A 144,179-nucleotide genomic window follows, 5' to 3' on the forward strand; every position below is an offset into this window, starting at 1 on the left:
CGACCCTGTCCCTGACGGATCGAATCTACCTTTACGCATCTCTGCTTCTGTGAGCGAGCATCGCTGGCGGAAAGGCCCATTATGCGGGCACGGTTATGGTGCCTGTGGATCTTTAGACGGGAGAGTGGGCAGCACGTATCGAGAAGCCATTTTTAATAGCTCGGGAAAATTTCGTAATTTGCAGAATTTCATTACTCAGAAAATAACATTTAATTCAACGGTTATCACAAAGTACCGAACAGCAACGGCTAATTCAAACAAAGTGGTATTTAGTGAACGACTGAGAATAGATTACGTAGGGACATAAAACTTGTGACGAAAGTACATAAAATCCATGTTACTGCTAGTGTTTTGGTGGGAATTACGAACAGAGCTATAGCAGAAAGCTCACGGTCACGAACTTTCAGATCTGACTAGTGTGCCTTGAATGTAAGTTCGCTCTCAATTGTTGACAGAGCCGAAAAGTTCGATGCTTATTAATTTCAGACAGCCAAAGTACTGCGAGTATTTTTAATGGGAAAGGAGGAGCGGGTTACACTATTACGTCATGGTATTGATGTAGGGGTTTGATAATAGAAGCGCTACTACTGCTAATTGTGCAGAATACGGTTGACGACTTCCCATCTGCAGAATACCAGATTGAAGTGTGTTTTTATTTAACTGTGTGAGACTTGTTGAGTACCCAACAGTCGTACCTTATTTGAACACGTAGGTTAGCAATATGAATCATGTAAAAGACATTATTCCGTTAGTAGAACGTACTGTAGTTGTTCACCAATCACACGCTGAGTTTCAGTTCGTATCTGTGTTCCACGTACAAGAATATGGCGGACATTAGATACGCGTGGCCTCTATCCTTATCTGAAGCGCGTTCAAGGAGATGATGGTAGACAGCTGGAATTTTGTCTGGCTAGTTACAGATCGCTGATGTAGGCACTTTCATTCGTGGCGCTCTCAATAAGACTTGTAACTCAAATCGGCGGTCCCACAAAAACACACATGCGCTTGTAGAGACACATTTTCAAGAACGCTTCAGTGTAAATGTGTGGTGTGATAGAGCAGTTGACTTCTATATTACCGCATCGTCTTAAGAGCACCGCTTAATCTAGACCTTCTAGAAGAAGAGCTTCCAGCATTCTTGAACAGGTTACTTTCGCTTCAAGGATGGGTATATAGTTCCAGCATGATGGAACCCCGGCACATTCTAATCGTTACGTGTGCTTCTGTCACTGTCTTTCTCTTTCTGTCCTAACACTACTGTCTCCTTTCACGGTCAGTGCCTCCCTCTTTCTGTCTGTAACTATACTGCCTCATTCATTCTTTCCCATGGCTGCTTCTCTTCTCACTGTCGCGATCTCTCTCTTCCTCGTCATTGTCATAGACTGTCTCTCATCACTGGCTCTCACCCACTTATGCTTTCTCTCGGCGTCGACAAAATCCACAGCCACTCTTTCACTTGCCCTGTCATTGTCTCTTTCGCTCTTTCTTTACCACAACTACTGCCTACTATCTTCCAGTATTTACTTTTCCATCTCTTTGCCACTGCCACTGTGTCCTCAGCGTAAACAATCGTGAAAATGTTCGTAGGCCAAATTTTTTTGGAAAATTTTTAAAGGTTGCCGAGGAAAGTAGAATGAGGCAGCTGGTAAGCCACTTTTCAGTCTTTTTTTAAACAGGAGGGTACTCGCCTTTTTTGTGTTTCTATAGGAGCACTTTTCCGCTAGTTCCTTCTCTTCCTTGTTGCAGCAGGGCCATGTCATTCGTATGAAAAAAAAAAAAAAAAACTTTACAGGACAGTAAAATTTTGGTAGTTCCCTTATGTGAAACTGAAACAGCGCAAAACAATTTTTTTCGCTCAGAACGAATTTTACGTGCACACAAAATTTGCATGTGCTTCAGAAGTAAAACATGGAACCCTTCTGCTGATAACATATATACTTGACAGAATATGTATCCGCGCTACGTTACTTCTTAAACTACGTTTTCGTCGCACACCGGATTTTACGTGTACAAGCAAGGTAAATTTGAACCTCTGTATCTCGACAACGGTTAAATATATGAAGAAAAGTTTCAAGGATTTTCGAGATAGGTGAAATTTTTACGATGTATTCTTAACATCTCTATTTGTTATGCATTGCGATCTTGTAATCCTCGACTCGGTTTTGGTACTCAAAAACCATGATTTTGGGGTGTTTCTCGATAATGGTTAGAGGTTTCTTAAAAAGAGATTTGACTTCTAGATAAATTCCTAAGCAATACACCGTTAAAAGTTGACCAATTTTCTGCGGTTAGTTGTTCGTATATCAACTGCTGACGGGGAAAAACTGGTGAAAAACGCTTTCCGATTTTCTCAGGAATCGCCCATGAAATAAGTGATGACTCCTTACACCCTTTAAGGCGCATCGTAGACATCTAGTGCAAAAAGACCCACACGATTTTCTCCATTTGCCTAAGCTGGAGGAAGTGTGTAATGTTCAAACTTTGACCCTGTACCACGGTTTAGTTAGACGATCCTTATGTTGGTCATACAAATGGTTCCTAGCCCAAGGGCTATCCAAAACGATTAACCCTACCTTTTTATTCCCAAGAAAACCCGAGGTAAGAGTCATGGAAAAATCCCGCTTTTATGCGCGGAAGTTTGGATCATGTTGGTAGCGCCTTCTGTCACGTGCGTAACTATTAGTGCTGTATCCATAAAGAACGCAAAGATGACCGCAGAAGAGCTACACGGAGCGTTGTCGATATATTTCGAAAATACGTTGAAGTTGGAAATGGAATTAATGGAAATCAACTTTAATCATTTTCCTTTGCGTGATACCTTCTCTGAGTATTTGTTACATTTTAATAAATAAAAATTAGTTACGCCTTATATGGAATATTTTATTTGAATTAATTAATACTATCAGCTCCAAAAACATTTCCTATTTCTTCCAGAACACTTTCTAAGTAGACAGCGCTACGATATTGGTCTCGTTATAAAGGATGACGATCAAAGTTTCTCATCAACCCTCCATCATCCGTGGCGGCCATACTTCGTGAACTGCGCATAGAGTACCATCGCACGATTTTCGGAGTTACAGATTTAACTTAAGTCTGTACATTTGGTCATATCGCAGAGGCTGATTAGATAATCGTACTAACCAAGTGTGGTTTTCATAGGGAATGTATGTGTTAATCCTCATTCCAGGTGAGTATCTCAGAAACACACAAGAACGAGACCGTACATTAAAAGCGCTTGAACTTTTCTCTGTTTCGTAAGAGGACCTGGATTTAAACATGTAGCATTTTCATCCCAGTACCTGTAAAGTAAGTTTTTATTGATCTACAAAACGTTGCGGTTTTATGTTAACACTGCTTAACATTAGGTAAAGCAGTATTAGCAAAATGGTTCAAATGCCTCTGAGCACTATGGGACTTAACATCTGAGGTCATCAGTCCCCTAGAACTTAGAACTACTTAAACCTAACTAACCTAAAGACATCACACACATCCATGCCCGAGGCAGGATTCGAACCTGCGACCGTAGCGGTCGCGCGGTTGCAGACTGAAGCGCCTAGAACCGCTCGGCCACACCGGCAGGCCAGGATTAGCAGTTACATTTATATATGATTGTTTAATTATTAAAACACTTTCTCTACAAGATTAATTTTGAATTCTCGTTTAGTTTTCGCTACGGCTATCTAGGGCATCGAGCGTGTAATATCACTGAAATTCTGTCAGCTTACTCTCAACATCGATAGAAATATTCTACAACTTGTGGTTTGGAGTATAACTATCGAAACAAATTAATAACGAAGCTTCCTGGCGGATTAAAACGGTGTGCCGGATCGGGTTTTGAACCTGGGACCTTTCCAAGACAAGTTTCATGAAACCTGGAAGATGGGAGCTGAGGTACTGTCGGATGTGAAGCAGTGAGGGCGAATCGTGAGTCGTACTTGGATACCTCTGTAGGTATTGCGCTTCCCTGAGAGAGGCAAATGTCCCACGATCGAGCCCCGTTCAGGCACACTATTTAAATCTACCAGGAAGTTTCAAGCAAGTGCACACTCCGCTGTAGAGTGAAAATTCATTCTGGAAACAATAATTTGTTTCACATAATACAATGGGTAGGTGAAAACGCTATCTGTTAAAGTCCGCGTCCCATAAGGACGTCGCTTTGGATGAGGTCGAAATGCAACCAGAATACCAAAATCTGGCCCCGAGCGAAAAAGCTTTAGTCGTACGACAACGTCCTGAACAACTGCGAATGTAAACACGTAAGCACGCTCGGTCGACTTGGGCATGTAACAGAGATGACACCAGAAACAACAGAAGAGAGACCATACGAGATATCACAGGTGTAAAATAGGCAAAGCTCTAGGATTAATACTACGCAGATGTGACCAGAGCTGTAAAGTTTGAATAGTTTCCTATGTGGTTTCGTGTGGTTCTTGACCTTCCCGTTTTCGCTCCTGGCGGCTTTGCTACTCCGTAGTGCATAAGATTAGTCCTCTGAATGCCCTACATGCAAGACATCGCATTGTTTTTAGTAGTCGTTGAGCTGACATTGCCGGCCCCTGTGCCCGAGCGGTTCTAGGCGTTTCAGTCCGGAACCGCGCTGCTGCTGCTACGGTCGCAGGTTCGAATCCTGCCTCGCGAATGCATGTGTGTGATGTCCCTAGGTTAGTTAGGTCTGAGTAGTTCTAAGTTCTAGGGGACTGATGACCTCAGATGTTAAGTTCCATAGTGCTTAGTCATTTGAGCAATTTGAATTTACATGTGACTTACATTACGCAATATATTTTGGATACATGGCAGCATCGATCGTAAATACTGAAATCCTTTATTTTGCACATCGATTACGGTCACTGTGTGACAAGATCAAATTATTATACACGTACAGGTATTACGCAGGTGTCGGCGTAATAGCTACGACGACGCACTGCTTACAATTTGACTCTTCCTCATAGGCTCGTATAACATTATCATGATAGAAGTCTAGCGATAAATTCACAGTTACAGCTGTTTTAACGTAAAATTTTTACTGCGTAATAAAAAGCAAAAGCAAACGGGTTAAAGGATAATAACCCATCTATGCCTCCCCCCTCCCCCCCCCCCCTCCCAGGGCTCGCCGCTCTTTGGCTGGTTCGTGCTTCGCTACCAGGGAGCCCCAGCCTTCGCAGCATCTTTGCCCTCCCGTGCTGCATTTCTATCCTCTTGCTGTTCCTTTTCCCCTTCCCTTGGGAACATGTCTGGGGTGTTTTTGGGTATGTTCTGTATTGTCCGTAGCTGACATCAGAACAGTCTCCCCACTGTTTTTCTTTCCTTTATCCATTCTTAGTTCACATTCTCCTATTCTTCCTCCGCTTCGGCATTTGAGGTTCCTCTTTTTCTTCTTCCTTCCTGTCCGCTCCTGAAGACCGGACCACGCGTCTGACGCTTAACAGGTGACTGAGTAAGGCGTAATTCTCAGTCCTGGGTCGACAGATGGGGTTCGCACGTAACTCCTGGTAAAGGCCAGGCCCAAGGAGGCATGATTGCCTGAGCTGCTACCTACCCAAATTGCCAATTGGTCCCTCTGTCAGGTGTTCGGGAGGTGTGACCTGAGGTGTGCACAATCACCTAAGAAGGTTGCACCCCTTTCTGAAGGGAGCCCTATAACGATATGTTTACGTAATGTGTATACATAAACATACAGTTATAAATGTCCCCGTTCGTAGTCTCTAATTATAACAATATGTTACTTTTGTGCTGTAACATATAGCTATAATTAGCGGTGGAAACATTTGCGAATGCCGACCGTGTGCGGCTGTTTCTTGTTGGATCGTCTGATCAGTCGGAAGTTGCATTGCAGAGGAGAGTAAATGCCTATTCAAAATATAATTATTTTTGATAGCTCAACATGAATTTCCTAAGGGACCGTAGTTTATCATGCATTTACCAGTACAATATGGCGCGGAGAAAATATTTCGCCGCATGCAACTTCCGTCCGAACTCGACGAAAGAATTCGTGACTGTGAACTCTCTATTTGGCAGAAACATATAGAAAATTAAATAATTTCATGAAGTGAGACATAGATTCTATAGTAAATGAATAGTCCATACACCAGTTCCATTTAACTCTGAATTTATGGCAATTAATAGACGAACTTACACTGTAATGAAGGATTTAACATGGATGCCGTTTTGACTGGCACTTCTCTTAATGAAAACAATTTCTTTGACGTTTTCACATACACGTCGCACAATAAATCTACTGCTAGGCACTTTTAGTATTACACATTTACTTTACACTAGAACAATATTAATTTTAACAATAATAATACGGCGGCAAGACATGCGCGTCCGACACAAGTTACAGGAGACAAGAGAAGAATGAGTAACTGTTCATCGAGAATATCTCGTACCTCCAAAAAAAAAAAATGTGTAAAAGTGTTCTTCTTCTGTCCGTTTTTCGCGCCGCGGTTTTGAAAATTAAATACTCACTGCATCTCTGACGGCGCTTCGACAATAAACAAGTTACGTCACAGGTCGTTCACCTTTTACATTCTCGCAACATTATTTGCTAACTGTAGCTGTTGCCGAGCGACTGCTCGATTAGTGAATGATTTAAAATGATAAGACAATCACATAATGTTACAGCCCCCAGTTGGAAGGAGGCGCGCCATCGGAGATGCTGCCAATCAAGAGGGATTCTCTCACACAGTGAGCCAGTCATCACCTTTGCATCCCACGTCTACAAAACGCAAACCTAAAGAAGATCCCAATTCAAGGACCCTCCAAGCTGCACCACCGTTCCTCATGGTTTTACGTACTGAAGACCTTCATTCCTTTGCAACAGTAAATCCGCCTCCAATTCAGAAAGGTGTTGATGCAGTTTCCAGCCCTGTCAAATACTGCTTTCGTTTATGCAGTGGCACTTTGCGCCTGGAGACGACTTCTGATTGCAGCTTCGCTTCTCCACGGTATGAGTTTCGTGTCGGTGACCATAGAACTCAGAATTCTTCTCGTGGGGTTATTTACACCAGGCTGCTCGATTGTTTGACTGAGGCTGAAATCCAAACGTACGTCTATGATCAGGGTGCTATTGTCTTCCATCAGGTGATGAAAAAGGTAGATGCCTCCTCAGTGAAAACACGCACTCTTCTTGCCACCTTTGATAATGGTGCTTCCATCAGAGATCAAAGCAACCTATGAAGTTACCACAGTCCGACCGTCTATTTCGAACCCAATGCGCTGCTACCAGTGTCATCGTTGCAACCACACTAGAACGTCTTTTCGAATGTGTAACCTGTGGTAGGGATGCTCACGAGGGCGATTGTACATCTCTTTCTTCCCTCTGTATCAACTGCAATGGCGACCATGCCACCGACTCTCGAGATTGCCCCATGTTCCTTGGTGAGTGACTGTCCAGGAGATCTGGGTATAGGGAAAAGTATCTTACGCGGTCGCTCGCAAGTTATTGGCTGGTCGCAAACCCTGCATTCTACCATCTGGCACATACAGTACTGTTCTTGCTACATCTCGCCCCATGGAGGAAATGGGCACTCAGACATGCCACCTCGAATTCAGTACTGTCGTTGTGTAATCCCCCAGTGTCATGGTAGTCTCTGTCTCCTCGTCCAGCTGTGCTACATGCCATCAAACTCTTGCCCCAAGGGGCGAAGTCAGCAGCTACACAACCGGCAGACCGGAAAGGATAAAAGGAATACTCCAATGACGACTTCCTACGTCCCTCCAGCCAACCAGCATCTGAGACTTCCTCTGCTAACTGGAAAGGCTCGAAGTAGTCCAACAAAGACAAACGGTCTTCTCCCTCGTCGATTCGAAGAACTACTTCGACGGTGTCGCCACGTGATATCCTCGCCCGGCCGACCTCCGTGTCCCCAGTGAAAACCACCAACCGTTTTTCAGCGTTGGACTCCGCAGACCGACAGCAGGAGGAGGCCGACGCTTCCGTAGATCTCTTGGAGCAGGATTATCCTGCCTCTGTGTCCTGTAGCAGCGGGTTTTCTCAGGCTGGCTGAGGAGACACCCACTCAGTTTTTCCTCGTCATGATTCTCTTCAAATGGAACGTTTGCGGTCTTCGATCGAACAGAGGATTTATAGCTGCTCTTAGAATCGCAGCGTCCACTTGTTCTCTGCCTTCACGAAACGAAGTTGCGTCCTCGCGACCGCTTTGGGCTATCGCATTTCTTCCCGGTCCGTTTTGACGTTACCCCCGAGGTCGGCATTCCATCTCATGGCGGAGTCATGCTGCTCATATGGGATGATAATCATAGTCAACCCACCTTCCTGACCACCCTTTTTCAAGCTGTTGCAGTTAATCACTTGACCTTTTCCCTTTGTAACGTTTACATATCTCCATCAGTGGATGTCGCCAGGGCAGGCTTCCTCCAGCTTATTGGGCAGCTATCTCACTCCTGCCTCGGAGACTTCAATGTGCGCCATCCCCTTTGGGGTTCTCCCAGAACGTATCAGAGAGGCGCCCTCTTGGCCGATCTCCTTAATCAACTTAACCTCTTCTGCCTTAACACAGGAGCACCCACGTTCCTTTCAGACCCCTCGCACACCTGTTCCCATTTGGACCTATCCTTATGCACTGCCCAGCTTGCTCATCGTCTCGAGTGGTCCGTTCTCTCTAACACACACTCGAGCGATCATTTCTCGTGTGTTATCCGTTTGCTGGCTCCCACCCCACCTGTGTACACACCCCAAGTGGCAGCTTATTAAGACCGGCTGGAGCCTTCACTTCTCCCTGGCGACCTTCGACGATTTCCCCAGTTGTGATGACAAAGTGGAATATCTTACAAACGTTATTCTTACACCCGCAGAACGTTCCATTCCTTACAGTTCCTCTGTATCATGCTGTGTCCTGGTCCCTTGGTGGACAGAGGTGAACCGCGACGCAATTCGCACGCGGAGTCGTAATCCCCGGATTTTTAAGTCATCCTACGATAGCAAACGGCATTCATTACAAACAGATGCGTGCACAGTGTCGTCGCATTCTTTGGGATAGCAAAAATGTTGGCTGGATTTCATTCACTACTTCTTTTTACAGTGCCACTCCCTCTTCCGTGGTGTGGGCCAACCTCCGACGGCTCCCTGGGACCAAGATACATTCCCCAATTTCCGGCCGGACAGTTGAAGACGATGTCATTGTGAACGTTATTGCTATCTTAAACACCTTAAGCCTCCATTTTGCTGAGATTTCGAGCACCTCCCACTATCACCCTGCCTTCCTCCATCAGAAGCTAGCGGAGAAGTCTTGGGCGATACCTATCTCTTCTCCGAATCATGAGTGCTACAATGGCGCCTTTACTATGAGATAGCTGCTGAACTAACGCTGTCCTTCGACGTGACTTTCTCCTCAGCAGATACGCATGACGTTTGTCTGCCATGTACGGGCACGCATTCTATGCATTCTTCTCTATTACATCGTGGAGTTCGCTTTAGGCTCTTGCTCCAGCTGCTTAACTTCACGCTACCTGCGACTTTCCCAGTCTATGTGACGCCTTCACCACCTTGGCTCCGTGCGGCGGCCCGTGTTCACCTTGGCCTTCATTTTCTTCCTAAGGACACTTCTCCAGCTTCGCTCTATCGCCTTCAGTTTCACGATCTTCGCGTACACTGATGGCTCTCGGACTGAGTGTGGTGTCGGGTGGGCCTTCGTCACTGGCGCCGACGTTTTTCGGTATCGGCTTCTGGAACACTGCTCAGTATTTACAGCAGAGCTCTTTGCCATGTATGAGGCCACGGAGTACATCTGGCGACACAGGCTTTTCAGTTGCGTCATCTGCTCACTCTTTCTCAGCGCCATTCAAAGTCTCCTACTACTGTCCATTGCAGTTGTACACCACCAGATCTGGAGTTCCTCCACAACAAAACACAGTGCAAAGAAGTACTGAAGCATAGGGGACAGCCCGCATCTCGTGGTCGTGCGGTAGCGTTCTCGCTTCCCACGCCCGGGTTCCCGGGTTCGATTCCCGGCGGGGTCAGGGATTTTCTCTGCCTCGTGATGGCTGGGTGTTGTGTGCTGTCCTTAGGTTAGTTAGGTTTAAGTAGTTCTAAGTTATAGGGGACTGATGACCATAGATGTTAAGTCCCATAGTGCTCAGAGCCATTTGAACCATTTGAACCATAGGGGACAGTTCAGAATTTAAGAAGTAATTACGAAGCAACCAAGCTGCTACTGGGATCGAGTACCTGCTGGCTCGAGTACCAATGCACTAGTATACTTTGGCTAATACTGTGTCGATCGTCTTTCTCAGTTTTATGGTAGACCTAGTGCACGGTCAATTTTCCCGTGTTCCAGAGCGAGGGGTAATGTGATTGTTGAGACGGCGGTCACGCTGGTGAGCGCAGCCATGGGCCGCGTGCTGGCGACCCTCAAGGCGGTGGCGACGCGCGCCGTGTTCGGCGGCCACGGGCTGCTCGCCATCTGGCAGGTGACCGTCTTCAAGCGCGACCCCCGCTTCTGGTACCTCTGCGCGCCCATCATCATGCTTGCCTTCGAGGGCGTCTTCACACTCACTATCAAAGAGTCGCAGGAGTGGAAGTGGTAAGACCTGCGTGTTGCGCTTCTAGTCCATCAGATTCTGAAGGAGAATTTAGCTTTCCTTCATAGCTGCCAACTACACGAGCTGAAACATAACGACCACCTACGTAACAGAATGGTGGTCCACTTTTGGAACGCAGTACATCAGCGTTTCTGTTACATGGACTCCACTATTCCTTGCGGGTATATGACAGCGAATTACAGGGTGATGGTTTGTAGGCGCGGAGCTTCGGCCCAGTAGCACCAAGACGTGTTCCATACGTTTCAGATCACGTAAAATTGGTGGCCAAGACATTCTGAGTTAACTGTCATTGTTCTGAAATCACAGTAACAAAGACCTGGAAGTGTGACAGGCAGTTATTCTGCTGGAAGGCGTCGTCGCTATCGGGGAAGATATCAAGCTTGAAGGGGTGCAGTTGATCCACAATTACGGTCATGTAGTCCACAGCTAATATCACCCCCCCCAGGGGGTCCACAACTCTTTTGTGGATACGTACATAGCGAGCACGGGACCCCGAGCTAATGTGGCCTTCCTTCCTTTCTGGGCTGCATACCTTCCCTTTCCGCATCCTTCCCCATCCCCTATCTTCGCCCCTCCTCCCCTCACCTCTGGCTCTTTCCTTCCGTTTCTCCCCATCTGGGAGTATGGTTTGTGCCTACGTCCGGAGACGGACGCTCTAAACTGTTACGAATTCCTTGCTTTCTATACTTGCAAGTCTTCGTCCTTCCTCTGTCCTTCTCTTTTCCTTCCCGCTTCTCTCTGCACTTTTCTCCGCTGCGGCGTTTGAGACCCCTCTTCTTTCCTTTCCCTTTCTCTTTTTTCCTCCCTGTGCGTGTCTGAAGGCCGACCCACGCACTTCCATGCGTAGCCTGTGACAGGGTAACGCGTAATTCCCCGCCCCGGGTAGACAGGTAGGACACGTACGTACCCCCTGGTAACGGCCAGGCCCAGGGAGGGGTGATTACCCGAGCTGATACCTTCCGAAAGTGCCGATTGGTCCCTCCGTCCGTTTGTCGGGAGGTGTGACCTGAGGTGTGAACAATCACCTAAGGCGGGAGTGCCCTCAGAGAGGGCCCCCACAAGGGAGGAGCGCGCCATCGGAGACGCCGGTAATCATGGGAGATTCTTCCGCAATGGTTTCCTCACCTTCCACTATGTCTGCTCACAAACGTAAGTATACTGAGTCTCAGCCACAGACGGTTCTTCCATCGTTGCCACAGTTCCTTGTTGTTTCTCGGTCTGACGAAGGTCACGACTTCTCCATGGTCAACCCTTTCATTATTCAGAAAGGTGTCGACGTAATTGCAGGTCCTGTAAAGTCTTGTTCCAGATTACGGAATGGCACCCTGTTGTTAGAAACAGTCAGTGCCCTCCAGGCACAAAAAATGCTGCGTACTTCTCTACTCCACACCTTCCCTGTCCGGGTGGAACCGCACCGTACCTTAAATTCCTCCCGTGGAGTCGTTTATACACGCTCCCTCGATGGATTGTCTGACGAAGAAATTCAGCACTACCTGTCTGACCAGGGCGTAACGGCTGTTCATAGAGTTATGAAAAGGGTTGACACGAACATCATTCCAACCCGCACTGTCTTCTTGACATTTGACAAAGTTCAACTCCCATCGAAAATCAAAGCAGGCTATGAGATAATTTCCTTTCGCCCTTATGTCCCAAACCCTACACGTTGCTATCGGTGTCAGCGGTTCAGTCACACCAGCCAGTCCTGTTCCAATCCGGCAAAATGTGTTACGTGTGGCAAGGATGCCCATGAGGGTGCTTGTCCACCTCCATCCCCTCGCTGCATCAACTGTATGGGTGACCACGCTGCTTCCTCTCGAGATTGCCCCGTTTTTAAGGACGAAAAGCTCATCCAGGAAATAAGGGTGAAGGAAAAGGTGTCGACCTTTGCTGCTCGAAAATTATTCGCCAGTCGCAAGCCCACCGTGCCTCAGACAGGAAAATACAGCACTGTCCTTGCTTCTCCTCGGCCAACAAAGGAGGCGGCCACGCAGACTTGCGACCTCACCTTTAGTGCCATGGTCGTCAGATCGGCCAGCGCAAAGATCGCCCGTTCAACCTCACCACTTTCGCCTGCCCACTCTATGGCTCACCCTTCATCGGGTTCTGCTAAATCTCGAGCCCAAAAGTCAGACACCAAGCCTTCCAAAAAAGAGCATACTCGTGAAGAGTTTTTACGTACCGCAACTTCCCAACCATCGGTTCCTCCTTCATCTAAACATCATACTTCTAAGAAGGCTACAAAGAAACACAGTTCCTCTCCTTCTCCGCCAAGGCGTGTCCCATCTACAGCACTACCTGGCAGAAATCGCCCTCGGCCGTCTTCTGTGTCGCCGAGGCGCACTGCTGGTGGCCGGCCAACCGGCCGATCGCTGGTGGCAGGAGCTGCTCCTGACCAACCTATGGATCAGGATCTTCTGCCTTCGGCTGAATGCCATTCCATGCTGTCGGTCGCTAGCTCCGAGCAGTCTTTGAGTTGACAGCAACTTTGATCACATTCCTCCATTTTCTGTTCACCCCATGTCCATTATCCACCGGAATATCAGCGGCATTCGAGCCAATAGGGATGAATTGTCGATCCTCTTACGATCCTACTCGCTGGTCATCTTCTGTCTTCAGGAAACAAAGCTGCATCCCCATGACCGCTTTGTTCTCCCTCATTTTCAGTCCATCCGATATGACCTCCCCTCTGTTGAAGGCACTCCAGCCCATGGAGGACTCATGATTCTTCTCCATGATACTCTCCATTATCACCCAATCTCCTTAAACACTTCCTTCCAAGCTGTCGCCGTCCGTCTTTCCATTTCCGGATACACGTTCTCTCTTTGTACTGTATACATTCCATCATCCACACCAATGGCACGAGCTGATCTCCTACATCTTCTTGGTCAGCTTCCACCCCCCTATTTGCTGGTTGGGGACTTCAATGCCCACCACTCGCTTTGGGGATCTCCACATCCTTGTCCACGTGGCTCACTATTGCTAGACGTCTTCCACCAAGCGGATCTCGTTTGCCTCAACACTGGGGTCCCTACATTTTTGTCTGCCTCCACGACAAATTTATCTCATTTGGACCTTGCGGTCGGTACTGTTCCGCTGGCTCGGCGCTTCGAATGGTTCGCCCTTGATGATACACACTCGAGTGACCACTTTCCATGTGTCCTTAGACTGCAGCCTCAACTGCCATATATGCGTCCGAGACGCTGGAAGTTTGTCCAGGCCGACTGGACACTTTTTTCGTCTCTAGCGACATTCGATGACCGTCACTTTCCCAGCGTTGACGATGAGGTCACACACGTTACCGACGTTATTCTTACAGCTGCGGAACGTTCAATACCACGCACCTCCGAATTGCCCCGGCGCCCCCCAGTTCCTTGGTGGAACGAGGCATGCCGTGACGCAATACGCGAGCGGCGACGTGCTCTCCGCGTTTTCCGCCACCATCCTACTTTGGCCAACTGTATCCGCTATAAGCAGTTTCGAGCGCGATGCCGTCGTGTCATCCGCGATAGCAAGAAGGCAAGCTGGAAATTTTTTATTAGCTCATTTAACACCTTCACTCCCTCCTCGGAAGTTTGGAGTCGGCTTCGACGGTTCTCAGGCGCACCTAGTTTCTCCCCGGTCTCAGGGCTCACTGTCGCGCATGATACATTAGTGGACCCCGTCGCAATTTCTAACTCATTGGGTCAGCACTTTGCTGAGATTTCGAGCTCTTCAAATTACCCGCCAGTGTTTCTCCCGAAGAAACATGCAGCGGAAGTGCGACCTCTTGCCTTCTCCTCTCAAAATCACGAAAGCTACAATACTGTTTTCTCCATGCGGGAACTCCAACATGCACTCTCTTCTTCTCGCTCCTCCGCCCCAGGACGGGATGGTATCCACGTCCAAATGTTGCTGCATTTATCAACCCATAGTCTGCGTTACCTCCTTCGCCTTTATAATCGAATTTGGACCGACAGTACTTTTCCCAGACGATGGCGGGAAGCTATCGTCGTTCCTGTTCCGAAACCTGGAAAGGACAAACATCTCCCCTCCAGCTATCGCCCCATTTCTCTCACGAGTAGTGTCTGTAAGGTTTTGGAGCGTAGGGTGAATTACCGTTTAGCTTGGTGGCTGGAATCCCGCAGACTTTTAACACCTGCCCAATGCGGATTCCGAAAGCATCGTTCTGCAGTTGACCATCTTGTTGCTCTCTCCACTTATATCACGAATAATTTTCTCCTGAAACGCCAAACAGTAGCAATATTTTTTGATCTGGAGAGAGCATACGATACCTGTTGGAGGACAGGTATCCTCCGCACACTGTTCTCTTGGGGCTTTCGAGGTCGGCTGCCCCTTTTTCTTCGCGAATTTATGGCAGAGCCCACATTTAGGGTGCGGGTGAACACTGCTCTCTCCCGTACTTTTTCCCAAGAAAACGGGGTACCCCAGGGCTCCGTGCTGAGTGTTGTACTGTTTGCCATTGCCATCAATCCCATTATGGATTGTCTCCTTCCTGATGTCTCGGGCTCCCTCTTTGTGGACGATTTTGCGATCTACTACAGCTCTCAACTGACCAGCCTTCTAGAACGACGTCTTCAAGGATGTCTCGATCGCCTCCATTCTTGGAGCATCGACACCGGCTTCCGTTTTTCTCCCAGTAAGACCGTTTGTGTCAATTTTTGGCGACGTAAGGAGTTTCTTCCGCCCTCCTTACATCTAGGTCCTGTCAACCTTCCGTTTTCTGACGTCGCTAGATTCTTGGGTCTTATGTTTGACAGAAAACTGTGCTGGTCCTCCCACGTTTCCTATCTTTCGGCTCGCTGTCTGCGATCCCTCAACACCCTCCGTGTCCTGAATGGTACCTCCTGGGGAGCGGACCGAGTGGTCCTCCTCCGCCTCTATCGCGCCTTAGTGCGCTCGAAATTGGACTATGGAAGCATTGTCTACTCCTCTGCTCGGCCGTCTATTCTTCGGCGTCTCGACTCTATCCACCACCGTGGATTACGTTTAGTGTCTGGAGCTTTTTACACCAGCCCTGTGGAAAGCCTTTATGCTGAGACTGCTGAATCTCTGCTGTCCAATCGGCGAGCAGTCCTTCTGAGTCGTTATGCTAGCCATCTGTCTTCCATGCCAGCTAATCCAGCCCATGACATTTTTTTCGACGCCTCCTTTGATGTAGGGTATGCAGGCCGCCCTTCCTCCCTACTACCACCGGGAGTCCGCTTCCGTCAATTGCTCCATTCTCTTTCCTTCCGCTTTCCTAAAACCTTCTTGACAACTTGGGGTACAGCACCGCCTTGGCTCCGTCCCCGGATCTGCCTGCTCAGAGACCTGTGTCGATTTCCGAAGGATGGTACCCCTTCACTTGTTTATTGTCGGGTATTTGCTGCTCTATGTGCACAAATGACGGACGCCACATTTATTTACACCGACGGCTCGAAAACATCGTTAGGTGTAGGGAGTGCCTATGTTGTTGGCGACACCCCAAATCACTTTCGGCTTCCCGACCAGTGTTCGGTTTATACTGCGGAGCTTTACGCTGTTCTCCAGGCTGTCCACTACATCCGCCGCCATCGGCAGATACAGTACGTTATCTGCTCCGATTCTCTCAGTTCTCTCCTCAGTCTCCAAGCTCTTTACCTTGTGCACCCTCTGGTCCACCGGATTCAGGACTGTCTGAGCTTGCTCCACCTGGGGGGCGTCTCGGTGGCGTTCCTCTGGCTCCCGGGACACGTTGGTATCTGCGGCAATGAGGCGGCCGATATTGCAGCCAAGGCTGCAGTCTCTCTTCTTCGGCCAGCTATTCAATATATTCCCTTCGCCGATCTACGGAGCGTTTTATGTCGTCGTGTTGTTCATTTATGGCACGCGCATTGGTCGACACTTCTCCAAAATAAGTTGCGGGACGTGAAAACTCTTCCTTGTGCTTGGACCTCTTCCTCCCGAGCGCGTCGTCGGGAGGAGGTAATTTTAACTAGACTCCGGATAGGGCACTGTCTTTTTAGCCACCGACATCTTTTAAGCGGCGATCCTCCCCCACTCTGTCCCCACTGCTCTCAGCTGTGGACGGTAAGACACCTTTCAATTGAGTGCCCCTATTTTAATCCGTTACGCGCCTGTCTACAGCTGTCGCCTGATATATCGTCAATTTTAGCAGATGACACGCGATCGGCCGATCGCGTTCTAGAGTTCATTCGTGCCAGTGAAATGACGTCAGTCATTTGAAGTTTTTTTTGGGATACCCAACCCCTTTCTGTAGTGGATTTTTAAGCCTTCCTTCTGCTTTTAGTTTCTCCAGTTTTATGACTTTCGTTCCAACTGCTGCTGGTTTCTATTTTAGGTTTTTTACTGTTTCTTAAGTCCCGGACCGGGCGCTAATGACCATAGCAGTTTTGCGCCCTAAAACCACAAAAAAAGCTAATATCACGTCGTTCACTGTCACATGTCTCACGGAAACCCAAGTGTCCCCCATAGCATAATACTGTGCCCACTGGCCTGCACTCCCGGTGGAGTGCATGTTTGGAGCAACCGTGCGCCTGGATGGAGGGACTGTGTGTGGACACGACTATCGACCTAGCACAACAAGAAAATCGATTCATCGGACCAGGAGACAGATTCCCATAGAGCCACGGACTAACCTGAATATTCCTGTGTCCACTGCAATCATAGTTATTAACGATTTGGTTGGGTCAATATGCGAACACGTAGGGGAAGTCTGTTGCGGAGCTCCATGGTCAAAAGTGAGAGCTGAGTGACGTGCTCAGAGACGCTTGAGGCTGTACGAGCATTATACTGTGTTATATCTGCCACATATCGCCTCCTATCCTACTTCACAGACGATGCAAGCCTCAGACTTCCATTTTCTGTCATGAGGCGTGAACCTGCATCGTCTTGTCGCCTACTCGTGGGTTCGCCGTCTTCCAAGCACTTCACATAGATGCACATGACAGTTGCACACGAACAGCCCACCTGCTTCACCGTTTCTGAGAAGCTCGTTTCCAGAGTCAGGCCGTAACACTCTGTCCTTTGCCAGATTCGCTAATGTCACTGGATTTTATGCCGTGTGAGGAAGTGGTAAGACTGAGTTAAGCTGAGAGTGATTCTTGCTGCTTGCTAAAATAACTTTTTCATTTAAACAAGTTCTGAGTATTTATTATTTCATAGAAAATAGCACAATTTAGAAATTTAAAAAAAGATTAATTTTTCCAGACCCAAACCATTACAAAATGGACAAACAATTTAGCTTGGTAACTACTCAACAAGAAAAATTTACTCAACACCGATATCCTTACGTAATAGTATGAAATTCCATTACAGTGAAAGCGCATGAAGTATCAGTGCTGCTTCGAAATAAAAAAAAATGATTAAAAAGACATATTCAAAGTTACACACAAAACAATTACGCAAGCAGCAATTCTACTTAAAGTCTTTAAGAGAACTTTTATAATAAAAAATACGGTCCAAATGAGCATCACATACAACCTGATAGTTAATAAGGAGCGGGTGGACTGCATACAAGATACCAAAAAATCAAATAGTCAGATTCAGCGGCCAAAAGAAAAATCATCTGAGAAACTTAGGGAGTCGAGAATTGACAGATATGGAGGATAGTTAGAAGGCAAGTACTGGTTTTATGCGTGCGTATGAGGCTGAATTCACTCGGTATACACAGCAGCGCGTACCACTTAACATCTACATACCTCCAGCACAAGAGAACAGCTCTGTCTAGTAACACAGTCGTACAGGCAATTCCGCTCTCTCCAGGTTCTGCTTCGGTAACAGCCAACCAAATGGCACTGCGTCCTGTCTCGTCGTATCGCAACTCTCCGGCCAACACCGTCTTCCTTGCAGCCGAGACGTGCAGTTACATCCAACGGCTGTTTCCACCACTGAGCTCTGGCCCTGGCAGATACTCACTCGCCGTCCTAAACTAGATTCCTCGTACTGTTAGCTGTTGCGCGAAGCTTCGCTCAGTGGTGCCTGTGTCGCGATGCACGCGGCGCAGCGCCACCACTGAGTTGCTCAACCACGTATGCTGCGCAAGGCGCGGGTTTTAACGCGTGGCGGCTGCGTGACGTCATGAGAGGGCACAGATTTCCCCATTCATGTCTGCTCCGCGTACATACTTGACCAGAAGCGAACACAACCTCTTCATCAGCTGCTCCGTGGACATACAGATTACATTTGCTGCTAATTCTATCAACCATATCATATAAAATGATAGATTACCTCCTACACGGGTTCACAGGTAGATGCCGTGTTTCTTGACTTCCGCAAGGCGTTTGATACAGTTCCCCACAGTCGTTTAATGAACAAAGTAAGAGCATATGGACTATCAGACCAATTGTGTGATTGGATTGAGGAGTTCCTAGATAACAGGACTCAGCATGTCATTCTCAATGGAGAGGAGTCTTCCGAAGTAAGAGTGATTTCAGGTGTGCCGCAGGGGAGTGTCATAGGACCGTTGCTATTCAGAATATACATAAATGACCTGGTGGATGACATCGGAAGTTCACTGAGGCTTTTTGCAGCAGATGATGCTGTGGTGTATCGAGAGGTTGTAACAATGGAAAATTGTACTGAAATGCAGGAGGATCTGCAGCGAATTGACGCATGGTGCAGGGAATGGCAATTGAATCTCAATGTAAACAAGTGTAATGTGCTGAGAATACACAGAAAGATAGATCCTTTATCATTTAGCTACAAAATAGCAGGTCAGCAACTGGAAGCAGTTAATACCATAAATTATCTGGGAGTACGCATTAGGAGTGATTTAAAATGGAATGATCATATAATGTTGATCGTCGGTAAAGCAGATGCCAGACTCAGATTCATTGGAAGAATCCTAAGGAAATGCAATCCGAAAACAAAGGAAGTAGGTTACAGTACGCTTGTTCGCCCACTGCTTGAATACTGCTCAGCAGTGTGAGATCCGTACCAGATAGGGTTGATAGAAGATCCAACGGAGAGCAGCGCGCTTCGTTACAGGATCATTTAGTAATCGCGAAAGCGTTACGGAGATGATAGATAAACTCCAGTGGAAGACTCTGCAGGAGAGACGCTCAGTAGCTCGGTACGGGCTTTTGTCAAAGTTTCGAGAACATACCTTCACCGAAGAGTCAAGCAGTATATTGCTCCCTCCTACGTATATCTCGCGAAGAGACCACGAGGATAAAATCAGAGAGATTAGAGCCCACACAGAGGCATACCGACAATCCTTCTTTCCACGAACAATACGAGACTGGAATAGAAGGGAGAACCGATAGAGGTACTGAAGGTACCCTCCGCCACACACCGTCAGGTGGCTGGCGGGGTATGGATGTAGATGTAGATGTAAATATGAAGTTACAAGGCTACTGGAAAAATCAACTGTCACTCACATTGGAAACGTCATGTAATAAGTTTCTGAACTCGTCAGGGCCCTGCCTATTTCTAATGGTTAGAGGACCCTGGCATTCAGATGAATAAGTTACTTCACTGGTTGTGGAATCATGGTGTTTCATCTGGTAAATATGAGATTTACTGAGGCAATGTGCAAATTGACCAAAAACATATTAATTGCGAGATTATAACAACTTTACAATGTTTTTGCATGAATAGAGTAAAACAGTGATGAGGAAAAGAATGATTATTAGGATCGCCACCCACACGATGCTGGACAATTACGGTTGAATTGACGCCTGGGCACACAAAGGGCACAAGTGGTGTATTCAACCGTGATATAAAACTTAGTAATTAGATAAATAAAATTACCAAAAAGGCTATATGAAAATCAACACGACATACGTACAGTATCAAGAAATAAACAATCAGAAAGATCAGCACCAGACACATGAACTTCAACAACGAAACGAAACATGAGTGGTCATCTGAGAACGGGAAAAGATTCATTTTGGAACAAATACTAAACAGACGAATACACGCATACAGGTGTGTGAAGTATGTAGATCAAATTATGAATAAGTTGAAAGCAGAAGACTGAAATGGAGTGCCCCTTTTACTTTGTAGCGATTTCCAAAGTTGGAGTCCGCAGCTCGTGGTCGTGCGGTAGCGTTCTCGCTTCCCACGCCCGGGTTCCCGGGCTCGATTCCCGGCGAGGTCAGGGATTTTCTCTGCCTCGTTATGACTGGGTGTTGTGTGATGTCCTTAGGTTAGTTACGTGTAAGTAGTTCTAAGTTCTAGGGGACTGATGACCATAGATGTTAAGTCCCATAGTGCTCAGAGCCATCCAAAGTTGGAGGGTGTCATTGCAAACACGGTCTTGCCGTGGCTGCCACTGAGGTAGCTGCTGACGAGTCGACGTGCGCCGTGCTGCCGCCATGTGGGCCAGTGTGGTGTGGTTGCTGGCTTTGGCAGATACGGGTCTGCGGACCTCATCTTCCTGACGACCGGTAGCGGCACGGAAAAAAATCTCTAAGGCCCGAGTACATTCTAAGTAAAATTTCGAAGAGTTTGGCAGAGAACCGAAGTCAAGAAAACTACGGACAGTGGTTATCCATCAGTTGCGTCCAAATCCAGGATTCCATGCTAGAATGCCTCTGTAATTTCTGACAGAGTTCCTTCGGATCTCGAGAAGGCTGCCCGCACAATCTTTCTAGCCAATCCCAGATGGGCCTACGTGCTTCTCCAAGGAGGGACCTGGAAATCGGCTCGCTAGGTTCCACCAACAAGGTAAAGATGTCAGCACCAATGAGACTCCTGCTTACGGAAACGAGAACAGTGTATAACATTGTCAGTCGGATTAGCACCTATATTTTAGGTGTTCCGAGTACTACGTTTTGTCTGTGTGGTTTATGACTTTTTTACGCGAGGGAATTGTGGGCAGAATGTTCTCATTACTGCATGTGTAGCCTGTAGAGAACTTGTAGCCGAGTGGCCGTAGAGGAGATGGTGGAGAACACGCTCAAAGAGCACACTGACAAAATTTCAGGCAAAGGCATCTTCAAAAAAAGAAAAGCAAATGAAAGCAACATTTGTGATAAGGTCAATAGAAAATCAGAACTACACTACAAACTGTGTTGTATCGCTTGCGCTCATTTGCATGCCCCTACGATGCTTAAGTCCGGTCTCTGCTGGCCTAGAGAGAAGAGAAGTATTGTTTTGGCCTGATCAGCAAACTGATGCCCTTCGCACTGAAATCTGCCGGGATTATCAGGGCTTTGATAGTGAAGTTTCCCACGTTCTGATAATCAGAATGCCAGACCATGTAGTTAGCATATATTCGTGGATGCGTCAGAACATTACAGCTACTGCAGAGCGCCCCTCCTCGCCCACAGTGCGCCGTTTTCTGCTGCTGCCTTAATCCAGGTGAAAGAGTAAAATGCTGCTGCATCGGCATAGCGTTGTTAAATAATAATCACAGCGTCCTTTTCTCAGGTGAACCATCGTTTGTGGTATATTTTGTGATAGTTGATTCCAATTGAGTAGTGTTGGGCCTAACAGTATATTCATGTAAACAAAGTGAGGCTGCGTTGTAAAAGGGATTAATTCAGGGGAGAATTTGTATAGCTTTCACCCCAATGTATGCTTTGCCAAGAAAACGTCATTTATTTTCTGATTTGTTTTTGGCTTTTTTGTGTAAGATTTATCAGTTCGTTGTAGTTATAAAAGGACTAATAAAACTTATCATTACTTTGTAAACTTAAATACGCCACTCTTCTCATTCATATCCCCTCAACTATTCAATGTTTCTATTTTATTTTGGTGGTACATGGGTACACCAGCAATTTAATATTCAATCTTATTGAATTAATTTCATTATTAATTTTAGTTCTGAAAGTGTCTGCAGTCACGTACAACAAAAGAACCACAAGTAAATTAATTAATTTCATGTACAACAGTTAAGAGTGTGGCTCACGATTTGAAGGATAGTGTGGCTCACGATTTGAAGGTTAGTGTGGCTCACGATTTGAAGGTTAGTAAGAAGATAATACTTTCCTTTACATAAAGATAATAACATTTAGCATCACTCAGACATATAATTATGCTTAGAGATAGTGAAGGCTTGCAGAACTACCATCTCTGGCGGCAACAGTGTCTAGAAATCCTGTTTAACTTTGTGTGGATGAGAGATACAGATACGCCGTGGAATTTGTACGAGAGTTCATCAGTCTTAGTGGTAGTGGCCGGCAACCCGTTGTTTTCAGTGGGTGAAAGATGTAGAGAACATGCTCCCAGGGCAGTAGTCAAAATAGGCTCTGTATGGAGGTAGATCAAGACTGTATGAGTATCGTGCGGTATCCTTGAGTTGCCTAGTTGAAAGAAATCCCGGAGACCTCGAAGAAAGGGCACAGCCGCCAGCCTTAACACATCAAATGTGCTGAGATCGTTTGACGATGACGAATGCACTGTGGCGACATTCCTTCTCCTCGGAGGCGCTGAACGCGGATACATCTGTTGTGAAGCTGCTAGCAAGCCAGAGCCGGTGTGTAGAGAGGACTTGTGTCCAGCCCTGTCGATGAGTGCATTGCTTTCGGCGCTACTGTCTCTCTGCTTACGCATTGAGGGAAGCTGCGACAATGGTCACTGAGCTGACAGTTTGTGGTGCTCCAAACTCACTCCACTGTATGGGTGGGTAGTTGTCTTGTTACGAAAGACGCTATTTCCTGGATCGGGGTACGTGACATGGGTCTGCGACTCTGCACGGTTGAGTGAAAAATGTCTGTCCTCTAAATTACTAGTCGCTTGGTGCTGTTGATAGCCTGAATGACGATGAGTATCCATGTGTTCCACATTCACTTGACAGTCGTGAGCTCAGGGCCAACGTCAACAGCCACATCGCGGCACGATAAATCAGTCTCGATAGGCCACGATCCTGTGGCTGTCGAATTCTGACAGTTACTGTAGAATGGCTTCTTCTTACACGAGACATTACACAGTCTTATTAAACACTTAAGATTCAAATGCGGTCCCTGAATGGGAAGTCTGCCGCGTGAGAAACTCTTTTCGCGAGGCGCTATTGCAAAAAATTCGATCCGTAGATGGATTGATGGGGTTAAAGGAACAAAACTGTAAGGTCATCGGACTCTGTCCATTGTGTGTGCCAACTGCGCGCAGCGTACGCACTTACTGCTCCCGATGAACCCAATGTGTACGAGACTCGAGAAAACCTAAAGATGGAAGCGCGCAGACGTGCAAGAGAGGTAAAAGGGTGAAGGTGGGAGAGTTACTCCGCCCAGAAAGCAGCTGGCGGTCCCTAGCACACCTCACGCGAAGGGAGACACACCCTCTTCATTCGACAGGTACTTCCACACTCTCCATTGTCACAATAAAACTAGCAATATGAACAACATGATAGTGTCTCAGGAAAGAGAATAACGTCAGCAGAATTTAAAAGATGGGAATGGCAGGAGCCAGGCTAGACCACTGAGCAGGGGCAGCAAAGTGCCCCTCAGGTTGGAGCAGGCGACTGGACTTCCCTTCAGTCCCTTAACCAGCCAACGAGGCCAATGTACCCTACGTCGCTGAGACGAGTAGAAGTGAGAGGGGGTAAAACGCAAAACCAGTTCAGCCACATTAGCGTCATCCGCTAGCACTAGAAGCAGCATGTCAACAAGTTTGTTTCGCCTGACATGGTTCGGAAGGACATGGGCTACAATTAGACGGGCATCACACTGACAGTGGGTTGGATCCTCAGGTCGGAGAATGTGGCCATTGCTCAGACAAGTGTAGTCAATGCGAAGTTTACAGAATCACGAAGGGAAGTCTGATATACGGCCGTGGTGCTCCTCATGGTTCGCAGTTTATTCGTAGGACCCAGGGCACACTAATCCATGTTACAAGCCTCCATCAACTGACGGGATACAGTCGATCAAGGAAATGGAAATTTAGAGAAGTTGCCAAGATGGCCACTTCACCTACATTGACGCGTTTAACACCTTGACAGAACTTTCGCCGGCCGGTGTGGCCGTGCGGGTCTAGGCGCTTCAGTCTGGAACCGCGTGACCGCTACGGTCGCAGGTTCGAATCCTGCCTGGGGCATGGGTGTGTGTGATGTCCTTAGGTTAGTTAGGTTTAAGTAGTTCTAAGTTCTAGGGGACTGATGACCTCAGATGTTAAGTCCCATAGTGCTCAGAGCCATTTGAACCATTTGACAGAACTTTCCTACTAAAGTAGGATTATGAAGTCAAGCTATGACACTTCAAACTCAGTTTTATTAGGAAGGCATAAGTGACATCCCCTTTCAATTATGAATACACGAAGTGACCACTTCCCTTACATCAGAATAACTACAATCCACAAAAATATTCCAGTTTGGACGAGCAGCACAGCACAGCAGAGGGCTTCACGAGGTGAATGTGCTCTCCAGGGAGAATAAATTGATAGCAGTCAGTTGTTCAGTGACTTCAGCTGTATTTGAACATTGAAGTGCATCAGTGGTAACAGATGAAAATTTGTGTCGGACTGTGATTCGTACCCGGATCTCCCGCTTAACGTGAGCAGTCGCCTTAACCACCTCGGCCAGCAAAGCTCGCTTCTCATCCGATCCAAATTTCCAGTCTGTTACACGCTACTAACGTAGCGTCCTCTTGTACACACACTCGCCATTTCGGGTTCCTGCAGTAATAATGTGTATAGGCATTTCCCACGTGACAGTGGCACCTCATAGCTCTCGGCACCCCGATAGCCACTTTACCAGTCATGGCCACATTGCCAGCTCTTCCCAACTCACATCTGCTGTGAAAGACTTTAAAAGAAACACTTCTAGGGCAGCCACAAGTTAAACTGCTAGCACTTCCACTCTGGCCGTTCCTCAGCTTTGGGCAGGTGTTCGAAACCGCCGGCAGGATGTGTAGTGGTGGCGATTTGTTGGCAGGTTCTGCCCGTCGGTGTTCCTGTACCTGGCGGGCACTGTGCCCTCCATCTGGCTGCTCGAGCTGCACAGGATGGCCCGAAGGCAACAGGCACCGGCACTCAACATCAGCGCCATCGCCGTCGGGGACCTGGACAAACTGTTTGGGGTAAGGCAACTTCTGCACTTCAAGGTAACTTTTGTAGCAACAATAGGCGTTGAAGTGTCTGTGGGTTGTGGGGGCGCAAGTATGGTTTAGTAATCACCACAACTTATTGTCAAACAAGACTGAAATCTGGCACGAATTCCTTTATACGCCAGAAATGTCTCTAATATTGAGAAACATTAAGTTGGGTGATGCAGAGGGAATTAGATTAGGAAATGAGACACTTAAGGTAGTAAAGGAGGTTTGCTATTTGGGGAGCAAAATAATTGATGATGGTCGAAATAGAGAGGATATAAAATGTAGACTGGCAATGGCAAGGAAAGCGATTCTGAAAAAGAGAAATTTATCATCGAGTATAGACTTCAGTGTCAGGAAGTCGTTTCAGAAAGTATTTGTATGGAGTGTAGCCATGTATGGAAGTGAAACATGGACGATAAATAGTTTGGACATGAAGAGAATAGAAGCTTTCGAAATGTGGTGCTACAGAAGAATGCTGAAGATTAGATGTGTAGATCACATAACTAATGAGGAGGTATTGAATAGAATTGGGGAGAAGAGGAGTTTGTGGCACAACTTCACTAGAAGGGATCAGTTGGTAGGACATGTTCTGACGCATCAAGGTATCACCAATTTAGTTTTGGAGGGCAGCGTGGAGGGTAAAAATCTTAGAGGGAGACCAAGAGATGAATACACTAAGCAGATTCAGAAGGATGTAATGTGCAGTAGGTACTGTGAGATGAAGCAGCTTACACAGGATAGAGTAGCATGGAGAGCTGCATCAAAGCAGTCTCTGGACTGAAGACCATAACAACAACATTAAGAAACAAAAAATTAAAAATAAAATACGTTCAAAGAGTACACTGACAAAATTTCAGGCAAAGACATCTTCAAAAAAAGAAAAGCAAATGAAAGCAACATTTGTGATTACGTCAATAGAAAATCAGAACTACACTACAAATTGTGCTGTATCGGTTGCGCTCATTTGCATGCCCCTACGATGCTTACGGCCGGTCTCTGCTGGCCTAGAGAGAAGAGAAGCACCCACATGGAAATTAATGATAGGAACAGTAATGTTAGACAACAGAAACGTCTTGCAGGATGAACATTGAGGTGGCCCAATCAAACATGACAATATGGGTACCACACCACGCACATACACATATGACTGGGAGGAGGGATCATCTAGTCTATAACGGAAACAGTTGGTCACTATACGGATCACGTTTATTCTTGTAAAGTAGAACACACAAATTACCCAACTGAACTTCAAATACTTGGACGAGGGGATCTAATGGTGAACTGTAACAATGGTGCAGGTGGGTGGGCGCTATAAATGTGAAGTTACACGGATAACGCACGAATACGACCAGTCACTGAAAGCATGGTAACTAAATTACAGGAACACCGAAAAAGAGGGGTCGAATACCAGTGAGATCGACAGAGCGCATATTAAAAGCAAACTAGCTTGCTCCGAAGTATTAAAACCGCGTAAATGGCTAGCGAATGGCGTGAAGTAATACCGTATCCACAGGGAATTGCCGATTGCAAACGACGGCGCATCTTACCACACTCGTAGTGCAATACGGAAGGCGGTGGCAGTAGCTGCTGGAGGCCCTGAGCTCAGCTCCATCCCTGTCCAAAGTACTTAAATGGAAAGACCTTTCTGTGCGACCACGAGTCCCGTCTCATCAGTCGTCCAGCGACGAGTCTTTCCTCTGCATCTTACAGCGGCATGAGTTTAATCTCACCGCCTAGCGTGAAGTTTTTACACTACAAAAGCCTAACATAAAGTGCTCTGAAACTTGGCTGCTTGTTAGTCAGAGCAGTAACTCACCGACCAATAAAGGGAGGAAGTGAGAGTTCCGTCCAATAAATAAGAGTAGTAAAACAATATTTTACTCCTTCAGATTTTTACTGTTTTTAACTAAACGTGCTCTGAAGTGGGAAGGAGGGCAGAAAGTCTCTCCCACTAGATGGCACAATTTTAAAAAGGACCTACAACAAGCCTGACATTTACGTAAGGCAGAGGAATTAAGAGTTCCTCGAAATCATTACGGTAAGAACCAACCAGAACGCTTGATTGAGTATTTAAACCGAACGTTATTTTGAGGCGGTGTGGCGAAAATTCACACGGTCGTCTAGGAATTGAAACCTGGCTAGAGATCTACCTTGCTGAAAGGCTTCTGTGAAGAATTACATGTATTTTTCAACAGAAGGCAAGAGTCGCAAATCCTGCATGGAGTGACGGAACCGAATGCTTTTTCGTCTACTTGTCACTGCCACCTCGCCTCGGCTTCGAAACATTTTTATGGTAGCGAACTCTTAAAATGATCCTTATCTATCGCTTGTCAGCCCATAGGCTTCCCGTGAGCAGTCCCACCGTACTAAAAGAGAAGTCAGTGGTAAACAACAAAAGTAACAGCTCCTGGAGGCACTAAATCCAGATTGCAATTCCGATACACACCGTCAGTAATATAGTTGTATGATCAAGGAAAATGAACATAAAATATTCTAAAATATTTTTTGAAAGATATAACCGCTATTTGACTGTACAACATGTTTTATTCTACAGTCTAGATTTCGGCCTTAGCCATATTAAAGTGTCCATAAATTCCTGTTTAGGGAAAGTTTGCTCCTGAACGACAAGTACGTAATTTTATTTGCTATTGTTAATTTGTTGTTCATCTCCCACCGCTGCATGTTGGATAACACGTGGTCTGCGTTTTCCTCATCTTCCGTCTGGAAGCTCTAGATAGTCAAGATACCAACAGTGTAAGTTGCATTCCATTCCCTTCATAACTCTCAGGTAGTACGAGGTGCATTCAAATTCTAAGGCCTCCGATTTTTTTTCTAATTAACTACTCACCCGAAATTGATGAAACTGGCGTTACTTCTCGACGTAATCGCCCGGCAGACGTACACATTTTTCACAACGCTGACGCCATGATTCCATGGCAGCGGCGAAGGCTTCTTTAGGAGTCTGTTTCGACCACTGGAAAATAGCTGAGGCAATAGCAGCACGGCTGGTGAATGTGCGGCCACAGTGAGTGTCTTTCATTGTTGGAAAAAGCAAAAAGTCACTAGGAGCCAGGTCAGGTGAGTAGGGAGCATGAGAAATCACTTTAAAGTTGTTGTCACGAAGAAACTGTTGTGTAACGTTAGCTCGATGTGCGGGTGCGTTGTCTTGGTGAAACAGCACACGCGCAGCCCTTCCCGGACATTTTTGTTGCAGTGCAGGAAGGAATTTGTTCTTCAAAACATTTTCGTAGGATGCACCTGTTACGGTACTGCCCTTGGGAACGCAATGGGTAAGGATTACGCCCTCGCTGTCCCAGAACATGGACACCATGATTTTCTCAGCACTGGCGGTTACCCGAAATTTTTTTGGTGGCGGTGAATCTGTGTGCTTCCATTGAGCTGACTGGCGCTTTGTTTCTGGATTGAAAAATGGCATCCACGTCTCATCCATTGTCACAACCGACGAAAAGAAAGTCCCATTCATGCTGTCGTTGCGCGTCAACATTGCTTGGCAACATGCCACACGGACAGCCATGTGGTCGTCCGTCAGCATTCGTGGCACCTACCTGGATGACACTTTTCACATTTTCAGGTCGTCATGCAGGATTGTGTGCACAGAATCCAGAGAAATGCCAACTCTGGAGGCGATCTGTTCAACAGCCATTCGGCGATCCCCCAAAACGATTCTCTCCACTTTCTCGATCATGTCGTCAGACCGGCTCATGCGAGCCCGAGGTTGTTTCGGTTTGTTGTCACACGATGTTCTGCCTTCATTAAACTGTCGCACCCACAAACGCACTTTCGACACATCCGTAACTCCATCACCACATGTCTCCTTCAACTGTCGATGAATTTCAATTGGTTTCACATCATGCAAATTCAGAAAACGAATGATTGCACGCTGTTCAAGTAAGGAAACCGTCGCCATTTTAAGTATTTAAAACAGTTCTCATTCTCGCCGCTGGCGGTAAAATTCCATCTGCCGTACGGTGCTGCCATCTCTGGGACACATTGACAATGAACGCGGCCTCATTTTAAAACAATGCGCATGTTTCTATCTCTTTCCAGTCTGGAGAAAAAAAATCGGAGGCCTTAGAAGTTTAATGCACCTCGTAGTTCTAACAGCGAATCCGCTATCAGGTCCCAAAACATTGATACACGTATCGAGGTTTGTGTGTAGCCCTTAGTGATCTCTTCTATTGTCCTGTGGCGCCCAGCAAGCTTTTACAGTTTGGAACCCTTACACCAATCCGTGAAACTTAAGCCATTTTCGGATTCTGAGACTTGGGCGATTTAAAATCGGGATCACCGTAGATGATATGCGCCTGCCATGTCCATCTTAATTGCAGCACAACGTTAATTGTTTGCCCTGTGTACAAGTAGGAGAGCCTGAGTAATGGAGTCATCTATCTACTTACCTTTGCAGAAGCCAGACAAACATGTGCCGAGAACCTAGAGCTCATTGAGCTCCTGAACTTTCGCTAATGTATTTGTTAAACATGGTCTATTGCTGTTCGGCTCTACGGAAACTAGGCCTTGGTTTGTAATAAATGCATGTGTAGATTTCCATGTTTCTGGCACACTGCCCTGCCTTAATACGTCATCCAGTAGATGTGTTATGAATGGCGCTGAGATTAGAGCTACTTTTTCTATCACTTCTTAATAGACACTGAGCCCGGTGCTTCGTCGCGTTTTAGCGTGGCTATCGCTACCGCTACTACATCTTGAGCAAACTGGAGTGCACATTCTTGATAATACAGTTCGACTTGCCGCGCGGGATTAGCCGAGCGGTCTAGGGCGCTGCAGTCATGGACTGTCCGGCCGGTCCCGGCGGAGGTTCGAGTCCTCATTTAGGCATGGGTGTGTTTGTGTTTCTCCTTAGGATAATTTAGGTTAAGTAGTGTATAAGCTTAGGGACTTGATGACCATAGTAGTTAAGCCCCATAAGATTTCACACACACATTTTTACAGTTCGAATTCAATAGCAAACGGAGCATTAAATGATGGTCATTGGCGAAACACTGTTCAGGAATTATTCGGCGGAGTTCCTTGCTGTTATTTCGTTCCATCGGTCTTGGGAAGAACGGACAGGTCGACGAGGGTATTAAATTTGTCAAAAAGAACCTTTTGCAGCTGATCCGAGAAGTGTTCCAGTTCTTATTCAGAAAGCGCTCCCAATATGCTTTTTATAGTGTCGCAGATCTTGTTTCACAACATTCGTTTACTGTTTAGATTTATCTCTCTTTTGTTCCTTCTTAGTGAGCGCAGGTAGTTCCTGCTTGCGTTACGGACTTCCGTGAGCAACTGTCAGCTCCCAATTTCAAGGTGTCTTAGGGATGGCTACATATGACGTCTTTCGATGTGATTTTCCTGCGCCAGCTGAGAGAGCTCTGTAAGAGCTTGCGCTCCGGGGTCTATGTTCTCAGGTAAACAGTCTAGGTTGAAAGAAGCTATTTCGGCATTAAGCGCCTTCCATTTTGCTCTTTTTAAATCCCAAGCTTCCAGTTACATATCGACTTCACTATTTCTAGAGATTTCAGCTACAATTCTGATGGACGGTAGTAGTCATAGATTACTTAACCTCACAAGATATAAAATTATTAGTAGCTGCTCAATTTTCCAGGGAGATGTCTATATTTGTCTCTGCATTGGCACTGTACGATCTCTGCACCGCTACTCTTCGAAAACCTGCTAGGCTACATACATCAACTCTTACAGCATTACATCCGGTTCGGCTGTCGTCCTGCTAGTATGACAAAGCGCGCGCTTTGCGTTCGCGTTGACGCCCATTCCAACTGTGATAGGCAGCATGACTGTACACTGCTGTAGCTCTTACTCTCACAACGTACAAATCAATCATGTGCGAATACTGCATAGGTAGGAAATAATCCAGGTGCATTGAGGAGTGCACATTTCTACTGTCACAGCATGCTAATCGCTTAATTGCGTGAATTCAATGACTACGATGACACTGATGATTGCTGTCTTGACATTCTGGTGCCCAACAATTGTGGTAAGGTGTTTAGGGAAGGGCAGAAGTTTCGAATTCGTCGTGTACGGTTCCTGGAATAGTACAGCATCGACACTCCGTTCCTCTACGACCTTTCGCGGCTCACTCATTACCGATACTCAGTGCGTAACGTTGATCTGCAGAAATACAAGCTAATTCTGCTAGGCGTATCTTGTATGGACACAGAAGCTAGGGGAATGTAGGGTGGGGTCGAAATAGTCTTCTCAAAATCTGTACACCTCTTCGCGATATAAGACTGTATTCTTGTGTGTGAAGACGTGCCTGAGTAAATTGCACAGGTCTTTAGTATCTGTAGGTAGACTAGCTTAGCGCTGGATGCTTCGCTCTCGTTTGCGAAGTAATTGCATCAAAAATAATTTTATGGACATATATCAGGCCTAATAAAAGATTTATTTACTATTATTGAGTCGTTTCTTCGTCTATGCAATTCTAACAAAGTCAATTTGATATGGTGACTGTTAACAGCAATTTTTGATTTAGTTCACAAATTGCAACACCCTTCCCTACTTTTCATGTTAATTAAGGCTTCTAAAAGAAAAGCTTTTTCGAAATGTACTTCAGACCAAAATGCGATTCTGGTAGCTGGAATCCAAGGTTTTCGTTATCATGGCTAATGCGTTCTTGTGGTGATACTTCCATAGAAGCTTCCATCCCGTAATACATATTTCTTTATATCTGACAAACAAATGAAATATTAATTTTCATGGATTTAGCCTTTTTTTAGTATAACGAAATACCTTCTTAAAAGTTTTCAACCCTATTTCATCCACTTGTTGTAGTTTTTCCAAAAACAGTAAACCACGTATCTTTTTATTTCTAACAGAGATGCCAGTTACAAATTTTCATAGATTTAACTTTGAAAAGGCTTTCATAATGAGTAATTTCAAAAATTAATTTCATGAGTAATTTCATTTTCCCTATTTCACGCCCTTATGGGTTGAATTTCCAAAGACAGCGAAATGTGTATTTTTTTTACTTCTAACTGAGAAGCTAAATACAAATTTTCATAGTTTTAGCTTGAAAAATGCCTGCATAATATTTCCATAGAAAGTTTCATCCTCCATTTCACCCACATAGGGGTTTAATTTCCATAAACAGTGAACTCGTATTCTTTTTATATCTAACAGAGGTGCGAAGTGCAAATTTTCATAGAATTAATTTTGAAAAGACTTTCATAACGAATAATTTCATAAAAGGTCTTATTCCCTATTTCGAACTTTGGGGGTTGAATGTCGACAAACAGTGGAACACGTCTTTTTTTATCTATAATCGATAATCCAAAATTAAATTTTAATAGACTTAGCTTTAGGAATGTTTTCATAATGAAACCTTTTCATAAAAAAATTCACCCCTTAGTCGACACCCTTAGGAAATGAATTTCCAGGAAACACTAAAACAGATTTTTTTATTTGCAACCAGGAAGTCAAATACCAGTTTTCGTAGATGTAGCTTTAAAATGTATTTTTTATCGAGGATTTATTTTTTAAAAACCTTTATTCACTGTTTTACCCTCATAGGAGTTACATTTCCAAAAATGGTGAAACACATGTTTATTTCTGATCTAGAAACCAAGTACCAAATTTGGAAGATCTAACTTCAAAATGTTCTTAATACCAACATTTGCAAAAAACCTTTCGTCCCCCATTTCACCTCTTTGGGAGTGATATTTCAAAACATTCGTTCTTAAGCGACGCCTACAGTAAAAATTCAACATCGTCTGAAGTTTCTATCCTTAGTGGTTTGGGCTAGTCAGTGAATGAGTCGGTCAGTCAGTCAGGACATTGCCTTTTATATGTAGAGATTGTTGCATCAACTGCCTCTGGCGCTGTAAAAGTAATTCTCCTTTTAGGTGTGCAAGACTTGTTAAAACTTATGGCTGCTTGGAGAATTAAAGAATCCTCTAACCTACTCAGCTGATACTGTGTTCCGTATTTCCGTACACGTGGTTTGGGTTCTTTGATGGCGGACAAACAGTTCTGTTAAAATTTTGCATTCGCAAGATGGGGAGTGCTTTATATCTCTACTGCGCTAAGGGTTCACCAGTCGCGGACGTGATCACCATTTGTTTGTAGGCTCTGTTGGTACAGGAGCTGGAGGCATCTGGTACTTATAATCCGATAACCAGATTACTAGTTGCTGAGTCTGCAACCGAACAGCTGGAAATGTGACATCAGTCCATTTGTTGACGCACGCTGTCGTCAGAAAAAATGGTCCATGCAGCCGGTGTTGTTTCTGATGCTTCAGTTGAATCAGATGGTACTGTGTCGCTGATTTCTACGTAAAGGACACAATTTATCAGGATGGGCGTGTAGTAATCATTGAGGTGCCACCATGTGTGAAGTTAACTTTGCCACGTTACAGTAACGAATTTGATATTTTGGGCCTTGGGATGGAAGGTTTTGCGTCATGTTTATTAAAAACTCACTCTGAAATATGACAACTGTCGTAGTACTTTAACTCTTATAAGTTACTCAAGCTTTTTCGTTTAACGCAAACAGAAGCTCATCCTGAAAAAAATTGCCCATTTGAAAGCTTTCTTCTTCAGCTACTGAACTGTCTATTGTTTGTAGAATTCATTGTTTCTGCAGCCCGTTAGAGCAGTCATTGTTTAGAGCAGATGTCATCAGTGACAGACATTATTTTGAGTATGCAGAGGATGCAGGGTACCAATTGCTCGTGCCACGCAAGGTGACTTACGTGTCTTGCGTGTGTGCATGGTTTCAAATCTACAGCACGTGAAAATTATTTGTGCCAAATTAAAAAATTTGCGGATTATTGAATACTTCCACAATCATTCCCAACTGTTTCTTTTTCTAGGAGGAATTCGTAAGGGGCACATACTTGTTTCCGTCATGTGAACATAGTTTTCCCTATGTAAGGCATGGAATGCACTACGGTTTCTCACCACGCTACATTTGGTGACAAGAGCGATTTTACTACCATCGGTCATGACCCAGTTTAATAGGCATTTTGTATTTGGTCACATTGGCCAGTAACTAAAATTTTTTATCTTACCAATCGCAAAAAGTATTTACAGCTTCGTTGTCCATACCCTAGACAAATATTGAAACATAAATATACATATGTATTAAATTATAAACCTTAAACGCTTCACATAGCCACATAAAAATGCATCAAATTATCTCTTAGATCTTAAGCGCTCCATATAGCCCAAGTGCAAGAAGCGCAGTGGAGCGGTTATAAAGAAACATCTGGTGACCATAAAATTAAACCTTGAATCATGATAGAGCTCTCATATACTTGGGCACCATCTGTATATACTCTCGGCGCTATCAGCGCATAAAACATTTAAAAGGAACGGCTGGGGGCTCCTTCCGTAAAGAAACGTTTCATTTGATTTCACCACTTTAAAATATAAATAATGAACAAGAAAGAAACAAAGCTAATTTTAATTAAAATAGAGCAGCAGTAGGAAAAATTTTGCCATCGTAAACGAAACCCTCACTTGTACTAGATAGTGTTACACTTACATAGTTCAACAAGAAACTCTCACAGTAGAAGAGAACACTAACGTGATGCAATACTCGACACGAACATGACCAAAAAGATACCACCTACAAGGACAGCGCCATAATGGACAGGACAGCTTAAAACGACGTCGCTCGTACACCGACGAACCACACTGCCTCCTAAGTAATGTCAATCAAAACTGAACAATTACTGCCCGGGACGTCGCTTGAACACTGTTAGCCACACTCTAGGTACGGGTCAGCCTGCTGTACCAGTACGGAGCAGTACATGGCGGCAAGCAAATGACAGATGGCCCGTACTCGTTGCCAGAGGCTCGACACTGCTGATGCGGCTCAGTTATCGCACCTCGGTGAGGTCGTATTTATGCTGGCTAATCTCCAACGCACTCCAATCTTTCTCGTTCACAGGCAAATTGTGACTGAGGCCCCGCACTAATTGACACTGCTCCACTTTCACTTTCACTTTCACCTTGGCCACAGGCAACACTCGCCAAGGTGCGCCAAGCCCCTCTAATATCGATAGCTGCGAGTTTCCTAGAACGGCTGACTTTTACTGATCGTTTTCTCCACAGTGGAATCAAACCTGTTTTTTCTACTGTACAAGATTTGGAGAGTTGCGGCCGGGATTTTTTTCCGTTACATCGTTGTCACTATGCAGGCTCCAAATAAAAATTCATAACGGCGTCTGCTCGACTTCCCTTCACTCGGCAATGTAGATACAAGATGACGCAAAAGCAGCGTTGATAAAAAAATATCTAATATCTACAATTACTGAGTCCGCGTAACTATACAGGGCTATTACAAATGATTGAAGCGATTTCATAAATTAACTGTAGCTCCATTCATTGACATATGGTCACGACACACTACAGATACGTAGAAAAACTCATAAAGTTTTGTTCGGCTGAAGCTGCACTTCAGGTTTCTGCCGCCAGAGCACTCGAGAGCGCAGTGAGACAAAATGGCGACAGGAGCCGAGAAAGCATATGTCGTGCTTGAAATGCACTCACATCAGTCAGTCATAACAGTGCAACGACACTTCAGGACGAAGTTCAACAAAGATCCACCAACTGCTAACTCCATTCGGCGATAGTATGCGCAGTTTAAAGCTTCTGGATGCCCCTGTAAGGGGAAATCAACGGGTCGGCCTGCAGTGAGCGAGGAAACGGTTGAAAGCGTGCGGGCAAGTTTCACGCTTGTATCTGGACATGCTGGAAAATTGGCTCATGCCACAACTGGAGACCGACAGCGCCGACTTCATCTTTCAACAGGATGGTGCTCCACCGCACTTCCATCATGATGTTCGGCATTTCTTAAAACAGGAGATTGGAAAACCGATGGATCTGTCGTGGTGGAGACCATGTTCAGCAATTCATGTCATGGCCTCCACGCTCTCCAGACTTAACCCCATGCGATTTCTTTCTGCGGGGTTTTGTGAAAGACTCAGTGTTTAAACCTCCTCTACCAAGAAACGTGCCAGAACTGCGAGCTCGCATCAACGATGCTTTCGAACTCATTGATGGGGACATGCTGCGCCGAGTGTGGGAGGAACTTGATTATCGGCTTGATGTCTGCCGAATCACTAAAGTGGCACATTTCGAACATTTGTGAATGCCTAAAAAAATTTTTGAGTTTTTGCATGTGTGTGCAAAGCATTGTGAAAATATCTCAAATAATAAAGTTATTGTAGAGCTGTGAAATCGCTTCAATCATTTGTAATAACCCTGTAGTTATGAAAGAAAGTTCTGTAGAAAAACTGTCATTCAATTTTATCGGCAGTAAGAAAATGGATTCGCTTCTGGAAAATAATGTCCGAAATTTACACGCAAAAATGTTAATTTTGTCCTTGATAGCCAAAAAAGGTACTATTCAGTCCACATTTAACTATTGGCTATTTTCTTCCAGTTCACAACTCATACATACATTTCACACGCACAGCATCCAGAAAACTGTCCAAACCCGATCCGAATTAAACAACGTTTTCACAGTCATTAATTTCACCAATAATTTGAGTTATTACATTAGGTCCTTGTTGTGGATTTCTAAAAAAGTAACTGCTCGCCAAAAATGCTCAGCGGTTGAATACTGAAACATGCCATGTGGATACTATGAAGGCCAATATTTCACTCGCGAATATCTGTCCAACTCATTTAATCAAAATTTCGCCAAGCAGTCCTCAACAGTAACTGCTATCGACGTAGCTCACCAATACCTCAAACACTAAGGAATTCTTCATCTTACACATTATTTTGACTGGCACTAGTAGCATGACCGTCAGCATTCAAAGCTAGTGAGTGACCGACGTCCTCCTTCCAGCCTCACTCCCAGTATAATTATCAGGTAACGAGCGGGAACCGTCTCAATTCTGATTGGCTGACAATACTTGCTGCCAATCAGAATGCTCGCTTATGATAATACTCGCGCCAAAACTGGCCTGCACCAATCCTTATACACAGACGCATTTGTGTCAATCTGAGATGCAAATATCAAAGTAATGTTTAATAAACGAAAACGAAACGACAATAATTCTGGAAATATTCTTTAGATACAGATTTTACTCCAGCAGACTTTCTGGTTGCTCTGTTAAAATAGCAATCATACCTAGACATACTTCATCATCAAAGTGAGCAAATCCCCTAGCATCATTTTCCCACGACAGGCTTGTGTAATTCTTGCAGTTTACTTAAGACAGTGTATAATGCAACATTGAAATTAAACGAATGTCCCACATACACACTCTCATTTACTCACATAACCATATTAGACACAAATAATAACTTTGTCTGATTTTTATATTATGAAAACGAAAAATAGTTTTAATATGAAAATATCAGTTAATTAATTGTGCACACTGAGAGTTAGGTTTATATTTTCCATTTATACCAAAAGATAAACTATCATATTTCCTAACTAAATTTAGTTCCCTAAGTGTCTTTTACTTTTTTAGTAATTTTTTTTCTGACACTATGATAGTTACAATGTTGAAATTTTTACGCAATCTTCTCCTGACTAACAAAAGATAGTGTATCGATTTTGAAAGTGATTGAATAATATTTAATATAATTTATTTAGGTTCTTACAGGTGGTGAATGTACGCGTCCAGTGAGAGACCTTGAATAGCTTTTCCACGGCAGGCAGTGACAGACGCTCGTGTCTCTCCCGGTTAGGCCGACAGATGTCAGCCCCCGAGTTACATGCAGCAAGCTATCATAAAACAAACGTTCGCTCGGAACAACTTGTGACGCTACAGTGTATCGTAGGTCACCTAGACCACCGCATTTAAGGCGGGTAGGACGTCAAACGGGCCGACTTGGAGCCGGAAAGGCACCACAGGACATTTTAATTTCCACTGCCTATACTTTTACAAATAAATTCATAAATCTTTGTCAGCATGACCAGGAAGGATTCAGAATTTACAGTCACAGCAGTGGAAGTTCGAAAACATGACAAAATAATTTTTTTTTTGCGTGTGAAATCTCATAATTTTTTTCACTTACTAATGGCAGCATTTGTTGCTATAGGTACACTTTTCTTCATTAAGTAAGATAGATTCTTCGATGAATTTTGCACAGCATACAAACCATACTCAAAGATGTATGAAACTCTAGAATTTTACAACTCTATTAAAATCTGTGGTAAAAATTGAGGTAATTAACTAGAAAATTTGTGTTTTTTCTAAACATTTAATTTAAAATATAACAGCTCATTCGTTTTTTCATGAATTAAATAAATTCTAGAGTTTCATACACCTGTAAGTATGGTTTGTATGCTGTACAAAATTCTTCGAAGAATCTCTTTAACTTATGAAGATAAGTGTACCTGTAGCAACAAATGCAGCCAGAATGATGAAATTTCGCACGTAAAAAAAAAAAAAATTATGTTTTGGATCTTCCACTGCAATGAGTGTGAATCCTGAATCCTTCATGGCGATGCTGACAGTTTTATGAATTTGTTTGTAAAAGTATAGACAGTGTAAATTAAAGTGTCCTGTGATGCCTTTCCTGATCCAAGTGGGCCCGTTCGACGTCCTACCTCCCTTAAAACATTTTTAACTAAAATGTAGCCACACAAAAAGCTTTTGTAGTGACTTTTGGTCGGAAAGTTTCGCCCCACGTCGAAGGTTTGTGTTTGTCTATGCGGTGTGGCGCGACAGGTGAAGCTGACACTGCCCGAGGTGGACGCGGACCTGTGGGTGACGCTGATCGAGCAGTGCCTGATGCTGGCGCTCATCCTGGGACGCTGGATGCTGCCCAAGGGTGACCTGACGCGGGACCAGCTCTCCCAGCTGCTGCTCGTCTACATCGGCACCGCCGCCGACATCATAGAGTTCTTCGACTCCTTCAAGGTACCCAAAACCCTGTCTACCACTTCACAAACCAACATTAGATGCGCAGTGGACGGCAATGTATTAATCCAGCTACCTTCAGCGACCCAAGTCGAATAATTAATGGACGATACAGAACCCACCCATGCCAAAACCACTCCTGATTTAGCGGGCAATTGTGTAATTTCCGGTTTCATTGACACTAAGCACAACGGATAATAAATTAGTCACCCTCTGGAGACGTCACCTTAACACCGCCTAACATTGTATTCAGCCTTGATAATGACGTCAATTCGACGAGGAAGAGATTCCATAAGTTTCTTCAGGTATGCAACAGCCAGTTGAGATCCTGTAGACGATGTACGATAGTGTGAGTGTTGTTTAAACTCAGAACTTAGGCATGCAGCCTTGTGAACAAGGCTATCGTCATTTTGAAAGACAGTGTCTACAGCATAGTCATCATGCGCCAGATCACCGAGAATGTCTAAATAATCAATCTGTTTCATGTTCACGATAAGTGGATCCAAGTTATGGTATGAAAAACACATCCAAAAACATCACAGAATCACCTCCGGCCTGAACTACGCCGGCCACACTCTGCGTGTTAAAAGCCTAACTGGGCCATCGTCCACACATAGTCATTTGGAAAGAAGCACAGTCGCCACCTGTCAGACAACGCAACAAGCCTTGGGTCGGGTAGTGTACCGTTTCCGTAGCTTTTGTGCCAGTTAATTCGCGTAACTTCAGGTGCTGTTGTGAGCAAGGGCCTTTTGCGAGGTTCCCCACTCCCAGTGTCCATCGCACGCAGTTTCATTCGCAATGTTTCTTGTGGAAATTTATACGACGGATATTTTGTACATATGTGGGTCGACAGCCTCCAAGAATTGTGTAAAAATACACACACACACACACACACACACACACACACACACACGCACACACACACACACACACACACACACACATATATATATATATATATATATATATATATATATATATATATATATATAATGTAATACGAGTCCGTGTTGTATATTCTTTTGTAAGTCCTCGAAAATGAGTTAACGTCAAAACTGGCCAACTGTATAATGAATGAAGGATAATTGTACAGCCTATTTTTTTCACACAATTCTTGGAGGCTGTCGACCCACATTCACCTCCGGCATTTTCTTTTTTCAGTATATTGTACATGACAGCTATTAATGCATGGGTGCCGGCCGAAGTGGCCGTGCGGTTAAAGGCGCTGCAGCCTGGAACCGCGAGACCGCTACGGTCGCAGGTTCGAATCCTGCCTCGAGCATGGATGTTTGTGATGTCCTTAGGTTAGTTCGGTTTAACTAGTTCTAAGTTCTAGGGGACTAATGACCTTAGCAGTTGAGTCCCATAGTGCTCAGAGTCATTTGAACCATTTTTTAATGGATGGGTAATCTATAAGGAAGTAATAGGTTGTAAATTAAGCAGAGGTCGGTTTGTATACAAGCTGCTAGAAGATTTGGCTTCAGCATGTAAGGAAAGAAGAGTACAAAATGTAAAGTGTACTGCAACACAGCAGCATTTGCAAGACTTGTCAAATGGGCGGATGTAGAGAGAAGAATAGGAGCATTTATATTCAAAGACAGCAAATATGTCTATGGACCATATTTCCATATTTAGTCAACGCTAAATACACTTTTGTTAGATGTCACAGTTTAGAGGGTAGCTTCAAATGAGTGAAATCAGGGTTACAAATGTTTCCACTACTATATATTGTACTACTCAAAACTAAATTTTGTAAATCCATTTATTAACTGTAATTTAGCTACAGCAAGTATCAAGTACCATGGTATAATAACTGGGAATATGTTTCTTTCGTAAATGAGACCTGTTATTTCAGTAATCGTTTGACATATCATTCGGTTTCTAACATGTACGTCTCAGTTACTTGGTGCACTGTTACAGTTTACTCCGATGTTATGCACAATATTTGCAAGTGAGTTGACCACTTGTGACTATATACCAAGGTATTGTATTAAAAGCCTTTTTGTGATTATTATTTAATGTACAATTTCTGTATGCCTTACACTGCCATATTTTGTAAAGCCATGTAAGGTATGTTCACGTGTCATTCACACGTAACTTTTCAACCCAAATACGTAGCTTACACTCTTCATCAACAATCAGACTGACATTAGTTTGTCATAGGCTCCTTTCACGATTATACTGCGCTCAAAAGAGTGTATTTGTAAAACATACATTGTACAGATTTATTGTATTTGATTACGGTGACGTATTATTATACCAAGGGTATATGTACTGCACTTTAGACAGGTAATATGGCAATTTCCAACCTTCTCTGATCCCTATGTTATCGTTGACAAAACTAACACCTTGCACATCGTTTATTCCCATGCTATATCGTTCTTATTAGCTTTCCGTACTGATTGTCACTTAAAATACATACTAGGATTTGTACCTACAATATGTTTAAATATTGTTTTCTAATGTGTAATTTCACGTCCGCTTTGTTGTCGTAACATGTTTCATTAATCTATTTTGATGCTGTAAACACTAGTTTCACGAAATCTGTTTTCTTACATAAAATCATCTTTCACTTACTGGCATGTAAGCAAAACATGGTTGGGTGGTTGATTCGGCGGATGGGACCAAAAATCATCATAATTGTATACTTCACAGTATAAAGTCGAACCATTTGGTCGATGATGTCAGCGACGTACTAGTCGTTATTCTAGTAGGCCACTGATTCTGGTAGTTTTTGAAAACATTGTTCATCGCGAGTAGCCGTACCTTGCATTGAACTCAAAAGAAGCACATATTCGTTCCTGTTCCCCTGACATGTCAGTCATATCAGCAGATGTATAGAGTATAGTTGTGTGCAAAGGTGCTACATGACTGAGAAATTCCCTTTCTAGATTTATTCTGCCTACAATGCTTGTACTCTTATGTTTCAAACATCTTGAAAACCATTTGGGTGTGAAAAATTATTACACTATTACACTCCTGGAAATGGAAAAAAGAACACATTGACACCGGTGTGTCAGACCCACCATACTTGCTCCGGACACTGCGAGAGGGCTGTACAAGCAATGATCACACGCACGGCACAGCGGACACACCAGGAACCGCGGTGTTGGCCGACGAACGGCGCTAGCTGCGCAGCATTTGTGCACCGCCGCCGTCAGTGTCAGCCAGTTTGCCGTGGCATACGGAGCTCCATCGCAGTCTTTAACACTGGTAGCATGCCGCGACAGCGTGGACGTGAACCGTATGTGCTGCTGACGGACTTTGAGCGAGGGCGTATAGTGGGCATGCGGGAGGCCGGGTGGACGTACCGCCGAATTGCTCAACACGTGGGGCGTGAGGTCTCCACAGTACATCGATGTTGTCGCCAGTGGTCGGCGGAAGGTGCACGTGCCCGTCGACCTGGGACCGGACCGCAGCGACGCACGGATGCACGCCAAGACCGTTCGATCCTACGCAATGCCGTAGGGGACCGCACCGCCACTTCCCAGCAAATTAGGGACACTGTTGCTCCTGGGGAATCGGCGAGGACCATTCGCAACCGTCTCCATGAAGCTGGGCTACGGCCCCGCACACCGTTAGGCCGTCTTCCGCTCACGCCCCAACATCGTGCAGCCCGCCTCCAGTGGTGTCGCGACAGGCGTGAATGGAGGGACGAATGGAGACGTGTCGTCTTCAGCGATGAGAGTCGCTTCTGCCTTGGTGCCAATGATGGTCGTATGCGTGTCTGGCGCCGTGCAGGTGAGCGCCACAATCAGGACTGCATACGACCGAGGCACACAGGGCCAACACCCGGCATCATGGTGTGGGGAGCGATCTCCTACACTGGCCGTATACCACTGGTGATCGTCGAGGGGACACTGAATAGTGCACGGTACATCCAAACCGTCATCGAACCCATCGTTCTACCATTCCTAGACCGGCAAGGGAACTTGCTGTTCCAACAGGACAATGCACGTCCGCATGTATCCCGTGCCACCCAACGTGCTCTAGAAGGTGTAAGTCAACTACTCTGGCCAGCAAGATCTCCGGATCTGTCCCCCATTGAGCATGTTTGGGACTGGATGAAGCGTCGTCTCACGCGGTCTGCACGTCCAGCACGAACGCTGGTCCAACTGAGGCGCCAGGTGGAAATGGCATGGCAGGCCGTTCCACAGGACTACATCCAGCATCTCTACGATCGTCTCCATGGGAGAATAGCAGCCTGCATTGCTGCGAAAGGTGGATATACACTGTACTAGTGCCGACATTGTGCATGCTCTGTTGCCTGTGTCTATGTGCCTGTGGTTCTGTCAGTGTGATCATGTGATGTATCTGACCCCAGGAATGTGTCAATAAAGTTTCCCCTTCCTGGGACAATGAATTCACGGTGTTCTTATTTCAATTTCCAGGAGTGTACATTCCTGCGGAAGTAAAGGGCTTGTAGGAGACGGGCTACAACATGCTCTTCAACAGAAACCCTTGGGAGGCGCTGGTAATTTTTGTCTGGGTAAGAACAACAGTTCACCAGGTGTGTGGAATTCTACATCTACATTTATACTCCGCAAGCCACCCAACGGTGTGTGGCGGAGGGCACTTTACGTGCCACTGTCATTACCTCCCTTTTCTGTTCCAGTCGCGTATGGTTCGCGGGAAGAACGACTGCCGGAAAGCCTCCGTGCGCGCGCGAATCTCTCTAATTTTATGTTCGTGGTCTCCTCGGGAGATATAAGTAGGGGGAAGCAATATATTCGATACCTCATCCAGAATCGCACCCTCTCGAAACCTGGCGAGCAAGCTACACCGCGATGCAGAGCGCCTCTCTTGCAGAGTCCGCCACTTGAGTTTGATAAACATCTCCGTAACGCTATCACGGTTACCAAATAACCCTGTGACGAAACGCGCCGCTCTTCTTTGGATCTTCTCTATCTCCTCCGTCAACCCGATCTGGTACGGATCCCACACTGAGGAGCAATACTCAAGTATAGGTCGAACGAGTGTTTGTAAGCCACCTCCTTTGTTGATGGACTACATTTTCTAAGGACTCTCCCAATGAATCTCAACCTGGTACCTGCCTTACCTACAATTAATTTTATATGATCATTCCACATCAAATCGTTCCGCACGCATACTCCCAGGTATTTTACAGAAGTAACTGCTACCAGTGTATGTTCCGCTATCATATAATCATACAATAAAGGATCTTTCTTTCTATGTATTCGCAATACATTATATTTGTCTATGTCAAGGGTCAGTTGCCACTCCCTGCACCAAGAGCCTATCCGCTGCAGATCTTCCTGCATTTCGCTACAATTTTCTAATGCTGCAACTTCTCTGTGTACTACAGCATTATCCGCGAAAAGCCGCATGGAACTTGCGACACTATCTACTAGGTCATTTATGTAATTGTGGAACGCAGTGGTCCCATAACACTCCCCTGTGGCACGCCAGAGGTTACTTTGTCTGTAGACGTCTTTCCATTGAGAACAACATGCTGTGTTCTGTTTGATAAAGACTCTTCAATCCAGCCACACAGCTGGTCTGATATTCCGTAGGCTCTTACTTTATCAGACGACAGTGCGGAACTGTATCGAACGCCTTCCGGAAGTCAAGGAAAATACCGTCTACCTGGGAGCCTGTATCTAATATTTTCTGGGTCTCATGAACAAATAAAGCGAGTTGGGTCTCTCACGATCGTTGTTTCCGGAATCCATGTTGATTCCTACAGAGTAGATTCTGGGTTTCCAGAAACGACATGATACGCGAGCAAAAAACATGTTCTAAAATTCGACAACAGATCGACGTCAGAGATATAGGTCTATAGTTTTGCGCATCTGCTCGACGACCCTTCTTGAAGACTGGGACTACCTGTGCTCTTTTCCAATCATTTAGAACCTTCCGTTCCTCTAGAGACTTGCGGTACACGGCTGTAAGAAGGGGGGTAAGTTCTTTCGCGTACTCTGTGTAGAATCGAATTGGTATCCCGTCAGGTCCAGTGGACTTTCCTCTGTTGAGTGATTTCAGTTGCTTTTCTATTCCTTGGACCTTTCGATGTCAGCCATTTTTTCCGTTTGTGCGAGGATTTAGAGAAGGAACTGCAGTGCGGTCTTCCTCTGTGAAACAGCTTTGGAAAAAGGTGTTCAGTATTTCAGCTTTACGCGAGTCATCCTCTGTTTCAGTGCCATCATCATCCCGGTGTATCTGGATATGCTGATTCGAGCCACTTACTGATTTAACGTAAGTCCAGAATTTCCTAGGATTTTCTGTCAAGTCGGTACATAGAATTTTGCTTTCGAATTCACTGAACGCTTCACGCATAGCCCTCCTTACGCTAACGTCGACATCGTTCGGCTTCTGTTTGTCTGAGAGGTTTTGGCTGCGTCTAAACTTGTAGTTAAGCTCTTTGCTTTCGTAGTAGTTCCCTAACTTTGTTGTTGAACCACGATGGGTTTTTCCCGTCCCTCACAGCTTTACTCGGCACATACCTGTCTAAAACGCATTTTACGATTGCCTTGAACTTTTTCCATAAAACTCAACATTGTCAGTGTCGGAACAGAAATTTTCATTTTGATGTGTTAGGTAGTCTGAAATCTGCCTTCTATTACTCTTGCTAAATAGATAAACCTTCATCCCTTTTTTTATATTCCTATTTACTTCCATATTAAGGGATACTGATTCCCTGTTCTGCGCTTACAGAGTCGAAAAGTTCGGGTCTGTTTGTTACCAGTAGGTCCAAGATGTTATCTCCACGAGTCGGTTCTCTGTTTAATTGCTCGAGGTAATTTTCGGATAGTGTACTCAGTATGTCACTCGATGCTCTGTCCCTACCACCCGTCCTAAACATCTCAGTGTCCCAGTCTATATCTGGTAAATTGAAATCTCCACCTAAGACTATAACATGCTGAGAAAATTTATGTGAAATGTATTCCAGATTTTTCTCTCAGTTGTTCTGCCACTAATGCTACTGAGTCGGGAGGTCGGTAAAAGGAGCCAATTATTAACCTAGCTCGGTTGTTGAGTGTAACCTCCACCCATAATAATTCAAAGGAACTATCCACTTCTACTTCACTACAGGATAAACTACTAATAACAGCGACAAACACGCCACCACCAGTTGCATGCAATCTATCCTTTCTAAACACCGTCTGTGCCTTTGTAAAAATTTCGGCAGAATTTATCTCTGGCTTCAGCCAGCTTTCCGTACCTATAACGATTTCAGCTTCGGTGGTTTCTATCAGCGCTTGAAGTTCCGGTACTTCACCAACGCAGCTTCGACAGTTTACAATTACAATACCGATTGCTGCTTGGTCCCCGCATGTCCTGACTTTGCTCCGCACCCTTTGAGGCTGTTGCCGTTTCTGTACTTGCCCGAGGCCATCTAACCTAATAAACCGCCCAGTCCACGCCACACAACTCCTGCTATCCGTGTAGCCGCTTGCTGCGTGTAGTGGACTCCTGACCTATCCAGCGGAACGCGAAACCCCACCACCCTACGGCGCCAAGTCGAGGAATCTGCAGCCCACACGGTCGCAGAACCGTCTCAGCCTCTGATTCAGACCCTCCACTCGGCTCTGTACCAAAGGTCCGCAGTCAGTCCTGTCGACGATGCTGCAGATGGTGAGCTCTGCTTTCATACCGCTAGCGAGACTGGCAGTCTTCACCAAATCAGATAGCCGCCGGAAGCCAGAGAGGATTTCCTCCGATCCATAGCGACACACATCATTGCTGCTGACATGAGCGACCACCTGCAGATGGGTGCCCCCTGTACCCTTCATGGCATCTGGAAGGACCCTTTCCACATCTGGAATGACTCCCCCCGGTATGCACACGGAGTGTACATTGGTTTTCTTCCCCTCTCTTGTTGCCGTATCCCCAAGGGGCCCCATTACGCGCCTGACGTTGGAGCTCCCAACTATCAGTAAGCCCACCCTTTGCGATCGCCCGGATCTTGCAGACTGAGGGTCAACCGCTGGAACAGGAAGGCAAACAATAATAGCTGTGAACAGTTCCGAAAGCTACTGCTCACATGTCTGTACCCATCAAAATGACGGGAGCTGATTCTTCTACGACGTCATCATTAATACTTCTCAGAAACGTCATAAATACATAATTCGTTGCTGACGTGTAGGAATCAACATGGATTCCGGAAATAGCGATCGTGTGAGACCCAACTCGCTTTATTTGTTCATGAGACCCAGAAAATATTAGATACAGGCTCCCAGGTAGATGCTATTTTTCTTGACTTCCGGAAGGCGTTCGATACAGTTCCGCACTGTCGCCTGATGAAGTAAGAGCCTACGGAATATCAGACCAGCTGTGTGGCTGGATTGAAAAGTTTTTAGCAAACAGAACACAGCATGTTGTTATCAACGGAGAGACGTCTACAGACGTGCCACAGGGGAGTGTTATGGGACCAATATATATAAATGACCTAGTAGATAGTGTCGGAAGTTCCACGCGGCTTTTCGCGGATGATGCTGTAGTATACAGAGAAGTTGCAGCATTAGAAAATTGTAGCGAAATGCAGGAAGATCTGCAGCGGATAGGCACTTGGTGCAGGGAGTGGCAACTGACCCTTAACATAGACAAATGTAATGTATTGCGAATACATAGAAAGAAGGATCCTTTATTGTATGATTATATGATAGCGGAACATACACTGGTAGCAGTTATTTCTGTAAAATATCTGGGAGTATGCGTGCGGAACGATTTGAAGTGGAATGATCATATAAAATTAATTGTTGGTAAGGCGGGTACCAGGTTGAGATTCATTGGGAGAGTCCTTAGAAAACGTAGTCCATCAACAAAGGAGGTGGCTTACAAAACACTCGTTCGACCTATACTTGAGTATTGCTCAGCAGTGTGGGATCCGTACCAGATCGGGTTGACGGAGGAGATAGAGAAGATCCAAAGAAGAGCGGCGCTTTTCGTCACAGGGTTATTTGGTAACCGTGATAGCGTTACGGAGATGTTTAACAAACTCAAGTGGCGGACTCTGCAAGAGTGGCGCTCTGCATCGCGGTGTAGCTTGCTCGCCAGGTTTCGAGAGGGTGCGTTTCTGGATGAGGTATCGAATATATTGCTTCCCCCTACTTATATCTCCCGAGGAGATCACGAACGTAAAATAAGAGAGATTAGAGCGCGCACATAGGCTTTCAGACAGTCGTTCTTCCCGCAAACCATACGCGACTGGAACAGGAAAGGGAGGTAATGACAGTGGCACGTAAAGTGCCCTCCGCCACACACCGTTGGGAGGGCTTGCGGAGTATAAATGTAGATATAGATGTAGACAAACATTTATTACAAAGTCACAAAAAGATAATTGTAGAATAAACATTTTACAAAAATCTGCTGAAGCCAAGCACCAGTAAAAATGAGTGCGGTGCTTCTCGTGTTCATGTGCTGCCGCGTAGTTCGGTTAGGGTGCTGAAGAGCCCTTTGCAGTGTGTCTTAAATGCCGTCACCTTGTTTGGAGGACGAGGCTATCAGCCGCGACCCCGTGCTGGTGCTGCTGACGCTGGCCATCTGGTCGTGGAGCCTGCTGCAGTTCACCGTGGTGCTCACCGCCACCAAGTCGCGCAAGTCCCGGCTCGCCACCACCGTCACCGCCGCCCCAGCCTCTCCGGATCTCAGGCAAGCACTTACACTGTGAGAGGAAACCCTCAGAGTAGTCGCTAGTCTGCGTAAATGATAACTCTTGTTTTTGTCGTAAATTGTAGATATCGGTAATTTGCGGTTAGGAGAAGTTAATGAATGTCCACTAAGGAAGTAATTTTGCAGAAATAGCAGAAATGTTCAAGGAACTTAGAGCATACAATATGTAAGCAACTTAGATTGGTAACTTCCTTTGAGATACAATGGCAAAAATTTTGTTCCAAAAATGAAGTATTGTAGTCGCAATTTCAGCAAAGATGTCATCAGAAGTAATCCGCTTATTATTTCTTTTCTCCTTGAATATAAAAATAAAGGCAGACATTGTAGATTTAAAACATGTTTCTAAAATTCAGTAATACGCCCCAGTACCTCCATCCATATATGTGAACAGGGCATTTACCAGGCATACACGTTAAGAGCGCTCTATCACTTTTAATAAATGTTATTTAGTTTTTGAGCCCTCAGCCATCTGACTGGTTTGATCCGCCCCGCCATGGACACCTTTGCTGCGCTAACCTCTTCATCTTAGCGTAGCACTTGCACCCTATGACCTCAGTTATTTTTGGATTTATTCATATTTCTGTTTGGTTGTGTCAGTCAGTTGCAACGGACACATAGGCTAAGATCAATGAAGGTACTAGTTCCACACTGTGTGCTTTGCTGTACAGAAGCTGTTCGTGCCTTTCGGCACGTTATTGTGTGAATCATTACGGTTAATCTCGAGATGTGTGGTTCGAGAATGGGCTTGTCAGCCCTAAACTGGTAACTACTACAGTTGTATTTTATATCAATGCAACTGAGACGGATGAAATAAAAATTTATTCAATTTCTTCAGTACTGAACACTTATGGACCTATGATACCGTAGCAGCATGCCTCGAGTAAGCAAGGATTGTTTTATTTGTTTTGATTCATGCTACCATCCCTGAAAGTTGCCTACCCTACAGTCTTAGCAACAACAGTACTGGCCTATGTAGTCCACCGTGAGAAGTATCAGAATACTTTTCGCTTATCATATTAGACTCGGTTGTTTCTGGATCAGGGTCCCTTACCTCAAATCGAAACGTATACCCTTTTGCATGGTCCATGAAAATTTGTATCATCACGGAATCACCCTGTCTATTAGAATAGGCGAAGGCAAATAAAAGAAATAGACGCGGGAAATGAGACGCGGTGCAACAACTTTTCCTACCACAGCCCACGCCTCCATCGACCACCTTAAAGTCAACAAATGACAGCTTGCTTTTGCCTTTGATTTTTCCATGTCGTAAAGGCTTTAGCCATTGTTACGTCATTAACTGATGTTCAGCTAAGGCAAATTGTACAAAACCGCTGTGCTTTCGATAACGATCAATACACTGGTACACTGAAACGGCGTGCTTTCAGAGGAGGCCTATAATACTGAAAGCACCAAATACAAAAAACTTTAAGCACCAGTAGGCATTTTCCCGTCATTTTATTATAACAAATTGTACCATAAACTACGGGCGTGGCACAGATGCTCAGTTGTTAGGTGCTTTAAAACAGTATTCGCTCATAAAAAGTAAGTTACAATATAAAAACCATCAAATATGGTCTTCAATTGTAAACGACAGAATCCAATACGGCGTCTCCCAAGTCCTAATTGCGACGCAAAAGCGATCTTGCATTAATTGCCCAATTTGCCCTCCATTAGACAAATATCTGAGTAGTGATTGTGCCTTTCACGCTTGAAAATGCTCTGGAACGTGAAATTACACGTTATAAAGTGAAACGTCCCCTTAGAACATTATGTATGACTGTGCTTAAACTGACACACAATATTTTTTAGCGCAACGCAATCTGACTTTCAGAAATCCCTACAAAGGAATGGCCCTGACTAACATTAACCTGTACCTTTCACAAATCACTTACCTCACCAAAAATCTCCGTTACTCGAACTACTGCAATACAGCGAGCGCCACTACTGCCAGCTAAATGAAAGATTCAAACTACAGAAGGCACTAACTACTGATAGGCATAGTTAGCAAATGAAAGATTTTAATAGAGAACAAACAATGTATTTACCTTAATAATTATAATATATATAGCAGTTCATAACATCCATTCTGTACTCAAAAATCCGCCATCTCATTTCCCACATCCACCACTGCTGGCGGCTCACCTCCAACTGCGCAACGCTACGCGCTGTTCACATCCAGCTGCCGCTGCCCAACACTACAATGGCAGACAACAATGCAAACTAGCCACAGACTGCACACAGCACAGCCAGTGATTTTCATACAGAGCGCTACGTAACGTTGCCAATAAGAAAACATAAACAGCCTACTTACAAAAGTCACAAAACTAGAACTGCTCCTCGTCAAGGTTTACTTTCGCGTTTTGTGTGAGGACGGTGTAAGGTTTGTTTCTCGGGAACAGAGCGAAGCAGTGTACTCGTAACACACTGGACTCACATAAGGGAGTTTTGCGTTTCAGTTATCCATCTGACGATCTGTGTTCAACTTCACTAGTTGCTACATGGTCGCAGACTAAAACAGTGATCCAGAAAGAGTAGAATGAATTTATTTTATTCTCGCCAATAATCAAAAAATTTTTGGTCTTTAGACTATTGAACATGTGCGACTACGCTTTCCTCATTTTGTTGACGAGGTCACTATGGCTTTATTATATTAGGACATGATATAAAACAAATCTGAAAATGGTCGTTGCTGACCGAAACTGATAGTCTAGGAACAAAACGTTTTGTGATCATTGGCAGAACTAAAGGAATTCGTTCTACGAGGGTTGGAACATAATAGTGGCAACTATTTATTTACAGCTCGTACAAAATATGTGTTCCAAAGTTTTACAGGTCTTCAAACTAGTCACCAGTATTGTGTATAACCCGTTGCCAGCGGTGTGCAAGGCGTAGGCTACTCTTAGCAGTGCCAGTTGTGTTGACAGTTCGAGCGGCGCGATCTATTCCCCAACGAATTTGTAGCAGTTCTGAAGCGAATACTGTGAAGCGTTTCCTTCAGCTTAGAAACTGAGTTGAACTCGAGAAGGCTTAAATCAGGGAAGTGCAGTAGGCGGTATAGTACTTGGCAGCCACATCAGTCAAACAAATCAGTAACAGCTTTCTCTGTACGTGTTTGAGCATTGTCCTGCAAAATGATGGTCAGGCCCTGCAGAAAGTGTCATCACTTCTGTCTCTAAGCTGGTCGTAGGTTGTGTTCCAAAAATGAACAGCATAGAGATAGGACCTGACCATCATTTTGCAGGACAATGCTCAAGCACGTAGAGTGAAAGCTGTTACTGATTTGTTCGTCTGATGGGGCTGCTAAGTGCTATACCACCTACTGCACTCCCCTGACTTAAGCCCTCGTAAGTTTAACACGATTTCTAAACTGAAGGAAACACTTCACGGCATTCGCTTCAGAACTGCTACAAATTCGTTGGGCAATAGACCGCGCCGCTCTGTCAACACAACTGGCTCCGCTACGAGTATAATACGACTTCCACATCACTGGCAACGGGCTATACACAATGCTGGTGACTACATCGGAGGTCAGTAAAACTTTTAAACACGTACTGTTTTGTACGAGCTGTAAATAAATAGTTGCCACTATTAAAGTTCCAACCCTCGTAGGTTGAACTTTCCGGTGGTTTCCCAAGGAGTTTTAGCCAAGTGAGAGATCAAAAGAACGCAGCCGATTTCCTTTCCCAGCGCAATCTAGTGATTCCGCCGGTGAAGGGACGTCAAACTCTAAACTTTTTTAAATTTATTATTTTTTCCGACTGCTCGCCAGGGGCGGCTGCTGCTCGGTGGACGTGTGGGGCATCGCGCTCAACATGCTGCTGCAGGACGCTCCCTTCCTCGTCTTCCGGCTGCTGCTCATCCTGCACTACCGCATCATCTCCTACATGAACGTCTTCTTCACCTGCAAGAACACGCTCGTCATCCTCCTGCAGCTCTACCGCCTTTACGTTGTACGCGCCGAAGCGGCCGCCGCTGCCAAGGCAAGTATCCCTCCGCAAGGCGGAAAGCTCCTGGCTTCCCATCCGGGTAACATTATTTACTTACTAGCTATGTACCTTGTGCTGGCTTCCACCTCCGCTCACTCAAATATATGAAATACAACTTTACCAGAATGAAGTGTGTAAGTGTCCCAAATCGGTTTTGGGAGCAGCGCAACAGATGTGGACCGATATAAGATTAGAAAATGTAAATTGCATATCGCGATTTGATAATCAATGTGTGCTGTATGATTTATTAAAATAAGTACCTGGTCGTACTATAAGCTAGAAAATCTGAAAAATAGAACTCGTAACCCAATAAATATTGAGATAAACGTGTGATCTGGTGGATTAATAAACATACAACACGTTGCTTCCTCAAAATCGGTTCCCCATGTTAGATACCATTCGTAACTACAGACCACCATTGCTACTTTCTAATGGACAGAGCAAGAAAGGCAAAAGCGAACAGCCAGGCTTCTCCTAGCTGCTGTCTAAAAAATTTGAAGGCCGAGCATTATTTTGTCACACAAGCATATACACTCGAAATCTCTTACTGTTAACCAACAGACAGGATTTGCTGTCCATTTCTTCCTCCCGCCTCTCTCTGCCTAGCTCTTCCTCGTCCCCCTCTCCCCCCACCTTTCTTTCCTGTGTCATCTCCTTCTCTCCCCTCCCTCTCTATCCATCTACTCCTGCCCCCCCCCCCCCTGTCTAGTCCATCTCCTCCCCTCCCCTTCTCCTCGTTATCAAACTCACCCCAATAAAAGCTGGTGGTTCTTACTGCCTAACTAACATGTGTACCAAATTTCGCTGAAATCGTTCAGAGGCTGAGAACGAGCTTTTTACCTGTGTCTTTGTCCATATAAGCACATATATATTTCAAGTGTATGCTCTTTGAGAAAATCTATACAACCGGCATTTGAGGCTGACTGCAGAGCGATTCTACCACCGCCAACGTACATTTCGAGTGAAGACCATGAAGATAAGAGAAGGTTCGTATGGAAGCATATACACTGTCGTTATTCCCTTGCTCTATTTGCGAATGGAACTGAAAAGGAAATGACCAGTAGTAGCACAGGGTTCCCTCCACCATACACTATATGGTGGTCTGTGAAATACGTATATAGAGGCAGATACAGATATATTGAACGTATTTCACACGTATCTGTCCACATATTTCACATGCATCTCTCACAAATTTCGCCCTCCAGTTTCATTTTAACGCAGCTCACTGTCTGACGTATCTTTTTAACAATGGGTTGTACAATCTAATTTTATAGGTACGTCTCATGGTACATGTGACTACAATGGCGAAAAGTGTTATGAATAATGTTAGTAGCAATGAAATAATAAATTTATACGTCTTGCATGATGCGGTCGTTTTTCTCGCATCTCATTGTTTAAAACGCCATATCTTCTGAACTATGAGTCGTGTAATGATACAATGTTGCTGGTGCATTCAGAGGTATGTGTGAATACTCTCTGCAAAACTGGTGCGAGTGCAGATTCTAGTAAAGAAGTAATGAATCAACACTGGAATACAGATAGTAATAAAGAAGTAATTAATTAAAACGACGTGCTTCACGCAGCAGTTTTACTGCATGTACTGCTAAAATGCAGTAAACGATGAACTTTATTTACTTTCATGTTTTTGTGGGGGTTTTCAGCGAGAAAAATTTTCGTAAAGGTTTGTAATTATGTGGAAAGCTTGCTGGATGACTAAAGTATAACTATTCACGAGTCATGGGCTACACGGCTTTTTCACAAGCACCAGGGACGTAGATAAATTTTTCTTCCGAGTGGGTTTCAGTTCTGTTAAAGTAACAGATGTTCGTCCAGGTCAGTATACCAAGGTATTATCAGCTGAACTCTCATAACTTGTTTCGACGTTTATAACTGGAACACAAATTGTATCTACTGAAAATTCGGATACAGATGAATGGAGATGAAGGCAGTGCGGTAGAAAAATAGCAATTCTTATTGATGTTGATGTAATAGCTCCGCAAATCTCTAGCACTTAACGCCTACAGAATGCATGTTATGGGACAGTCCATTTCAAATGCTTTCTTTCGCAGCATAGTTACCCATATATTGTGTAATGTTTCAAATTGGTAAGCATCGCTTAAGTTACTTCTGTCAACAAACAAAGAAACGTCACTTTTTACAGCAGGAGTTGGAAATGGAGAAGCATTAACACAATAGCACTTATCTTCTACATCTACATCTACATCTATACTCCGCGAGCCACCTTACGGTGTGTGGCGGAGGGTACTTATTGTACCACTATCTGATCCCCCCTTCCCTGTTCCATTCACGAATTGTGCGTGGGAAGAACGACTGCTTGTAAGTCTCCGTATTTGCTCTAATTTCTCGGATCTTTTCGTTGTGATCATTACGCGAGATATATGTGGGCGGTAGTAATATGTTGCCCATCTCTTCCCGGAATGTGCTCTCTCGTAATTTCGATAATAAACCTCTCCGTATTGCGTAACGCCTTTCTTGAAGTGTCCGCCACTGGAGCTTGTTCAGCATCTCCGTAACGCTCTCGCGCTGACTAAATGTCCCCATGACGAATCGCGCTGCTTTTCGCTGGATCATGTCTATCTCTTCTATTAATCCAACCTGGTAAGGGTCCCATACTGATGAGCAATACTCAAGAATCGGACGAACAAGCGTTTTGTAAGCTACTTCTTTCGTCGATGAGTCACATTTTCTTAGAATTCTTCCTATGAATCTCAACCTGGCGCCTGCTTTTCCCACTATTTGTTTTATGTGATCATTCCACTTCAGATCGCTCCGGATAGTAACTCCTAAGTATTTTACGGTCGTTACCGCTTCCAATGATTTACCACCTATGGCATAATCGTACTGGAATGGATTTCTGCCCCTATGTATGCGCATTATATTACATTTATCTACGTTTAGGGAAAGCTGCCAGCTGTCGCACCATGCATTAATCCTCTGCAGGTCTTCCTGGAGTACGTACGAGTCTTCTGATGTTGCTACTTTCTTGTAGACAACCGTGTCATCTGCAAATAGCCTCACGGAGCTACCGATGTTGTCAACTAAGTCATTTATGTATATTGTAAACAATAAAGGTCCTATCACGCTTCCTTGCGGTACTCCCGAAATTACCTCTACATCTGCAGATTTTGAACCGTTAAGAATGACATGTTGTGTTCTTTCTTCTAGGAAATCCTGAATCCAATCACAAACCTGGTCCGATATTCCGTAAGCTCGTATTTTTTTCATTAAACGTAAGTGCGGAACCGTATCAAATGCCTTCCTGAAGTCCAGGAATACGGCATCAATCTGCTCGCCAGTGTCTACGGCACTGTGAATTTCTTGGGCAAATAGGGCGAGCTGAGTTTCACATGATCTCTGTTTGCGGAATCCATGTTGGTTATGATGAAGGAGATTTGTATTATCTAAGAACGTCATAATACGAGAACACAAAACATGTTCCATTATTCTACAACAGATTGACGTAAGCGAAATAGGCCTATAATTATTCGCATCTGATTTATGACCCTTCTTGAAAATGGGAACGACCTGCGCTTTCTTCCAGTCGCTAGGTACTTTACGTTCTTCCAGCGATCTACGATAAATTGCTGATAGAAAGGGGGCAAGTTCTTTAGCATAATCACTGTAGAATCTTAAGGGTATCTCGTCTGGTCCGGATGCTTTTCCGCTACTAAGTGATAGCAGTTGTTTTTCAATTCCGATATCGTTTATTTCAATATTTTCCATTTTGGCGTCCGTGCGACGGCTGAAGTCGGGGACCGTGTTACGATTTTCCGCAGTGAAACAGTTTCGGAACACTGAATTCAGTATTTCTGCCTTTCTTCGGTCGTCCTCTGTTTCGGTGCCATCGTGGTCAACGAGTGACTGAATAGGGGATTTAGATCCGCTTACCGATTTTACATATGACCAAAACTTTTTAGGGTTCTTGTTTAGATTGTTTGCCAATGTTTTATGTTCGAATTCGTTGAATGCTTCTCTCATTGCTCTCTTTACGCTCTTTTTCGCTTCGTTCAGCTTTTCCTTATCAGCTATGATTCGACTACTCTTAAACCTATGATGAAGCTTTCTTTGTTTCCGTAGTACCTTTCGTACATGATTGTTATACCACGGTGGATCTTTCCCCTCGCTTTGGACCTTAGTCGGTACGAACTTATCTAAGGCGTACTGGACGATGTTTCTGAATTTTTTCCATTTTTGTTCCACATCCTCTTCCTCAGAAATGAACGTTTGATGGTGGTCACTCAGATATTCTGCGATTTGTGCCCTATCACTCTTGTTAAGCAAATATATTTTCCTTCCTTTCTTGGCATTTCTTATTACACTTGTAGTCATTGATGCAACCACTGACTTATGATCTTCTGAACTGACTACATCATACTGACAACAAAAAGTGAAACCAGAACTATTGTCCAGTGGTTTTAACATCTTCACCACTGTCTTTAAGGCATGCATTGCGTGATCCCAAGTTACCTACTGTACCATGAAAAAATAATTTCTGCTTGTGAAGTTTATTTTTCAGTTGTCTGCTCCATGATAGTTCCAAAAAAGAGTCAATGAAACTGTGAAATATTCGGTATTGAAATGTGGTGGCACTATTGGGTTAAAATAATCATAAATTCTGCGTGTTAAGGTGAAAATGAAGTAATTCTAAGTAAGGAAAGTACCTAGAACATTAATTTTCTAATGTGTAATCTGAAGGTGAGAAATTATATGGAATGAAATGTTTAAAAATTCCACAGACTGACTTTGGTAATCCTCCAGAACATGGGTTTCCAGACTTTTTGCCACTGTGTACCACATGGCATTTTTATAAATTTGGGTGTAACACTATAGTTGTTCAGTTCATAGTGAACCCTGGGGTGGGGGGAAGGGTGGTGCAACAGACAGAACGACGACTGCCGCAGAGTGAGGAACGATATGGGAGTAATAATTTTCACCACCTTGCTAAGTGCTGACAACATTCGAGCGGTTTTTGCGTTGCGGCGATCAACTGCTGTGTGTGGTGGAAATGTGACACACACAAGTAACAAGGTTTAGTGGAAGCACTTTTTTACAGACTACTTCATGTTTACATGTGGTACTCTTATTTGTGGAAAATAACACAAATTAAATCAAGCTGGTTGTGATACAAATATCCAATGAATAAGAGAGGATTAACATTAAAAATTTATATATCACTTTAATAGCACAAATAATGTAGACAGCTGTGCGTGACACTAATAAACTGAATATCGAGTGTAATAAATTAGGGTAAAAATACAAAACAATATCACATCAAACTTCGACGCTAAATTACACTTCAGAATCAGTAATTAGTTTCCAAATTTAGATTCTGATGAAAGACGATTTACATGTTTACATGTTTTAGTTTGAAGTATGTTGCCGAAGTATGTTGCCGAAGTATGTTGCCGAAGTATGTTGCCGAAGTATGTTGCCGAAGTATGTTGCCGAAGTATGTTGCCGAAGTATGTTGCCGAAGTATGTTGCCGAAGTATGTTGCCGAAGTATGTTGCCGAAGTATGTTGCCGAAGTATGTTGCCGAAGTATGTTGCCGAAGTATGTTGCCGAAGTATGTTGCCATTCATTTTTAATCAGAGCTTGAAATTCAGACTCGATCGAGCTAAACTTCACTCTCAAGTTTTCTTCAGCACTAACGCAGTTTCTGTATTTATTTTTAATGTTCGACAAGTCAGAAAACCCATTTTCACACATGTAGATGCAAAAAGTAGGATTGGTTGTTTCAAAAGTATTGTGTTTTTGTTCCCACTCTGAGAGGAAGCATCTGTCGCAAGGTATTTAGATGGAAGTTTCTTTCGTGATTACTTCTTCTGGTAAGTTTCCTGAAAATGGATTACTTATCAAATCATATTTTATCGAATCTTCGGGAAAGTCTTTTTTGTAACTTTCTTGAAGGGCTTCTAAATATGGAATAATGTCTCGAAATAAATATTCCATGGGAGCTAGTTCATTGTCTTTCATAAGTGATGTAAAGGAAGTAATAAGAAAAAGTTATCGTTCAGCAATTGTGAACTAAAAAGTCAACTTTCTGTTGACAGCTGGCAGCAACAGAGACTCACCAGTTGTGTAAGTTTTTCCTTAGTTTGAAATTCTAAAACAAGCCAGTAGGAAGTTTTTATTAACTTGTTAGCATCAATGTTTATGAAATTTGGCATGCATTTGGAGTACTTTTCTTTTTACAAAACCGAACTTCCTTTTCTGAAAAAAAATGTCGTGAGTTCTACAAACTAACACAGAGTCCTTAGAAATGTGATCACGTGTTAGTAAAAAAAGGCTTCTTGCTTTAATTTGAAGGCTTCTCTAAGCATACAATCAATGGGGGGAATTGAGTTCTCTCTGGTTTCTGTACTGGCCTTCACTGTGACACCATATTGTAAGTAGCTTTCATCATATTTGCGGTTAGGCGTTGTTTTAGATTTTTTAAAATGCTTCCTTGGAGGTAGAAAGAGCTTTACAAATCGCTTCGTGGTTAACTTAAACATAGTGACGTACAAGCCACGCAATCTAGTTGAGCTTTCTTCATATCAGGATATCTTTCAGCGTAACACCCAACAAAGCGACAATAACAATAAACCGTTCAATGCATAATGACTCCTGCAGCACCACAAATTGGTACACCCCAGACGTTGGCAGCAGTTGCAAAGCCGCACGAAAACTTCGGTATAACCACCGACAAAATTCGATCGAAATATCACCAGCTTCAAAACAAGATGAATCATTCCCGACCACGGCAGCGAAGACTAACGTACAGAGGTTTTGAATTTAATTGCATGGCTAGGGCCCCCGGTCGGGCAGGCCGTTCGCCGGGTGCCGGTCTTTCGATTTGACGCCACTTCGGCGACCTGCCGTCGATGAAGATGATGATATGATGATAGGATGATGATGATGATGATGATGATGATGATGATGATGATGATGATGATGGCAGCAGCACAAAACCCTGTTCCTGGGAGGAGAAAATTCCCCGACCCAGCCAGGAATCGAACCCGGGCTCAGAGGATTGACAATACGTCACCGTTACCATTCAGCTACCGGGGGCGGATACGTAGAGGTGTGGGGAGGCCACAATCCGACCTTTCTGTGTTCAGCGTACATTCCAATACAAACATTCTGAGGTAAATCCATTACTTGAACATAATGCAGATGCTACTTTTCTCAGATTCCTATCCTACCATCGAATCAAGTAACGTAAGTGAATAATTTTATTTATATCGTTTTCTTGCAAGAAGACCACCTGAAATGCCCTTGCGTACCGACAGTGTTGCGCGTACCACCGTCTGGGAACTCCTACTGCAGAAGATAAGACCCTTAAAAGCACGTCACTACAATATTTTATTCATTACAAGATAACTATTAACGTTGAAGGTATCACTGTGGTAGTCAGTAGATATTTTTCATTGTCTGATTAGCTCCGTCGGGTAAATCGAAGAGTGTGACTGGAGTGTGGCGAATTGTTTCTATGACTTTCACCTCTATTTTTGGCTTTAAATGAAAAAGTATGATTGACGTGCCAGTGTACACATGTAACTCGCTGTTTTTTTAAATTAAAATAAAAAAATTCCCTAAAGAAGGGAAAGTAGTGGACATGTAACATACCATTCTCATTTCCTTCACACTCGTGTAATGGCGATCCAAGCAGCATATGTAAATGTTTTCATCAAGTAACATTGCAACTTCTTACTTTGTACCCTAAGGGAAATTGCATTCGCATAATGCGTGATCATGCCACAAAGCTCATCGAACTTTTCTTAAGGCAATGTCCCCTAGTACAGCAAAGAATTCGACAGAATTTGGAAGTTTTCGTGTCACTGCCAGCGTGCTTGCTGATCCACACGAGCTGACACTAACCGTAAGTGACACTGCAATAGCACTGCACTCCCTGATCTTGAGCTTTTTCATCAGTTTGGTTTTATTTCATATTCGTAGATACAAATAAGTTCCAGGTGTGAACATGAACATAGGCCTATATAGCTTCCACGAAACCTTGTTACTCCCTAGCATCACATCCTTTACAGCAAGCGCTAGATCGCAATGCGAGCTGTAAGGGTCAACACTGTGGGAGATTTCCCCCATAATATTCCACTGAACAAGCTGTACTACTATTGGCTTGTGGCCGAAAAACAGGGCTGCCGTGCTATGTTCACGCGATTTCGCCGTATTCAACAGTTTTCAGTTTCCTTCACCATATCAATTATGCAGTTTTCTATATGAACAAAATTTGCAAACACTTTCGAAATGGCGTATTTTAAGACATAATTTGCAGATGTGGCGTATCAAGGAAACATCGGCATCCCTTTAGAAATATTACCAAAATGAAATTGAATCAAAAACAAAATTATGTATTTAGGTATACCAAAAGGGTGGCTTCTCTATGACTTACCCCTTCCCCCATACAGCAGATCTTGTGGGCATGATAATTATTACATTCCTGTGAATGAGTGAGTTTTTTTCCGTTCGTTAACCAACATAATTCTAGACTCATCACTAGAACACACATAAAGTTACATTTCCATTCTTAATGTTGTTCCGAAATGGATCTTCCTGAGCGTTATCCTTACCTTTAACGCATTTAAAAGGCCGCTAGAAACAGACTATTTATGGTTTATTTACGTGGTAACCCCCTAAACTTTGTATTGTGTGGATGATACAAGTCCGCAGCTCGTGGTAGTGCGGTAGCGTTCTCGCTTCCCACGCCCGGGTTCGATTCCCGGCGGGATCAGGGATTTTCATCAGTTTGGTTTTATTTCATATTCGTAGATACAAATAAGTTCCAGGTGTGAACATGAACATAGGCCTATATAGCTTCCACGAAACCTTGTTACTCCCTAGCATCACATCCTTTACAGCAAGCGCTAGATCGCAATGCGAGCTGTAAGGGTCAACACTGTGGGAGATTTCCCCCATAATATTCCACTGAACAAGCTGTACTACTATTGGCTTGTGGCCGAAAAACAGGGCTGCCGTGCTATGTTCACGCGATTTCGCCGTATTCAACAGTTTTCAGTTTCCTTCACCATATCAATTATGCAGTTTTCTATATGAACAAAATTTGCAAACACTTTCGAAATGGCGTATTTTAAGACATAATTTGCAGATGTGGCGTATCAAGGAAACATCGGCATCCCTTTAGAAATATTACCAAAATGAAATTGAATCAAAAACAAAATTATGTATTTAGGTATACCAAAAGGGTGGCTTCTCTATGACTTACCCCTTCCCCCATACAGCAGATCTTGTGGGCATGATAATTATTACATTCCTGTGAATGAGTGAGTTTTTTTCCGTTCGTTAACCAACATAATTCTAGACTCATCACTAGAACACACATAAAGTTACATTTCCATTCTTAATGTTGTTCCGAAATGGATCTTCCTGAGCGTTATCCTTACCTTTAACGCATTTAAAAGGCCGCTAGAAACAGACTATTTATGGTTTATTTACGTGGTAACCCCCTAAACTTTGTATTGTGTGGATGATACAAGTCCGCAGCTCGTGGTAGTGCGGTAGCGTTCTCGCTTCCCACGCCCGGGTTCGATTCCCGGCGGGATCAGGGATTTTCTCTGCCTCGTGATGACTGGGTGTTGTGTGATGTCCTTAGGTTAGTTAGGTTTAAGTAGTTCTAAGTTCTAGGGGACTGATGACCATAGATGTTAAGTCCCATAGTGCTCAGAGCCATTTGAACCATTTTGGACGATACAAAAGCTGAGTTATTGTCATTTAGGGTTAGCATGAGGAAATTAGCTCGATTATTAATAACATTTCACTATTCCAAAATAAAAATAAAAAGAAAAACTTACCATGAAATATGACCACAAGTGAACTGGCCAAACAGTCTGTCACATTAAGTACTGCAACTCCCTTCTTGCTATAAGTGGGACGAAATGCTTTGAAAGTTGCACAGACTATACTCGTATTTCTTGTTTAACCCTCAAGCCTATCTGTGATTGGTCAGTGACTCAAGGACACAGCCATCGTGTATTGTTATACCATTGGAAAAGTTCCAGCTTCCGCATTAGGTATATGCAAGAGCGTTCACAGAAATTTTTTCGGGGATGGGAAGAGGGGAGAGGGGCGCAAGACGACAGAATGTCTATTTTTATATAAATGAGATTGTCAGTTTCGAAACATGGCAGGCATAAGAGCTAAATTCAATAGGTGGTACAAGAACTTTATATCACAGAGAACTGACGGTTATCCACTCAGTAGATGAGTAAAACCTATGTATCCCAGTTGTCAGGGGGGGGGGGGGTGGTTGGAGGGGTAGGCAAGTGCCCCCTATTTCCCTACTGCACTCCTTGCAGACACCAATGGGTATACTGATGTTAAATCACTACAAATTAAACCGTGAAACGCTCTAAGGTATTAAAAGCTCTCAAGTTTTTGGTAATCACTATCATGTTTAAACCACTTTTATTTTACGGTTTTGTGATCTCAGACGCCATAGGTACACTCCGTAGATGTCGAGCGAAGTCGATACAAGTTGTCGGCGCTAAATTAAGTTCCGATCTCAGAGGAGAATGAAGTGCAGAGAAAGCGGGAAGGAGAATTTTCTCCTTGCTTTGAGGAGGGACGTACGAGGTGGGATGTCACCTGTCTGCCATACAATGATGCCATTTCAGGCATGCACGGCCGGAGATAATCAGAGGCTGTAGTATAAATTACACACGGAAATATCAAGGTTATGTAAAAGCGTATCATAGAATTGTTCATATTCAAACACACTCATTATGTTACTTATTTTTCAGGTTACACACATGAATTCGCCACGCCACTAGAGTACTACCACTGTTTGATGACTAAAGTTGGCAGCAATCAAAAGACAGTCGCCACGAAGTGTACTGAGAAGTAGGCAGCCGAACCTCAACTCAGCAGTTCAGCGTAATAGATATTGTGGCACTTCTCACTGCTGCCAAACTTTGAAATCTAATCAAGTAGTGGTCAAAAAGCTATATTTAATCTCATACGTATTTTGGTCACTGATGGGATCGAGTACACAATTAAAGCTCCCCCCCCCCCCCCGGCCCCTCCTCAGCGTAAGTTAAGGCCTTAAGATGGTGGATTGAGTCACCTAAACTGGTTGCTATATAATAAACATCGAAAGGACGAATGCAGGTGTTTCATTTTATTGCGTGAATGAACATCAAAGTCCCACAAACCTGCAATAAGAAGGATGGACATACTCAGTAGAACTGTCAGCAGGAAATCCCGGAAATGTACGCTACTCTGATAATGCGTCACTCCTGTTGCACAATGGTCTTAGCGTAAGAAGACACCCTCCCGGAGGACATCACCACATCAGAGGCAACTTCAGTTCCGGACGGGAGGGTTTGCCTCAATCGCGCTGACGGCTATGTTGGCGGTAGCATAGCTATTGGCAGGGTCACCCAAGCAGGCAGGTCTCCACGGAGAGGCCTGACGAAGAGTGTCCCACAACTTAAGAAAGTGTTGGCTGTGTTTTTCTCAGGGAGCCCCACCGGGAATGATAGGTACGGGTACAGTGACCCCAGGTTTCCTAAGTTGGAGATTGGCCATCGCCGTGCGGCAATGGAAAGTTGTGTGTTTCGGAGAACATGGGCCTTGGCTTCATCGGCTGGACTCTGAGGGAGGTACAACCCTCCATAAAAACCTTCAACATCAAGGAATGCTACGTGGTGATGAGATGAATGGCTGTTCAGGTAGAATAGTATCTAGCGGACAACCTCTGGGGACCTGTCGCCCCCTAGTTGTATAAGGCTTGCTCGGGATGCTGGGCTCTGCCTGGGTCGATATTTGTTTTCCTAGTGGCTTGTGGGATCCCTGTGAAGCAACTTAAATTATAATCTCCTCCTGATGAGGAAGAGATCTCAGAACTACACTAACTAGGCATTTGTTTGCCGTAACACTCATATTATCAAGAGAGCGGAGAGAACGCTTGAGAAGGTCTCCGCTTCCTACATTCACAATGCTTGGGTTGTATTGCTGGGTCCTCAAAGTGTTAAACGTCTTCGTAATGGCTCACTTCTTGTTACCATGTCAAACCAAGTAACTAAGCTTCTGGAATGCAAAGCATTGGGTGACTACCCTTTGATGGCTGAGTTAAGTAGCACTCTGAACATCTGCAAATGCGTGGTTACCTACTCCAATATAATTTTATGGGCCCTGCAGAGTTGCTTGAATGAAAAATAAGGATGTCACAGAAGCGCAGAACTATGAGGAAAGTCAACGCTACATTTGAAAAATCTACAACATTTATTCTGACGTTTAACACTCTGGAATTACTTGAAATTTTTCTTGCAGGTTATATAAGTCTTAAGGTTCGACTGTCTGTTCCCCTCCAAATGCGGTGATTCAAAATTCAAATTCGTCATATGGCTATGGCATGTAGCGGGAGGGCTGTGTGTGGAAATTTTGGAGACTCAGCTCACGAAGCAGGCGATTCTTGGAGACTTCCTTCAAATTGCGTAAACTTCTCTGGGTATCAGGAGGAAAGAAAAATTTAGGGGCTGAAAGTTACGCATGCATATCCTATGACGAAGCTAAAAAAAGCTGTTAAAGCTATGCAACCTCCAGTGGTCGCTGCTTCTTTTGCTTCGACCCTTAAGACGCTAGTGGCAAAGTGTGATCCCTCCACACCAACCCAGAACACTGATTGGAGTTAAAGTACATACACTTGTCAATGAACTGGGGGGGGAAGAGGTATACTTAAAACCGAAATTTTTAAGAAGTCGTTGGTGGCGGACTTGAAACGTCAGCCACATACCACTGCACACGACGAGAAGCCCACTAATCTGTCCTGTCAGCCAATGTGAGCAAGTCCTCCCATAAATAAGGAAAAACTTCACACAAAATTCATACCAAATCGAAGAAAGTCGCAGCTAAGACTTCGGATCGGTGACACCTCTAGCTTGTTAAACCACTGCTGCATGCTCCCAGTCAAAAGGTTACCGTTGCTGTTTTTGTGATGGGCACATGACCATCTGGACTGTAGTCATTGAGTACTGCGAGTAAATTTTTAAAAAAGTTCAATGATGCTAAACCAGAGTGCACATTAGCGTATTTCACGAAAATGAGTAGACAAAAAATGACACAAATAAAAACGTTTGTTGGGTTATAGCTTGTTCAAGAACAGCAATCCCTAACAGTCTTGGAAAGAGATGCTCTGGCTTACTTCGCGTAATCAGAGATGAATTTTAGAACATTCAAAATGGCTCTGACCACTATGGAACTTAACATCTGAAGTCATCAGTCCCCTAGAACTTGAACTACTTAAACCTAACTAACCTAAGGACATCACACACATCCATGCCCGAGGCAGGATTCGAACCTGCGACCGTAGCAGTCACGCGGTTCCGGACTGAAGCGCCTAGAACCCCTCGGCCACCACGGCCGGCTTTAGAACATTCAGTAAATTTTTTTTTCATTCTGTTACATCCTGCATGACAAAGTAGGAATATGGAAGATTCATGAAGAATGCCGTCGTAGGCATACTGCACATCGGGCGTTTTCTTTCAGAGACACATTTCGCTTGTTCGGAGTGAAGTAAAAATTACGTGAAGTATGAATTCAATAAATGTTCTGTATTACTCCTATCCTTGACAAGATGAAAGAAACGATGTCGTGAAAATGACTAAGGACTGCTTGAGGTGTACAGACGTAAGTGTAGATCGCATCATGATAGCGAAGCTACGCTTCGCTTTAGTCGCTTCGATGTTCTCATCTTTTATCGCAGCTCCAGTATAAACGTGCCCTTATTTGTTGAACCACCTTCGTAGAAGCGTGTTCAGCACTCGGCCCTTTCATCCTCACCGTGTGTCCTCAGGCAGCCCGTCGGGCGCGCTTGAGGGCTGCGCTAGCCAGGAAGGTCCTGCGAGAGGATGGAGAGTCGGCCTCCAGCGACGAGTCGACAGCCTCGAGCAGCAGCAGCAGCAGCGGGGGTGGCAGTGACGTGGAAGCGGGGGGCGTGGCCCCGTCTGTCTGTGCCGGGCGCCGCAGCAGCCAAGTCGCAGTCGTAGACGCCGCAAGTGGCTCGGCTACCGTTTGCACCGGCCGGCGCACCAGGGCCCCCTCCAGGTAAGACCGCCATAGAAACTCGTTGCCCTCCATAGGGGGATGAGCAGGGTTTACCAGAAGAAAAGGTAACATTTTCAGGAGGCGGCTATTTCAACCTATTGTACAATGAAGAGCCAAAGAAACTGGTGCCCCCACGAGCAAGCACAAGTGGAGCAAGACGACGTGGCTTGGACTCTACTACTGTCTGCAGCAGTGCTAGAGGGAACGTATTCCATGAATCCTGCAGAACTGTCTATAAATCCGTAAGAATTCGAGGGGGTGGAGATCTCTTCTGCAAGTTGCAAGGAATCCCAGATAAGCTCAATAATGTTCATGTCTGGGGAGTTTGGTGGCCAGCGGAAGGGTTTAAACTCAGAAGAGTGTTCCTGGAGCCACTCTGCAGCAATTCTGGACGTGTGGGGTGTCGCATTGTCTTGCTGGAATTGCATACGCGATGGTCATGAATGGATGCAGGTGATCAGACAGGATGCTTATTTGCGAGTCACCTGTCAGAGTCGTATATAGACTTGTCAGGGATCCCACATCCCTCCAATTCCACACGCTCCACACCATTACAGAGCCCCACCAACTTGAACAGTCCCCCGCTGACATGCAGGGTCCATGGATTCATGAGGTTGTCTCCATACCCGTACACATCCATTCGCTCGATACAATTTCAAACGAGACTCGTCCGACCAGGCCACATGATTCCAGTCCTCAACAGTCCGATGTCCGACCCAAATGAGGCATAAAGCTTTGTGTCGTGTTGTCATCAAGTCGATGATGTTTCGTTGAATAGTTCACACGCTAACCTTGTTGATGGCCCAGCATTGAAATCTGCAGCACTTTGTGGAAGGGTTGCACTTCTGTCACGTTGAACGATTCTCTTCAAGTCGTCATTGGTCCCGTTCATGAAGGATCTTTTTCCGGGTGCAGCGATCTCTGAGATTTGACGTTTTACCGGATTCCTGATATTCACGAAACACTCGCGAAATGGTCGTATGCGAAAATCCCAACTTCATCTCTACATCGGAGATGCTGAGTCCCATCGCTCGTGCGCTGACAATAACACCACGTTCAGACTCACTTAAATTTTGATAACCTGCCTCTATAGCAGTAATAGCCGATCTAACAACTGCGCCAGGCACTTGTTGTCTTATATAGACGTTGCCGACTGCAGCGCCGTATTTTGCCTGTTTACACATCGCTGCATTTGAATACGCCTGCCTATACCAGTTTCTTTGGTGTTTCAGCGTAAAATGGAAGACTGCGCAGTCCTAATATTATGGTATACGGATGATTTTTACTTTTAGACCATCTAATTACAACTCAGTGTAACACAGGTATTGTGCCACATGTTTCGTCTTTAATTTTTTGCAAGGCATCTTTATTGACATGGACCATAGTTATTACAAAAACAAGTTCAAAAGCTGGTAATAACATGCGAGCATTAGTAATAACATTCGACAACTGGCAACACTGGTCAAAACGTAATATCAAAACAAGTTCCTAGTGCCGTGACGCCTGAAAACTAAAATTTTCAAGAGGCAATTGTAAGAAGATCAGCGCTAAGAAAGGGACAAAACCCATGTGGAACATCACCCACGAAACTTGTAAGCAGAACTTATTACTACGTCTTAGAAATGCTAATTGTCAGAATTATTTGTAACCTACATATACAATATTCTAACGAAAACTAAATAGCAAAAAATATGTACATACACTCCTGGAAATTGAAATAAGAACACCGTGAATTCATTGTCCCAGGAAGGGGAAACTTTATTGACACATTCCTGGGGTCAGATACATCACATGATCACACTGACAGAACCATAGGCACATAGACACAGGCAACAGAGCATGCACAATGTCGGCACTAGTACAGTGTATATCCATCCTTTCGCAGTAATGCAGGCTGCTATTCTCCCATGGAGACGATCGTAGAGATGCTGGATGTAGTCCTGTGGAACGGCTTGCCATGCCATTTCCACCTGGCGCCTCAGTTGGACCAGCGTTCGTGCTGGACGTGCAGACCGCGTGAGACGACGCTTCATCCAGTCCCAAACATGCTCAATGGGGGACAGATCCGGAGATCTTGCTGGCCAGGGTAGTTGACTTACACCTCCTAGAGCACGTTGGGTGGCACGGGATACATGCGGACGTGCATTGTCCTGTTGGAACAGCAAGTTCCCTTGCCGGTCTAGGAATGGTAGGACGATGGGTTCGATGACGGTTTGGATGTACCGTGCACTATTCAGTGTCCCCTCGACGATCACCAGTGGTGTACGGCCAGTGTAGGAGATCGCTCCCCACACCATGATGCCGGGTGTTGGCCCTGTGTGCCTCGGTCGTATGCAGTCCTGATTGTGGCGCTCACCTGCACGGCGCCAAACACGCATACGACCATCATTGGCACCAAGGCAGAAGCGACTCTCATCGCTGAAGACGACACGTCTCCATTCGTCCCTCCATTCACGCCTGTCGCGACACCACTGGAGGCGGGCTGCACAATGTTGGGGCGTGAGCGGAAGACGGCCTAACGGTGTGCGGGACCGTAGCCCAGCTTCATGGAGACGGTTGCGAATGGTCCTCGCCGATACCCCAGGAGCAACAGTGTCCCTAATTTGCTGGGAAGTGGCGGTGCGGTCCCCTACGGCACTGCGTAGGATCCTACGGTCTTGGCGTGCATCCGTGCGTCGCTGCGGTCCGGTCCCAGGTCGACGGGCACGTGCACCTTCCGCCGACCACTGGCGACAACATCGATGTACTGTGGAGACCTCACGCCCCACGTGTTGAGCAATTCGGCGGTACGTCCACCCGACCTCCCGCATGCCCACTATACGCCCTCGCTCAAAGTCCGTCAACTGCACATACGGCTCACGTCCACGCTGTCGCGGCATGCTACCAGTGTTAAAGACTGCGATGGAGCTCCGTATGCCACGGCAAACTGGCTGACACTGACGGCGGCGGTGCACAAATGCTGCGCAGCTAGCGCCATTCGACGGCCAACACCGCGGTTCCTGGTGTGTCCACTGTGCCGTGCGTGTGATCATTGCTTGTACAGCCCTCTCGCAGTGTCCGGAGCAAGTATGGTGGGTCTGACACACCGGTGTCAATGTGTTCTTTTTTCCATTTCCAGGAGTGTATTCCAGGACACTGGAGATGCTTTGCAAAAAATAAAAGCGAAACGCGTATGGCATAAAAACTGTTTGATTCAGTTGTAATTTAACTGTCACAAGGCGAAAATTATGCGTGTAACGTAATATTATAAGCAGTTGATGACGAAAGGACTACAAGAATTGAAGATGCACTGTCGTAATCTTGATCTGACGGATTTTCCCCATTCGCATCACTTGCCAGCTATCCTCTTCATTTCAGCATAACTGCTGCGTCCCACATCAACGATCTGCCTTGTACAGGAAGATACTGATAGATGGGATAAATTGCAGGGCACGTACCCTGAGAGGGAAAGCAGCAAAGGAGACCATATGGACTTCCGGCAGAAAACGCCTTCCAAGGAAGGTACACTCACTTGAATCTGGAGATAAAATATCTTTGACAGTGACCTATATATCAGCACAAGGCAGATGGCCCAGCAGCAACGGTTAAGCCAGACAACTACTTGAAAAACTCTCCATGACAACAGCCACTATCCCCAAAGACTGCAGGCCAGTTACCTGCGGACTTCGCGTCGGAAGTTTAGTCTGGTTCGGCCCACAGGACCACCACGGTGCTGGGATTTCTGTCGTCCACCCTATTCACAGATGAGGCTACCTTTATGGGTGACGGTATCGACTATGTTCGCCTAAGGAGCATCCACTTGGTATACGTACAGCGAAATTTCAGCACCGGTTCAGCTTCATTGTGTGGGTGGGGATTATTGACGACTGCCTCGTGAGACCCGGCATCCTTCCTCAACGCCTCACAGGCGAGACATACCTACATTTCCTATGGGTGGCCCTGCCTTTCCTCCTGGAAGTAATGCGTTTGGTGATACGAAGAATGATCTTTCAGCTCACTGCCCTCTTGAGTGTGGAACTAAAACACTAGTACAGTACTGATGTGCTTACCAACACAACCACAAGGATAGCGTACCAATGTGGACAAGAAAGGAGGCATGAAGGGCGCCAAAAACAGTATTAACAATCATCCATTTATTGCACCATTACACACGCACATCATGATATGAGACATTATAATTGCCATACTCAAATCTATTATGACATCTCGCTTCCCACGCCCGGGTTCCCGGGTTCGATTCCCGGCGGGGTCAGGGATTTTCTCTGCCTCGTGATGACTGGGTGTTGTGTGAAGTCCTTAGGTTAGTTAGGTTTAAGTAGTTCTAAGTTCTAGGGGACTGATGACCATAGATGTTAAGTCCCATAGTGCTCAGCTCCATTTGAACCATTTATATTATGACAAACAATATGTATCACGAAGGGCACACACAATGGAGTTTAAGAAATTACAATGGCACATCAACTCCGCTATGACAGTGTGCATAATGAAGGCCGCACAATTTTACCAATGTAAGAATTTAAAATAATACTAGCATAAAATTAACTAAAATGTCTTGAAGGAAATGTTTGAGAAGAACACGACGGGGCCGCAAGGGAGGAGTCAACACAATACTTCACTCACGTGCACCAAAACAAACAACGCACACGTAAGGCACGCAACTACTCTCTCCGTTGCGGTTTCGCGCGGTGCACCCAAGTAATAGCTACCTGAAACATTTTAATACTTGGAACAGTACACCAGTGATCAGCAAATAAAAAAAACAATAACATGACATAAAAATACAATAACTTAAGAAAATCATTTGATGTGACTAAGAGCTTAAGGAATTTCGGTAATTAACAATTACGAAACAGGTAAAGGGGCATGTGCCACTATTAAATCTTCCGTAATTACACTACTAAATTTCTCAGTACCCAAGTTGCAATTAACGCAACAAGAATTAAATCATTTAAGTGATAATGTTACTTTAAAATAATAATATCATTTCATACAGCAGAAGAATAAGAATGGCCCGATCAGTACTCCCCAGTGAAGCAGTTCACACAAATGGTACTCCAAGGCTCCGAGCACACAGCCCCATACAAAATGCAACACAACCACAGCGACCCGGCGTACTACCAGAACCATCAGGCAGTAAACCAAAATCGTACTAAGCCAAAACAAGGACCGACTTTTAAAATAACGAGACCTAGCCCGGGCCGGACAACAGACCAAATGCCGGGAAATCCATAAGCAACCTCAGCCAACTTAATACCAAAACAACCATTTATGAACAATACGCAAAACACAAGACCTCTCAGTCCAAAGGCTTCCGTTTAGTCGCGAAGGTGGCTCCGACCCTCCTGCTGAGGTGCCAAGCGTCGTACGGAGTGCCGAATCAAGCTTAACCTTCGTTAACGGAAAACGGAAGTACCACAAGACAAAATAAATTCCAATCTAACTGCGCAAGGCAAACTCTAAGGAGTGCCACTCGAAGACTATGGACATGAAGATCAAACATAAAGCACCCACACTAACGTACCGCTGAACGACGCACTTCCATCACCAGCATCTAGTAGAGTACGGAGAGCAGCGTACCCCATCGATATACATCCATGGGACGGCAAACTATGATAGCCATCCCAGCGACGGAGAGACAGGAGGACGAAATGACATCCCGCCGCACATAGAAGGTATTTCAAACTCGGGCTCGACAAACTAAGAGATTTTGCTCGCCTTGCGAATCAAGTTAAACGGCACACCACGCCGTTGTCCACACTATTCACCGTAAAATCACGGTCCGGTCTTCCCATCGGGTCCCACTCGGCGTCCAGACGCAAACGACCCCAGCCGAGCCGAACTGTCTCCTCGCCAAGGCCTTCCTTCCTCACAAGCCTCCAGCTAAGCCCCGGCCAGCGATCACACACGGAAACAACCGCCTAACGCCAAAGCGCCGTCCGAGTGAAAACTCAGCACTAAGGTCGATACGGACTTGGAAATAAGCGAGCACCGTAACAATGTGTGCTTTCAATCATTGAAACCTACACTGTCAAAGAACTTACTTGGTTCTTACCCTCTCAGGAACGTTTTCCTGTTATTTGTTCCCGTTTAGCAAAAACCTCCTGCACAGTCATAATTGGGGTTGCCTCTGCGATTCTTTCTTTCCACCATACCTTCAATTGTTTGCAGCAACAAATCATGTCGTAATGTGTTCGTTATTAGCCACTAGGTTTTTGCCTGCAGCTTCTCCTGCATACGCATATGTCGAGTAGATGTGTTCCTTGCCAATTTTTAATTTCTTGTCAGTAGTTTTCCTTGTGCTCCAAAAGTGCAACTTTACAGACAGTGACGTGTGTACCAAGTTTGGTTGAACTCAACTAAGTGATTTAGGAGCGTGTTGAGGAATTTACATATTTACACTATCAAGTACCAGTAATGGGACCATCTGACAAAAGCCTAAATAACCACCATCTGCAACACGAAACGTACAGGAACAGAGTCAGTGAGATTCTGGAGGGTATATGGAGCGAAGTCGACTCCAGTGCCGTGGCCATCTGACGTAGGATTTTCGGTTGAGGATCCATTTCTTGAACAGTCCAGTCGAGGTGGGAATTTGGTGGCTCTTCGAACCACGAATGTACACTGGGCGCTTTGTGGTACATGGCACTGTCTTGCGGGTAGATTTTATTATGTTGAGGAAAGATGCATATTTGTGTTGATCAGTTGTGCCTTCCAGAATGTCGAGATCACCAAGGGAATGCCATGAAAACATTTCCGAGACTATAACCTCACCTCCTGAGGCGTGGACCCTTCCGATGATTGTTGCATGATGTTAGCTTTCAGGCTTTCGATGGATCTTAAAATGTGATTCATTTGGAAATTCCACCTATCGGTACTCAGTGGACTTCCAGTTGTGGTATTTGCGTGCAAATTCCAGCCTTCGGCGCCGACGGACAGCAGTCAAAATAGGTGGATGGACCATGCGACTGCTGCGGAGGCTCATACGCAGCTACGTTCTGGGGTTCAGTTGCTCGACAGATGCACGTTTATTCGCCTGTACACATCTCCGCGTATGTCGTTACCACTTTCATTCATGGCCCGTGGTGCACCACCGTTCGCAGTACTGGCTCGAATTCGGGAGGACTCTGGCTCAAACCCGCGTCCGGTCATTCAAATTTAGGTTTTCCGTAATTTCACTAAATCGCTTCAAGCAAATGCCGAAGTGCAAGGGTGCCGTTGATTTGTTTCCCCATCTTGACAAAGTCCGAACTTGTGCTCCACCATTAATGAACTCGGTGTTGACGGACCTCAAACTCAATAATCCTTCTCGTACCAAGAAACCGATTTTGGATAGCGCTATTTTGCCTTGCGCAGTATAATTTAACAACGGTGGCACGCAGTTCACAAACTTAGCCTTTAGGGAAATGTTTCCATCCTTGGCCTGAAAGACAATGATTATGTACTTTCGAGCCTCAGATAAATCTCCTTTTCCTCATAACGGTGACGACTGCACTATTTTTTCGTCCTCCTCACTCTTTTTATATACCCTCCACCGCTACTGGTCCCAGGCACCTGCTGCCTGTGAGCGATTATTAGACGTTGAACATAGGCGGTGGGCACAATGTGACTGGACCGTGTCCATTCTAAGATACATAAACAGAATAATTTTTATGCATATCTGAGTCAATGCACTGTACGATTTGTGGGCAAATAATGTAATGAGAGTCCGAATCCCGCTCTGACACATATTTTCAGCTGTCGCCGTTGATTTATTTCGATGCCTCAGTGCAACAAAAGTTGGAAATTTCCTTCGTCATCGATTCATTTGAGCATCGTGCGCCTCCTGCACACCATACACTTCCTCAGTTTAAACCTTTTTTCTTCCACATTCAGCTACCTTTTTCGTCTGTAATGTTACTAATTTCTCCTTCTGATAGCTGATAAAATTAATTTTAACACCAACCTTCCACTGTCGGATGACAACATGGGCTACTTTCATTGGAGCAGGGGCATACTAAATAACGTGACGCAGTTCCAAATTTGCCGAGTAACTACTGTGAATAATTACTGAATGTGTTGCAGGCGTTGTCGGCGTCACGATACGGGCTACTCCACGGCCTCCAGCTCCGTAAGGGAATCCTCGGCTTCAGCACCAGCTTCAGGGAGTAGGCGTGCCACCTCTGTAAGTACTACTGCTCGTTCTAAACCTCTATTTTTTTAGCATTAGACCAGAAATGTTGTTAGTTAATGGACTAGGGGAGTAGCCAGCATTGCACTGGTATTTATCTATTTCAGTCCTCTATTACTCCATCTCCTCCTTCCCCTACTGTCGCCGGCTGCTGTGGCCTAGCGGTCCTAGGCGCTTCAGTCCGGAACCGCGTTGCTGCTACGGTCGCAGGTTCGAATCCTGCCTCGGGCATGGATGTGTGTGTGATGTCCTTAGGTTAGTTAGGTTTCAGTAGTTTTAAGTCTAGGAGATTGATGACCTCAACTTTTAAGTCCCATAGTGCTCGCTTCCCGAGCACGGGGTCCCGGGTTTGATTCCCGGCGGGGTCAGGGATTTTCGCCTGCCTCGAGATGACTGGGTGTTTGTGTTGTCCTCATCATTTCATCATCATTCATGAAAGTGGCGAGATTGGCCTGAACAAACGTTGGGAATTTGTACTGGCGCTGATAACCGAGCAGTTGAGCGCACGCCTACTCCCTGAAGCTGGTGCTGAAGCCGAGGATTCCCTTACGGAGCTGGAGGCCGTGGAGTAGCCCGTATCGTGACGCCGACAACGCCTGCAACACATTCAGTAATTATTCACAGTAGTTACTCGGCAAATTTGGAACTGCGTCACGTTATTTAGTATGGCCCTGCTCCAATGAAAGTAGCCCATGTTGTCACCCGACAGTGGAAGGTTGGTGTTAAAATTAATTTTATCAGCTATCAGAAGGAGAAATTAGTAACATTACAGACGAAAAAGGTAGCTGAATGTGGAAGATAATAGGTTTAAACTGAGGAAGTGTATGGTGTGCAGGAGGCGCACGATGCTCAAATGAATGGATGACGAAGGAAATTTCCAACTTTTGTTGCACTGAGGCATCATCACCACCACCACCACCACCACCACCACCACCACCACCATCATCATCATCATCATCATTCATATCCCCCCCCCCTCTCTCTCTCTCTCTCTCTCTCTCTCTCTCTCTCTCTCTCTCCCTTTCTCTCTGCCCATTTCCTCTTTCTCTCTGCCCATTTCCTCTTTCTCTCTGCCCATTTCCTCTTTCTCTCTCCCTGTACATCTCCTCTATTCCCACCTCCCCATCTCTGTCTACCTCCATGTCCACCTCGTGCCTATTTGTGCCCATTCCTGCTTCACTCTCGATCTTTGCCCTTCTTCTCCTCCCCCATTCTCTCTTCACGCTATTGCACTCAACCGGTTAGGACGCTGCTGGTTCTTACTTCCACAGTATTCCTTTCTAACTAATAAGTGTACCAAATTTGGCTGAAGTCGTTCCAGTGGTTTAGGATAAACTTTTTGCCCGTGGCTTTGCCCGCGTACGCACATGTCAAACGTATTCCGCATATATTTAACATATTTCATACATACTTGTACACTCATTTCACCTTTATCTCTAGCAGATTTCTCCCTGTAGTTTCATATTCACGCAGCTGAATGTTTATGACGTTTTGCCTCCTGTACAGTCATATATTTTTGCAACTGCATCCAGTGGCAGATGTTGCTGCTATCCGCGAAATGTGCTGTGAATAAAATTGATTGTGATGAAGTAATAAATTAAAACGTCATGCACGATCCGGCAGTTCTTCATGCTTCTCCGTATTTGACGTCATCTCTCTTGAAGTAAGTGTTGTACGATGATATGATGTGATGTATGTGAATACTGTCTACGAAATTTTACCGCGAATACAGTTATTAGTAACGAAGTAATAAATTAGAACGTCATGTTTTATGCACAAGTTTTACCCCATGAACGGCGAAATTGTAGTTACCAATAAACTTTTCCTTTCATTATTTTGTGGGGGTGGTCAGAGAGAAAAAGTTTCGTAAGGGTTTCAAATTATGCCTGAAGTTTGTTGCAAGTCTGTAAGTCATCTGACTCTCAAATACTTGATGACTTAAATATGGGTATTCGCGAGTGTAGGCTACACTGCTTTTTCACCCCCTCCTTCCCCTTCACCTCCTCTCCTTTGATAAGTAAGTGGTTCTAAACCACACAGCTATGATTTCCAGACAGTAAGTTATATGTGTACCAAGTTTGGTTTGGAATACATACATACATCAATTTTTTGTAATATGAACGGATTATTCGAATCGTGTGCTCGTCTGGTGTAGTATTTTTCATCTGTAATGTATGGTGCGAGTGACGATCACAGCACCATCACAACGAAACTGTAATTGAAATATTTGGATGACTGCTGGCTGTAGTGGAAAGTTAGTACAAATATTTTATAGTCGCTATTGGTACAAGTATCTTCCCTAATCGACAGAAAGAATTTCCAATAAGCAAAGTGTACAGGCTAAGACTGTGATCTGGCGTAAATGTCATAGTGTTAACCCATGGCCGGCCGGAGTGGCCGAGCGGTTCTAGGCGCTACAGTCTGGAAGCGCGCGACCGCTACGGTCGCAGGTTCGAATCCTGCTTCGGGCATGGATGTGTGTGATGTCCTTAGGTTAATTAGGTTTAAGAAGTTCTAGGAGACTGATGACCACAGCAGTTAAGTCCCATAGTGCTCGGAGCCATTTTTTTTTTTTTGTTAATCCATGAGGGTGATGGAAAACTTTTGGGACCTCAGGGTGAAAATTTCGGTAAGAAAAAAAAAAATGCAATCTGGAGTCAATGCGAATTATAATAAACAGTATAGAGAAAGCATCACTGTTAATGATAGTTATTGAGGCAGAAGCCCCAAAATGAAACCCAAGTACCGATTAGCTGGAAGGCAGAGTGCTGGAAGGTTACTCAGAAGCACTCTAGGTGGTCGGCATAGTGTCGTCCAAACTGCAGGATGTACTACTGGCGACCTATGGAATAAGTGGAGGATCATTTCACGGAATTTTGATTTCAAATGGGAATAAGTGACTGAGAGGCATCTGTGGAGTAACTGTTGAAGTCCGGAGAGAGAGAGAGAGAGAGAGAGAGAGAGAGAGAGAGAGAGAGAGAGAGAGAGAGAGAGAGCGGGCGAGCTGTCGCTGTCTTCATTTTATCTTACAGCTGGCGGGATTTATGGTCATTGGCGGAATAGAGTTGATTATTTTGACAAGGAATGTGTTACTCTCCGTCGGCAGTTCTATGTTCGAACGTATTGCTGAGAACAAGCTAGAGAGGTCCTTGGTTGACGGGATGGGCTTCATTCTCTTGCCTAACGCCCAAGCAGAATCTTGTGTGTCTTATGTGTTTAGAGGACGTGGGATCAGTAGTGTCAACAGTTAGGTAGGTATGCCAAGCCCCGTTTACAATTTAATCCAGATCAGGAGAGTTATGAACAATATCAGGTAAGAAGAAAGCACAAATCAGTGGGCAGAAGCAGGCTGTGACACTAAAGCTCCAAGCCTTGGGTAAAAGTGAGGACAGTACGTTGTAAGATAAAAACAAAGACGCACTGCGAAGGATTTACCTTAATGGGACAGAAATCGGTAGATGATTGCAATTTCAGAAAAACTGGATGATTTATTAAAAAAAAGAGCTTCAGAAGATGATAAAGTCAGTAACTCGTTGTTTCACCCCTGTCCCTTATGCAAGCAGTTATTCGGTTTGGCATTGACCGATGGAGTTGTTGGATACACTCGTGAGGAATATTGTGCTAAGTTCTGCCCAACTAGTGTTTTAGATTTCCAAAAGTCCTTGACCCGTAATGTTCCAAACGTTCTAAATTTGGAAGAGATATGGGGATCTTGGCAGACCTAGGGCTTCGCTATACAACCAAGATTTCTCGGTGAGGATGGGGTAGTGGGATGGGGGACGCCGGCAAACACATCACTATTGCTGTCAGGTGAAACACGAGTGTAAAGTTTTTCTCAGTGCGAATTAAAAACTAACTTCCTCGCTCATTTCTTCGACAATAGTTAGGTTATACATCCGTAGCGTGAGACACAAGGCTCCCGAACGAAGTAAGGAATTCTGCCAACAAATGGCACAGGTTTTTGAACGTTAAATGCTACTTCTAGCTGTTACTTCTAGTTATGACTGAAATCGCAGCCAGATGTTGTTAATTTGTGGCTGTGAAAACTGCAGCTTCTCAATCACTGTGCTGTGAAACAGCTGCGTGATTTCTTGGCCGCCCCTGAGAGATGGGGAAGGAGGGAGGGAGAGAGAGAGAGAGAGAGAGAGAGAGAGAGAGAGAGAGAGAGAGTTGGTATGAGACAAACAGGGAATAAGTATTTGGGTCAAACAGGACTTTGGAAGGCTTGCTATCAAATGTGCGGAATGAATGTGCAACATTCTTAGACAGTTCCTAAAATCATTATGTGAAGTGACAACCTAACAACTATTCAAACTGATTTGTAGAATCTATGAGTCTGGAGACATACAATCAGATTATCAAAAAGCATATAATCTGCACAATACCGAAGATACCAAGGGCAGAAAAGTGCAGGAACTATCGCACAATCAGTTTAACAGTTAATTCGTTCAAGTTGGTGACGAGAGTAACAGGAGTAATAATATGCAGAAGAAGAAAAAGAAAACTGAAGATCTGAAATGAAATGGCATTGATATCCGGGAATCCTTACCGGGGGAAGTTCAGCCCCCGAGTTGCAAGTTTTTTTTCTGCTGACGCCACAATGGGCGACTTCTGTGTCGCTGATGATAAATGATTATGACAGCACAACACCCAGTCCACGAGCACAGAGAATCTCCGACCCGTCCGGGAATCGAAACCGGGCCTGCTGCAGGGCGCTCAGACGCGCTCCCCACTCAGCGAAGACTTAAGAAAAATGAAGACATGTACATAGGACTTATCAAGGTAGATACATCCTTCGATATCGCAACACAGTCTTAGATATTCGAAATTCTCAGAAAAATAGGTTTCAGCTGAATGAAAAATTGGTAATATGAAATATGTATAAGAAGCAAGGGAGTAAAATAGAAATGGAAAACGAAATGTTTTGTGTTAGGATTACGAAGTGTGTAAGACAGGCGTGCAGTCTTTCGCACCTACTGTTCAATTTATTCGCCGAAAAAGCAATGATGTAAATCACAGAAATGTTGAGGAGAAGAATTAGGATGAAGGTGAAAGGATAGCAATTACAACATTTTCTGATGACATTGTTATCTACAGTGAATGTGAGGAAGATTACAGGCAATACTGACCACAGAATACGGATTGAGAATAAATCGATAAAAGATGAAAATAATGACAGGTAGAAAAATGTGAGATTAACGATTAACAACAAAGTAGACGAAGTAGACAAGTAGTGCTGCATTGGAATCAAAATTACGCTTGATAGACGAACATAGAAAGAGATGAAAAGCAGACTAGCACAAGCAGGGAGGGTATTCTTGGGCAACATAAGTCTACGAATATCATACATCGGTCTTAATTTGAGAAAGAAATGCCTGAGAATTTACGTTTGGAGCACAGTACGGTCTGAAATTGAATCGGACTGCGGGAACACTGGAAAAGAAGAGAATCGAAGTGTTTGAGACGTGGTTCTATAGAAGGATGTTGGAAAATTAGGTGAATTGATATGGAAAGGAACGAGGTTCTTCACGGAATCGTCAAGGAAAGGAACACTTGAAAACACGCTGACGAGAAGAATGGAGATGATGACAGGACACGCGTTAAATCGTCAGGGAATAATCTGCATAGTAGTGCAGGGAGTTGTAGAGCTTAAAAATTGCAGTAAGAACAGAGATTAGAATACATCCAACAAATAATTGAAGATGTTGGGTGCAGTAGATAGTCTGAGATGAAACTATGAACTTGATCTTGAGAGCAGATTTGTTCATAGTCTGAAACAGGAGAAAGTCATGGCGCCGGCCAGGGTGGCCGAGCGGTTCTAGGTGCTACAGTCTGGAACCGCGCGACCGCTACGGTCGCAGGTTCGAATCCTTCCTCGGGCATGGATGTGTGTGCTGTCCTTAGGTTAGTTAGGTTTAAGTAGTTCTAAGTTCTAGGGGACTGATGACCTCAGAAGTTTAGTCCCATAGTTCTCAGAGCCATTTGAACCATTTTCTTTGAAAGTCATGGCGGGGAGCTCAAACAAAATAGCGACTTCCTGCAAAAAACTTCTGGATGCTAGTGAATAGTTCTTAGCATTTTTTTTAGTGTGCTTCCCATGACAAGCACTCGTAAACTAATTTATCCACTTAGAAAGCCTACATGCTGTCACATTTCCCATTTTTGCCTCCTGATCACAGACTAAGAGCGGCCACATCCATGTACAAAGTCCGGCAACTAGTCACTTGGCCACTTGAAACCAGGGATTTTTCTCACAGGGCTAGTGAAGGTGGTCAGGTCGGGTTCAGCAATAAAATGTTTTCGTTTCTAATGAAGAGGGGCTGCTTTACATACGGCAACCTTAGCACGTGTATCGCAAAGTCAGGTCCCGGCAAACATATTTTGGTTTTGGTTCGTTGCTACTTGTACAACAACGTAAGTTAATTCTCAGACTGACTCCGAGAATAGATTAGTGCATACGTGTAAAGCAGTAGAATTTCGGTTAGGAACGCTGACTCTAATGAGACGCCGTCATGAATGCCCTTACTCTGGACAGTTGGATGGTAACGGAAATGCGTCCAAAGGTGAAGGTTTATGAGGACTCTGCCTCTTAATTTCCACCTACTTCGAAAAAAGTGCATGAATTGAAGCTGTACTTCTTTGTATGATGCCCCGAGTGAAAAATATTGTAAAACGAAAACCACAGATGAAAACATCGAGGAAGTGCGTATTATACTAATGGACCATCGGTGATCAAGGATAGACGAAATACATGATGCTGTAGGCACCTAAGAAGAAAGACATTATACTCGAGAAACTTTAAGTTCGTAGAAGGGCACTCCATTTGTTGAATTCCGCCAAAAACAAGTGCCAGAAAGAGAATTTTTTTTTTGGGAATCCTTTCTTTCCCTTTACGGTGAAACTATGATGTGAGTGGACTAATGATGTCACTAGGACCAACTTTCATGAAGACCTCGGATCTGCAGAGACGAGGTACTGAAAGAACTGAAGCTGTGGAGATGGGTCGTGAGTTGTGCTTGGGTAACTCAGTAGCTAGAGCACTTGCCCGCGAAAGGCGAAGGTGCCGAGTTCATCTGCATGTCCGAAGTGAATGTCGGCAGTTGTAGTACTTGAAGGCGGAGTGGTAGGGCACGTTGTAACATGTCAGCATTCTGTAAATAAAGAGGATCATCATGCTGGCGATTGTAATAGTAGTAGTATGCGAGATCACAAAAATCACTATCGGAAATTGTCTGCTTAAAAATCGGCCGTCTGGGTACCGGGCCAAAACCTGTTCCGTAAGTAAGGCGAACTTACTTCTGTTAATGCAGTAAGTATTAAAGTTCAACCAAGATTTTACGAAAATACTACTTTGCCATTAAAATTGTAGTGACGACTTTACCTGTGTGCCACGACAAGCTGCAGTCCTCAGATAGCAGAAAAAACACAACCTAAATTTCTGAAGGAATTTTTCTGCATCTCTCGCGTCACATGCTAGGAAACCAGGTTTACCATTAATAAACCGCCACTGCCACAATTAAAGTCAAACCTGCGATCAACCCGCATAGATAGATTTTTGTGTTACTTACTTGGTAAACAGGCGCCAAGCTACGTTTCTTTCTGAAAATAGAGGCCTAATCGGTTTCCACGTATGAGCTATGTGGCCCGATTTGCATTTAAAACAACAACAGCAACGCTCGGGGTTTATTTCTTGCTAAAAGGTATAACTGAAAGCTTTGAAGAAAATAACAGGTTGCAGTCTCAATAGAAAAAAAGGACCAAAAGCATTTTAAATGATTTGTATTGTATTGCTGCTTAGACTGAAATACAATTTTCGTTACCTTTCGTCAATTCCCAATGATTCTTTTTTACAGCCCCCGAACAAAGTCCTTTATGTCCAAAAGCTTACAGACAAATATCTCTTTGTTTCAGAAAAGTCCATAATAGCAGCTCGTAATCTCCAAAATCCCAGAATATTAAGTTTTGTCACGTGTAAACATCAAAGAGTAAAAATAGTTTTTATAATTACACCCTGCCGCTCAAGAAAAACTCACTGGCGCTGTTTGTGTTGTCTGAATCACTTGGAGCTCTTCTACATGTTATGTTCTCTCTAGCGAGTACTCCATATTTCAAACAGATGGTCTCGCCTGTCATGGATATTCTCTCTCTCTCTCTCTCTCTCTCTCTCTCTCGTTTGCGGCACTAAAACGAAAGAAAGCCATTTCTATTTTAAACACTAACTCCTTTTTACTTACACACTTTAAAAATATTTTACTTGAATTACATTTCATCTGCCTGCTGTGAGAAATTATCTGTATTTCTTTGGAGAAGAAAAGTACACAGCTTACGAACAAAAATCGCGTGAAAAAAATAAACGCGACAAAGTGTTATCCTTAAAAGTATAGTAGTAGTATCATTAACTACTTAGTATCATTAACTACGGATGACTTTCACAGTGTTTTTGGACAAGGGCCAACTCATGGTACTGCAGCTAAACAATAACACAAAAACGTAATTCATATATATTTTCTTATTAGTCAATTTCGACAAGGATCATTGTAAGGCATTGCCTGAAGTAATTTAAGGAAACCACCGAAAACCTAAATCAGAATGTCCGGATGGAAAATAACTAATCTGTTTAAAGCAGAGCAACCTCATTCTCTTTATCCCTAGTGTTCCATATTGTTTTGCAAAGAATATTTAATGATGTAAACAGCTAATTAATTTATTAATTTCTCACTGCCAATTTCATAATGTAACACTAACACACTATCAATTCACATGAGGAACTTGGTGACGATTATTTTGTTTGCATTTTGTGTACCGATTCATGCCAGTTAGCTTTCTCCATCCCCCCCTCCCCCGAAAAAAGAAAAAGAAAAACACTTCTGCACATCTCCATAATGAATGACCGTTGAACTAAGAAAAGGATAATATGTTAGTGTAAACCATTACAGAGCTTTGCAGTTAACGTTTTCCAGAAAAAATTGAAAAAAATGTTTTAAAGTGTTATGAAAAGTAACAGGTATTTTATTATTACATTAAACTTCTTTAAAATTTTCCAATTGAAGTCCTCTAAAAATCGTCTGTAAACCGCGTCTGGAAATTTTTGATTTCAAGATTACATACAGTCGGTTTCACAATACTGTAATCGATAGTCAGATGAAAAAAATATACAAAAACATTCAATGTGGATTCGGAAGAAATGAATAACCATACATATTGGGTACCTAAATCAGAAAAAGAGGGAGTAAAAAAGCTCTTATAGCTATTGTAATATTAGGCCATTGAAACATTACCGGCTCCTAACGTTCGAATGGTATTCGCAATAAAAGAAAACCAGGAATCAGTGGTTGTAGGCTGTGTAACGGAGCGCTGCAAGTCGCGTTTTTAGACCTAAAAACATATACATTGCTTAAGAAACCCAACGATGAGGAAACTAACTTTCGCTAAAGTAATGGAATAATGGCTCACCATTGCTGCAAAATCGTCGAAAACGGCAAAGAGCCACATGGGGTGAACGCTGCTATGCCTGCAGCAGGTAAGTCGTGATACACTGCATCAAGACGCGGACACGACCAAGTGTTGGAGAGAACTGGCGTGTTCGGCAATGTGCCAAGTGAGGGTAAATGAGAGGTAGTGTCTAATATTCAAATAAAGGATTATGAACAGCTAACACTGTTTCCAGAAGATTTTTTGACGATTGTAATAAAAAAAATTAAAGGAATCGTATCAACTAACGAGTCGATGCCCACACCATAAAATCATATTTCATTATTGAGATCTAGTTGTTACTTTTTTACCGAAAGAGTTCCCTGTGTAAGCTAAGCAATCTTTCACTGTATAGAAACTATTATTTAAAATGTACCTTCAATACTTTTTAAACCCTAGCAATTCCAACGGCTTTTCCACAACGCGTAATACCAAGTGCGGGTGGGGGTGGGAGGTTTGGCGGGAGTTACTTTGTGCCCAGTTTTAAAAAACGGTTTCAAAAAACTTTAATAAAATTTCGTTAAATGTGTTTAATTTTTTACTAACAACATACTTTTTAAATAGGTGCTGATATAAAATCAGGGTACAGAATCTGAAAATAACTTTTAGCACTATCTTAGGCACACCAACGTATTTTCCGCAGCGTTTACACTGAGCGGAGGGGTACTGTTAATTGCTGTTGATTTATATTCACAACATAGTTCTTAATGTTATGTAGATGTGTAAGAAGGATCCTGAGCCTGAAAATGTTAGCAAAAGTGGCATTTACTACTAAGACTTAAATTTTTGGGTTAAATTTTACTGAAAAACTTAAAACACTTAGATTTTCATGCGAAATCCTGAAAAAACCATGAATATTTTTTCAAAATTTTAAAATATGAACAGTGCTAGACTATGGTATTTTTAAAAGATGGGCTCTCCACATCTTAGTTTTGCAAGGGTTAAGTATGTTCGTTTTCACTACCTTATCTCCATAGGCAATTTATTTAACAAAATTAGAACTTGGTAGAAAATTCTGTTTCGCATTTCATGTTCGTTGTTTCTTGGTAAACGTAAGTTCAATGTAGTTTGTTTCATAGTCATAGGCACAGCTGGTAAGAATAACTGGTTGGTCAATATATTCACATGGTACAAAAATTCCCAATATTTTGAGCCGATAATAACGAAGAACTCTGCTACTACTTTTACTTGTTAGTCTTGTCACAACAGTTCACTGAATCCCGATGTGTGTGGAGCATCGAAATAGACCGTCACGCCTTCACGTACGATGTTTCATTAAGCAAAAATGCTTTAGTTTCCTCAATAGTATCGAACACGGCTGCTGCTATTGGACGACGGGTATAAGTTTTTTAGTAGTAACGTTTTCTGCTTCACAAGACAATGGACGTCGACGTGTCCAGTGAGAAACGGGCCAGAGAGGAACTACTGTGATGATTGCTCGGAAAACAAGATAGTGGGAAAAACGCTATTCCAACCCCTTTAGTCGTTAATCCACATGAAACTATTCTAGACAAGAGTCAATCCGTACACGACGGTACTTCCACTATCGAGAATGTAATGTTTCGCGGAAAAAAGTGTCTTGCCACACTTTGCGCCATTGTGTTTGCCGAAGGAAGAGAAACTCAGGAATTCTAAGTACTTCGGTAGCTCCCAAACTGTCTCGGTATTAAGCGAATTGAGGCTCAGATGAGCCATCTTGACGCTCGTTTTCCTCGTGCGTATCCTCTGACCCATTCTTCGAAAGACTTCAGAAAGCCAGATATGAGAGGAACACTATAAGCAGTTCAATGCGATGTAGAAAAAATGGGTCTGAGCACTATGGGACTTAACATCTATGGTCATCAGTCCCCTAGAACTTAGAATTACTTAAACCTAACTAACCTAAGGACATCACACAACACCCATTCATCACGAGGCAGTGCGATGTAGACCAAGGCTGTTTTATACGGGCTAGAGACATGGAACAAATGGTTGGAAATGAAAATTACAGGTGGCGCAAGTGTACATGGTGTAATTTATTATTGACTTATACCCAATACAGTCACATTGTTGTGTTCGCTGCCTATGTTCAACGTCAACGTGCAATGACCAATCACAGGCAGCTGGTGGCAAAACTAGCAATGGAGGTTACTGTAACACCCCAATTATAGAACCCATAATGAACACCCATTTGTTGCAAAAGAAATAGAAAAATCAATCATCCTGACGCTGATGACAGCTACTGAGAACAAAATTTACACTCTTGACCGTTTGATTAACAAGAATGTTATGTAAATACTGACGCTTATCATAAAGAAAGGACTGAATGAAAGAATACCATATGAAACGAAACGGAAACTTTAAAGAAAGAATTAAAAAAAATTATTAATTAATACAGTTAAAGCCCAGAACATAAATTGACCAAAGATAACTTTTAACCTAGAAGAGTTGTAGCCGCATGGAGCTGTAAGTTCGCTGTGACTACAATGTAACTCTGCAATGGAGGTGTTAACTTCACTTCTCTGTTGTACTCTTGCAATAGTACTACGCACGTTAAGCGCTACTACATTGTTTTAAAACCGGTCTGAAGTTTAAAAGTTTTAAGGTTGGAAGTATTAATCAGAAGTCTGACTAAAGTAAAATCATATTTACCGTTTAGACAGATAACGGGATATTTGATATATGTGACAAAAAAATAAGTCGTGTGATTGCTGATCTGTGATGGGACTTAGCCTTCGTGATACTTAATAGTCAAGAACATCAAAGAACACAGAGAGACTGCTCGCCGACATAAACTCAATTATTGGACTTCAGTAGGCAACAGATAAACGCAATCACGAAGAACTTACAATTGCGCTGTGTTGTCAAAAGCTATCGTCAATGTCAGAATTGCTGATCCTAACAGATGCAATTCCCTGAATGGAAAAATCGGTATGTGTGCTCAGTGTAGGGACAAATAATTACGAAGAACGATAAACTTTAATTCAACTTTAATTATTCGTGTCGTATACATCATTTAATGTACATTTAAAGTGTATTTGTGGAATTAACTGATTCTTCGGATAACGTAAAAGTGCAAAGTGATTTAATGACAATTTAACTGTAAATAGAAATAAGTTTACACGGAAATACGACGCATTCTGAACATTGCTCAACAGTATGATATCTCTAGAATTTCGTCGTGTAGTTGTATACGCGACGTACCGACGACGGAATTATAATTAACAGCTCTATCCTCGCAAAAATCATGATGTGACATCGGCTTGGATGTTGGCTTGATGATTCAAGACATTATATTTTCAACGTTTCAATACCCATTCTCAAACTGTGCATAAGAACTACGGTCACAAAGTTCACGTAAACTGAAAGGTCTGCCGCGAACACCCAAAGGATATTTGGTTATAATTTCAGATCAAGGGAGTCATAGCGTTATTGAGTGGTGCAGTCGCTATGTTTATAAGTGGAGAAGACTGATAGACATCGAACACCATTGCTTTAATTAGAAGCAAGGGCGGCGCACACACTCCGACGAGCTACTCCATCGAGACGTTGATATCAGTTTTAGAGACAGTATCTGAAAAATAACCACACCGCGGGAGGAGTTTGTTTTTATAATAGTTACAGATTGGCGTTGTCGTGATCGACAGACGCCGTTTCACTATATCTCGACTGGGACAACAATCACCATCGAGCAGAGATGAGACGCCATAGTAGGTAAAGAGTGTCTGTGTGCGTTTGTGCGGGGAGGAGGGGGGGGGGGGAGAGGAAGAACGTGGAAACGGAACGATGTATCTGACGTCCAAAACGGCATGATCATTGGCGTTGAAGCATTTCCGAAACGGCTGTTCGTGTCGCGCCGTGGCTAAACTAAACTATATTGTGTATGGCAAAACGGCGCTATCCAAAACTGGCGCCGAGGCGACTGCGGTGCACCACGTGCCATAAATGAGAGGGGTGAACGACGGCTGAGAGATACGTACGAATAGACATCCAATTGTTGGGCAACTGACCGCCCAGATGAACCAATGGACTATAAACAGTGCCTTCTTAATGACTGTTCGGTGAATTATGCAGCATATGGGCCTCTGCAGCAGACACTTTGTTAACGCACTGATGCTGACTGCTGTTCATCGGTGACCAAGGCCACTGCTGCAACGGGATGTCCACTGAGTGGCCCCAAGTCGTCTTTTCAGATGGCTGATGGCCTTTTGCGTCAACGGTGTGGTACGTCTGAAAGCAAACAAGCTGCAACAATCGTCGGAAGGGTCGAAGCAGGAAGAGGGAATGCTATGGTCTGGGGAATGTTTTCATGGGATTCCCTAGATGATCTCATCATTGTGGACGGTGCTGTGGATCAGTACAGCTACAGCAGTTCGTTTTTTGTCCCCGCGATGGCATCTACCAGCAGACAACGCAACTTGTCACACAGCTCAAAGTGTACGTGTGGCGGTTGAAGAGCACGAGGATCAGTTTACCGTACAATACTGGTCACCAGGCTTTCCCAGTTTAAATCTGGCCGAGAAATATGGAACTAGGACAATAGGGCTCTTCGCGCCGTTGGTCCTCAACCGCGAAACCTAGCGCAGCTGGCCAAGGCAGTGGAATCGACATGGCTCCATATCCCTATCCGTACCTTCCAGACTCTCATTCACTCTCATCCTGCACATCTCGCAGTGGCCTACGCTGCGAAAGGTCTTATTCAAGCTTTTGAAAGGTGGCCACATTAATATGACAGTGTAATTCATAACTGATTCTCGAAGAAGTAGCTTTACTCATTACAGAAAGAATCATTGATGCATTTCATCTCTAGAGCAGCAGGCTGTAATGTCGAGGTAGCCGAACGAATGTGAAGTGGTGGCCGTGCGGTTCTAGGCGCTGCAGTCCGGAACCGCGGGACTGCTTTGGTCGCAGGTTCGAATCCTGCCTCGGGCATGGATGTGTGTGATGACCTTAGGTTAGTTAGATTTAAGTAGTTCTAAGTTCTAGGGGACTGATGACCTAAGATGTTAAGTCGCATAGTGCTCAGAGCCATTTTGAATGTGAAGTGGAAAAGCTTCGCAACATGCGCTATGTTTCTTGAAAGAAAGTTGCCGCCTTGGATGGAGTATTAACAGAAACAAAGATATTCAAAATAGAATTTTTCGTACAGTTCAATTTCAGATGATGGTGGATCACGGGGAAGACATTGATCAAAAAGCACTTGTCAAATTTTCTGCGAAATGTATGTTCTTAAGAATCCAATATGCAGAGCATTGGAGGGTCAGCAATCAAATCTATGTTACACACACCGTAGTCAAACTACTGAGACAAATGATTCTTAACCAATTTTTAGTGCCGGCGGGAGTGGCCGTGCAGTTCTAGCCGCTACAGTCTGGAGCCGAGCGACCGCTACGGTCGCAGGTTCGAATCCTGCCTCGGGCATGGCTGTGTGTGATGTCCTTAGGTTAGTTAGGTTTAATTAGTTCTAAGTTCTAGGCGACTGATGACCTCAGAAGTTAAGTCGCATAGTGCTCAGAGCCATTTGAACCAATTTTTAGTTCTGTCAGTGAATTATCGAGTGCAGAACTGAAGTACCGAACAGCTTACAAAATCTGTTTTTGCCGAATGAGGCCTCGTGCCACCCTTACTGTGTTTTCACGTGCCGCTGTAGTGATAGCTGAAGTGATGAAAATCCATATCCTACCTTGTAATCAGATCACGGCAAAGACACTGTCAGCCTGTGGTCTGGAATTGTAGAAGAGGCAATACTAGATGCCTCTTTGCTCTTATTAGTTCCTTCTTCGGAGTACTCAGTTCAGAATTAATCCCCTCACAGAATTTCGATGACAGAATAACAAACGAACAATACCTGAATAAGGTCTTAAACCGAAACTGTGCAATGATGTAAGAATAAAAATCGGGAGTAGAAGGTGGCGTGAAGTTATTTAAGAAATTAATGCGAACTGTGAACCAGAGTTGAAAGAAAACTGAACATATGATCTAATTTTGTATTTAAAATATTTTTATTAAACTTAATTTAGCCCGAACAAAGTAGTCACCTCCTTCGTCCAAATACTTCTCCCAGCTGCGTTTTCACTTTTCCTTGCAATCCTGGAAATCTTCTTTTCGAGTATTCATCACCAGTACTGCCTATACGACGTTCTTTCAGCACTGATTGTAGTACTGGAAAGAAAGAGGACACACAGAGTGAGATGTAGTGACTAGGAAGGATGAAGAGAGGAAGTCATCTCATTTTTGGCTAAATGACAGAGCAAAATGTATGCAGCTGACATAAAAAAGTGAACATCGTTTTGACGTCTGTCAGTACTGTTTCATTCTCTGTAATTACTTAAGTTATGCCTCAGTGCTGTACCCAAAGATCAAAGAATCATTTCCCATGATGCTGTTTTGCATGAAAGTTTCTTCATTTCATCAACTTGCTCAACGACGTTCTTCAAATGCCCGTTAAGTGTGCTTCTGCTCTTCGGAAGGCAACAAACTTTACTGCAACTGGTTCAAGTTCTTTTTTGTTTATTATTATTATTATTATTATTATTATTATTATTATTATTATTATTATTATTTCATGACATGTACCAGTTGAAATTCCAATAGATTCCAATCTCTCTACAGCTCAATTCGACGTATGGATCACATGCTTTTATTCATCAGAGACTACGAGACTACATTTAGGTTTTTTAGTGTGGTTTACAAGGAGGATCTGTTTCCGCAGCCGTAGCAGCAGCCTGTATGGCGGCGCTCGACTTGCAGATGGACAGGTAGTATTCTGCATGACCAACTAAATACCTTCCAGCCCTTCTAGTTCCCAAACTTACTTTATTTGGCGACCAGTTTCATCGTTTCACTATGCCATCTTCAGGGCCCTGACCGATGTGTAGGAAGACTCTACCTTGGTTCTGATCAAAACATGGCCCAGAAATACTAGTATTAGTGGATTTCTGCTTGCTATAGCGATCATCTGCCTAAGAGTCGGCACATCTTCCTATACGTTGGTCAGGGTCCTGAAGATGGCGCAGAAACTGGTAGCCAAATAAAATAAGTTTGAAACCTATTGCTGTTCTGAGACTGGTTTGATGCAGCTCTCCATGCTACTCTATCCTCCGCAAGCTTCATCATCTCCCAGTACCTACTGCAGTCTACATCCTTCTGAATCTGCTTAATGTATTCATCTCTTGGTCTCCCTCTTCGATTTTTACCCTCCACGCTGCCCTCAAATACTAAATTGGTAACCCCTCGATGTCTCAGAATATGTCCTACCAACCGATCCCTTCTTCTAGTCAAGTTGCGCCACAAACTCATTTTCTCCCCAATTCTATTCAATACCTCCTCATTAGTTATGTGATCTACCCTACTAATCTTCAGCATTCTTCTGTAGCACCACATTTCCTAAGCTTCTCTTCTATTCTTGTCTAAACTATTTATCGTCCACGTTTCACTTCCATACATGGCTACACTCCATACAAATACTTTCAGAAACGACTTCAACACTTAAATCTATACTCGATGTGAACAAATTTCTCTTCTTTAGAAACGCTTTCCTTCCCATTGCCAGTCTACGTTTTATATCCTCTCTATTTCGACCATCATCAGTTATTTTGCTCCCCAAATAGCAAAACTCCTTTACTACTTTAAGTGTCTCATTTCCTAATCTAATTCCCTCAGCATCACCCGACTTAATTCGACTACGTTCCATTATCCTCGTTTTGCTTTCGTTGACGTTCATCTTATACCCTCCTTTCAAGACACTGTCCATTCCGTTCAACTGCTCTTCAAAGTCCTTTGCTGTCTCTGACAGTATTACGATGTCATCGGCGAACCTCAAAGTTTTTATTTCGTCTCCATGGATTTTAATACCTACTCCAAATTTTTCTTTTGTTTCCTTCACTGCTTGCTCAATATACAGATTGAATAACATCGGGGAGAGACTACAAACCTGTCTTACTCCCTTCCCAACCACTGCTTCCCTTTCATACCCCTCGACTCTTATAACTGCCATCTGCTTTCTGTACAAATTGTAAATAGCCTCTCGGTCCCTGTATTTTACCCCTGTCACCTTCAGAATTTGAAAGAGAGTATTCCAATCAACAATGTCAAAAGCTTTCTCTAAGTCTACAACTGCTAGAAACGTAGGTTCGTCTTTCCTTAATCTTTCTTCTAAGATAACTCGTAGGGTCAGTATTGCCTCACGTGTTCCAACCTTTCTGCGGAATCCAAACTGATCTTCGCCGAGGTCGGCTTCTACCAGTTTTTCCATTCGCCTGTAAAGAATTCGCGTTAGTATTTTGCAGCTGTGACTTATTGAACTGATAGTTCGGTAATTTTCACATCTGTCAACACCTGCTTTCTTTGGGATTGTAATTATTATATTTTTCTTTAAGTCTGAGGGTATTTCGCCTGTCTGATACATCTTGCTCACCAGATAGTATAGTTTTGTCAGGACTGGCTCTCCGAATGCTGTCAGTAGTCCTAATGGAATGTTGTCTACTCCGGGGGCCTTGTTCCGACTCAGGTCTTTCAGTGCTCTGTCAAACTCTTCACGCAGTATCATATCTACCATTTCATCTTCATCTACATCCTCTTCCATTTCCATAATATTGTCATCAAGTACATCGCCCTTGTATAGACCCTCTACATACTCCTTCCACCTTTCTGCTTTGCCTTCTTTGCTTTTGAAAACTAGACGGCTGAAAGGTATTTGACATCTTGTATCGAACATCCGAGTCCCGCAACCATGTGTAAAAAGATGGACATACAGAGTTAGTATTCTGGTGGTGGGAGAAATTTTCACCATCAATATTTGAATGGTTCGGAGGGATGTTCCCGATCAGCAGACTCTGTGCCACTGGCTCTGATTAAATTCCAGACGTCTGCGCTGAGTATCATGAAGTGAGGCATGTGACACCGTTGACTGTGATCCGGTCTTCGGATGGGGCGTTAAATCCAGCATTTCCTTTGCTTGCTGCTTGTGAAGAGTAGGCTATGTGCCAGCACCGGGTTTCATCCTCTCCCTCCCCTTATCATCGTACAGCACAAATAAGGTAAGACAACAGGCACACCAATTACCTGTCCTCAGGAAATACACTTAATTATAATACTCAGACAGCGAAGAAGAAAAGGCTTTCCTAATCTGCGAACTCACCCCTCGAGATATCTGTCAACAGTGCCATACGATTATCTTTTTCTTTATAAGGAGATATAATTCATACTACTAATAAACAGTTCAACCTATCATTGCTTTCTTACTCTGGAAGTACTGAACATCCACTGCCGCTCTAAAAACGGAACCACAAAGGCCGCGTACCGAGAGATAAATATTAGGCAGAAATAAGACGTCGAGCGCTCGACTGACTACACGTGAGAAACACCGAAACTAAAATCAGCTTAGATGTAAGATTACTAAAGTTTTACTAGCTGTTCCCGGCAACACTTCGGTGTGGCTCAGTCTAGCTAAATGGAAAGGGGAAAAAAACAGAAAGCATACGTTTCCAATATGTATGGAAATTTGATGACGTCCTAATCTGCTCCTCCTCCTAAGTGTTTCCTTCCATCTCCTCCTCCTCCTCTCTCTCTCTCTCTCTCTCTCTCTATCTATCTATCTATCTATCTATCTATCTATCTATCTCTCTGTGTCCATCACTTCCTTCCGTCTTTTTCTGTCCTTTTCCTCCCACCCTTCTCCCCATCTGTTCTTCCCCCTCCTGTCTGACTTCAATCCTTTTCTATTGTTACAGCAAATTCAGATACCCTAGTAATATTCTAACCATTAGTCGATAAGCCACAAATACAACTTCCGTGTTTGCTAATAATATTTCACTGTTGTGTTATATATATTTACATACAGGGTGTCCCAGCTATCTTGTCCACCAAAAATATCTCTGGAACAATAACAGCTATTGGAAAACGACCTTCACCTGTATCAATGTAGGGCTGGGGCCCATGAATGTAAATATTTTGAAACATTCTTAAACGAAAGCATATGTGTTTTTTAACACAAACGTTTTTCTTCAGCAATACATAGCATGACAAAGCACATACACAATGGCGTTCATTGCATCGCAATATTCCCATTACAATTCCGAGATATTGGGACGCGAAGTTGACGCTTGAAACACCCGACATGCGCTGCTAGCGCACATCCTGAGGCTCAGGCGTGAACACCATGCTGCCCGTAATCGCGATGTGATTGACATGTGTAATCACACCTCCATACTTATCAAGAGGTCCGAAACGAATAATACGGTCTGCTGCCATCAACTCTCATAAGCACATAACGGTTTCCCTCTTGCACGTTTTACGTATCTACGTACACAATATGAACCAGTACCGATCGGTGTACATCCGTCAGGTTGTCTTATTTATCCTGCACACCCAAAATAAGGTTTATCTAATGCGTTATATGACCCATTGTGCCTGTCGCGCAAGGCCTGGCTCTACCTAGTCAAGTGTCCAACGTAGTCCCCACTACTGCCACAGTTACCACTTTGCCTTGTTTATGATTTGCGACCCATGCAAACTCCTGTACTCCACCACCCTCCGAGCATCCTATTTGTTGTTGCTTTGGTGTGCAGTACACCGCTTGCCAGTGTAGTCTTGCATCAGAGTAATCTAGTGACGGCACGGAGGTAGTACACATTGAGAATAAACGTTGTGTTGTGGAACTTATACTGTACAGTATAATGTACACACATCAAGATATGGTAGAAATGCTGCTGATCTATGGAGAATGTACGTTGACGGGAAATACGTTATGAGATTGCTTGTTTGTTGATAGTACTGTCAGCGAACATTATGATTATTAAGTTAATATGTCTGTTTTCTACCCTACTCTACAAACCTGTACTGTACCCTGTTGTAGGTGGACGAAATGCTGTTCAGGTAGAACGACTGTACAGAAGACGATTCCCTGACAAGCCATCGCCTACGCGCCGGATGTTTGGTCGTCTCACATCTCGTCTACGTGAAACGGGAAGCTTAAATCCAAGACCTCGACATCGTCCTAGAACACGCACAGATGAACGTGCTGAAGGTGCTGTGCTCGCTACCATAGCTGTGAATCCTCAAATCAGCACACGTCAAATTGAACGTGAAGTTGGTCGAAATCAAGTGCACAGCGTATTCTTAAACCTCATAAATTTCATCCTTACCATGTTCATTTACACCAGGATCTTCATGGAAATGACTTCCGCAATAGGGTAACATTTTGTCGGTGGGCTCAGCAAAAACTTCTGACTAATACAATTTTTTTTTCAGATGTTCTATTTACCGACGAGACATCATTCTCCAACAAAGGAATTGTCAATATGAGGAATATGCATTATTGGTCCGCAGACAATCCAAAATGGCTCCGTCAGGTAGAGCATCAACGTCCGTGGAAAGTTAATGTTTGGTGTGGGATTATTGGAGATACCATTATCGGACCTTTCTTTATAAATGGCAACCAAAATGGCAGACAATACTCCAGATTTATACGACACAATCTACCTGTTCTCTTGGACACCGTATCTCTGAACCGGAGAATGGTCATGTGGTATCAGCATGACGGATGCCCTGCACATAACGCCTTACGAGCACGACGACTTCTGAACCTTAAGTTCCCTGGTAGGTGGATTGGACGAGGTGGCCCAGTTAGGTGGCCTGCCCGATCTCCGGACCTTACACCGCTGGATTATTTTCTTTGGGGAGCATTGAAGGATGGTGTTTACCAACAACACCAGAGGACATGAAGCAACGCAGTATTGATGCTTGTACAGCCATCAAAGAGGAAACAGTAGCACGAAGTAGGGCATCCTTCATCCGCAGAGTGACCCTACGTATGCAAGCCAATGGGCATCACTTTGAGCATGAGATGTGAACGCTATGTTTAGTATGTAGTGCTGGTATCACAGTGGAAGTTTCTACAAAGGGCCATTTTACCCAGTGATGTTAAGAAACATTTGTTTGCAACAATTTGTCATTTAACGCATTAGATAAACATAACATTGATAATTATGTGATGATAAAACTAATTGGTTAAACATGTTTACATTCATCTTCTATGTCCTACCTGAACTTCCCAAATCAAAATATATTTACCTAAACAACGGTACAACTTTTAGTCCACTTGCTCGTTTCACTAAAACCATCAACATGAATCTTACTATTACGAGTGAATGATTAACTGTCACTTGCGCTAGATCTACAGTAATGTAAGGTTTTAACTTTGAACGGCGTTACCTTTTTGGTAACGGATTAACGATAAGCGAAGTTAACTTTGTGACTAACGTTGCGGTACACAGATATGTTACAGAACCGCATCATCCCTAGCCTATGGGATAAATACCTGCTGGAATGTACGACGTTAATGCAGGATGGCAGCAGACCGTATTATTCGTTTCGGACCTCTTGGTAAGTATGGAAGTGTGATTACACATGTCAATCACATCGCGATTACAAGCAGCATAGTGTTCACGCCTGAGCCTCAGGACGTGCGCTAGCAGCGCATGTCGGGCGTGTCAAGCGTCAACTTCGCGTCTTAATATCTCGGGATGTAATGGGAATATTGCGATGCAATCAACGCCATTGTGTATGTGCTTTGTCATGCTATGGATTTCTGAAAAAAATATAGGAGGTCCATTTAAAAAAAACATAAGTTTGTGTTAAAAAACGCATATGCTTTCGTTTTAGAAGGTTTCCAAATATGTACCTTCATGGGCCCCAGCCCTACATTGATACCGGTTAAAGTCGTTTTCCAATAGCTGTTATTGTTCCAGAGATATTTTGGGTGACAAGATAGCTGGGACACCCTGTATATTAGAAGCATGTAGCCTAAACGTGTTCAAACGTTTATGATAGTCACGACTAAGAATTTGATGTAAATCGATCAAGTACAATTTGAGACGTTTGGTAAAGTTTTCCCCTTAATATATTACATATATATTTATGTAGTATAGAAATTAAAGTTACCGGGTGATCGAAAAGTCAGTATAAATTTGAAAACTGAATAAATCACGGAATAATGTAGATAGAGAGGTACAAATTGACACACATGCTTGGAATGACATGGGGTTTTATTAGAACCAAAAATGAACAACGTTCAAAAAATGTCCGACAGATGGCGCTTCATCTGATTAGAATAGCAATAATTAACATAACAAAGTATGACAAAGCAAAGATGATGATCTTTACAGGAAATGCTCAATATGTCCACCATCATTCCTCAACAATAGCTGTAGTCGAGGAATAATGTTGTGAACAGCACTGTAAAGCATGTCCGGAGTTATGGTGAGGCATTGGCGTCGGATGTTGTCTTTCAGCATCCCTAGAGATATTGGTCGATCACGATACACTTGCAACTTCAGCTAACCCCAAAGCCAATAATCGCACGGACTGAGGTGTGGGGACCTGGGAGGTCAAGCATGACGAAAGTGGCGGCTGAGCACACGATCATCACCAAACGACGCGCGCAAGAGATCTTTTACGCGTCTAGCAATATGGGGTGGAGCGCCATCCTGCATAAACATCGTACGTCCAGCAGGTGTTTATCAGCGAGGCTGGGGATGATGCGATTCTGTAACATATCGGCGTAACTCTCACCCGTAACGGTAGCAGTTTTGCTGTCCAGCGCCATTGTCGGACATTTTGTGAACTTTGTTTTTTGTTTGGTTCTAATAAAACCCCATGTCATTCCAAGCATGTGTGTCAATTTTTACCTCTCTATCTACATATTCCGTGGTTTATTAAGTTTTCAAATTTATACTCACTTTTTGATCACCCTGTATATCGCCTATGTCCGTCTGAGTGTTTAATAAAGTATTATGTGAAAATGTGAAGTTAATCGCTCAAAGTTTGAATATTTTGATAATAACCTTTCCCCTTTATATGTTATACATTCACCCGTATATCACGTTTATTAAAAAGATGAGTCGGTCTAAATAAACACACACGCTTAATAGAATACAGATTTGTGTCAAAATTATGAAGCTGTCGGTGAAGAACTTCGGAGGATTTAAGATTTTGAACACATGAACGTTTACATTTTTAAATAGCTCTATAATTATTACATACAAATTTATATATTTGGCGCTCCAGTAGGTATATAAAAGCACGTGCATATACAACTGCGACGTTGTCTCAAAGTTAGAAAGGAATAGGTGAAGAACTTTCGGAGATAAAAGGTTCTGAATAAACGCGCATTTACATTTTTGTTCATATATATATATATGTAATTAAGAAACTAAATCTATGAAACTGCACAAAAATAGCGTTTAAGGGGGAAATTAATCTCGTCCTTCTCAGGTAAGTTCAGGCTGTAAAATGATCTACTGCATACGGCAAAAATTTCGTATTTTGTCAGCCAAATACTCTGTGGAAGAATAATTAAGGGGCCTTGTATAAAGAACACTTTCTCAGTACACAAGGCAGAAAGCTATTTTCTCCTTACATTTATCAGCGAAATAAATGTAACTGTTATGTTTGCAACATACAACCATGCTGGGAGCTATAAATCTAAGCCTGAGTAGATTGGGATATGAATATGCAAGGATTAATTACGGTACTGGCAAATATGAAGTAGTCATTATGAAACTGGAAAAGAAGTCGTATAATGAATGAATGAAGAAAGACAACGCAACAGGATTTTTCTTTTTCCGTAATTTGACTTTCTCTAAAGTAATTAAGAGAATGAAAGAGAGATTCGAAAATATTACAGAAGAACAGTAAGCCGGAATAAGAATTAAGAGTCATGAATGGTATTTATCTTAAGCCAGGGAAATTAACTCGAATTTAAAATGAAATTAAAAGAGTGCTCAGTGGGAAGTGGGTTTCAGTAAGAAGGCAACCGAGTTTGCTTGAGAAGCAATAAACACCGGAGTCTTGAATCTTTAAAGAGTCGAACTCCCATGTAAAATACAGATTCATACGTCCGATTACTTTACAAATGAGTTGATATGTTAAATATTGCACATTAGGCATGGGAATGTGAGCGATAAAAAGTTTAGAAAAGGTTTTAAGGAAAGTTTAAAATTCTTTGGAAATCGCTAAGTGCACTCATTGTGAAACACTGGCTGAATAGCCCGAGTAATTTGAGCTCCATTTTAAGCAAAAATTAGGTTCTCATGCCTCTCAATGTTTAAGATGTCATATCAACTGAACTATGTGTCGTACAGATAAAATTATGCAGGTACATTCAGCGGTATTTATGAATACTGAATACTGTCCGCAAAATATGCTGTGAATAAAATTGATAGTAAGGCAGAAATAAATTAAAACCTCATGACTTACGCTGAAATTGTATTGCTTGTACACCGGAAACGTAGTAAGCAACAAACTTGTTTCTTTCAACATTTTATGAGGAATGACAGTGAGAGAACTCTCATATACCGAGCGAGGTGGCGCAGTGGTTAGCACACTGGACTCGCATTCGGGAGGACGACGGTTCAATCCCGTCCCCGGCCATCCTGATTTAGGTTTTCCGTGATTTCCCTAAATCGCTTCAGGCAAATGCCGGGTTGGTTCCTTTGAAAGGGCACGGCCGATTTCCTTCCCCATCCTTCCCTCACCCGAGCTTGCGCTCCGTCTCTAATGACCTCGTTGTCGACGGGACGTTAAACACTACTATCCTCCCTCCCTCCCTCCCACCCTCCAGAACTTTCATAAAGGGATGAATTTATATTTAAAGTTTGTTGGAAATCGCTAAGTACTCTCATTCTCAAATACTAGAAGACTACTGTCTGTGTAATTTTCACACCTCGAGTTAGGCTGTCGCGAGAGATATAAACAGTTTTTAACTGTAATACTTGTCTTACAGTGGTAAACCTTTGAAATTAGGATTTTAATCTCTTAATGAGTAGATTGACAGTATTTTAATCTCTTAATGAGTAGATTGACAGTATTTTAATCTCTTAATGAGTAGATTGACAGTATTTTAATCTCTTAATGAGTAGATTGACAGTATTTTAATCTCTTAATGAGTAGATTGACAGTATTTTAATTTTCTCATTCGGTCAATAATTAAACGAAATATTCAAAGGTAATTTTAGTTGCCCTCCTCGCCGTCAGATGGGCCACCTCCAACTGAGTTTTTCAACCTTTATCAATATAGATTTCCAGGACGTTAGCTCTCAATATGGCCGCTTTTTGTGAACTAGAAGCGTTTTCGTCGTAAAGACGTAGGATTTAAGTAACATCGCCAAATCGGGCGAAAGCCGCACTGATGTAGCTGTAATGGCTACTGCCGATTCCTCACGCGAACTAGTTTGTCTTGTTGAAAAGACTCAATTATAGGATAAATCCACATATACTGTAACAATGGATGTGTGTATGTATATGTATGTATGTTCCACATCATCTACAAAAATCACTGGGCCGATTACGACCAAACTTGGTACTCACATCACTTACTGTCTGGAAAGAATTGCTGTAAGGGTAAAAACCATCTACGTGTCAAAGAAATTGCGGTAGGAGTGAAAACGCAGTTTTGTTCACCAAGCGCGAATAGCCACACTTAATTCATCCAGTTTTTGAATGAGAGCATTCAGTGACTTGCAACAAACTTTACATGTAATTTCAAATCTTTAAGAAACATTTATCGCTGACATCCCGGACAAAAAGCAGAAAGGAAGAAAATTTATCCCTTACTACATTTTCGCTGTTAATGTAGTAAAATTGCTGCATGAAGAATGACGTTTCAGTTTATTGCTTCTTTACTGGTAACTCTATTCACAACACATTTCACAGACAATAGCCACATATATCATTCGGTGTACAGCACATAGTTCAACAGATACGTCGTCACAAACATTGAGCTGCGCCAAAATGAAACTGAAGGGCGAAATTTGGTAGAGATACAGGTGAGACACGTGTACAAATACTTGAGATAAGTTAAACGTACGTGAAATGTATTTGACATGTGTGTATGCAGGCAAAGCCACGGGTAAAAAGCTTATTCAAAACCACTGGAGCGATTTGAACCAAATTTGCTACACGTATTAGTTACGATCTGGAAAATAATTATGCTGTGGGGAAGAACCACCAACCTCTCATTGTGGTTAGCGTGATAACGTGGAGACAGAAAGGGAGGGGGTGGAGGAGGAGATGGACGGACAGCAAGAGGGAATGAGGTGGACACAGGCAGGGATGATTAGGAGATGGACAGAGATAGCGAGAGGGAGAAGAAGATACAGACAAGGAGAGAAGAGGAGGAAATGGACATAGAAAAGGGAAAGGTGGGTATGGACATGGAGAGGGGAGGAGGGAATGGACTAATAGAAGACAGGGATAAATATACACACGGGCAATACTGGGTACTCAGCTAGTTAAGGTGAAAATCCACTCGAGTCAAAAATGACGGGTTAGGAGAAAGGAAGAAAGTGGTCAGAATCTCGGACACACTAGAAAACATAAAGCAAATTGAAATGAGTTTTATTACACGCCATTTAGAAAAATCTGGGTCTATAGACGCTCTAAAGTGAGACCATAAAAATAGGAAAGGATACTGGAGGAGATTATGACCTGTGACTAAAAACTTTATTTTTATTCTTTCGATTAATTGGCAACGTACTCTTGCTATATACTGCTTGTTTTTGGTGCCGTACCTACGTCCTGCACAAATTCTTTTGCGTCTAGTCTAGTTTACGTCAGTCCCTACAATTTTACCACTCAGCCGATCCCAAGCGCGCCAAATTAACTGGTACTAGATACTGCACAAGTGACTGACTGACATAACAAAACATCACTACCCCTGTGTTATTTTACGCAGCAGCTGCCACGTATGAACGTGAGCTAATTACTGTTGCAGATTTAATATCTACTGCTGGTTATTTCTCTGCTTGATCGTCGATAAACATTTATTTTGAGAGTGCACATATATTACTTGCTCCAGCAATAATATCGCGTCCCGTGGCAGCAAAGTTTTAAATCGCTGCGCTCTTGTTATTGCAATTCCACACCAGCGAACCTCTCTGACCTTATTTCTCTGTACGTTACACAGTCTAATTAAACTGTGGTACGTAACGAAATTAAAAAAAAAAACATCTGCTCCCGTTTAGTCAACATCACCTAGAGGTGGGTGGTGTAGGTTTAATCTGAATATTACTCACCTGAATATTCTTTTCGTAAGCTGATGCCGTATATTTGATTATGCCTGATTTTGCTGCTAGAACGTGAGAAACATCACGCGCTGCTTTACGAAGAATAGGTAAATGGCGTTAAATAATAATAAAACGTTTTATGTTTAAAACGACGAACATGGGTATTCAGCCTGCTCTTTTTTCTATCTTTTTCACTTCCTTTGATTCAACAAGATTGTAGAGGGCAAACAAATTCCTTTCTTTATAACTTTGTAATCATATTGGCTCGAAATTACAATAACGTAAAATAGGTTTTCTTTTACTTTCTGTTGAATTATTCGCATGAGTCAAAAATAATAATTATCAGCCAACGTATTTTAAAATTCAACAATAGGGATCCGAGGTTGCTAACTACTCATTGAAAAGTCAATATCTTTAAACTTAAACAACACATTTGTTTTTGCCGTTTTATACAGTCGTGGTATAGCCTACCGTTCTCAACAACTTAAATACTTCATTCCCACTGATGCCCAAAGCCTTTGCATAGTAGTTCCCGTACAAAGTAACGAACCATAAACAACTTCTACTGGAAAGCACTACTTTTAATATACCAGTTAAAGTACTCTTCCACTCCAGGAGCGATCATTCTATCCTAATCTCGCCCCACTATACAATTACATTACAAAGATGAGAAGCTACTTCCTATAATTCGGAATAGACGAAGTGTTGTATTTGTGACATACATTACCGGAAAGTGCTTTACAATTGTAACTCTCGCCGAGTTCAGAGTTTTGCGGATTTAAAACAACGCGCCACGACCATAGGCTTCGACCAACTCCTACTATCTCAACACAAGGTGTCTCAGGAGGAATGCTCATCATTCAGGGATATCACAGGCGTGATCATTCGGAACAAAAAAAGTGTAGTAAACGTTGGCTGTAAACGCCAAACCCCGAGAGCTACCAGCACTCGTTCAGTAGAAGAGAGATGCTTCTCAATAGCGAATATAAATAACTGTTCATAGCTCTTAAGATCAGCATCTTAAGAGTCCATGCGTACTGGACATTTCTGCTTCAAGTGATCGCTCATGTCATGACCGTGAATATTGACCATTGTTCCTGAAACAATCTGTATATCAAATTCAACAACACTCCATCCCCCTAACAACAATGCATTTATCACGTCATTTAAATTCATTGCAGACTGGCCGGATAGCTACTTGATTTATATATATTATCTGCCATTATGGACCAGTAGTTCTCCTCTTAGGCGTGACGTTCTATCCACGGCTATGAGATGTAATCTAGTAATTCTAAGATGTTCAAGCCAGGAGTCGCATCCATCAACAAACAATGTGCAATATTACTGGAATACAGGTTTGTAACGTAAAAATTGTAAATGTGTTTCTTGTACATTGTTTGTCGATGTATGCGACTCTCTGCTTGAACTTCTTAGAAACAGAGTCGACCACGGCGTGCGAAACTTAAAATACGCAAAACTTCACGCGTGTACAATGTGCCGCCGGCAAGCTGTTTGAGGCTCGACCTGTCTCGGTACTTCTCGGCTCTGCTCGGTTCTTCCCGGTGTAGTGCGACATTTCATTTATCCGTGTGATGTGACACTTTGTTTGCTGCTGCTTACTTCGGTAGTCACAACTTTGTTCAGTTCGGCAGACTCATGGTGTAAAAGCGGTTTATGCATCGTTCTTAGTATAAAGGAAGTTCATAGGTCCAGTGGCTGTTTGCGCAAAAAGTGGCGGTTTAGCGATCTATCGTGACAATCCTTTAAAAATGGAAGGGAATCGCAGAGGGGACGGATAAGAACTCGCAGTATGCATTATGTAGTCGCATAATCGACGGGTACCGCAGGATTGTCATTGAACTGCATTACTACGCTAAACAGAAAGAATTTAATCATTTAGTTGACTGTGAAAGGGCTAAAAATTATGATTGACAGACAATTTTTACCGGATTCATTGTTCTGTACATCAAGAAACACTTTGTGTCAAATATGCAGGCATGGAACATGTGATGAAATTGGTAGTAGCTAATGGCAAATTTTCTGAAATTGCAACAGTCCTTGATGGAATTAAACGAAGGGCTTGGAGACGTTATATATTATTGGAAAGTAGGTTGTTTAACTTAAGGACATACCTGGAATGAATTTTCGACTTAAGACCCATTATTGTTGAACTTCAATAGAAAAAAGGAAAGCAAGATAGAGAATCGGAGGATCTGGAATGGTATGCAAACCTTGTATTTTAATTGGAGTTCACTGCAGACGTCCCCAGTAAGAAACTGCAAGGTGAGAACCAACTAACTCCTGATTTCATGGTGAAAGTGGATATATTTGAAAAGAAAGTCGCGTTGTGGGAAGGACAAGAAACACCGTCCATTTCCCTAAGCTGACTGGCGTTAGAGAAAACGGAAAGTACGAACAGTCCACTGTGGCGTTGAAAGACCTACAGGAATAGATTTCTAAAAGTTTGTGGACTTTGTCAATCTTACATCTGTTTTTGAGGTGTTTTCCACGAACTTTTGTCGCTTCAGTTGAGAGCTTCCATGTGCATCTGCAAATGGTACTTGTTGGTGCACAATGTTAATTCCCGTTTAAAAGACAAATTCTTCTACGTTCATACCGTGCAGGACATCTACACTGTTTTCCCTGGCAAGAGTTTCCACCTTTCCACGATTATGCTGCAAAGGTGATATCAATTTTTCAATCAAAATATGTGCGTGGAAACCATTTTCCAATTATGAAGCTGAAAGTGTCACTATTATGAGCCAATCTGAGTGACGACACTCTGTCTCTACCCTCATGCCGACAGTTTGTGGCAGATAATAATTAAATAATTAAATAATAAGAATCTTTGCACCCGAGATCCAGCTTTGCAATATTTTCTTCCTCAGTGATTGGTTTTGATAGAAACTAGCTGTCGTCTTGAGATCTTCTGGAAATAATACTACTGTGCTTGAATCGCAAAACGACGACGAGAGAGAGCCCCGTTTATAAAATAAGAGCACCACATTGGCTTGTCAAATACATAAAACAGAGTAAATAAAAAGTTCATAGCACCAAGAATGTGCCCCATAGTAGAGCCTTTCCTCCCGGGTCGTAGTTCTTTTTATTTACTCTTTCATGTATTTGACAAGCCAATGTGGCGCCCTTATTTTATAAACTTGGTGTGCTGTCGTTATTGTTGTGCGATTTATGCGTGGTAATATTGTCTCCAGAAGTTCTTAACACTTTGCTGACCGACGACACCACTGTGGTTTCGTGTGTATGGAATCGCTCAGTGGCTGGCGACACCACAATGGTGTCCTGAGTAAAGTATCGCGCAGTGGCCGGCGACAGCACTTTAGCGTCTTTTGCGTTCTGTTGGTGTTTTGTTTAGGTAACAATAAGTTACACATGTCAACAAGTTTTTTGTTTTTATATGTACTTGCGCCCTATCATCATGACAGACGAAAGAGACGATACGATTATTTACGACGAATGCGCGGAGCAAAACTTGGAGGTTGCCACTACATCGCGTACGTCTCATCATGATCCGATTGACAAATTTTCCGGTCACATAAAGCAACACCAACTAACAGGCCTACGTATTTCCGAAACGAAGAAACTTCAATGTATGTTCCAAAAACAAAAAAAAAAAACTTAATGTCCAAGTCTTGTGGAGTTGCGTTACATCTTGGAGACTGTTTTGCTGCATATCATATGAAAGAGAAATACTAAGTACGAAAGGCAATGCAAATAAACAAATATATGGAAAAATTTTGTATTTATTTACGTATGTATATCTTCGACACTTCATGAAAGTGGGGGAAAAGGGTTGAGAACTTACGAGAACTAAGGATGAGATCAGTAAAACGTAACAATTTATAATCTCTCGATAATGTCAAGAACGGCGGGCGACAAGCCAAGTAATCCGAATTAGCGCTGCCGGCGCCAAGCGAATAAATTTGTACGAGACGTTCAGACGGCAAAGTGTTAAGATGACAGCTAGACTCTGTCGAAACCACTAATTGAGGAAATAAAAATATTTCAACTCGCAATCTTGACCAAAAAAATTCTTATTTATCACAAAATATCAAAAAATGATTCAAATGGCTCTGAGCACTATGGGACTTAACAGCTGTGGTCATCAGTCCCCTAGAACTTAGAACTACTTAAACCTAACTAACCTAAGGACATCACACACATCCATGCCCGAGGCAGGATTCGAACCTGCGACAGTAGCAGTCGCGTGGTTCCGGACTGAGCGCCTAGAACCGCTAGACCACCGCGGCCGGCTCACAAAATATCAAATCGCGCCCAGCGACATGTGCAAATAGTAAATTAAATAATACTAAAAATTTGCTTTGATTGTATGCTGTGTTCTTGGGAAATATGAAACAAATCTGCTTGTCACATGTCGTGCTTTCACAGATTTCTCCTACTCCTGTTCAGACAGCGTGGCTTGAAGGAGGAAGTGAGCACTCTGGCGAGTGAGATGGCGTGCGAGAGCAGAGTTCTTGGCTGTCTCTGTCGTAGAACATAGGATTTTCTCCCCAGAAAAACGCTGTGTTATCAAATGCTACATTGCCCATCGCGACGAATTCTCCCTATAAATACATACACGGCATGCTACTTTGAATCAGTCTTCCAACTGCCATCCATTCAGAAATGTAAGCCTGTCACTTTCATTTGTTTGGAGATTTTGAAGTTGTGGATGTGACACAATAACGTACTAAAATCAGTTTTGCTAACTTGCACCTTTCTCTTGTCAGCTTTACTCCCTAGTAACAATATATCAGTTAAGGGCGTAATTGTAAGGGTGCACGATCTTTCCTGGGACACGAGAAATGTATCAAATTTCTTGTTGGATCGTACACTTATATTGGGTAGCAACCATGTTGGATTATGACTGCGTATACGAGGAGTCAACTTACAACGTTATAAAATATTTTTAGTTTTGTAACTCTGTAAATATTTTGATAATGAATTGTTTGCCTACAGCCTGTGTACACTAAACTGTTCTCAAAACGGTTGGAAACGATGGAGCATAAAAATGAATAAGCTAAATCGCTAAAATACAAAAAAATAATAATGTTTATTTACAGGTCGATTCAGGACAAAGCAAGAAAAGAGGGAAAAGCAAAACGAAGTCCAGGAGCACCATGACTGAGAGGTAAGGTCGTATCTGAGAGAATTTAAGTTCAGTAGTTTGGTGTGAAATATGGGTGTACAGCTTTTGTGTGATCGTTAAACATGGTAATCTCCGATTGTGGATTTCAAAAAAGTTTATTTCAATTCAGCTTCGAGTAATTCTTATTTTCATGCAGATATCACGAAGGGGGGCAGGGTATATATATTTGTGATAGTTTTGTCGTCGTCGTCGTCGTTGTGTTCTATGCTGATCTATCCTGTGCATGTTTCTCCATCTCTGCATAGTCACTGCAGCCTGCATCGATTTGAAACTGCTTATTACCGTTAGGTCTTGGTCTTCTTCGACAATTATCATTGTCCATAGCTCTATCTAAATGACGATTCCTTGTTGACTTAGTGTGTATCCTATGTGCTGTTTTTTTCTTCTAGTCTTGCCGACTTGATTCAGCATCTCTTCAGTGGTTATCCTATCTACCTGAAATGTTTCCCACTTCAGACCTGACAGGCACAATGCTTTCCACAGTGGAAGCTAGCAACGCAGTGGAGACAGACAGTGCCTGGGTGCCACTGGTGCCTTGCTGGCAGGAGCAGTCCAGCAAGCTCATTGTCAGGAGCGACGTAAGCCGCTATTAACCAGTGACTGCTTTGCAAGAGTTACCTCGTCATGTTCCGCCGCCTCCCCGATGCTGAAGTCGTGCTTAAACGTGGGCGTTGTTTTTATTTATGCGCTGTTGACGTGTTTACGCGTCCAACTCCTCCGACTCTCTCACTGGTTTGGACGAGTTACTTCCCTATATCGGCGACTAAAAACGTTTTGAGTATTTACCGTGCATGCCTCTTTGAGTGGTATCGTTTGCAAAAATCCTCGTATGAAATATGGCGATCGTTATGACGCAGTGGTGAAATTGGACCCACTGCTCTCGATCGTCCATCGTATATAAAAATCAATAAATGGAGAACGAAATCAGATATCGTTCTGCTCTCAATTTTAAATAAAATTCCGCTCTCTGTATTCCACACACAGTAATGTATGAGCTAAAATCAACCATATTCAGCGTTTACACAAGCGTTTTTACCACTGTAATCTCTCTAATTTCGTGCAGTGCTTTACTTAATTTGATGCAGCACAGTAATTATGGCCAATAAAGAACTCCAGTTCTTTATTAAGCAAAGATGCCAGACTATAAGACGTGCAAAACTCAGATTTCCTTAGCCGAACATTTCCCTTAAAATTGGATGATACGTATTTCACAGCGGCTGGAACGTCCCCTCTCAGCGCAGGTAGCAGCATACAGTACAGTGATAACTAAGCCATATTCAGCATGGAATGCAGAAAGCAGTTCTGTAGCATTCAAAAGATTAAGTAAGCTCTAGGAGTGACGTCTGTGGCTAGAAATAGTCATCCTGGTTCGATCTCAGCCGCCCGCAGCCGAAGACTTCTACTGTAAGGAGTGGCTCTGAGCACTATGGGACTCAACTTCTAAGGTCATCAGTCCCCTAGAACTTAGAACTAGTTAAACCTAACTAACCTAAGGACATCACATACATCCATGCCCGAGGCAGGATTCGAACCTACTGTATGGAGTCACCCTTGTTCTGCCAACTGGGTTGTCAAAGAGGGCAGTGGAGCGGACAGAGGTTCGACGCACCCTCTTGCTCCTGGGGTGGCAAAAATAGAACGGTCAGCAATGATCAACTGCCAGAGGATGCGTAAGGTAATAGCACCCACTGCATTAAAGACATGTAAATATAATCACAGATCATGTGGCCTGTAATTGAATAACTGTCATGATGATCCCTCCACTGGTAAAAGTCCATTACAATCTCAGAGAGGAGGACTAACAAGGGTGAGGTATCAGTGAGGAAAATATAGAATGACCAAGAAAAGAGTAACATGATCCAGCCTACAAGTCAACGAAAATAGTTGAGGTTTACCTGTACGCTAGCAGAAGATGAAGAGACGGAGGATGTACGCTGGTGTGCAAAACTTAAGGAAGAAAGTAGTTTTCACCTGATGTATCACTGCCAAGGGACATAGCTCAACCAGACTTGGACCATAAATGGGAAGAACTGTTACAGTATAGTACGGAAAGCAACTAAACGAAATACGCAATGAGACGAACAGAAATGACAGTTTTATCACAAACAATAAATAGTTACAATAAAGTCATCGCAGTTTGTAACCGTCTCCTGAACATTACAAAAGAGGAATACGATTCATAATAGGATGTGTGATCACCACGAACAGAAGTACAGACTCTGTAACGTGCTCCCATTCCGGCCACAAGGTTGGTAAGAAGTTCTCGTGTCAGGGCGTTCCATTCCTTCACCATCGCGGCTGACAGGTATTGGGTGGTCGTTGGTGCCTGTGGACGTGCTGTAATGCAGCTCCCCAACACTTCCCATACGTGCTCGATGGATTTAAGTTGGGGGAATGGGCAGGCCAGACCATTCTCTGAATATCCGTTCGTTGAAAGAGCTCTTCCACCTACGCAGGTCGATGCGGTCGCACATTGTCTTCCACAGAAATGAAGTCTGAGATGAATAAATCTGACAAGACGCACATGGGGAAGGAGTACAGTTTCACAATAACGTTGAGCAGTTCTAAAACCTGAAGTTCAGAACGCCAATGTAACATTATGCCTCCCTACACCATAATACTTAGGCCACTAAAACGATGATCTTCGACAATGTTCCTAGATGTTCCCACCTCTCGTCATATAAGGGAAAGACGTGTATGTGTACGTACGTGTACATGGGCAATGACTCCACCACCTTCAGTGTTGCGTATGACCCCCTGCAGGAATCTCAAACTAGCGAGTATGGAGAACATGGAGAGGAACTGCAGATAGATGGCTCTGGGTGGGAGAGTGTGTCGGCTGGAGGCGTGCTGAGATAGACGGTGCAATTACGATAAACGCTGTCTCCACATGTTGCAGTGGCTAGCGCAACTGACTAGTAAGTAGCAGGTCCTGGGTTGGGATCACGGTCTGGGACACATTTTGATTTGTTGCTGGTGACTGCATGAAGTAGTGCTTCAGCTGACAGCAATAGTTCCTTCCCTTCTCTTTCCTTTCCTTCCTCCCCCTGCAATTTCAATTCTCATAATACATTATGTTTCATCCAGCTTTCCTGTTTTTCCGTTTATCTTCACTGCGAAAAACTGCAATAGCTAACTTTCACTGTCACTGTTTAGGAAATACAGAAACAAGACGGCCCTTCCCAGTGCTTGAACCTCTTCCTCCCGATCTCGCCGTTGGAAGAGGTAATTTTAACTAGAATCCGGATAGGGCACTGTCTTATTAGCCATCGACATCTTTTAAGTGACGATCCTCCCCCGCTTTGTCCCCACTGCTCTCGGCCGTGGACGGTGCGACACCTTTTACTTCAGTGCCCCTATTTTACTCCGCTACGCGCCCGTTTACAGCTGTCGCCTGATATATCTTCTATTTTAGCAGATGACACGCGCTCAGCCGATCGCGTCCTCGAGTTTATCAATGCCAGTGAGATGACGTCGGTCATTTGAAACTCTTTTGGTGGAAAACAACCCCCACTTCTATAGTGGTTTTCTAAGCTTTCCTTCTGTTTTTTAGTTTCCCCACTTTTAAAGTTTCGCTCCAATTGCTGCTGATTTCCAATTCTGTTTTATTTACCCTTTCATAAGCTACAGAATGGACGCTAATGACGGTAGCAGTTTTGTGCCCTAAAACCATTACAAAAAAGTATGATGGACATTTGATGGTGTATCTACAGGGTGGCGCACGAAATGTGTTACCAATTGTTTCTTTCACAATTTTTACGACGCACGTTAGATATCCTGCTGGGATCTCTACAGCAGTACCAGCAGCGCTTGGAAAAACAAATGAGTTACGAAATGACGTGTAATTCACGATATTGCCGCTAGGAGACTAGTAAGCAGCAATGGCTGACAATGGAAGACTGACGACACAGCAACGATCGACAATTGTTACTTTTTCATCAAACGTAAAGCCTTATTGTGACTTAGAGGCGTTTTCGACAACAGTTTAACACACGATGGGTCCCTTGCAAGAAGACCATACACAGGTTGTACGATAAATTTGTACAGGAAGGAACAGTATTGGAAGCGAAGCGACCTCGGCCTAAGCCTGTTTGTTCGCTGGAGAATATTGAAGTGGTACGAGTTGCTGTACAGGGAAGTTCCGGGAAATCGCGTAGAAAGGCAGCAGTGAAATTGGGAATATCCAGACGGTACGTTCAACGCATTCTTAAAAGTGACCTCCATATGTATCCATACAAGATGACCTGTGCACAGAAGCTCACTGAAGAACACAAACAGCAGGGACTACTGTTTGCTCAGTGGACAGAGGATAGGGAAGAAACTCTCAACAACGTTTGGTTTTCAGACAAGGCGCATTTTCATTTAGATGATGTGGTTAACAAACAAAATGTACGCTTTGGGCCTCTGAAAACCCACAAGTGTTTCATGAACGACAACATTATGCTCTGAGGATTAAAGCGTGGGCAGTAATTTCTAGTCACGGACTTATTGGAACCTTTTTCTTTGAAGAAACTGTGAACAGCGAGCGTTATTTGAGCATGCTTCGCAATAGCTTCATTCCACGGCTTCTTGCTACTACCTTGCCCTTCAACACTCAGTGGTTCATGTAAGATGGAGCACGGCCACATACTGCAAACACCGTGTTCGAGTTTTTAGACGAGCATTTCGACATGCGGATCATTTCACTCAGGTTTCCAGCTCGCTTCAATGACGAACAAAATTGGCCCCCCAATAGTCCAGACCTCAATCCATGCGACTTTTTTCTTTGGGGTACCTAAAGGAAAAAATTTTCCCGAAACGTCCACGTGATTTAATGGAGCTCAGAAGACTTATTCTTCAAGCTTGCAGTGAAATTATGGAAGACACATGCTGTAGGGTAATCACTAACTTCAGTGTTCGTTTGAAGGAAGTTAGGAAACGAAATGGTGGACATATTTAGCATGTGCTGAGTTAGAACAAATCTCCATGGACGGCTCTTCATTGTAGTATATGTTCCTTTCAGATTGTATTGACAATAAAGTTCATATTTAAAAACAAAATGGTAACACATTTCGTGCGCCACCCTGTTTAATTTGTGCGTGTGCGCGTGTGTGCGTGTGTGCGAGCGCTGAAGACGATGTAGGAGGGCTGATAGCACACAAGCTGTGATGTTGCGCAGCAGTCGCGGCAGCCGTGGGCGGCGCCGCGGAGCTTCTGGCGCAGTGAAGGCGGCGGCGTCGGACGCGGAGGTGGCGCGGGTGCTGCTTGAGGAGGGGGCCCGCGCGTGACGCAGGCGGCACCGGCTGGCGCTGTGCACGCTAGCGCTGCTCTACGCCGCCGTGCTGGCCGTCTGCATGGCGCTCGTGCACGCTGCTGTCTCTCCGCACGGGCTGTTGCTGCTCTCCTACACCAGGCTCAGGCCGGCAGCCTGACTCTCTGACCACTGTAGTACGTCTTTGTCTCGCTAAATATGCAGCTCCGAGTGTACAGCAGATCGCTAACGCACAGTGCAAGTCGTTTCAGCCCGAATCGTTTAACGTAATCCAGGGTGCTGGTGGGGAGGAGGGGATGTGACTTAAATTTTCCAATCACTCGCAGCTTCTTTCATGTATACTTACTTATAGCCATTTCCAAGCATGTAAGGTGGTGGATGTTAGCTGTTACGTTAAGTATTTCAAAAAGGCATCCCACATTCTTACAGGAGACAGTACTGGCCAATAGTAAGAAAAAAACTTGACATAAACGCATGTAAGGGAAACAAAATATTTCCTGAGATTTGGTGATGTTACAAGTGGGACTTACTTAAAACACAACACTCAGTCTATTTATCAAATGTTTGATAATGAGAACACTTAGTGGCTTCCAAGAAACTTGACATGTACATTTTTGGGGCGCCATCAGTCTCTCAATGAAGAACCCAAATCTAATAAAAGCAGCATAATTAGCGTTTTGTGTCTTCAGCGTTGAAGGTTTTACACTCATAGCGCCAAATATTCTCATTTCTAGAGCAACTAGGCGTATGAAGTTGTTTTATACATGGAAGTTCCTTTATTTAAAGAACTGGGGCCGAGACAGCGTTGTTACTGGTATGAACTATTATCCCTTCAAAGCAACCTCTTTCACTTAAAATTGAACTAATATTCAGAAAGAAGAGAGAGTCGTTTTCATTTTAGGAAACAGGAAGGTTTTGTTGACCGTCCCTTGCCTATGTCCTATCGCCTCACAGAAAACTGTTTTTATTAGGAATCGCCGAAACATTTCAGTAGGGTGGTTTCACAGTGCTGAGTGGTGTGTGCTGTTCCTGTTTTTCCATTCAGTGTTGATTGATGCTTGTCTCGTTTTGTTCTGCACCCTGATACCGTTGTCATACATAGCACTGACACTGTCTCCCGTATCTGCTGGATACCACCACTTTTTCTGCGCCTCGTATGGCATTACGTAACACAAACGTTTAGCAGTGGAAGACGTCCGGTTTCATGGTCTCCCCATTCAAAAGAAATTAAACCCTGCGATTTCTGCTTTTAGAGATTTTAATGGCATACATGTTGTAGTGTACGTGCCAGAGGAGACGCTCAACTTGCCAGCCAGACACAATAGCCACCTAGCACTGAAGCCGGCGAACACTTACGCAGTCTGGAGCCAAGAAAGGCAGAGGCACTTCCCCAGCCTCCACTGTAAGACCAAACAGATAAGGGACCAGTCGTCGACAGTTATCCATATTGTCAGAATGGGATGAAAGCTGGCGTTTGCAGATTTAAAGGCTCGTTTCGAAGGAAGAGGACATGGACACGTCCACATGAAGTGGGATGTCAAGCGAAGAAAGGGCTTCCAAAACTAACTTTCTCTTTCGTTGATCGTTGTGTTTCTGCCATGGAAATCGTGGACGGTAGGCAACTGTTAAGAAGTTGCAAAATAATTTGATTGTGTAGGAGCAGCACATTAGCTAATCAGCTGGATGCATTGTCACGTCAAGGCAGAAGTTTTTGCAGAACAATAGGAGAGATATGTGCCAGTAGACAGACTTCACTTCGAAAAAGCAAAGGATATATTTGACTGCGAGACTCGAAAGTAGACGCCAGACTAAGGACACTGATGATGGACTCGATGAGCCCTGGCTTCTGAGTATCGCCAAAACCGGATACCAACGTCCAGGCACTGCAGAAAGACACACACTGCCCGCCGCATTCACGCCAGCCAGAGGCACTGTTAGCCGACTCCAGCATGCACCAGCAGCCCAATCATTGCCCGGCAAATGAGCGGCTTGCACAGTAGCAGAGAAGTCCCAACAGTATCCGCCTGCCAGTTCTGTTTGTCTCGGCAACCATGAAGAAAAAACCCTTGGTAAAGACCCTGAGACTTTTTATATTGATAACGAGCTTTTTATGTTGACAACGAGCTTTTTATATTGACAATGAGGACATCATTATTTTATTTATGGAAAGAGATCTAGTCTTTTGCAGCTGTTATTTGTAAATTTTTCATAGCTTTAGTGTATAAAATTTTTAAGGAAATGTTGGTATCAATCCAGTTACATTTTGAGGTGGATGCACCAAGTATCATTTTATTTAAGCAGATTAAAGTATGACAATGTCAACACTAAAAATGAGGAAGCCTCTGCTGTGTATTTCGTACACATGGACAGTATGTACACGTTAAAGAAATGTGTGTCCTATGCAGGTGACCAATTCAGAAAGCAGCCATGTACATTTGTATGAATTCGTCATTCCTTAAGGAGGAGGGCCCATATTTCAACAAGTATTTGTTTCAGGAAATACGTATACGAACTATTTACTCTAATTTTCTCCTGTACTGCGTCCTGTAACAATATGGAACACTTTTAATGCTTTGTGTCTTAATACAGTTCAACATACTTGACAGCAGTGGTTCCCGCCTTAGTGGAGTGTAAGAAGGCCCTGGGAGAGCAGAGGGGTAAAAAAAAATTCTGTGAGATAAAAATATAGAGGGTTTCTTCATAGTTTGGAGTGTGACTTAGCACATGTGCCCTGGAAGACACTGTGATTAACATATACGCGTAAAAATTTTTTACAAATAAACGGTACCTGCCATCTTAAAAACGCTTTCCTTTAATAGAAAAACCTCCAAAAACAAGTTAGTCATTTGTAGTTAATGTTCAAGAAAGTAAAACTATCATTCGTCACTTTAAAAATAGCTTTATTTTTTCTTCATCGTCAAATTTGATTAGATCCTAAATTAGGATGTGAACGGTGGTTGATACCTTGTCTTACTCGGGGATAATGGCCTGAAAAAGATTGAGAATTACGGCTTTTTAGTAATATTCACAGAACGCAGCAACGCGGTACGAACTTCGAGGCTCTATTATTGAATTGTCAGTGCTAAAATCATTTAATAGAAACAACAAAAATACACATAGAAGCCGAAATTGTCTAAAATTTGTTACTACACAACATGATTACTTTTAGTGCAACATATTTTATATTATTACGAAAACTATCTTACTTTTGTATTTTTCATTGGATTTTTTGTTTACGACAGCTAAATGATGGGTTACTTTAATCTGCGTGTGTAACCGTTCAGTACATTGCTGGGCACTGCAATATCTTGAAGGTAGTATGCAGAATTACGTCAAATTGGGGACACGTGTACTAAATCCTTGGACATGCAAATGATGGACGTTTCGCTACAAACTCACAACGTAGTTAGGAATAACGCCATCTACATTCTCTATTCAAGGAAAGATTCCGCAGTTGGTCTTAGTTCAGACATAGCGTTTGAATGACGTTTGTTGGTGAGAATATTGAGCTATACTTCCTGTAAGGAGGACAAACGTTTTCCATCACATGTTTAAGCTAGACCGTGGAAAAATCGTGTCCTATTGAGATAGTAGATTGCTGTTTAACAATAATGCTGCCTGCGAGGCACCATGGCTGCCAAGCTCGTGTGGAATTCATAGATTCAGGAGGGCCATACTCAACGCCATGCAGATTGAAGGATCTCAGTGGCCTTACGTGACCACTGCCAGAGAGAACAGACATTGTTCGCTCGACCGTGCACGACTGTGCAGTCACGTCACGCAGCTTGAATCAAGTAATGAGCCTTTTATGGTATCAAGACAAGTATTCTCACAAAGAATGTGACGATGTCTGGAGAACCACAGACTCTCTTCTGGAAGAGATCCGATGTCACGTACAATATCTGACAAGTAGTACTCTGATTCAAAGACCTACCCAGTTGGTAGATACGTCCAAGACGTCCAAGGAAGCCATGAAATGATGGGCGAGCGGCGGCTGTCAAAGACTTGTTGCAGACGGTTGTCCGCTGGCGCTCGTCGAAACTAGAAATCCGGGCGCCAGCTCCGGAAGTGGAAGCGCCCCGAGTGACTCTTCAGCTCACTCCCACGTCGCCGCTGCTGCTTTACGAGGGATTCTAGACCCAGTTCGTCAGACAACCGGAACAGCAGGGTTCCCTTCCTTATGTTTGAGTCCGTGGTTTCGAAATGAGGAAGTTATGATATCAGAGAATGTTCATGCTTGGACTGTCAGGCTGGGACGATGGGATTTGTTCTAAGGAGTGACTGAGACGATAGAGCAAAGACTGAGTTTTTTCATAAAAATTTTGTGCTTGTTGTTCGAAAATGTTATGTATTTCAAGAATTTGAAGATCTGTCTCAATGACAGAGTTCAGTATATAACGGGGAGCATCAGTTGCAATCCGGAGAAATTTTGCTCTGCATGATTTTTACTTTCCTGAAGTTGATGTTCTCTGTGTTACATACACGCGAATGGAAAGAAGAAGAGTCAAGTAAGTGCAGTGTGTTTTTCTTAAAACGTTAATTACTCAAGCAATTAAATAAAAATTTAAAACTAAGTAAAATTAAAGCTTTTCTTTGAAGCATCAGTCAAATATTTCCCGCCAAAATTAGTGTTTATACACACAATACATAACAGTAACTAATCTTATAATCTTCTCAAACCAGCAGGGTCCACCACCGCAGTAAAGTCAACGCAAGTGGACGCCTTAGTCATGTATAGTGTCACGCTCCACGGACGACGTCAGAACCTGGCCAACGCATGTAATATCACAATAGACTCGTCTGAAAGGAAATCAATATTAAAACCTGACCACAGAAACATTTAATAATGTCAGTAGATTCCAATGTAACACCCGTACATAAAAATCAAGAAAATTAAAAGTTCCCCAGTTAATAATTAGCGTATAACAGTGTGAAACTGAATTTTGCCACATGATCAAGATACCGCTAAATTAACCGATAATCTAAAACCTAAGCTATACCAACAGCTGCAACACTCAGAAAATAACACAATCGTTAGGAGAAGGTGGCAGAGGTAGATTTCAGCTTCCAAGCAGTTCTCAGCAGCCACTTACAGCGTAGTAACGTAGTTTGAAAAGGTATCAATAGAAGATTACGTGAACTCAATCAGCTTTACTACAAATAATGATACTAGGTTGATGTGAGCTTATCTTCACCTAGTGGCTTGTGTTCACAAACATTGCAGGACGCAAACGCGGCCGCAAGCACCACAGCAATAGCGTGCTCTAGCCATAACAAACCAGCGTAATACGAGAACGTACAGAGATTAAACCCACTGACTGAACGGGGTGTTCAAAAAGTCTCTCCGCAGTGCCGTATGGTTGTTAGCCGTGTGTCCCGTATGAATAATACGGGGTGTTCAAAAAGTCTCTCCGCAGTGCCGTATGGTTGATAGCCGTGCGTGCCGTGAGTGTGTTCGCCTGCCTGGGTTTTTCAACGAAACAATAAACGCACGACGACACTGCAACTATTCTTTACCCTTTCATAGGAGAACTTGGGTTAAGTGCAATACTGAACGGTTATTTTCAACATTATGGTGCCACCACGCATAAAGCTTGCACTTCAAAGTCACTGCTTGCTGATGTTTTTGGTGATCGCATAATTTCACAGGGACTTCGGCCTCCGCGATCGCCTGACCTAAAACCACTTGACTTTTTCTTCTGGGGTGTAGCGAAAGTAACTGTCTATAAAAACCGTCCAAAATCAGTCGATGAATTGATAACTGCAACATCCACTTTCACCTCTTCTGTTACAGAAGAAATGTTATAGCTTGTGTTTGGAAACATGATTAGACGAATTGAGTTGTGTATTCAAAACAAGGGGACACTTTCAACATTTAATGTGAAAGTTTTTAAGTAAAAATGAATATTCAGTAAATTAGTAACCTGAATTTCACTAAGTTTCATTTCGATATATTCGCTGCGGCATACGGCACGCGCGGCTGACAATCATAACGGCACTGCGGAGAGACTTTTTGAGCACCCCGTATATCTTCATTAATGGTAACCTGGCACTCAACACAAATTACGTGCATCGATGAAAATACAACCATCGTCTAACAAGGCCGGGCAAGGTACCACAAACAGCAACAAGTTTCACCATCAACCGAAAAAAATACCGTTCCCGTTGCGCAGTATCGGAGCTTTAAACCATTAGCATCGGCCAAACCAATATCGCATTTCGCTTCGAACACATAGGGCGTACCGTCCATCAGCCAATTCTTTACGGTACTGTTTTAAGTGCCGGGCGTCGTGTCGTACCATTCGTTGCTGGTGACAGCACATGCACTACTGACAGTTTGCACCAACTGACTCCGTGGCCATCCTTCTCTTCTCCCGCCACCGCATTCCGATGGGCACGTATCGGGCCATTCTGCACATTGCCAAGATGATGCGCCAATCCCCCAACACATGCAAGGATGTACATGAAATGTATTCGCAATGGGGAGTACGAAAAGCCGGCAGCTATATAAAGGAATGAAGACAGTGAAAATTTGTGCCCGAACCCTTATGTCTCGCATTACGCGAGCGATCGCCTTAACATAGACGTATTTCTGTTCTACTAAAATTCACAGGCACTGCAAAATCGTATTTATCCGCTGATATCAGGCAGCGGCTTTCAGTCAAAATATCCTCCCTTGCACGAGAACTGCTTAATGTTTGTACGAGTAGAGGTTGTGACGAAGGAACGACGACATATGGAAGTTTGGGTTTGGTCGCGAGTCGTGTCCGGATAACCTAATACTAATAGGACAGCAGGCATGTCCCAAGGAGCATTACATCGATCGTCTTAACAACACAAGCCTTGCAATATTGTATATAAGCAAAGATTTGCCTTCTTACAGCACACCAGCTAACTACGTGTCGTATGGTGCAGTCCCCGCAAATATCCGATCGGCAGAATGATACCCCGTGTTTCCTCCTTGGTGACAGACGATGCTAACTAGAGCAACAAAGTTGTCACCCTATGTAGGCCAAACCGGAACTACGACTTCAGCTGTACGTCGTCTTGGCGTACACGCCTGCTGGGCAGGCAACCCAAATAACACTGCTGTACCGCGTCGAGCCTCTGTTCGCCTTGGGATACAACAAACGCAACACGGTTACCGCTGGTTCGCATAGTTCGTAATATGAAGTGTGCTTTACATTTGTGATGTTAGGAGTAGAAGCTGTGCCCCACTTTAGATACCTCTGTGATGTGGGGCAAAGCCATTGTCGCAGCTAGAGGGGGCAGCTTGGTCTACAAAATTTTGATCCCTGTACACCCCCAATTTACCTACTAATTTAATCATCTATTTTCCTTCAGAAATTAGCTAGGAGAGATAAAAATATATTCTTTAATGAACAGTGCAAGGAAGTTGAAGATGGTAACGGAATGGGGAAGACAAGAGATCTTTATAAGAAAATTAGAGAAATTTAAGGAAAATTCCAGGCAAAAATTGGAGTGATAAAAGATAGAAACGGGAAAGATCTGAGTGAAGCAGAGGATGTTAAGGGAAGATGGGCAGAATATGTAGAAGACCTATACAAGAAAGAACTGCATAATGACAGGGCTCCTACTGCTAATGTTAATTTAGAACTAGAGCCAGATATTTTGGAGAGCGAAATCCAGTGGGCCCTTGAAAATATGGCTGATAACAAAACTAGTGGACATGATGAAATACCAGCAGAATTGTTTAAAGTCACTGGAAAGGATGCAGTGAAAGTGCTGCACTCAATGTCAAAAAATATGGATCATGCAGCAGTGGCCAGAAGACTGGAAAAGATCAATATTCATCCCCATTCCAAAGAAGAGAAGTTCTAAAGAATGCTCAGGTTACCGAACAATCGCACTTATCTCACATGCTAGCAAAGTCATTATGAAAATCTTACAAAATAGACTTCGCCAATATCTAGATCGAGAGCTACCAGAACAAGAAGCTGGATTTAGGAAAGGAAGAGGAACTAGAGATCAAATTGCTAACATTCGGTGGATTATGGAAAAAACGAGAGAATTCCAGAGAGATGTGTACCTCTGCTTTATTGACTACGCCAAAGCCTTTGACTGCGTCGATCACAACAAATTATGGAACATACTGAAACACATGGGTGTGCCAGATCACCTCATTCATCTGAGTTTATACCTTGACCAAGAAGCCACGGTGAGAACTCTGTATGGAACAACGAAATGAATAAAGATTCAGAAAGGGGTCCGGCAAGGCTGCATACTGTACCGTACTTATTCAATCTGTATGTTATGAGGAATGCAAGGCTAGCTGAAGGACAAACAGGAATTAAAATAGCTGGAATAAATGTAAACAACCTCATGTACGTGGATGATACGATCCTGTTGGCAGAAAGTGAAGAAGAATTGAGAACTGTTGTTGAAGGTGAAAGACGAAAGTAAAAGGCCGGTCTTAGGAAGTTGGAGGAAACTTCTTAGAGTTCCATGGACTGCAAAGAGAACAAACAAAACAAAGGAGCAAATAAAACCAGATTTATCCCTGGAAGGTCTAATGCTAAAACAAAAGCTGACCTACTTTGGACACACAATGCGAAGGCATGCCTCGCTGGAAAAAAACATTAATGCTGGGGAAGATTGAAGGAACTAGAAGAAGAGGACGTCAGAGGATGAGATGGATCGATGGCATCACAGAAGCAATGTGTTTCAACCCGGAAGGTCTACGGGAGAAAGTGCAAGACAGGAAAAAGTCAGAACCGACTGAACGAATAGAGAGAGATTTTCCTTCTATACTGTCTAATCACAACAGGTAAAATTTCGTTATTTGCTATCCCTCCTGGTGTTGTAGTTTTAGTGGCCAGCAGTGTAGAATGCAACGATGTGACAAATGTTCATAGATGTTTGTGGGTGAACTCAGATAAGTAAATGGTATTTTATCCATTTTTTAATACGCCTCTCGTGGTCTCGCTGTAACGTTCTCACTTCCCGAGCGCGGGGTACGAGGTTCGATTCCCGGGGGTGGGTTAGGGATTTTCACCTGCCCCGAAGTGACTGGGTGTTGTTGTCGTTTTCATCATCATTTATGCCCATTACGGTCGGAGGAAGGCAACGGCAAACCACCTTCAATAGGACCTTGCCTAGTACGGCGGTGCGGGTCTCCCACATCGTTCCCCTACGCTCTGTCAAGAAGCAAGGGCCTTCATTTCCACCCCTTTTTATTTTAATTTTCATTTTTTATTGTTTTTCAACGTAACCATTGATATTCAGATGATTTGAATGTAGCATCACATCGATCATTTGTTTTTGTAATTTATTAAATAAATATATTTTAATGTAAAAAAAAAACTTTTGATACCTAGACCACAAAATTCATTATACAAATTAACCCGAAAAATAAGGATGAATTATTTTTTGTTTCCATTCTAAGAAAAACTTTAATCAATTATACTAAAAATTTTACCTGTATGATTATTTTACATTTTTTATTTGCATAGTTCTTGGAAAATCCATCCTTCTGGAATGACTTCATCTGTATATACACGCACTTAACACAGTGTAACTATCTAGGCATCAACTCAGTACTGTCGTAATATTTTTGTATGGAGCAGTATGAAACGAGGTACATGAAGTTGTACACTATACTGTTTTTTAGATCTCGTCTGACTTTGGCGTCAGTGGAGTTATTTCATCTGTCTCGAAACAAGATCTACTGGCAAATCTACTACATAAGGTTCCAGATCATCGTGTCTAGAAACAGTTTATATAATTTTAGATGATCTTTCTCTCAGCATAGCAACAAAGCAATTTCATTCCAGAGTCTGTGACAATTCGATGAAATGCCATGCTGTCCAATTTACCACCATAGCTGTCATGAGCTGTGCTCGACTTCATCAACAAAAAATGTAATAATGGAGAAGTAGCATTTATTACCCCTGATAGATACTCGGTAGACAGATATATTTTGATGAGCTCTATCAATTTCATCCATAAATTTGTAGTGGTAAATGACTCTTGGTTGTTGAATTACTGTCTGTCTTTTCTACTGATGTGAATGTCACGTTACTGGATGAGTTGCATTTATAGTATCAGAGTTTGTTGAACTGTCGTTACGCTGTTGTCATTCCATTCCACGAAGCTACTAATTTATTAGCTGAACTGTCAGATCCGAAGTCAAACGTCCCTTTGTGGTTTTTTTTAAATCTTTACGACCTTTATCAATTGTGTTGCCTCTTATTATACGTTCGCCATGAATATTAGTTAGATGCAAGACACGCAGTTGGTGAAACCAAGTTGGTCGACATACGTCGTGACTATTTCGTAACGAAGGCCACTGTTAGCATATTTTTCTGGTAATGCTCCAGTACCCTGGCATGGTTCGAGCCATGTCATATCCATTATTTGGCTCTCCACACTGGAATTTAATCCCGTATCTTATAGGTTTACGTCCAAATAACGTCTTCGCCACAAGCTGTACAAAATGTAGTATCTTCTCGTGTGTACGTATGTTACAGCAAAACACGAAAAGGCAGAAAAGAATGTATCTGATTTTTGTATGCATAAGGCTAATGTCTTCCTAGAAGGATGTGCTTTAAGAGACAGTCACTGAAGTTATGCCGGGCTTACAAATACCCATATTATCCTTCATGATGTTAACATGATATTCTGAGAGAATATGTGAAGCATTATATTTACCAATTAACTAGATCAGGCAGATAAAACGTTTTCCGCAAACCAAGTTTTCTCATACGCACAGAATTATGCTGACTTAACAATAAGAGATATTTGTTGTTTTAAACAATGGTATGTGTAAGTTGGATAAAATGTCATCTGCTGGAAGGTAGAATAAATAAATAGCAAGAGAAGTTTTAGGCTCCTCTGCAAAAATCTTCCTGAAGACAACTGTATCTGGGTTAAGTACGATCACTAGTTTCGGTTGCTTTCTACAACCATCACCACATCATAAAAACGAGTTGAATATGAATTAAAAGAATCATCATTAGCTAAACTCGTGCAATAACACACATTCGTATTGTGAGACAACAAGACTGGGGTGACGTGTAGAGAGCGAGACGGGTTGTAAACCATACTCTCTCAAGACACAGGTAGTAACTACATCTTGTTGCCACATAATACTAATGCATATCATTACATAACTGTAGCTAATTGTGTTTCCCAGTGCATGTTCACAAGTAACTTGATTTTACGATTTGAACGATGTGAAGATGGTTGCAGAATGCCACTGAAACTAGACATGTTTTAATTATATAATGAAAACTGCGGTCTAGGCATCAAAGGATTTTGCATTAAAATTTTTATTTAATACATTACGTCATGACAGCTGTTTCCTTCCTGACAATGTCAGACTTCATTAATTTATCTCTGTTATGTGAATGACTGAGGCAGGCTCCTGGCTAGGATCAAGTCATTTGTACCTCAGCTGTCAATGAGTTCGACAACATGCTTTTAGTTAAGCTGACTCCTCCTGTACTGTGATAATACCTGCTACACGTAGCTTGTAATAACTTTTACCCCTCCACTCCCAACCCCGTCCTCCCCGTCTCAGTGTTTAGAGATTAATAAAATAAATAACATAAACAATTCTGCTATCGTTATACATATTAATGAGTGTGTGAGATATGTGGCTGACGCACTGATTGAGCAGATGAGACAGTGATGCGTACCGCTACCAACATCGTGATGGGACAAGTAATGTGTAACCGCCCATAGTTTGTAATTCACTCTTGCTGGCGACAGATCGCCAACTCCTGAGCATTTTTCACCAATTTATTACGCAGTACCTTGATGCTATTCATTATAATTAATTTTACAAACAGCTAAAATTAGAAGAGAATATTTGTAAAATTATGTAATTACGAATCTGGAACTGTAATCGACTAATTGTTGATTTAACATGACCACTTAAAAGTCGAAACGGTGAAGAAAATGAATATACTACAGTAATAAATGTATACACGAGAGCAAAAATAGATTCTTTTTCAGAAGTCAGATATCCAAAATCCATAAATTACGGAAAACATTCATTTTGTTACCGGTTTCGACGCTACATTGGCACATAATCCTAAAACTACATAAATGTATTCTATCATATCTGATTTCTTCCAGTCACCGTACAGCAGCAGTCACTTTCTTCCATTTATAGAACGTAGAATTACAGAAACTTAATTACAGCAGGTTCTGCGCTCCTTTGCTGTGGATATTCTCAAAATGAAATCGTAGTAAATAAAATACTGTACTATATGTATATATGAAACAGTTGAATTGGTGATTGTCGGAAGGGGCATCTTTGCAAAAATTTCGGAAATAAAGATATATCCATTTTATTCCCAGAAGAAGGCAATGAGGCGTGTTGTTGGATTCCCTCCCTGGATCAATACAAGACCATCACTCAAAGCGGCAAAAAACGTGAACCGTCATTTGAAATTGCAGAAGTGAAAATTATATTAGGTTTCAAACAGTGGTGGGCCATGTACCTTGTAAAACCACCAAGAAGAGAAACACTGTTACTTTCTGTAAGTAGACGTTGACACAGCTTATGGCAATGAGTCGAGTGGATATGTAGAACGCCAAAGCTTATAGACAGCCTAGTTACTCTTAAATTCAAGCTGGAAAATTCACTCAGGTTTAAGTAAGTTCATCCAGTATTTCCCAGAAACCTATAGACAGTTTTACCAGGTGCGACGGACATGGCCTACTGCCGAAGGCATATTCCAAGAAGACACAGTGACGCTAGAAGTTAGTTGAGAGGTGTACATTATATGAGGAGTAATGGTTATGATAGATGTACAGTACATATCGTGAGAAGAGCCAGTTTGTTTAGCATATTTGACAGGTTATTTGGAATACTTACCACTTTGAGTATCTTTGATGCCGAGCACATGAGTAATATTTATCCTTTGATTACCAGATGTTTTAGTGTTATTGAGTGGAGCTCGGGCGACTAAAAGAGTCGGAAGCAGTTGTCTCAGAGCAAAGCTTTTATGGCGGATGTGCCGCACAGAGATTTTTATTTTACTTGTTCCATAATACGCAGTTAGGGATAGGGAATGATGTGATATGATTGTACGGAGGGGCGACTCATTTTAAAAATAATCTGCATTTAGTTTATTTTGGTGAAAGCACCAGTTTAATAGCTGCGGCAGCTAACAACTTGATTGTTTTTGATAATATTACTTGCTATAACGACTCTGTGAAAGGGCATTATCTCGTTTTGGATGCTACGGAAGACAAGCGCTCGAACAACCCGAAAATCTTCTAAGCCCTTGTTTGTGTTGCCAATAAAATGTGCACATGCGAAGGAGGAGAAGCTGAGGCCCTTAAGATAGCAAGGAAGACATTCTGGTGACCATCGTTCCGTAGTGTAGCAGTTATCACGTTTACTACACAGAAGGACCCCGGTTCGATCCCACACGGGAACACTACCTTTTTCCCTGTGTTGGATTCTACTCCAATCCGTTGCATATACTTTCGTTGTGCAGTATTGAATTGTGTCTAACAATATCCACTTGTTGGTAACTAATTATCAGTCACATGTCTAATATTTAATTAGTTCCCCCACCAGGAATAATCTAAACATATTTCATAGGGAATTTAAGAGAGTAAAGTTTATGTGATTAAAAAAGTGCCTATTAAAAGTATTCAGTACGGTGTATGACAATAGTGAGAAAGATAATGTTCATGCTAGCTAGAGTTTCTTTTGTGTTATTAAAAGGTTTCAGTTTAATTGCTAAATACCCTCTCTTATTTACAAAACTGAAGCTTATCCTCACTATGTAAATGAAAAATGTGTTTGCTAAAATGTTACACAGTCACGCCTTATACCATTGCGTGAACAGTGACCACCATTTCTGAAAAAAGGACAAAATAGTTCAGTTTCTTAATGCGGCCTGAAAACGAATTAAAAAGGCAAACCGTGAACAGTGATTTATTTCAGCTAATGAATTTTGTAGTGGAGACAGATCAGAGTCGAATTGTCCGTTGCCAAGGTCAGAGTCTATTGTATGGTCTAAATGAACCTTTGAGAGAATACTGATAATTTGCCATTAACAAAATTTCATGTAAAATATGTGCGTTTTATAACAGGCCACAGTTTATGTAACATTTATCTATGTGTGTGACTGCTTCATGAAAAAGTCATTCTGATAATCATTCTTTGCATTCATTTACAGATAGTCATGTACAGATTAGATTAATTTATATCACAAACATCAAAAGTAAGATGCAGAATCATGTTCATGTTTAAAAAGCAGAATAGCAATGGCGATATATCAGACTCTGTAACTGAAATTAAAAAAAAAAAAAAAAAAAAAAAAAAAAAAAAACTTGCCTTCACGTTGCTAGCGAGAGGTTTTCTCGCGCAAAATTCCAAGATAACTAGTTTCACCTTCTTAATTAGTTTCAAAGTTTATGAATGTTTAAATACCTGCAATGAAACTGATTACATGTCTGATGTGTATTGCCATATTCATAAAGTGCTTTAACATTTCCTGTGTTCATATGGTGCTTTTCCACCCTCTGGGTAGAGAAAGTAACATGTTGCAGCATACGTGAAACTAATTTACTAGATAATTTATGGGATATAATTTCTTAAACTTTCAGAGTGATTGTATGGTGACTAATGTTAAAAATGACGAATTGTAAGACTTTTTTTTATTTAAGTGTACCATTTGGCCATAAAAAGTTCTCTCTCCTTCCAAAGTGAAGTTTTTTGAATGTATCCCTTTGTCATTCAGTGATTCAATTAACAAATGTATTTTTTGAAGTTGATTTCATGGCTGAATTTATTCAGTATTGGTTTTAGTGTTGTACTCATAGTAGTAACGTACTTAACAAAGTGATGTAAAATATACGAATATCCAGAACGACGTAGATTCATTTGATAAGGTGAGTTTTGCAGCAGCACTGGGCCGTGAAGTGGAAGTCCGTGGGAGTTGATGGGACGCAAGTATATTTTCCTATATAACACCATATCATTACAAAAGCAATTTGAATTCTAACCACATTTCCTCTTTACGCCAGTAATACGTCTGGTATCAAGAAACGACAATAATGAAGGAAAAATAAAGTATGCACAGAAGTGAAAATTCAAGCAACGAAATAATGCGACTGCGATAAGTGAACTAATGTACATCATGATTCCACATTAACTCCCAAACGGAGTTGTGACGTCTTTGTATCATAGATGGTGTTATGGGGTCCAAAAGAATACCACTTTGTTGTATCCATAAAAAATAGTTTATTTTACTTTCATCACAAATATTTATTCATAAATTTAATATTTTCTTATACTACATCTAACAAAAAACTCAAAACAAATTGCAAAAGGAAAACAAGTTTATGTAATCCTGCATAAGAGCAAAGTGAAATGAAAGAAAAATTCAAATTTGTTTATTGTATTAGAAATATCATGAAACGGTTATACATTGTTGTAAGACGAACATATGGGATGTGAAAAATTATCAGCATATAATAAACTGAAATATGAATTAATACACTTTTTTTTTAAAGTGTTCGGTATAAATACAAGATCTCCTCTTCATAGTCCTTACAAATCGCTAAAGAGAAGTTTTGCAAACTGGGCGACTGTTTGGTCTTTATCTTGTTAGCACTGGACACAGTGAAGTTTTATGTTCACTATTTTAAGAAGGATCATCTTCATTTTTGAGACCACTTGCATCGCTACCTTTATCTTCTTTCAATGCTTTCCTCACGAAGTTTGGAAAATTTGGATCCGATGCTGAAATATGTGAGCAGGAGCTCGATACCATAGTAACAATGAAAATAAATGAAAACACTGATTAAGCTCAACAGTAAAATATGTTGTTAAGAACTAAGTTTCGACCATATACAAAACAACAATTACAGAGCCGTGTGGTTATAACGGCACCACCCAATTTTTACAGCTGTGCACGGAGGAAGTGTATGACTCGACAATGTTTGTAGTTTGTGTGCAGGTTGGTAATAAATAACTGACAAGGTATATGGAACAACCAATATCAGAATTACCAATAGAGGAAATGGCAGGGGTATACATTTTCACAGCCATCGAAAAGGACAAACTTGACGTTAATGCTCTTCCCCTTGCTAGCTCGTTCTCGCACTAATTCACAAAGTGCTTCACTCGTGCCACGTAACAGTTGCTTCACGTTTATGTTTATTACCTACACACCGAAGAGCCGGAGAAACTCGTACACCTGCCTTATACCTAGTTGCCCCCCCCCCCCCCCCCTCGAGCACGCAGAAATGCCACAATACGACATGGAATGGGCTCGACCAATGTCTGAAGTAGTGCTGGAGGGAACTGACACCATTAATCCTGCAGGACTGTCCATAAATTCGTAAGAGTACGAGGGGACGAAGGTCTCTTCCGAACAGCATGTTCCTGGAGCCACTCTGTAGCAATTCTGGACGTTTGGGGTGTCGCCTTATAGTGCTGGAATGCCCAAGTCCGTACCGGAAAGTCCCACTTCATCGCTACCTCTGAGAAGCTGTACCTCATCGTTCGTGCTCGACTATACACCACGTTCGAACTCACTTAAATCTTGATAACCTGCCATTGTAGCAGCAGTAACCGATCTAACAACTTTGCCAGACAATTGTTATCTTATATAGGGGTTGCCGACCGCAGTGCCGTATTCTGCCTGTTCACATATCTCTCTATTTGAAGAGGCCGGCCATTGCGGACGAGCGGTTCTAGGCGCTTCAGTCCAGAACCACGCACCTGCTACGGTCGCAGGTTCGAATCCTGCCTCGGGCGTGGATGTGTGTGATGTCCTTAGGTTAGTTAGGTTTAAGTAGTTCTAAGTTCTAGGGGACTGATGACCTCAGATGTTAAGTCCCATAGTGCTTAGAGCCATTTTTTGTATTTCAATACGCATACCTATACCAGTTTCTTTGGCGCTTTTATATACACTCCTGGAAATTGAAATAAGAACACCGTGAATTCATTGTCCCAGGAAGGGGAAACTTTATTGACACATTCCTGGGGTCAGATACATCACATGATCACACTGACAGAACCACAGGCACATACACACAGGCAACAGAGCATGCACAATGTCGGCACTAGTACAGTGTATATCAACCTTTCGCAGCAATGCAGGCTGCTATTCTACCATGGAGACGATCGTAGAGATGCTGGATGTAGTCCTGTGGAACGGCTTGCCATGCCATTTCCACCTGGCGCCTCAGTTGGACCAGCGTTCGTGCTGGACGTGCAGACCGCGTGAGACGACGCTTCATCCAGTCCCAAACATGCTCAATGGGGCACAGATCCGGAGATCTTGCTGGCCAGGGTAGTTGACTTACACCTTCTAGAGCACGTTGGGTGGCACGGGATACATGCGGACGTGCATTGTCCTGTTGGAACAGCAAGTTCCCTTGCCGGTCTAGGAATGGTAGAACGATGGATTCGATGACGGTTTGGATGTGCCGTGCACTATTCAGTGTCCCCTCGACGATCACCAGTGGTGTACGGCCAGTGTAGGAGATCGCTCCCCACACCATGATGCCGGGTGTTGGCCCTGTGTGCCTCGGTCGTATGCAGTCCTGATTGAGGCGCTCTCCTGCACGGCGCCAAACACGCATACGACCATCATTGGCACCGAGGCAGAAGCGACTCTCATCGCTGAAGACGACACGTCTCCATTCGTCCCTCCATTCACACCTGTCGCGACACCACTGGAGGCGGGCTGCACGATGTTGGGGCGTGAGCGGAAGACGGCCTAACGGTGTGCGGGACCGTAGCCCAGCTTCATGGAGACGGTTGCGAATGGACCTCGCCGATACCCCAGGAGCAACAGTGTCCCTAATTTGCTGGGAAGTGGCGGTGCGGTCCCCTACGGCACAGCGTAGGCTCCTACGGTCTTGGCGTGCATCCGTGCGTCGCTGCGGTCCGGTCCCAGGTCGACGGGCACGTGCACCTTCCGCCGACCACTGGCGACAACATCGATGTACTGTGGAGACCCCACGCCCCACGTGTTGAGCAATTCGGCGGTACGTCCACCCTGCCTCCCGCATGCCCACTATACGCCCTCGCTCACAGTCCGTCAACTGCACATACGGTTCACGTCCACGCTGTCGCGGCATGCTACTAGTGTTAAAGACTGCGATGGAGCTCCGTATGCCACGGCAAACTGGCTGACACTGACGGCGGCGGTGCACAAATGCTGCGCAGCTAGCGCCATTCGACGGCCAACACCGCGGTTCCTGGTGTGTCCGCTGTGCCGTGCGTGTGATCATTGCTTGTACAGCCCTCTCGCAGTGTCCGGAGCAAGTATGGTGGGTCTGACACACCGGTGTCAATGTGTTCTTTTTTCCTTTTCCAGGAGTATATATATATATATATATATATATATATATATATATATATATATATATATATATATGCAGTGAGAGTAGCCTTCTGCGCATGTTCTCAACATCAGTGCTGTTCACGTGATTTTGAGATGAGACGGCCAGTCCACAGTTGACTGTATTGATAAAATTTGAGTATTACACATTTGCCTTCTTTTATATGCGTTTCTGCTCAGAGGTCCAGGATTTTGTTTTGGAACGGGCTGGACAGAGCCGAGGATAGGCTTTATCTACGTGAACACTAAAACACTAAATGAGCGCACAACATTTTATTTTGTTAATTTAACGAACAGCAAGACTCCTCGGATAAGTTACTTGCAAATTCTTCAATGACTTCGACACGTTGCAGACTGTCAGATATAGCTCGGTGGTTATAAATGGCAGCCGAACCGTTCAACCTGTCATTGGCATACAAAGGTATGATTTTATTACTTTATGCGAAGAGAAGCTGCACTTCACACCACAAATGGATACTGGTAATGTAGCGAGAATTTGTAAAAGAATTTTTGCATTTGGGGAACACTCATTTGTGACTTGATGCGATCTGCTGCTGTTTGCGGAAGTTTGTTCCCTGTATCACCAATTCTCCCCTCAGAGTTATTTCTCCAGATAATGAGAGAGGATGAGGCAAATCGCTGCTGTGAACACGTGCAGCTGCCACTACCATTTTCTTTTTTTACGATGGCTCTTGGTATACAGGTGAACAGGTCGCTCTGGGAAAGTGACTCCTCAACTGTCCCAATACAAATCGATGAAAGGAAGGAATACATTCAGTCTGAAACAAAACATAGCATGACGTTGAAAGTCTCTTCGGATTTGCTGCCGGATCCTAAAGTCAGCTCTGTTCGATATTTCGTCGATCCAACTGGTCGCCATCTTCAGGAGAATGCTGTTTCTGCTGATGAGTCCCGCTGAGAACTGACGCCAGGCTGCAAATTGACGTCCTATACAGGCCAACGTACCGTACACGGAGCAGCACATGACAACAAAGCTTCACCAACTCTTCATCCACTTTTTCACTAATCAAACTAAGGGACTCTTCCGGAGGGACTCGTGTAAAAATAGATCCCACGTCAAAACTCACAAAAAGATTTGAAGGACTCTGCCTCAAAGATTTCAATCCTCGAATAAAATCCACCGAACTGGAGAACGTTCTTCGGTGAGGCCAGTCCGAGTATTCGGATATCGTCCCTGAGTGCGATTTCTCGTTGCCGCCGGTGCTCTACTAAGGACGGAGCCACGAGCTCAGTATTGGAGGGCAGAAACAGTGATGGGAGGCGCACGCGCCGTGTACGGTACGGTGGCCTATATGGGAAGTAGATCTGCAGCCTGGCGCCAGTTCTCAGCGGGACTCATCAGCAGAAACAGCGTTCTCCTGAAAATGGCGACAAGTTGGATCGCCGAAATATCGAACAGAGCTGATTTTAGGATCCGGCAGCAAACCCGAAGAGACTTTCAACGTCATGCTATGTTTTGTTTCAGACTGAATGTATTCCTTCCTTTCATCGATTTTGTATTGGGACAGTTGAGGAGTCACTTTCCGAGAGCCCCTTAACCACCACCTGGATCCGCATCTGTCTACACGTTTGTTTTAACAGGTATGGTGCAGTACTGTCGTTGCTACGGGTGTAAAGAGAAGTTTGTGAAAGGAGGACCAGTCACTTTTCATAGGTATGTACACTGAGGTGACGAAAGTAGTGGATAGCGATAAGCACATACACAGATGTCAGTACTATCGTGTACGCAAGATATAAAAGGGCAGTGAATTGGTGGAGTTGTCATTTGCACTCAGGTAATTCGTGTGAGAAGGTTTCAGACATGATTATGGCCGCACGACAGGAATTACGACCTTGAACGCGGAAAGGTGATTGGAGCTAGACGCATGGGACATTCCATTTCGGACATCGCTTAGGAATTTAATATTCCGAGATCCAAAGCGTCAAGAGTGTGCCGAGAATACCAAATCTGAAGCATTACCTCACACCACGGACAACACAGCGGCCGGCAACATTTAGTTAGCGACCGAGAGTAGCGCCTTCGCGTAGAGTTGTCAGTGCTGTCAGACAGGCAACACTGCGTAAAATGGCAGCAGGAATCAATATGGGACGAAATTAGAATTATATTAATACCTTCAGCTGCTGACGGGCGTTGATTATATCAACGGGGATAAGTGAAAATGTGTGCCCCGACCGCGACACGAACCCGGTATCTCCTGCTCACAGCCGGCCGTTCTGGCCGTGCGGTTGTAGGCACTTCAGTCAGGAACCGCGCTGCTGCTACGGCCGCAGGTTCGAATCCTGCCTCGGGCATGGATGTGTGTGATGTGCTTAGGTTAGTTAGGTTTAAGTAGTTCTAAGTCTAGGGGAATGATGACCTCAGATGTTAAGTCCCATGGTGCTCAGAGCTATTTGTACCATTTGAATCTCCTGCTCACAATGGCAGACGCTCTATCCGAGTCACCGAGGGCACAGAGAATAGTGCGACTGCAGGGACTATCTCGCGCACGCCTCTCGCGAGACCCACATTCTCACCTTGTATGTCTACACACTACATTCGTAGTGTCCCACCCCAACACACTCATTGCTGGTGGAAGACATTCTTACCAATTCCCGTAAGAGTTCGGGGAATATGTATGCATCCGCACAGAAGAAGAAGGTCATGGCCGGTATTGCCAGAACTATATACTTATATGGATATGGTGTCTGTCCTTTCGGACATGTCCGAAAGAACAGAAAACAGACACCATATCCAATAAGTATATCAATATGGGACGTACGACGAACTTATCCGCTAGGATAATGCGTCGAAATTTGGCGCAATGGAGTACGGAATCAGACGATCGACGCGAGTGCTTTTGCTAAAACAGTATAACATCGTCTACAGCACCTCTCCTGGGCACGTGACCATATCTGTTGGATCCTAGACGACGGGAAACCCGTGGCCTGACCAAATCTGTCCAGATTTCATATGGTAAGAGCTAATGGTAGGGTTCGAGCGTGGCTATGGAACTAAGCTGACAACAAGGCACTGTGCAAGCTGGTGGTGATTCCATAATGGTGTGGGTTCTGTTTGCATGGAATGCACTATGTCTCCTCCTGGAACTGAACAGATAATTGACTAGAAATGTTTATATTCGGCTACTTAAGAGAGCATTTGCTGCTTTTCATTGACTTTATGTTCTCAGTCAATGATGTCGTCTCACTGGGCCACAGTGGTTGGTCATTGGTTTGAAGAACATTCTGGACAGTTAGAGCGAATGATGTGGCCACTCAGAACGCCCGACTTGAAGCCCATCGAAAACTTATGGGACATAATCGAGGGATCAATTCGTGCGCAAGATCTTGTACCGGCAACAGTTTCGCAGTTATGGACGGCTACTGAGGTAGCATGTCTCGGTATTTCTGAAGGGGACTTCTAACGACTCGTTGAATCCATGCCACTTCGAGTTGCTGCACTGCGCTGGGGAAAAGTAGGTCCAACACGATTTTAGGAGGTATCCCACGACAAAGTCACGTCAGTGTAAAACAAATGTATAATTGTGAATGTCATATTGATATGAGGCACTTTATATGTGCAAAAATATTGAAACACGGTTTTATAAAATCTTGTGTGGTAGAGATCATTTCTGTGATTTTATGCTCATGTGTTTACGAGACAAGTGATAGATAAATCTGAAGATTTGTTTGAATTAACTGCTAGTCAGTGTATACATATCGGTGCTACGTTCATATACAGATAAAATTAGTACATGACAGTCTGACTAGTTTCCTCCAATTTATGGAGGTTCTCAAACTGTTGTGTGTATCATAGTATTTCTGCACAAGACAGTTTATTATCCAGTGTCATTGTAATTAATTAGAAAAAAATTAGACAATGTCAATCAGTGGAACAGAAAAAGTAAAAAAAATATATTGTTGGCTGTCACTTCTTTCACTGCTCCAAAATTCGAGCATTGATCTTGAAGCGGGAATGTGTGGGTATCGTCTCTTACATGTAAGTCGCGCAGTGATTTGGGTTTACTGCCACACTCATGCAGTATGTTCAGGATGTAGGCTATGGTGACGGGAATTGAAGTACACGTTTGCCGAAAATGTATTTATTCTACCCGAAAGAGTAAACTAAGACTTGACAAAATAAATTCTGATTGCAGTGTCTCTTAAACAGATATCGCGATAATGGTGATTGCATTGCAATTGCCGGCCGGAGTGGCCGTGCGGTTCTAGGCGCTACAGTCTGGAACCGAGCGACCGCTACGGTAGCAGGTTCGAATCCTGCCTCGGGCGTGGATGTGTGTGTTCCCGGGTTCGATTCCCGGCGGGGTCAGGGATTTTCTCTGCCTCGTGATGGCTGGGTGTTGTGTGCTGTCCTTAGGTTAGTTAGGTTTAATTAGTTCTAAGTTCTAGGCGACTGATGACCTCAGAAGTTAAGTCGCATAGTACTCAGAGCCATTTGAACCATTTTTTTTTTTTTTTGCATTACAATTCCATTCGAACATCGATGGCCAAGCCAAGGCAGGGTTCGGCAAGCATGTAGACAAGCAGTAGACTCCCTCGCCGCATGCGGATGGGCATTATCATGTTGAAATGTAAGCCCTGGATGACTTGCCACGAAGGGCAGCAAAACGGAGCGCAGACTATAGTCTACGTACCGCTGCGCTGTAAGGATGCTGCACATGACAACCAAATGGGTCCTCGAATGAAATGAAGTAGCACCCTAAACCGTCAGTTCTGGCTATCGGGCCATTTGGTGGGTGACAGTTACGTTAGTATCCCACCGCTGTCCAGGGCGTCTCCAGACACGTTTTTTTCTGGTCATCAGGACTCAGTTCGAAACGGGACTCAACACCGAAGACAATTATAGTCCAGTCAATGAGATTCCAGGTCGAAGAAGAGAGTACCGACAATGCAATAGCACCGAAAACGAGTGTTGTGAGAAAGTGACACTTAGAACGTTTACCATCGCCACTTTTCATTTAACGCGTGTCCGGAAGGAACGAACTTTCTTCCCGATCGCGAGGCGCCGTGTATTTCGCGGACGGGACGAAGCGAAAGCGAAAACGAACGGAGAGCGCTGAATAAACTTTCGTTCGCGCCGGAGGGAATCTCACGTTAAGCTGTTGCTGTTGCATTTCGCTGGGCTGCGTTCATGCGCGCCACATGTTGCCAGAATTTTGCCTATCGATAAGTGCACCGACGGGTGTGTGTGTTTATTGTGTAGTGAAACAGGCACCTAGAAACGACGAAGAGGCTTCGTCCCCACCGTAGCCCTCAGTGGTTCACAACCGCACAACAGGGTACAGCAGTCCACTCACTCCACCGCCGCCCACACCGAACCCAGAGTTATTGTGCGGTTCGGCCCCCAGTGGACTACACCGGGAACGTTTCACACCAGACGATTGTAACCTCAATGTTTGCATGGTAGAGTAGTTACGGTGCACGCGTAAGTGGAGACAGTGTTTGCGCAACAAGCGCCGACATAGTATAACTGAATAAGGGGAACCAACCCGTATTCGCCGAGGCAGATGGAAAACCTCCTTAAAAACCATCAACAGGCTGGCCGGCACACCGGACCTCGACACTAATCCGCCGAGCGGATTCGTGCCGGAGACCGGCACACCTTCCCGCTCGGGAAACAGCGCGTTAGACCGCGCGGCACACCGACGTATGTCTGAGACAGCTAACAACTCTAGTCTAAGGCACTGGATATAGAGAGCTGAACAATCCGCCATTTTGAATGCCAATCCGAGGACAATGTTGTATGCTTCACGTGTCCCAGGGAAGTGAATTAACGAATCATGCTTGTGTTGTTTCGCAGCGTCAAATGGTTAGATGTGCATCTCCAAACTGCTCAAATGGCAGACAAGTTCGCTATAACTTTATCGGTTTCCTTTAGGTATAGATAGACGTAAAAGGTGACTCGTAAATTCAAGGTGCAAAGATTGGACACCAAAATCGAACAACTACTCGTGTACAAGTATTAGCCACTAGTGAGGGGTCTGTAAGTTTATTTCTTTTTCAATCAGTTTGATATTATTGTGATCCTCTGACCTAGCACTCAATACTCTTTTAATAACTTGCCAGATCGCTTTAGTTTTGTTCCTAGATTTACTAATGAGTTTGTCATTCCCCAGTTTTTTTACTTTTTAAATAACTTCCGACATTTCTTTTAAAGCTTTTAAAATAATCAAGAAAATTGGGATCAGTAGTATACTTTGAATATGCATGCAATTTAATGATTATAAAGAATCCGCCTCGATTAGAAATTGAAACCGGGTGTTGTCCTAGGTTTCGGCGCGGATAACCACGCCTTCTTCGGAACACACTAAAACTGCAAACTGCCTAAAGAGGCATGGTCCAACATTAATACAGATGCCCAAAAGGCGTTCTGTGTTAATGTTGGACCATGCCTCTTTAGACAGTTTGTAGTTTTAGTGTGTTCCGAAGAAGGCGTGGTTATCCGCGCCGAAACCTAGGTCAACATCAGGTTTCAATTTACAATCGAGGCGGATTCTTTATAATCATTAAATTATTCACGGTTGCTGACGCGCTGCAATGTTAGAAGTTCTCACGCATACAATTCCCTCTTGTGCTGACATGAAATTTTTATTCCTCTTGTGTTCCATTTTAACATTATTCCATAATTGTTTACGAATGCAACTTTTACTTACCGTAAACTTAAGTGGATGTACCATATATAAACCAGAAGATTCGATATTGGTAACGCATTTTAACTATCTTTGGTAAATATTTTGAACAGCAACTGTGTGTCACATGAAAAGACGTCGCCAAAGAGAAAAAAGGTAACGAAATAAACCCTTCACGAGTAGCACTGTTCATACTTCACTGACGCAGAAGCATGCCGTGGGATCCAATCTGGATTCGGCGCTTCGGCACAGCAGAGGCCACGCTAAGTGTCTGTACTCGCGCAAGTACGGCGTCATCTCGTGAACGCGGTTCCCGGAACTGCGACGGACAAGCCCAGCGGCGCGGAGGGCGATGTCAGGAGCTCGACGAGAAACTGGTGCGGAAGTTAATCCAGCCTCAACGCCCGACGCGGCGGAGGCACAGGGACGCGAACGCGAGCCCAGGAACTGTCAGTGTTCGAAGTAGCCACTCAGCAATGCCATTAGATGCCGGGTGGTAGCTGGTAGTTGCGTGTAATTGCACGCCACACAATCAGTGAACAGCGCATAGTGAAACTGGTGGCCATGATTCATTGTGACACGATGAGGGCGACGGAAGCATGCCACCAAGGTGTCGATGAAGGTAATGGCAAAGATCTCAATGGTGATGTCCACTATGGGCCTGGCCATCAGCCAACGTGTGAAGCGTTCCACCACTTTTAGTAGATAACGCTTGTCTTGGGACAGAGGGAGCAGGCTCTTGATGTTCAAATGTATCGCATCGCAAAAGATGCCAATGGGCGATTTGGTCCTGCTGGCATGCAGTGCAGATACTTGCCCACTAATGGCAATATTTTCGTAGTCCTGGCCAGATGAAATGCATGGCCACAAGCAACACAGTGCTGTTGATGCTGGGGTGTGACAGTCCATGGATGTGGGCAAAAGCATTGTGTCGGAATTTCTCTGGGAGAAAGGGGTGGTTTGTGCCTGTTGAAATATCGCAGCAGCTTTTATGGCCAGAGCTGGGGATGGGCACTAGCTCGAATTGTAGGCCACTGTAGGTGTCCTAGTGGAGGCTGTCCAGTTATTTGTCACTCTCCTGTTCTCACAATTCACAGGAGGAGAGCTGACAGCACAAGCACAGGGCAAGCAGTCGGTGACGATGTTGTCAATTGTTGAAATATGGGGAATGTCCATGGAGAACTGCAACACACTCCAGTGTACACTTGGTAATGTTGTTCCAAAATGCGTGAGTTAGGGGCTTGTGTGAAAACCACGGAGGGATGGCTTCTACTTTTTTTTTTTTTTTTTTTTTTTCTAAGAGGTGGAGCCCCTCCACGCCCACACCGGCATGATGGCCAACACAAAAGGTCTACTGCCATCTCTGCATAAGGGTTAGTATTCACTAAAGTGAGGTGTCGCAGGATGTGGGTACTGCGATGTTTGCGTACGTCTGGTTAGGATTAACCATTAATACGCGCTCATCTGGAGATAGATTGGTCGAAATCTGACGAAGGGTAGCGGTTTGAAGGGCAGAGGAAAAAAAGTGCCAAGGCAAGAGCCAAGGGAAAAAAAACCTCTGCGAAAGTTAGGTCGGGCGGCAAGAGCAGTAGCGGTTATCTTGCTGCCTGCGATAGGTTGTGCAAGGATAGGCTTTGTTAGTAGTGGGTATCATGCATGTCGATACCTTGACGTTGTGCGCTTGTGCTGCTCGGCGGCTGGCGCTGGGTGCTGGTACAGAGTCCTCGTTCAGCGTCCTGCAACCTGCAACAGTTATGTTTGTTATCGGTCTTGTGTCCGATAGGTCATATACCGGAGGCACAGTGTGAGGGAGTGTTGGGAGATTGTTCGTGCGTCTGTGGGCGAGCTCGTCGGTGTCCCTGCTGTGGCCTGTAGGTCGGCTCTAATAGCAGCTGGTAGTTGCCAGTCAGTATTGCTGATATGCAGGGGCTTACCGACGTTTGTCGCTGTTTGCGTATGTTAGTTTACCATAGGTGGTTATGCCCTAGCTAGCAGTGTCTTTGGACGCTTGTGTTTCCACCTGTGGTTGTGATCGTAGTTTCCCAGAGTGAGGATGAAAGGATTGTTCGAGTGTCTCGAGTTCCTGTATAGTCGTGTGGCGTGTTTCTTGAATACTTCCTTGATGGTATCAAGGCGGTATTCATGGTGAAGATCCACGGTGCGTGTGTAGCGTGGAGCATTGCTAATGATTCGTAGCACTTTGTTCTGTATGATCTGCAGGCGGCGCAGTCGTGTGGGAGCTGCATATCCCCAGACGGGAGCTGCGTACGTCATCAGAGGTCTAATCAGTGTCGTGTATAAGGACCTCGACACCCTCCTATTCAGTGTGCTTTCCCTGTTGAGCATTGGGTAGAGCTGTTTGAGCCTCGCGTGCGCTCGGTTGGCAACGTATTCGATGTGGTCCCCCCATGTAAGTTTCCGGTCCAGCCAGACACCAAGGTATCTGACTTTCTCTCGGAAACGTATTGGGCGTGTATGTAGTGTTATCGGTCTACAGTGTTGGTGTTTGCGCAGTAGTTTCGGTCTGCGTGTGAACAGAACTGCTTCGCACTTGTCGACGTTTACTTTAATACGCCATCGCTCCAGCCAAGGCTCAGCTGTTCTGAGTGCTGTCTGTATTCGTGAGTTGATGTTCGACGGTTTCCAGTCTTGCGCGAGGATGGCGGTGTCATCCGCGTAGACGGCTAACGTCGTGTTTCGTGTCGCTGGGTAGTCATTAATGTACAGGTTAAACAAGATGGGCCCCAGGATGCTTCCTTGGGGTACTCCAGCTTGGATACCGTGTTGTGTTGATTGTTTATCCTGCACGTTAGTGTTGAAACTTCTGTTCGTGAGATATGAGTGTATGAGACGTACGAGTCCGTCCGGGAAACCAGCTTCTACTGACGTGTGGAGGTATTTCACTGTGTCATACCACGCTAGCAATTCACAGTCATAAGAACTCCAGGTGTATTGCGGCTCTGGTAGCTCCTTCTTTATGAAACTGAGTGGCTGAGAACTCCAGGTGTGTTGCCGCTCTGATAGCTTCTCCGTTAACAAACTGAGTGGCTGCCCTCTATAACATGACATGTTGTTCCAGCACTGAATCTATCGCAGTCTGGTTAGCACCCACGACAATGGCCAGTTCAGCATTGTGCACTAGGTGTCGCTTCTGTGGGGTCTGTTTGGACTCAGTAAAGCTTCTCTCCATTGTATCCATTCAGTCAATGGGAGTCCTTCCCTTCGAAGTAGGGCCATGTAGCACCACAGTCAGGGGTTCCAGTACTACAGTACTGCATTGGGCAGACGGTGCCAACAAAAATTTATCGTGCCAAGATAGTGGCATACGTCCCTTTGCATCTGTTTGTGTCGCATGTTCAAGATCACCTGTACCTTACCCAGTTGTGGCGTGGATCCACTGAGGACGATTAAATGCCCTAGAAACTCAGTTTCATTGATCTCAAATATTCTTTTTGATGAGTTTATGACAGTGCTGGCCTCGCTCAGGTGCAGAAGGATGTCGTTAGGTGGCAGTGGTAGAGTTCAGACAACTCTGAATAGACCAAGATGTTCTCAAGGTACGTGAAACACAATGATATGCCTTGTAAGACGCCATCCAGAAACGCTGCCAGCTCTCAGCAGTATTCTGAAGGCCGAACATCATGTACATGCTTTCAAAAAGCCCAAAGGTTGTGATAACTGATGTTTTTTGGATGTCTACACCAACACAGGAATCTACATGGACATATTTGAGCATTCGTTTTGCTGCGTATAACAGAGCCTGGAAAGGTGTCCAAAATCCTGTAGGTGTGGTACTGTATATCAGTTCAGCACCGTTCATGTATTTAAGGCACAATAGTCTCTGCAAGGTCACCACGAACTGTCTTTCTTATGCAGTAAGCGCGAAGCAGAGGACTATGGGATGCATGATGGTCGAAAATGCCCTGTCGCAATTGCCTTCAAAATCAGCCTTTGCTACAGTGAGTTGCTTGGGCCCAAGTCGACATGGATGGAAAAAGGTGGGGAGAGAGAGCACGTGTAGTCACAACGTGATGGACTGTCAAATGTTTGACATCCTTCAGTGTACCAGGTGGGGAACTGAGCTGCAGAAATCTGTTCTGTAAATCTGTGTACAATCTCGAGGACTTAACTGGTTTAACAATTGTTTGCTGCCTTAAGAGACAGTGCATTGGCATTACAGCAGTCTCTTACCATAGATGGGGGGAAAAAGAGACAGATCGGAACCCATGTGGACAAGGTACTTCACACGCCTGTCTGTTATGAAGAGATACCTGAATATTGCTCTCCAGCATGGCGCATCTTGGCATGGTTGGAGCTGGCATGCAAACAAGGAGGCCAACACTTTGTTGCTTCATTGCTGAAGTGGGCATGATATAAAAATAACTTGGCTGCTGTACTAATTTCAGTGGAGCAACCCTAGAATGGCTGCTCTCGTCCTGGCAGTTGCACGAGCCACTTTAACAGTAGGCCTACTGGGATCAGCTACTGCTGTAGCATCTGCTATCATCATTCTGTGAGTACACCAACCGGTTGACATGCTTCCTAAGTACTGCCACCTAGGTTACCAGGTTCTGAACCAGGTGGTGCCATCAGCATCTGGGCTGTTGACCGTGGGAGAAACGTGTTACCATAGAGTGAAATTTGCTGGTAGGGCAAGTGGTGTGACATGTCTGAGTATGACTGCCCCAAGGCAGGAGTTCTTATGCATGTCACAACAAATTTCATTTGGATAAGTTAGCCAAGGAGAGTTGTTGCATTACTTGCATGCATTGTCAATTGATGTGAACACAACAAGCATAAAAATTTGTGCATGAGAATCTGCTGGGAATATTTGAGCTGATATCACAAAGACGTGACAGCATGGTTAAAAAGCACTGTTAGAGAGCATTGTTTCTAAGGATGAAATATAATGTTGTCATTTCCAACTAATAACAAAAAGTAAGAGTCAAGAATGGAGATACATCACCAACCAAGCCAAAGAAAGGTCCTGTTGTCTGCAGTGATTGGCAAGACCATTGGAACCTAATCTTTGATATATATTAGATTATCAGTGTTGAAGTCGATGCTCATGAGTCCAACAATCAATGCAACTGATTCATAGAACAGCTAAGAGCATTTAAAGTGAAGGAGCCAATAAAACTCACAAGGTGTGATTTTGCTTCAAGATACCATAAGAGTGCACTCTACTAAAATGGCGAAATGTACATTCTTGCCAATGGAAGGAGTTGAATCACATACCTTAGAGTCAATTCTCTTACACAGATCTTACTGCTGTTCTTCCTGTAAAGTCAGACTTTCACTTGTGATCAAGAGATATTTGATTTCATGGATGATAGATTCCACCATCAGCTATTTTCCTTCACAGGAGAAACTGAGAAATATGTACCAAATTTGAGCAATTTCATGACCAATGTGGGATATTTTCTATATAAAAATATATATCAATTAATATTAGTGTGATTAAAACCATATTTTTCAAATAAATTATTTTTTCACGTATATGCATACAGAGTCCTACTTACAGTACCTTATTACTTGTCAGACAGCTTCATAACAAACACAGTCACTTGTCATGTAACTAACAGAACTTTTTAATCCCCAAATCTATGTGCTGGTGAACGAGATATGTTTTAATTTTCTTCTTAATTGGTATGGGTATCCAGTTGCTTGTTTTATGTTAGATGAGAATTTGTTGAATATTGCCCATATTATGTGTCTTTTATTGTACCTGTTTAAGTTACTGACTATAAGAAAATGAGTTTTGTTATCAGCAATAAAAACTGTAAAGGAATAAATGTATTGGGAAGTGAGTGTAAGAATTCCAAGATTCTTAAAAATTCTCTGCAAGTTGTATGGTTATGTGCCATTTCTTGGGTGTACTGCTGGATACAGCTGATGCTTCAGTGGGCAACCATTCTGCCATCATCAAATGGTGCTGATGGAATGATGTGTGTGTTGTGGGCTGGCTGTATTTATACCTACCAGTCCAAAGTTCAGGCC

General features: G+C 43.6%; 1 protein-coding gene across 1 annotated transcript; it reads left to right on the forward strand.

The window, feature by feature from the left end:
- The first annotated feature begins 10,347 nt into the window (after window positions 1-10,347).
- On the forward strand, window positions 10,348-113,345 carry LOC126092801 (transmembrane protein 26). The gene is made up of 7 exons (XM_049908529.1): window positions 10,348-10,541; window positions 25,355-25,499; window positions 39,190-39,381; window positions 48,836-48,993; window positions 52,784-52,994; window positions 66,835-67,085; window positions 113,207-113,345. Exons 1-7 carry the CDS (start codon window positions 10,348-10,350, stop codon window positions 113,343-113,345), a joined length of 1,290 nt encoding a protein of 429 aa, XP_049764486.1.
- The last annotated feature ends 30,834 nt before the right edge of the window (window positions 113,346-144,179 follow it).

The sequence above is a fragment of the Schistocerca cancellata genome, chromosome 7 (assembly GCF_023864275.1).
Source record: "Schistocerca cancellata isolate TAMUIC-IGC-003103 chromosome 7, iqSchCanc2.1, whole genome shotgun sequence".
Lineage (NCBI taxonomy): Eukaryota > Metazoa > Arthropoda > Insecta > Orthoptera > Acrididae > Schistocerca > Schistocerca cancellata.

Coding starts and splice junctions, on each gene's coding strand:
- LOC126092801 (XM_049908529.1), top strand. CDS start 10,348: ATGGGCCGCGTGCTGGCGACCCTCAAGGCGGTGGCGACGCGCGCCGTG. Junction 10,542..25,354: donor GAGTCGCAGGAGTGGAAGTG/GTAAGACCTGCG, acceptor ATTTGTTGGCAG/GTTCTGCCCGTCGGTGTTCC. Junction 25,500..39,189: donor ACCTGGACAAACTGTTTGGG/GTAAGGCAACTT, acceptor GTGGCGCGACAG/GTGAAGCTGACACTGCCCGA.